Raw genomic sequence first — 144,179 nt, forward strand, 5'->3', positions numbered from 1 at the left:
AGCCACAGTGCCGAGCGGACTCAAAGACGGCTGCGGGGCGTCGGTAGAAGCGCTATTTAAGGTCCACTTGTAAATCGTTCAGCGATAACGGCTTGTTGCGAACTCGAAGCAAACGTGACAATTTTAAATGTGGTAACTTGTGAACGACTGCCCTCATTTTTATTTTGTTCTAAAGCATGCATTTTTGTCGAAACGAGCGGTAAAATGCAAAAATTGGTTTTGAGGAAAGGAAATGACGCAGTAACCGTCTCACATAGCTCGGTGGACTCCTGAACCGTGCCGTAAGGTAAGGGATACAGTGAAAGAAGAAATGAGGAAAGCGGTGCTGAGTGGAGGTCTCCGGAATAATTTAAACCACCTGGGGATCTTTAACGGGCACTCACATCGCACAGCACATGGGCTCCTTTTGCGTTTCGTCTCCATCGAAATGCTGCCGCCGCGGTTGGGTTCGATACCCCACTGATACCCCGTTTTGCACCTGGCAGTGAAGCAATGATGTTGACGCCGAAGACCCGGCATCGCCTCACTTTTATAACGCAGACACTAAAAATTCAGGGGCACTTTGACTGTCTAAAGTGTGTAGAGGCGAAAGCGCTTTCCACACCACTTTGACTACCTCTGTGGAACTGGCGACGTCACATATAATTAATGACAATTACTAAGCAATGACAAATTACTAATAAATGGCTAATTACTTATTCATGACTAAATACTAATTAACTGCTAATTTAATGACACTTAACCTTCGCCTATAGAACTGGGAAGCGGCAGCGTGTTCAAGTTGCACTGCCAGGGAGTCCACGGAACGTCACCACCCATTTGGCGCGATGCCTTGCCGGTTGGAAACACCTTTGAACGCAACGCTTTTTGAGGAAAGGAAATGGCGCAGTAATTCTCTGTCATCTCGGTGGACTCCCGGGCTGCACCGTACAGGAAGGGAGGAAGTGGTAGTGAAGGAAGAAAGAGAAAGGTCGTAATGAAGAAATAAAAATTGTATTTGAGGAAAGGAAATTACGCAGTAGCTGTCTCACATATCTCGGTGGACACCCGTCGTCCGTTTGTAGAGGAAGGGAGGAAGTGGGAGTGAAAGAAGAAAGAGGCATGCCAGCTGTGCACTGTGTAACGTCACCCACTCCTTGAGCATGCGCAGCTTGGCCTTTCCAGAGCTACGCGAAATGGCTCAGCGACTAGCCTAGTGTTGCTTTCGTAGCAAAAAAGATGTTTGGGTTTCTGCGGCAAACGAGGTCATCACAGCAAAGCACTGTGATGCAGCACAGAAAAGCTGCCGCCGGCCTGGCTGGATGAGGCGCACTTACAGCCTACGCTACAACAGCGCCGCCACATACATCCAGGACCTGTCGACATTCGCCGCCTAACAACATCGCATGCAGCACGCCGGTTCCTGAACCCACTACCCCATATTCTAGAACACTATATCCACCGTGCGGGTAGATGTTCTAGAGCACTATACTAGATGGTAAGCTGGTGCCACTGTCTGTGCGAGTTTCTTAAAGGGTACTTCATCCACCGTGGGAATGCCGGGAAGACAGCGTGGGCATAATTGGCTTGAGACTAAAACATAACTACGAATGCAGAAATACAAATTTTCGCAGAGCATACATTGCAAGGAAGTGTTGTTTTACAGCCCTGGAATAAAATATGCTTGCCGTATATTGCAAAGAATGAGCAGAAAAGTGTATGGGTGTAAACGATCACCGAATTCACTCATGGCTCATTTGTTCCTTATTTTGTTCTCTATTTTTTTTTTGTATACCATCACAAAAATTTTTAGTAACATTCTTTATAAAGCCTTCAGACAAAAGTTGATAGAACCTAGTAACACTGAATAGAAAGTCTTCGTAGTAACGGCCTATCAACCATCTTCCGACAATTGGCCACTGATATCCAAAAGACCCGAGTACGTAGAGTCTTTATACTTCCTATCCACTTATCAACAGTTTACATACCTTCTACTGACCATTTACCAGCACAGCCTATTGACAACCTATCAACGGTCTTCCGACAATTGGCCACCGATATTCAAAAGGCACTCAAGTACGTAAAAAGTCTTTACACCTCCTATCAACTTATCGACAGTTTCCACACTTCATATCGACCACTTACCAACAATGTCTATCAACAACCTATCAACTGTCTTCCGACAATTGGCCGATATTCAAGACTGAAGTACATGAAAAGTCTTATTACCTCCTATCATCCACTTAGCGACAGTTTACATACTTGATATCGACCACTTACCAGCAATGTCTCAACAACCTAGCAACGGTCTTTCGACAATTGACCACCGATATTCAAAAGACTCAAGTACATAAGAAGTCTTTATACCTCCTATATCATCTACTTATCAAGTTTCTAACACTTCCTACCAATGACTTAATGATGGTCCATCAACAATCTTCTGCAGACTACTGGCCACCAATACCCAAAGCACTGATTTTCATAGTGTTTTTAACTCCTACCATCAACTTATCACCACTGTATGATATATCTTTATCAACATTCTTCTAACACTTCAAAATCATTTTGTGGAAGTGTACTACAGAATAGTTTAAAAAATGATAGAAGCGAAATCTAAATGAGTGCATTCATTTATTGCACAAGCCATTGGTACCTCATTGTCCTTAAATTTTTCTAAAATGACTAGTTCTTGAAGACACTCGCATCAAAACTTGACGATGTGCATACTGTTACGGGACGGCGGGCCCGCGCAGAGAAAGGCACACAGGAACGCAGGAGACCCAGGCACAACCGGCTGCGGCGATTCTCTGGAGAACAAGGGGAAGATAGAACGCAGTTCCAACACCGCTGGTGTCCTCTAGCGCGTGCTTCGCTTTGCAGGCTGCCATCAGGTTGGCTAGGTGCTCCTTGAGTGTGGTCGTGTCCCCGGCGAAAGTGATGGGGATCACATCGCTCACGTATTGTCGAGCACATGCAGGTCCTGTGTCAAGGATGAGTGAGGTTCCGCAATGTCAGAAAAGGCTTCACCGCTGGATAGGGACGAGGAATCCTGCAACAGCACCCGAAAGGGAAGGGAACAGTGGCATTGTTACAAGAAACGCCCAGCATATCTTGCACAATTTGCGGCGCTTCCTTGATGGGAGTGCATTCCTTGAGAAAGGCATCGAATTCGTCCCGATGAGCCCGGGTTGAGGTTCTTCTCACCGGCACAGCTTGATTTGCAGGAGGCATCATCACGTTGTGATGATGCCTCTACCATGGTCGCCTTCCTCCGTTAAAGCAAGATTATCATACTGCACGATAATTTATATCCAAATATCATGAAGACCTCTGGAAACAAGCTTATGCTTGTTTCCAGCTTTAACTTGATTACATAGCAAGTTAAAGGAAGCAGTTAGATGAACAAAAGTCACAAGAGTACTGCTTTGGGCTAGTTGGTGGATATGACAAAAAGGGGAACAACGCAAACACAGGATGAGGTAGAGATGAACGACACAGGTGCTGTGCAGTCCAGTGACAGCACCTATCAACGGACATCACCCTCTCCCTGTGAAGAAAAATTATGAAAAAGCATCCATTAGTATGACCAGCATAGAAGGAAACCAAAAAATTTTACATAAACATAAACTCCAATGTAAATTGAAAAATCATACTGCACTCAAGGTGAGCAGTATAGACCGTTTACAGTGCGCAGTTCTTCCCTTTGAGACCAGATGGCGCCACAGGTGCACTAGGAACACGGCGTCATTACTTGCCTCGTAAGTCGCCGGCGTGTGTGCCTCGACGCAGCAGTGGAAATGTGGAAAGAGCAAATGCATGCTTTGTTGTGGATTGCAAGAATTGCGACAAACAGTTAATGGGGCGGGATGCGATCGTTTGCGAGCTTCACGGAACCGAATTGCACAAGGACGTACTGCCCCTAGCTGTTCGCGCCCGTTGGACATCCACCCTTTCCGAACGGGCGAACGCAACACACACGTTCGCCAGCGCTAGACAGCGAATATAGAAGGAAAGGTTTCAATCTTGGAAAATCTGCGAGGGTAAGTGCGCAACATAGCCGCATGAACAAGCTGTCCCGCCACCGAAACGTCACACACAAAAAAAAACTTGCGCTCCTATACCGCTAGTGCATATTCTGCAGTGCATAGCCGTGCGAGCGGACAACGCTTACCGTCAGTTCGTGTATTACACACCGTCTTGGTGCTACTGTTGAACTTCGCTCCAAGTAGCGCGGTTTTTGTGGACCACAATCGGAATAAAGCATTTGCGTTACGGCAGCTGGGCTCTGCGGTTGTCACTTCCTCGCGGTCCATGCGAGACAGTCACTAGAAGTGACTCCGGCTGATTACTTACAACCAGTGAGACCTCGAGCATTTTCATGTCCGCATATCGAGCATGGAGCGTACCACAATTTTATAATATGTGAGGCTGACATAACTGTGAACTTCTTGTAGTGAACGCTCTGCCATGCGTGCGTTATAACAATTATATCGCGGAATCCTTGTAAACGATTGCATGCAACTTGTGAAGGCTGCTTGATGCATGGTACTGCTTACATGATTGGGTAACATTTGTTTGTTTATTTATTTTTGTTGCCTTCCTTTGTTTAGCAAACCAACAGAAAATATTTTAGGCTTCCTAAGCACCTTTAACAAGTTGTAAACAAATGAGTACGATGTGCATGTGAGCGTTTTAGAGCAGTCTCCGCATGCATGTACACAATACGATAATGACCTGCGCAGCCGCAGGGTCATTAAACCGTGCTGTTTTAGATAATAACAATAAAAAATATTAAGCAAAGCCTTCAGCGGCATTCAGGCGATCCACCCCTTGCCTCGAACAGGCGGAGAGCTCAGCGGCTCTTCGCGACATGCAGCCCGATCACGTTTTCACGCCTAAAGTGATCAAATTAGGGTTTTCACATGTCCTTCGAAGCTTCGGACCAACCACAGTGTCGTCTTCCCACTCCTTTACAACCGTATCAGCCAAAACACTGCCTGTCGGAACCTAAACATCAGAGGCAGCAGCCGTCGCGACAATGCGCGCGCCGGGCGGTCAGGAGGCGAGTAATGGCGGCGTGATCACGTGATAAAAGATGGCAGCCCCCATGATACGTCGCTGTAAAGAGTCTATAGCAAGCACCCATGATAATCTTCAAATCGACAGTAATGTAACACCTCACCTATTTAATATAGCACTTGTTTCAGTCCCAAAAGGCACGAAAGCAATCAAAACATCCATTAACAGCTAACAAAACCTGACCGCTTGTTTTAGTGGTGGTGTTTCATTGTGTTAGTGACAAATGAAGCTATGTACCAAAAAAGTGGACAACATTCAGAGAGGTCGCAGCTCAACAGACACAGGCATATTTGGTGCACATGTGTTATATTAAATGCTTGTGCACCTTTTCTAACAGATACACGATTTTTTCATGCTTTCTTTACATGAAGGGAATAAGCCATTGTCCTACTTTCATTTTTGTTTTTTTTTCATTGCTGCACTATAAGACAGTGAAATTGAAGTTATAATTGCAAAATACGCCAAAAATCCTTATTTTTGTTGCTGTCACCACAGATGTATACTCTGGGCAGGCACTGCTCTCAAGCATCCGTTTCAGGCGTTTCACCATTTTCGCAGAATCTTAACAGAGGATATAAAAAGAAGACAGCAAAGCTCACCTCACAGTGAATATTCATGCACACACTAGCCCCAAAGGTATGTAATGATGGATCTACACCAGACCAACACAAACGACAGACCAGAAGAAGTACACACACAGAGTGCTGCCTAATGATTGTCAGTACAACAAATTCCATCCATTCAAAACAGCACAAATTAATTCAGAATATCAATCATTGTGCTCAGACTGTCACTGGTCCATTCAAAATTGCTGCAAAAGGAAACTGCGTTACTGTCCTCCCCAAATAACTCAACAAGGCTGTGTATTGTGCAAACTTGAAGTTCCCCTTGCAAATTTCAAATGGGTCAATGAACATTATAAAGTATGCGACTTGAAGATAGGCAGGCAGCACCCTTGTGCCTCTTTCATTGTGCGTGCAACAGAAAGGGAATTTGAGAAAAGGAAGCATCAAGTTGCTTCTCACAGCTGATGTAGATGTAGACAGTGTCACATGCCAAGGGAACTGAGTAAACAATGCCCTCTGTACATTCCATGAAGCGATCCTGATGGTTTACTGCACAGTCTTGGTTGGCACATCTCATCCCTAAGCTTTTCATGTGCCAAGAAAATAACATCTATGCCAGCTAAACTACCAATTTGCTCTAGCCGATGTTATAAATTGTTATGCATGCCGCCACGGTGGCTCAGTGGTTATGATGCTCGGCTGCTGACCCAAAAGACGCAGGTTCGATCCTAGCCGCGGCGGCTAGAATTTTTTTGGAGGAGAAATTCTAGAGGCCTGTGTACTGTGCGATGTCAGTGCACATTAAAGAACCCCAGGTGGTCGAAATTTCTGGAGCCCTTCACTACGGTGTCTCTCACAGCCTGAGTCGCTTTGGGACGTCAAACCCCATAAACCAACCAAATTGTTATGTATGAAACAGCAGCTGTCTTTCTTATGGAACTTGAAGTTTAAACACGGTGGTCACTAGCGGCAAGTTTATATTTTATCTTCTGTTCGAGGTGCTCACCAACTGAAACCAACCAAGGAATAGTATATCCCATGCTGTAAAAACGTCTTATTTACTAGGAAAAACTGGATGCCACGGCATGCAAGCATGATTTCCTCAGAGCAATAGTTATAAAAAGGTTAGCAGTAGCTTTCTTGAAAGCTTTCGTGCATAGATGGCAGCTATAAAACCTCCTTAATCACTCTTGACTCGTAAGCCCACCCCGTATGATCTCCCAAGAATGAAACCCTGAGTCCACTAAACGTTACGACACATTCTTGGAAACCTCAAGGTAGTCAAAAGCTGTTTAAGGTACTGGCTACACTGCTGAATAACTTTTACCAAAGCTAAATAAGGATCAGGGACCAGGCCATCACAGGGAACTAGATAATCGCCAATGAATTTAAATACCTTACGTACACAGGATTCCGCTAGTTCACTAGCTAAAATGCAATTTCTTAGAGACAAAAATAAGTCACTTCATACAGCCGCGAGACAAGACCCAATACAAATACAAGTTCTTTGCAGATATGTGACAAAATCCTACATAAATATTTTAGAGGCATTTTGGAAGGCCACAGCTCCATACAGGTCAGTAGATTCCTCGACACACGATATTAGTCCACCTTGAGGAATAGAGTCCACAGATCCTTGATATCAACAAAGCATGCTATAAAGCAAGTGCAAGAATAAACGTTCAAAAACCGTGTTCCCTATAATACTGGCAAGAAAGGGATCGTCACTATTTAGCATGTTTGGTTTCTGTTGCAGAAAGGGTGATGTTTCTGCCAAGTTTCTTTTTCTGAAATTATAACCCTCAAGGGGCAGTCATAAATATGAGTTTTAGCAGTAAAGAAAACATCAAAACAATCTTTCTTGCTTAAGTTGAGTGCTCGTGACACAGAGCACAACTTTAGATTATGACAAAATTTCTTGGTATCCGACCGTCCACCACACCACAAGAACCACCTGGTCATAACACTCAAAAACAGAATTCAGCACCTCTGAGGCGATAGATTTATGTGTTCCGTGGGAAAGATATTGCTTTCCCATGGCACAGAACAGTGTAATACCTAGTGATCATTTATAATGAAAGACTTAAATTTGGAAGCTCCAGCTCACTGGAAGGTTGCAAAGATCATCCCTATTCAGAAATCTGGCAACAAACTCTGTAGGCCACCACAAAGTTAACAAGAGAGGGGAAAGCCTCGGGCTGCTTGCTAGCATTTCGACAAAAGGACTTGTCTTTGTCTAGGCAACGCGTTCATCGTTACTGGGGTTTAATTAGGTTCTTCACTCTGAGGAGGAAGGCCCAGTGAGGGGGAGGAGGACGTGAAATGGGAATGATATTAGAATGGGGAGGGTGGATCTTTTCCAGGCATGGTGGCTGCTACAGAGGATTAACTGGTTGAAAATGGGGACTGCAAGACTGGGAGAAGAAACAGGGCAGCCCAGTAGAAATGAATGCGGGGGTGTGGAGCATGGAGATATAGTAAACTTGGGCTTGAAAGGCTGTGTGTGCAGCTGCTACAGGTGGTTTGGTATGACTGGCTGCCTTGGACTGAAAAACTCCGATAAAGAATTTAAGCAGCATGGCGAAACGAAATACCCGGGAGCAAAAAAAAACAAAATTGAAAGAAAAAGAGAAAATGGCCACGAGTTCTGAGAAAGCTACAAAGGAAGAGAGGGTGGGGGGGAGGAATGCGGAAGCCAAGGGTTCCTGAGAAATGATAGCAAGAGGTGCAGGGCATAAGGTAAAAGTAGAGGGATAAATTGAACAAAGAGAGAAGAAAAAAAAGAAGGGGAAAAGAAAAAGATATTGAGTGGGGAAAGGATGAGTCAGGGCAGAGGATAGGCTGAAAAAAAATGGTTAAGTGGCATTACGAAGGACTGGGAAACACTCTGACCATGTGCAAGTCCTTGCTAAAGAGCTTTGCCAGTGTGGGAATGTACCTGGGAGGTTCTAAGTTTCCTTTGGATATCTTGATACCTGCTGGCTGTAAGGTTTTAAATTTGTGGATTAGGAATGCCTCTCTGTATTTTCTGTCCCTTGCAGATTTGAAGCCTTACTGACGAATGAGCACTTAATTTCATCTTAGTTGTGACCACGTTCATTAAAATGTTTTGACGCTGCCTTCTGTGCATTCCTTGCTGTGTCATCTCGATGACCATTTAGTAGGGTGGTCATTGATTTCCCGGTTTCTCCTAAATATTGTTTCTTACAAGAGGAGCATTGAAGCATGTAGGTAACATTCAGTAACATTGTCTAATATTAAGCCATCTAATGCTATCTACATGCTTCAATGCTCTTCTCATCAGACACAATATAATGGAGAAACCAGGCAATCAGTGAGTGCCAGACTAAATGGTCATGGAGCTGACACAGCAAGGAACGTCGAGAATGCAGTGTCGGAACATTTTAATCAACGTGATCAGAGCTTCGATGAACTCAATCTGTTCATTTTCAGTCAGGCTTCAAATCTGCAAGGGACAGAAACAAACACAGAAAGGCATTCCTAATCCATAAATTTAAAACTGCACAACCAGCAATGATCAACACATACAGAGTAAACTTAGAATCTCTCAGGTACATTAAAGCACTGGCATAATTCTTTAGAAAGGTCTTGCACATGGTCAGAGCATTCCCCAGCAGTACTTAACACCGCTTTATCATTTCTTTCACCGTACCCCGCCGCCCAGACCCATCGTTTCCCCTTCATTCACCTTTTTCTTTTCCCTTAATTTTTTTTCTCTCTTTGTTCAATTTATCTTTCTACTTTTACCTTATACCCTGCACCTCTTGCTATCACTTCTCAGGAACTCGAGGCTTCCACATTCCCCCCCCCCCTTCTTTTCACACTTTCTCTGACCTCCCCCATTTTTCCCTTTTCCTTCAACATGTTTTTTTTTTGCTCCCCAGTATTTCATTCCGCCATGCTGCTTAAATCCTTTATCTGAATTTTTCCGGTCAATGCAGCGAGTCATACCAAGCCACCTGTAGCAGCTGGACCCACAGCCTTTCAAGCTCACATTCTCTACCTTTCCCTGCTCCATACCCCTGGATTTCTTCCTGTCGATCTGGCCTTTTTCTTTTCAGTTTTGCAGGTGAACTGGTTAATCCTCTTTAGCAGCCATCATTTCTGGACAAGATTCATTCATCCTCCCCATTCTACCACCATTCCCACTTCAAGCCCTCCTCCCCCCCACTGGGCCCTTCCTCCTAGGAGCGGAGACAGTATTTAAACCCCGCCAATGATGAACACTTTGCCCAGACGAAGACAAGTCCTATTGTCGAAATGCTGACAAGCACCTCAGGCTTTCCGCTCCCTTGTTCACTTCATGATTGTCATGACCCATCTGCCCACCCTTCTTTACTATAGGCCAGTCTCACTATTTACTTAGGGTAAGATCAAGAAGTATTCATTTTCAAGCACTTCAGCTCTTTTTCAGAAAGCTGCAACTTCGTTTCCAGCAGCCAATATTAGGTTTGGCATGGCCTCCGTAATGCAACTAATTCAGATGAACGAATTTTGGCACGTCTAGATAAGTGTATGCAAATAGATGCAATTTTTCTCAACATCATGGAAAGTTTTGATTACAATTTGTCCTGGAAGTGCACGGTAAAACTGAGACACATACTGCAGATCAGCATTTCGAGCAATGGTTTGATCTTATCTTTCTGAACGGCACAAGTAAGTCCAGATTTTTAGTTCCAATTCACCACCAGCTTGAGTTCTCCCAGGAATCACCCAGGGCTCTGTGCGTGGTCTGCTACCTGTTTCTTATGTATGCATATTTCTTGTCTTATGATCCTCAGAGCGTTACCGTTCTTTCACAGTTGACTGTACTGTATACCTAGATATTCAACAAGTGCAGGATCATTATATATTCACGAGTAAAGTGAACGAAAGGGGGCACTACGATGCCTGGTCACATTGGGCTACACGGCGAACACAGGAAGGTTTCCTTGCTGACTGATGCTGGGGAATTACTAGATTTCCTCTCGTGTGGAGTCAACTCCGATAACTTTATGGAAGAAGATCGCATAATTGAGGCCAAACACCTGATTTTGGTTGATACGAAAGGAAAGCAAGCCAATGAAACTGAGATTGCCGCGCATTAAGTCCACACGTCTAGTGTGACCGCAGCACTACATGGGATAATTATCAAACTCATTGACGTGTTTTACGAGCCAGCTGTGAAAGAAGCGAAGTGCTCGTGTACGACCGGCCTCTCTTAAAAGTGCGAACATATCTGTGCTGAACTTATACACTGCTAAAGCTAAGAACCACTGCGTTGTCATTGGTAGTATTATCTAGCAGGAAAATATAGGGCGGCCAAGGCATCTTTACACCGAATGCGCAGTTACGCGCAATTCGCCTTGACAAGGCTAATGTACACCGTATACATTACACTTAAGTACATGCTGCATATATCAACTCGCAACCATTGCTAGGTGCATTGCAGTGACGGGGTGGTGGCGATGGTTTATAGAATAAAATTTTACAAAATACGGAAAGAGAAAAGAGGCACTGGTCGTGACAGCTGCTCCTATCTCAAGCACCTGTGGTACACGGAAATAAGGGGGACAGGAAAGAAGATAGGCTAAACATAGACAGGAGTGATAGCGAGGAAAGATAGCGGGAGAGGCTTGACCATATTACATACAAGCAACACTTGCACAAAAGGAAAAGTCACTAACCTCACAGTGGATGTCAAAAGCATAATGTTAAAGGGACAAAATCTTACTGCTGTGCTGAAGAAAAGCAGTCAAACCTGCAAGAAAAGGATAAAACATTGTGGGAAAGTTATACTCTGCTGTACTGGTTTGGTTTACTGAGGTTTAACGCCCCAAAGCAACTAAGGCTATGAGAGACGCCGAAGTGGAGGGCTCCGGAAATTTCAACCACCTGGGGTTCTTTAACGTGCACTGACATCGCACAGCATACGGGCCTCTAGAATTTTGCCTTCATTGAAATTCGGCCGCTGCGGCTGGGATAGAACCTGCATCTTTTAGGTCAGCAGCCAAGCGCCTTAACCACTGAGCCACCGAGGGCGGGTACTCTGCTATACTGGTTGTGGTACAAATGTCCACTGATGTATCTGCTGCAGTTGCACAGTTGCTTTCGCGTTCGGCTTGCTGAATCACATATTGCCTCGGCGGTTCCATTCTGATGTAGGAAAATGCAAAAGGTGCCTGTGTGCTATGTGGTGTCAGTGCATGTTTAAAGAACCCCTTGTAGTTCAAATTAGACTGGTGCCCTATGTTACAGTGTCGCTCACAACCAAAGTGCAGCTTTGGGATATTAAACCTCACTTGCAGTCATGCCAAAGCACAGGCACGGCATAGTGGAGGACTCAGATTTAATTTTGAGCACCTGGGGATCCTTACAGCGAACCGCAGATATTTTGGTGCATGTACAGACATGTGAAAACTTGATTAGAATGCTTGCGATGTGCTGGGGAACAAATGAGTTAATCTTAACACAGTTGCTTTTCTACAGGCAAGGTGCTTGTGCCTGCACGGTTCGTATGTCTATCTAGCTACGCTCGAGTGCAAGTAATATCTGTGAAACTCATTTCCTGCTTTAAAATCTCGCTTCGTTCCTTCCACAAGGCACAGTTTGAGAGCTCTAGTAATGTGTTTCTCACCTCTGTACGTTTTTGCATTTTGCTTACATCTAAACATGGCCTAGAGCCGAGTGCCCCTACTGAGCCACCACGGTACATGCTTGAAGACCTAACTTCAAATCTCAAGCAATACAAACAGAGTATCACTGTCAGGGAGTTGAAATCACATGCATGGTGCACGAAAACTACCAACTTGACATGCGACCCAAGCAATGGCAAACTTAGGGCATCGGCTATTGCATAACTATGCAGTGTGGAGTGTTGCAGGCACTGAATGGAAGCATTTTTCAGGAACGAAAACAAGTCTGAATGCTGTTCACACCTTACATCAAATAGTGACTTATCCAGAAAGAAAAGATCATCACCAGCAAAATGGTTTACCACACAGCCATTGTCGGCGCAACTTCTTTGCCAATGCGGATGTTGGATGAGGCTCTGTGGAATAATTTTTATTGCCAGAGGAAAATTTACGAAAATTTATTTATCTTTCCATCTTGCTGAAACAGCAGAATTGCCTGGATTTCACACCTTCCTTGCAGGCGACTTTATCACACACCATAAGCAAAGGCACAAAGTACAGGGCAGCGTCTGCTATGCGGGTCGAACCTTCCTGGGCAGTTGCTAACTTTCACCACCAGATGCTGCACAAAATGCTGGAGTCGGAATACTGAGTGGCTACCTGTCAGAGGTTCCCAAATGCTGTCAGGCCTGGCAAATGTCCTTGGATTTTTTAAATGTCAAGAAATATGACAATAATATGCAAGAAGTGCTTTCTTAACCTACCAAAGGACACATCTCTTTTCAAATATAATATCAAAATTGTTACTTAGTACCCTTTTATTTGTATTATCATTTAAAACATTTAGTGTGCAATGCATTATCTCAGCAAACCAAAAAAATGCTTTAGACAAGCCCTATTTGCCTTAAACACAGGGTTCCAGAAAAACACACAACATGGTGGACTCGTCAGGAGCCAGAAATGACAATCTGCCTGTGACCAGCCTGGCTTGTCCAAGTCTGCTAGGGGGTTAATAACACATACAGAATTAATGGCATAACTATCAGCCCTGTAAGTAAGTATTAATACTTGGGGATTGTATTCAATGGTAACTTAAGTTACAGTTAAGCGCATCCAGAGTGGGACGCACGGTCCCAATTGCGTTGCTGTAGTTTGTGAGTGTGTGTTAACTGCGAAAGGAGTGTTAACGGATTCGTGGAATGCACATGGTATTGTCTTTTCTTGAAATTTAAACAATGCTACATATTTAGAGGAATACACAGAAAGACATAACAGGACAAGTGCCCGTTCTGTAATGTCTTTCTGTGTGTTTGTCTAAATATGTAGCGCTGTACAAATCTGAAGAAAAAAAAAATGCATCACCAACTAGCCCCGCAACGTGTTTTATTAAGTGAACATGGTATGGTGGTCGTGGGTTGAAGACAACTTCATTTCTTCCTGCCATTTTGCACGCTTTTCTTTTTCTGTTCCCTCCTTCACCAGTCTCTCTCAGCTAGCACTCACCAAAATCTATTACAACCACATGTAACAGCTTTTCCACAGTTCAGCCTCTCGTTACAGCACTCCACTCCACACAGAAGTTTCCCAGTTCCCTCCTTTCTGGGTCTTTCTCACTTAGCTATGGCTCCTAATATATGGCTACTAAGGTAAGATATGGCCACTAAGATATGGCTCCCTTAGTGGCCTGCTCAGAGCAATGTGAAGTGACTGATGGCCATGGAAACACTGAAGACTTTGTCTAGTCCTCATTACCCCTCCCCCATGGCCACGCGCCTCCCCTACCTAATAAGGGACTTTCTACTCAACTCTACAATGTGAATTGTCGGCAAGAAATTGTGTTTAACCCAATTTTTTAAGTCTGAGTAAATCAGCGTTTAATTCAAAAACAAAGGGTCCTCTAATGGCATGCTTTCCATAAGAGCATGTTGAAAGTCAGCAATTGTGTTGCCATGTTTTTTGTGTCCATGTGTTTTCCAGCTGGCTGTTTCATCCTGCAAATTTTTCATCAATCCAAGAGCGTAGTTTTAACTCGACAGCATTGAGGACCTCGTCTTGCAGAAAAGCCAGTGTCGGCGTTGTTAGCGTTGTAACATGATGACCTCCAAGTAAAAAAAAAATTGGGGGAAATACGAGGAATCCGACCCAGGTCTTTTCGATCCCGAGGCAAGCATGCGCAGGACATGCTACAAAGGCTCGTTGGTTCGAACTGAAAAGTGGACCTAGTGAATGCGTTGTGGTCTTTGACTTCTTCAAGTGTCTTTGTGCATTTGTGCGTACAAGAGTAATACCCTGGCAGCACTGCAAGACGCTGTCGCGTTCCACTCTTCGAGGCGAAGCTTAAGGGTCCACCAATTTTTTAGTTCGTAGGTTCTGTTCCCAGATCCTATTCTTGGTTCTTCTTTACATAGTTCACTGCTGCAACTTGTAAAAATCTAATTTTCATCCGGAGTAATAAGGAATGGTCCTGGCAAGCATACAGGTGACATTACCTGAAATAAGTATTCCCTTCATTTAAACATAACAGAGTAACGCAGACTACCCAAGTTGTGCTACCTAGTAACATCACTTAGAATGACATTCGAAAGAATTTCCCACCAAATGCAGACTTACCAAGAGAATCCCGAGCCTGCTGAAGTTCATGCGTCAGCTGCTGAACTTCTCCCTTTAGCTGCTGGTTTTCTTCAGTGAGCTTGTCTTGTGTCTTTTAAGCTCCTGTTCTCGACTTGAGTAACTACACATCACCTGCTGCAAAAATTGAGAACGACACAGTTATTGCTGAACATAGAAAATCAAAACCAAAAGCAGACTATGTTCTTTTACAAGCAACCTTGGGCAGCCACTGCAAACACTTTGTACTGACTAGTGCAACATCTGCTATGCCTTAATGCCCTGCTTCAGAGTCACTACATTATTTCTGCAGAGTATCTGTTCCAGAAAAATAATGCTGATGTGCACTTTAATTTAAAAGACCTTGCCTACATTTCAGACTCTGACCTTAACTTCTATAGCAGTTCAGTAGTGCATTGTTATACTATACGCCTTAGTGATAATACACCAGATGTTTCACAGAAGCTGGTCACTAATGTTTAAAAATAGGTTTTTTTCTGGGTAAACAGAAGCACTTTGCAGCGTAGTATTACCAGCATTGGTGGACGTCAAAAAGCAGGCAAACCATTTTAACTAGTAAAATGGTTAGTAAAATGATTATGCATTAATAATAGCCTTATCAGGTTTTACAATTTCAAAACTGTGATTACCCTCGGTACACGAGGCTCGACTGATTTGGGCCATTTTTCGCGCCATTCGAAAAGCACGTGCTTGCAGGAGGGCTCAAAGTGACGTCAATCAAATCCCGACACTCCTTAATGCACGTCCCACGCAAGAATCTCAGCCCTGCCCATGCTGCTATGCTCCCCGCTCCTAGCCACTTCACTGCTCCACAGTGGGTGGGGCAGAGAATGTCACATTGTAAATGCGTCGAGTGTCGTTATTTGATTAATACTGCTCTGTGCCCTCCTGCAAGCACGGGCTTTTCGAATGGTGTGAAAAATGGCCCAAATTAGTCGATCCGCAATGGCGAGAGTAATCACATTTTCAAATTTCTAAAAACTGACAGGGCTATTAGTAATGACCAGCTACTAATTTCTAATACCAAACAGGTACCTATCAGTAATAGTTAAGAAGTTAACATTAGAATTTAGTTCATCACATTACTAGTTAACATGATGTACACGCATATCGCCGCTTCTGTTCCGGTCGTGCCATCTCTCCACAGACTCCTCACAAAACAATGCCCTACCATTCACTCTCGCCCTACTTATGCTAGCCTTCCCAGTTATCTCAGTTGATAGAGCACCCCGGACCAGGACGAATTTTCCTTTAACTACAGAGTTTCTGAGAAAGCTGTATAGCTTTCCTTTGTAGCCGTATGGCTGCACTCGGGTGGAGGTCAATGAGTAATTACTCATTTATTACAAATCTACTCCACCTTGGGGGTTCCCCTAAACATTCGACCAATGCAGTTCCCACTTCAAAGTTATTGATCAATTCACTCTCGCCCAACCATAAACTTGCCGTCCCGGTTAGCTCAATTGGTAGAGCGACTGCTCTGGTGAAGCGGTAGTCGAGGGTTCGAACACTGGACCAGGATGTATTTTCCTTTAAATACGAAGTTTCTGAGGAAGTTGTATAGCTTCCCTTTGTAGCCAGATGGCTGTGCGTGGATGGATGGCAGTGAGTAGTTATTCCTTTATTACAAATCTACTCCACATTGGGGGATTCCCCGAAACATTCGGCCAACAAGGCCCCACAACTAGTGCCACCGAGACAAGAGCAACCAAACCCTAATTCTTTAGAAACATCAGCTCCTTTTCCATTCACAACTAGGCTGGTCCATGTCATCAGTGTCCCCCACAACAGACACATAAAATGTGGAATGTGTGAGAAAAAACAAGGTTCACGCTCATACAGGTATAGAATAACAATGAAGAATGAAGTGTGATATAATTGTGCAGAAACCTTTCTGAGGGAAGTTGAGATTTTAGAACACTGATGATGTTTTCTGGTTAAATATATGTAAACAAAGAAGTAAGTGAAAATTTAAAGGATAGTGAAGAAGACTCCACTAGCTATGATGACAGATTTATTTATTTCCTTCTGTGCCAAGCAGATCACTTTCACATGCTGGAGGATACATTAATAGCTATGTCAAAGTGAAAACAGTAACAAAATTAGAGGCATGAAAGCTGCACGTCCCAAGCAATATTTCAGCATTTCACAGCATGTGACATGAAAAAATAATCAGTTCAGTAGAGAATGTCAGTCTGTTGGAGGTGACATATGTACCATTTCTGTTGCCCTAGTTTAGTTTTTAAATGTCTGAAGTTCAAGTTTAGGTGCTCACCTCCGAAACAGAACTGAAAGCAGTGGTTACCTGTTGTTCACTGCTCACAGCTGAAGAATCTTCGCTTTCTTCAGCTTCATCTGCTAAGAGTGTTCGTTTCCTCTCCATTGAAAAACGGCTCCCTGGAATATGCCCAGCATGATGTCAGAGCCTAGGCTACAAATATTGTACTAACTCACATAAAACAGTGTGGACACGGGACATTGGAATGACAGGACCAGTAGCTGACGAGTAACTGTGTTTTATTTGCAGACATTGGACTTGCATTTTTGTATATTTTATATTTGAACATAATGCATTTTACCACCCTACGCCTATACTTCCTCCCTTTTGCTCTTTATTTCCCTCTCCTAGTCCTTTCTTCTCGCACAAGTAGCGCAGCTCATCAGGTGCTTCAGGTTTCGATAGTAGATGCCACAGCTAGCAACGTCTTCTGCTTCTAATGCTACTCTATTAATAAAGAGCCGGTACTAACACGTTACAGATCACTGTGGCACCTGCATTGGAGCAATGCACAAGCATCTCACACCAAGACGTCGAGTAACATTTCCACACTTTTCACGTCAACTGAGACTCGTGACCCGAAGTCGAGACCCTCAAACCGGAAGTCAATGACTTATTGATACCACAATTAATTGTATTACTTAATCAAGTTCCATCAATTGCCCATCTGAGTCTTCAGACTTCGCGCCACACTTCATTTTCAAATTTGGCGCCATGCGTGGGCTTCGCCCACACTTCCGTTCCAGTGGTGCCACACTTCCGGTGTTTTCAAATTTGGCGCCACTTTTTCTTCGGCCCCGGCCACTTTTTTTTTACATTTTTAGCTCTAATTAATTCATTCACCCACCTCAAACCCCCCCCGATTTTCCGCACGAGATTTTTTGGTGGTCTATCCGATGGTACCATTCGTTCGGACGTAATCGTAAGGACAAGCTCATTATGACACGAAACCACAAACATAACCGTACAATACTTAAGCATCAATTACGCATTAATAATAATAATAACCCAGCTGCGGTGGCCGTGTTTCAATGAAAGCAGAACGCAGAAAGTGCTACACAACGTACATTAAAGATTCCCAGGCGGTCGAAATCATTCCGGAGCCCTCCACTGCGGCACCTTTCTCTCTTTCCTTCATCCCCACCTTCCTCCCTTCCTGAGAAGTGAGACATTAATTTCGCCTTTCATTTCCTCAAAACAAATTTTCAAATTTTACCCCTCACCTGTTCACTTTTTGCAATTGGCTATACCCAGCAATTGCGGGGACCCGATGCCACTTTGCGACAATTATGATGGGCGGGAAACAAGGCTATTTCCTCATTCGTGTTGCATACCCCTCCTCGCAGCGCCACCCCTCCTCCTCCCCTCTAAGGGTATGTTCCTCGTATTTTCCCGTTTCCGTTTGTTTACTGAATGTTTCTATCACACTGATCTGTGCACCTTGTTTGAATTATTCGTAGCGGAGACTTGGGTTTTCTTATAATGTTTGCATTCCTTACTTTGCACCAGAGGAAAATAAATTTGTGTGCAGTTGACCTTCTGCTTGCCACTGTCCTAGAAGGAATGAATCCCGCTCTCAAAAAGTCTACAGAGAATACTGATGCTGCACTAGTTATAGCCCTGTCACACGGCCGACTCGGGACTCCCTTGAACTTCCTTGACCTAAAGGAGTGCGAGGGAGTTTCGCCTCGAAAGAGTTGTCTCCGTGTCACACGGCCTGTAACGAGCTCCTTAGACGGTCCGCCAGGGGCACTTGAGGCGCTATTTATTTAGTGCAAAACGCAGAAAAGAATAACGTTAAAAAGAACTGAAGTGTTATTAATCCTTCATTTTTCTTCCCAAAGTGCTGGAGAGGCAGCTGGCACTTAGCGGAGGCAACGTGGGTTGCGCGGATGCATCGTCCATCTTAGAGGTAGTACATGTGCGAGCATGTGCGTGACCACAGATTAAAACAAACAAATATAGCGCAGTCAAAGCAAGCTGTCAAGCAAGCGCCTAGCTTGAGAGTACAGTGCTGCTACTAAAATTAAACATAGCGAACCGAGCTGTAATGCTTGTTTTATGATATAATAACTAATATAGTCACTATTAAAAATATATTGATTGAAGGCAAAGGTTGTTTACTTACTCGGAAGTAAAGCACACTGGAAGCAAGAGTACTCCCTTCACCCTTCGAGGGAGATGACCGATCTCCTTTCGCAAGGAACTTCTTTAAACTTCCTTCCCTTAAGGACTGCTGTCTGACACGGCACGCATCTCCCTCGAGATAAAGACTACCTTGGCTGAAGGGAGCTGAAAGGAAAGGAGTTGAAAGGAAAGGAGTTAAAACGTGCCCGTGTGACAGGGGTATTAGTTTCATTCCCGCTGCATTTGCTCAAAACAAATTAATTTCTTGCCTTTTCCCTCGAATGCCAAATACAACACTTATCCGGCAGTTCCTGAACGTGGTAACGTTTTCGCGGTAGCAGTGTATGCTCAACGCGGGAAAACCCAAGTCGCCGCTACGAATAATTCAAACAAAGTGCACAGATAGAAACATCCGGTAAACAAACGAAAACGGGAAAATACGGCGGACACACTCTTAGAGTAGAGGAGGAAGGGCACCGCTGCGAGGAGGGTTATGCAACGCCACGAGGAAAGAGCCGTTTTCTTTAATCACCTGTCATTAAAACTGAATTATATATGCCACTGCTTCTCGAGGGAGCGCCCTAGGCAGCCGATAAGAAAACGCACAGCTCACCACCATGCATCATGCTATCTCCACAGACTCGTCGAAATGCAGGAGTGAATAAGCACTTTCCGTAAGTACTCAGGAAATCATGCGGGAAAGCAGCGCGGGAGCAGGTAGTTACCAGTATGTACGAAGCTTGAACCGAACCAGCGGTCGCCAGACCGGGAACTCGGGACCAAGAGCAACTGACCGCAAGCAGAAAAGCGCACTGCCATATTGGATTTTTGGATTGGCTTGTTTCATCTTGTCTCAGGCTGGCTTAGGAGTTTGAGCAAGCCAGAGCAAGCTGTGGTTTGCTGCCACTCCCGGGCACCGCCACTGTTTTTGCATCATTTAATTTTCTCAAAAACTACTACGAGAGTTCTAAAACTTGTGCAACAGCTTTAGCGGCAAAATATACCGTATTGTGCGTTTTTATCGTAAAGACGTTCAAAAATTTTCCCGCCTCAACCGCTCGATCCTTTGCGGTGTAACTGCACACAGAGCTTGCGCAATACGGTAACTTTTGTATCGTAGCAAGTTTTACAACGGTACTTACTTAGTTGAGCCGTGCATGATGTGAAATCGTACTTGTCTGCGTAGAGATCGTCGAACCAAAGCCATAGAGAAAGATATTGGTAAAGAGCGGACACTCGGCGAAATCTGGCCCCAGGAAATGACGCGCAATCCTCCTCCTCCACTAGATAATCTTCCAACTCCAGGATGGCGCCACCAGTCTCTAAACGCGCGCGCGCGGGCGGGTAGCCGGCGCGGCGGCTCAGACCCATCCGAGTGGCAGACAACGGAGCGTCGTGGGGGCTGTTTTGTGCGCGTGAAAGCGTGCGGCGTATTTGTTCGTGCGGGCAGACCGCAATTTTTTTCGTCTCTCTTGCCCTTCGACGCAGAACTCCTCCTGTTTATGACGGCGGCAAGGTGAGAAATGTTTATTTGTGGAAGTACGCTGTATTGCATGCAATTTAGGCGGCCGCGCCGGCCGCCGTTGCCTGTCTGCAGTTCGTGAAGCGGCGCGCTCGCTCTGTGGCCAGCCGGCTGTTGTTCACGGCATTCTTGCAGTTTGTGACAACGTCAAGGAAGGAATGTTTTGTTTTTGCAAAAGTACGCTACATTTCAAGCACTTTATGCAAAATTACGCTGCATTTCGAGCACTCTAGCTTAGTACGCCGGCGCAGTTGTGAAGGGCGCGCGCACGCTGTGTCATGCTGCGGCGTGGCGGGAGCGGCGGGAGGAATGATGCTGCATGATGCAGCCTCGCCGGTCGGTGCGTAGAAACAAAAAAAAAAAAAACCTGCCCACGGCCTGTGGCCCGACGCGCTGTGCCTAGCGGTTAGTTTTGCTTGGTTTCGCGCTTTCTCGGGACGTCACGTTTTTGTATGGCCCCCGACAATATGTAACTTCTTAAGGGTGACATTTGTCGGTGTAAGGTTAAAATGTACTTTTTTGAAAGTGGGCGAACGGTGAAGACGACCGTTCCCGCGCAGCAAGTACGGGACCGTAGTTTTCAAGACTGGTGGAAAAAAAAAAGATGACGCACGAAAAGCTCAAAAACCTTACTCTTGTAGTACGTGTGAAAGAGTCCGTTATCTACGCTCGTGGAAACGCACATTTCGCCCGTGCATTGACAACACAGAGATGCGCTTTTGAAAACCGGCAAAAAAAGGCAACGCGTCGGGCTTTCTAAACTCTAAAGAGCTTGAAAACCAAGAACTGTTGCGTCGATAGTTTAATTTTCTATGCTTCTTAAAACATACGTTGCACCCGTGTAGTTCTCAGTGCCCCTAACACATTGTGTACTTCTGGTTCGTAGTCCGTGTTGTGGCCGTCTTTGTACGAAATATTCTCGAACAAACCGCGTACTCTGCTGTCCACCTAGGTTTTAGAAGGTAGACAATAACGTCGGGGAATGTAGAAATGCTTGCAAAAAGCTGATTGGTATCTGCCGTGTAGTACGGTATGTGTATTGTACTTTGCGCAACGACGTTCAGCACGCGAGTTTCGCAAAAACATGTTTACTCCGCTCGTAATTTCGTTCCCTCGCCGCTTTCGCACCTTTTCACTGTTTACAGAGTTACAATATAAGGTGACTGAGAATGACCATACTTGCGAATTTTTCAGGTGATGCCACCCGTCGGCAACACCTGCTGTGTGCCGTGGTGCCGCAACAGGATCACCTTGAGCAGGAGGCCAGGAACCATCTTCCGCATCCCACGGCTTTGTTTATGTTGCACAAAATAAATGTTCTCATTTCACTCAAAACCTGGTGTCTTTTGTGGAGTGCTAATATTTGGCAAAGGCTGTGATGCAGCTGCGTTCATGGCTGGTCAAAAGCACTCGAAATCTATTTAATTATACGCTGCCAACGGCGCAGCGGGGCGCGGCGTATGCTAACATTAAACCGCGCGCCCCTGAAACCGGAAGTCGTCCCAGGCAGCGAGGCGCAGCGCATGCAGCCATTCAAACTGCGCGCGTTGAAACCGAAACCGGATGTTATGAGACTCCGCCCGCTTGGTGCGCTGCAGTCAAATGGGCCCTATGGGAGTGTCCGCTCTTTACCGATATCTTTCTTTCTTTTGGTGAATTCCAATGGCAGATCGGGATCAAGTTTTTCTGCTCGGTTTGGATCAGTCGTATTCCAATGGTAAAATGGGAGCGCGAGTTGTATGTTCCAATGGCAGATCGGGATCAGGCGTAAATCCCGGATCGCTCCGTGGAGCAGCGATTCTTGATCTGCCGAAATCGGCGGATTTGACCGGAACCTCGCGTGACGTTTTCTTTTCCGCCGCGTCTGCTTCCTGTCGCGACCGGCAGCAGCCGCTTCGTTCCTGTCGTCGGTACGTGGCGAGCCGGGACAGACGGGCACTTTCCAGTCAACAGTGGACGGCAATGACCTTGCTTCGAGCCGTGCGGCACTAATTTTGCTTCATGGAAGTGACAGTTCCGACTCGGGCACTGAAAGCTCAGAGCCCAGCAGTGAAGATTCGTCTGAAACGGACAGCGAGTGTGAAGCTGCCGGCCTGTATATGCCTGCCGCCGGCGTCAGAAAAATGCGCTAATATTCTTTGTTCGCGTTCATAACAAGCCCTGGAGTAGAGGAATGTAAAAAATGAATCATTTTTGAGGATCGTTGGCCAATACCGAGTTGCTGGTAGAAGTGATAACTGCGTTACAAGCAAATTTCTTCCTGATGCCCAGTGCGGCTGGCCTGCTGTCTGCTAGCTCCGCTGTTGGAGGCGTCGCAGAAATCGATCATGTCTTTATTTTATTATGAGACGAGGAACACAGTAAAACGGTGACGCGAGTAGCACCTTTACTACAGCGCTGGCCAATTCCGAAGCGCCCTCAGCTGCGGCATCGATGAAAAACAGTTAGGCTTAGCGACGACTACGGCAGCCAGGGAGAAACGTTGGCCGGGGGCCAGCGCAGTTCGTCGCTCGGCGTGTCCGCGGGCGGCGTCGTTGCCGAAAGCTCGATTGTCTCGCTGATTGGTTCAGCGGCTTGCGTCTCGCAGTCGCAAGGCTGGAAAATCGAGCAGCGAGCAACTTGCCTGCGCGTCTTCCGCCACTTCTTTCGTGAACGGTAGGGACAGGCTCACCGGCTCTCCGAAAACCGCGGCCGCATACTCGCGTGTTCACGGAGAGTGGACCATCCTGTACATACGCTTTGGTTTTGGTTTTACATTACGGCCTTCGTACTACTTCCTTTTTGTTTCGCCGAGACGGCGTCTGTCAACGCGGAGATCGCGCCTCGCGCAACTCCTGTCGCACTCGAACACGAAGCTAGCAGGGCGTACGCTCCGGCGGCGCGCCTAGTTTCCGCGGTCGCCGCTGCGGAGCTGGCGTCGCGCTCCCGAGGGATCACTGGCATTCCAATCGCAAACTGGGAGGTGGCAAACCTACGCGCTCCGACGCGCTCCGTACGCGATCCGACGGAGCGGTCTCGATCTGCCATTGGAATTCAGCATTTATTTCATTTTCTCACAACAGAGAAAAAAGGAGCAGGAGCTAAAGGCTCATAGCCTGACAGAGGCTCCTGCCCCAGGTAACACAATTCGGCATTTCAGTGCACAAAGAAAAGATAGACAGGGAAACAGTTCTCAATTACAAAAACACATTTGAACATATAAATATTTCAACATATAAGAGTGAACATATAAATACGGAATTAGACAACACTTAGTAGAATTTAAGGGAAAAAAGAAACGCTAGATGCACATCTCGGCACTCTGCAAAACTCATGTAATTGCAAACACACGCACACATAGATTACAGACACTTAGCACACCGTACTGTGATAATATATATACACCTTGATTACACCAAAAATTAATTAATACAAACAATGTCTTATTGAAGAAAAGAAATGGGTTTTTTAACAAATACGATTTGACATATTTCTTAAACTCCGGTTTTTGGAAATTAATTTCTTCTCCTATGAAATTTAGCAAATAAGGAACTTGGAAATGTAAGATCTGTCTGCCATAATTGGTCCTAGTGAGCGGTATTCTTCTTGTGTGTTTACGTAAGGTGTATTTTGATTCTTGGAAGTTTGCTTCAGCGAGGTACAATTTATTGTTTTTTATGTATTGTAATAACTTGAAATAATATATTTGCGCAGCTGGAAGCATTTCATGTTTAATAAATAGCTTGTCTGTTGGAAGATCAGATGGTTTTCCTTGATAAATTTCAAATATTCGCAACACCTTTTTTTGGAGGATCGTTAGTTTGTTATAGTTATGAGCTGTAGTAGTACCCCACACTAGACTACAGTATGATAACTTGGAGAGGAAAAGAGAGGAATACAATGTTTTCTTCAACCACAAAGGAATGAGCTTACCAATTTTATACATACAGCCCACGGTTTTTCCTAACTCTGCAGCTAATTTATTCACATGCGTATTCCAGGACATATCATTTTGAAACCATACGCCTAAGAACTTTTGAACTGTCACCTCATGCAGTCGTGTGTTGCGAAATAATATTACAATATTTGCAAAAGACTGTTTATTTATAGGTTTAAATATCACATATTTGGTTTTACTTACATTTAACTGTAACTTATTTGTGTCCAACCAGTAAGAGAGGTTGTCTAAGTAATCATTTACTGTTTTTTCTAAGTGAGGCAGTGACGCATTTGAAAAGAATAGGTTTGTGTCATCTGCATACATGACTATTCGAGGGGAAGAAGGTATTAATGGAAGATCATTTATGTACAGATTAAATAACAAAGGCCCCAGTATCGACCCTTGAGGAATACCATTTACAATTACTGATCGTGGCGAGGACAGTTTATTGAAAGACACATATTGATACCGTTTGGTCAAGTAGCTCTCTAAGAGTTTGTGCGCATTCCCCCGTATTCCATACCTCTGCAGTTTACATAAAAGAATGTCATGATTAACGGAGTCGAATGCTTTACGAAGATCTAGAAATAAGCCTATTGTGTATAAACGATTTTCGATGTTCTTTATTATTTCTTGCTTAACGTTGAGTAGTGCGAGTTCACATGATTTGTTCTTCTGGAAACCGTACTGAGCATCGCTCATTATACTGTATTTATCTATGAAGCTTATTAATCTTAAATTTATGATAGTTTCGAACACTTTTGAAAAAATTGGAAGGACAGATATGGGCCTGAAGTTATTTACTGAACTATCATTCCCACCTTTATGAATAGGACATACTCTAGCTATCTTAAGGCTTTCGGGAAATATTCCCGTCTCAAGCATACAATTGATAATGTGAGTTAAGACTGGTGAAATAATGTCGGATACATGTTTGATGGGGACAGCTTTGATATCATCAAAACCAGGGGCAGAATCATTCTTTAGTTTATCAATAATTTTGCTGACTTCATGAGGAGAGGTAGGGGACAATATAAGCGAGTTTACCACGCTTTCACTTGGCGGGACAGTAGAAAGAGTAGGCTGATGGAGACTGCAAACATAATTTCCACAACTGATAAAATGTTCATTCAGCGCTACCAATGAATCTTTGACATTCAGACTATGGTCATTTTGAGTAACACTCAACGTGTGTTCCTGCCCATTTTTACCAGTTAAGTTTCTCACTTCATGCCAAATTTTTCTGGGATCATTAAAAATACGCGTAAATAGTTCTTCATAGTATTTAAGTTTGGCCGTTTTTATTTCCTTATTAACCTTATTGCGAAATTTCTTGTACCGAACAAGTTCACTCGCATCGCGACTCTTTATAAATGAATGGAACATTTTATTCCTCTCTTGTATTTTCCTGTACAGTGTGACATTTATCCATGGTTTCCTTACTTTTTTATGCTGGCTAGCAGTTGTTTGCACAGGGAAAGCTCTTTCGTAGCACGTAATAAAATAACTAAAAAATTTATTGTAAGCATCATTTGGGTTTGACTCATTTATTACCGATACCCAATTGATATTTTCAATAAGGATGCGAAAATGTTCTAGTGAACTTGAATTTATGCGGCGGTAATAATAAACACTCCTTCTACTTATGCTATTATGGTGCGGTATGAAGAAAAAAATTGGTAAATGGTCACTAATGTCTACAGACATAACGCCGGCTGACGAGTTTGGGGGATGTACATTTGTGATACACAAGTCTATCAGAGTGGAACTATGCTGGGTGTTACGTGTGGGTATAGTGATAGCGTTTGAACATGCGTAAGAGTTTATTAAGAGGTTAAGCTGCCTTGAACACGTGTCGTCGATCAACATATCTATATTCATGTCACCTAGAATTGCAAACGCTTTGCCGGAGTTATTCAGATACGTCAACAGGTCCTCAAGAAAAGAAAAGAACTGGATTTTGCTCCCGCATGGCGGTCTGTACAGCACTGCGGCTAAGGCACCGTTTAAGCGAAGTAGGAGGCATTCTACATTCTGATTTATCAGGGAAAATTCAGGGATGACTTCGTGTTTTATAGTCTTTCTTACATATGCTGCCACGCCACCACCACGGTTGATGGCTCTGTTTCTTACGTGCAAGGGCGTCCGCAGAATTTTTTGCAGGGGGGGGCCCCGTTGGTGCCCCGGGGGGGGGGGTATGTTCGTAGCAAAAAGGCGCTATTTGCAGAGTAAATTTATTTATTTATACATAAATAAAAATTAAACAAAATGCACACATGAAAGAAAAATTACAAACAGCAAATTAAAGCGCGGCTAGGAGAGGTACATTGGAGTTTATCAACGAAGAAACAACTAAAATTAATAAAAAATGCAAAAAGATGCTATATCACTTCGTGGAGAAGAGTGCTCAGTCTTCCTGCATACGGGTTCTCGACTCACCCGGATTGATGACCAGCACACAGCACAATATGTTCGCAAACACGCAACTACAGTCACTCAGTCAGTCTTCCTTGAACAGCAACTGTAGGCGCCTCGGATTTTTCTGGGCGAATTGCATAATTACACGTGTGATAAATTCACTTCTGTGCTTCATTACACGCTCTCGGTGCACACTCATCATACACATTGATTGGAAAAACTGTTGAACGCGTACGTTGAAAACAAAAGATGACTATATATACAACGAAAACTTATTTACAAGATAAATGCACGCTCGCAGCTTCATACACCTCGCTCCATCTTGCTTGCGCATCCGCACAGTCGAGCAACCCCACACACACTGCTCGCCGCTCGTCGTTTTCTCGTCCGCTGTCTTGGTTGTTCTCAGCTTCGCTGACAACCGGCCACTAAAAACACCCAAGCACAAACACAGAGGCGCGCACACGTGCGAGGGCTTACTTGCCGCAGTATCCCCGAATGCGCACTTTGGGGGTGAAAGGAACGCCGCGCAACTTCCGAGGGGAAGGGACACTCGCCACTCCGGTCGGAAAATTTGTTTTTGTGTTTTTATGGGGTTCAGAGCCCCAAAACGACTCAGGCTATGAGGGATGGAGTATTACAGAGTTCCGGGTAATGTCGACCACCTGGGTCTCTTTACCATGCACTGACACGCACAGTACATGGGCGCTGTTGTGATTTGAGGCCCAGCCAGAGGTGACAGGCGAGCCAGGCAGGCGCCATCGGGCTGCGTTGACCAAAGGCGCTGGTTTTCACAGAAGACGCAAAGAACGCTGGTGTGGGGGCGCCTCGGGAGACTGCGTCGCCGTGAACAAAAGCAGCTAATCCCCTTTGCCGGAGATTCTGAAAGCGGCGCTTCTACCGAACTGCGCTACACGTGGATCGGAGGAGACAGCGAGCGGCGGCGGCGCCAACTCATCGCCCGCTTGCCCCTGAGCAGCCCGACAAAGCGGGGGTGGACACGGCTGATTTGTCCTTCCCTCCTTAAGAATTCATCGGTGACCGGCGTAACGACATAGGCGAAAACAAGATGCCCCGTGCACTGTCTGCCTCCGTGTCGCTATCTCTCTAGAGATCAAAGAAACAGACACCCATCTCAAGGCGGCTCGAAACACATGCTCGCCGGTGCCGCTGTATGTCTGGAACAGGTCGCCCTTCAGTAGAGCTAACGATGGCGTGGTTTGAAAACGGCGGAACGACGCACGCCCGGACGCGGCATTTCGCAGATGTGACCATGCGGGGCTGCTTTTACCCTTTTGACTGAGCGCACCACCGCCCCTGGTGTGCGGCCATCACTCACGGTTCGAGTGAGTGATTTTCCAGGGGGGTGCAACCGCCCCCCCTTGCCCCCCCCTCCGGACGCCCATGCTTACGACACATACATAATCTTTAACCTGCATGGGACTATCGCGTTCGGTTAGCCATGTCTCCGAGAAGAACAATATGTCAAAGCGAGATCTAGTGTGTACAATTAAATCATGTATGCAGTCTTGTTTGTTTCTCATACTACGAGCGTTTATGTGTATCATAGAAAGAGACCTATTAAAGTCTGAGTAAGTCTGATTAAATGTTCTGTAATCATAATAGCAACACTGAAAGTTGTTTACAGAGTCCATTTTCCTTAGTCATCCATGCCGCTCGTGTTCAAGTCATCTAACCTGTCATTTGATCTAGGTCTGCAGTACAGGCAATGTGGACAATAGTCGACATGTCATCTTGTCGAGCTAGCACTTTTCCTCCGGCTGTCCACACATACTTCCATCATATGTCCTTTTTCTTAGCAGCCCCTAACAGTTGTTTTGCCTTCCTTGTCAGATGTTCGTTGACATAGATATCTCCTGTTTCATCAAACCCAAGTGTTTTTGTGTCGATTTTTGTTTTCCGTGCTTTGGCGAGAAAGGCATTCCTCTTGGTGCGTTGCACAAAGCGGACAATGAGGTTTGTCTCGTTATGTCTAGAAGTAGGGACTTTGTGGCATACATCAATATCCTTTTCATCGATTTCTTCTTTCAGAAGTTCCCCAATTTTCTTTACTGTTTTCACTGGTTCCGCATCAAAAGGAATACCTTTGATTTCCAAATTATTGGACCACTGATAGCGCTCAAGTTCCTCAATTTTTTCTGTCAGTTGAGCATTTTCAGCTTTAAGAGCCCTGTTCTCTTTTAAGACTTGCTGGATTTCTTGTCTTAGGTTCTTAATGTCTGCAATGTCTTGTTTCAATGTCTTGATTTCATCCAATGCCTCTTTTATCTCTTCAAGCTCCTCAAACAGCTCAGTGCGAAGATCTTCAATAGCCTTTTTAGCCATGGCTAATACACTTCACGCGACATGCACAGCGTTTACAAGCATGAAATTTCACTTTCTTTCGGCAGCAGTGCACAAAGAGATAAACAGAAATACGATATTGATTTCCCTTACCTGCAAAAGCAGATTCGTTTAGTTGCGTTCTCGAGGTGCACTGCTGCCGAAATGCGGGTAGCGCTCGCCGTCCAGCCGTTTATGTAGCCCACAGAATCTCTGGAAACGCCCCCCACGTGGTCGCGTTGGTATCAGCTGTATCAGCAGGTCAACGAATTGCAGAAACCGAAATGACGACGTCGTCTTGCGGCCGCTGCCTCGCTCCTTTCCTTCAGCTGGTTTATATCGTCGCCGTGGCCTGGCCCAGGATTCTGGAGATGGCTGCAAAAGCAGATTCGTTTAGTTGCGTTCTCGAGGTGCACTGCTGCCGAAATGCGGGTAGCGCTCGCCGTCCAGCCGTTTATGTAGCCCACAGAATCTCTGGAAACGCCCCCCACGTGGTCGCGTTGGTATCAGCTGTATCAGCAGGTCAACGAATTGCAGAAACCGAAATGACGACGTCGTCTTGCGGCCGCTGCCTCGCTCCTTTCCTTCAGCTGGTTTATATCGTCGCCGTGGCCTGGCCCTCTATGCCAAAGCCCGCAGACGCCGTTCTTTCGCTGAAGGGCGGCAGTGGCGCCATCTGTTTTCAGCAGTGAAAAGCGTCACGACAAGGTGCCGCGGCGATTTTGCAAATAATATCACCTGAAAGGTAAAGCCTCGTTAAATCAGTTCTGATTTTTTTTCGCTCAGTTAGCCGAAAAAACGGCATATTCAAAGGGCACGCGTACAGTGTAGGCACGCGCTTCATGCAACGCTCACCTCGGCTACCTCGGCGCCTTTTCGTGACGCTTTTCACTGCTGAAAACAGATGGCGCCACTGCCGCCTTTCAGCGAAAAAACAGGTGCGGCGATTCTGCCTGTCAGTAAGTGGTAATAGCGTTCCATTAGCGTACCAACCTATTAGATCGTGTAATTGCACATTTTCTGGTATTTGTGCACCAGTACGTACTAGCGGGAGCGGAGAAGGCGAGAATGCGAATTGCTTTAAGTCAACTGGCTTGTATCGCTCGTAGTACGAACAGCCCTACGCAAGCGGCAGGAGAGGCCGAATTTCAATTTCATAGCGCGTATCTCCGCAAACAAACATTCTAATCATCAGAAGTGGATTCGTTTCGGTCATGTACTCGCTGTTTCCAAAATGTTCAGTTTGTAAACGGGGTACTCTGTAGCAAGCTCAGCATCTAAACTGTCACACTCGCCATGTCCAAGCAGGCAGCGAAAGCGTTCATGAAAAACTGCGCTCCACAAAAAACTAGATAATCATTGCTCTCCGCGATCTTGTGTTTCAACACATTTTGCTTTCGTTTTTCTAACATGCAACACCGTGCCGCATTTGCCCTACAGGCAACCGGCGACAAAAAAGCACGCGTGAACTGCGAGCATGGCACTCACCGATGCTGATCGTTCGCTGCGTCGAGGAATGGTCGCTTGCTCCCAGTTGGTTATTGCAAGAGCTAATGGCATAGCACACACGAGGATGGACACGAGGCGAACGCCCACCCAAAATTTCTAGGCTTGGCAGGAATAAAACGGGCGAATGACACTTTCAGAGATCGCACGCTGCTTGGGCTGCAGCCAAACATGGCGGCGCCCAGGTATCGAAACTAAAATCATGTACCTGAGAATACCAATCTCAATCGGGTCGGGGCACTGCTCAAGTCGCTGCGTTTGTTGTATCTCTGGCACGGTTATGCATAATGTGGATTTTTTTTGCAGTGCATTCGATGCGATTTCAGTCGAATAATTTATTACAATGCATGGCAGAGTTTACCGTCCTGTGCATGCCGTGTATTTTTTCACCTTACGTTGCCATGGCTGCATTTTTCCTCACTTTGCAGTTGGTTAAAAGTTCATGTCGCCGCTTCTATTCATGCCATGCTGTGCAAATTAAATTGGTATTTTTGCACTAACGACATGTTTATTTTTTTTCAGGTGGCGATCCCCACACCCTCCCGATAATGACGATCATGTGGGGCGGCGAAAAGAAGTTGTGGCCAAATTTGTGAAGTCCTCACATAGTGTACAGCTGAATTAAAAGAGCTCTGCCAAGGCCGTCCAAATACGATCAATTGATCTCTTAATTATGCACAGATTATAGTTTGCTAACCCAGGCGCTGCGCTTCATTCCACACCCGATATTAGGCACAGGCAGTGCATGGGTTTGTTTCTGTCTGCATTTCGTTCACAAAGTGCGCTAACGTTTAAGCTTTTTGTTGGCGCAAGTATTTTTTGTTCACCACCTACATCTACTGCCAACGCAACTTGGGACCGGCGGAAAAGCGGTGAAGAAATGGACACCGCAGACTTGCTGAGACCTTCGCATAACATGGTGCGCGTACATACTGGCGGCGTTTGTTTTTTTTTTCTACTTTCGCCGACTATTTCAGCAACCGACAATAAAACAATGATGTCTAGAAGACGTTGGTGTTCCGTACAACATTGCTGCTTTTGTTGTACAGACGCAAACACGCGCTTGACCGGTAGCTAAGCAGCCGCGGACGTTGCTCCGCGCGCCCGATTATCAGCCCAGGGGAGGACCGCAACAGTGGGGTGTCGCGCAGCGCACGTGTTTGAGAGTATTTGTTCCTCTCCTGCCCGCTCCTCGTAAAATGGTGTATAGAGTTTATGTTTTGGTGTTACTGAAAGGTCTGCACACACGCAGCCATTTAATATGTACTTTGCTTCCGCGTAATTCTTCTAGCGGAAGTAAATCGCAATCTTGCACAAATTATCAACTGTACCAAGAACGTGCCGTTTTGGCAGCTTCTGAGGTGGTGGTGAAAAACATTTATAGTGCAATAAATTTTTACAGAGAGGTGATTGGGGTAGGCCCTGTTGGCCCTTTCTCCTAACAATACTAGGTGGAGCCCCTATTCCGGGGCCCCATTGGCAAGCAACGCCGCCCGCGTCCGGTGAACCAAGGCCTTTTGGGTCTTTAGGTCCTGACAGCCGAGCAGGGCCGCCTCCCAGTCCTCTCTGGTGGGGTTGGGGTTGGGGGGGGATAGATGGGTTTGATTGACACGCCCAAACCATGTGGAAGGTGTCAGCCACCTCCCCACGCTCAGCCAGCAACTGCAGCCATTTGTGCCTACAGAAAATTGGCTCGCCTTGCTTGCTTACTGTTATATGTTCTTGTAAATGCCAATGTATCTGATAACCTTGGCATGTGTACATATGAAGATAAAATTATTTCCTAAACAGTTCACGCACAGCGGAGCGCGGTGGGAAACGAAATAAATACTGCGCTCTGCTATTCGGGTGGAGTACAGAAGATATGCCGACGATTACGTTACTTTCTAATGCAGATTTAGCTTTTCGATAGATACAGGCGAAGAATTTCTAGCGAGACACGTAAAATTACAAACAGCTTGTTGTTTTTCGCACACGTTCCTTCAAGAAAGACTCCCCTAGCAGTTCTTGATTATGACTGCCACGAAGGAAGAAATGGATGGATATATGGTCGACTTGCTGCACCAATGCCTGGTCTCAAAGACAAGGTGTATGCAAGTATTTCGCAAGGTTGTCACAGCCGTGGGAGGCGTTACGAGCGAGAGGAACGGGATGTCTAGAATAAATGGTAAGAAATTCTTGTTTGTCTTTATAGCTACATTAAAGGGGTGGAGATCCAAATTTTGAAGCTATAGATATAAAAAGCCTGCTATGAGATTCCTATGTATGCAAGGGCGATCACAGCCAGGTGTTGGACGCAACAAACGTTTAAAAAATATTTTAATTCGGTTCCAAAGATTACCTAAATGCTCACGATCTAGACCCATCGCTAGCGCCATCAACCATGACGTCAGAAGGGGAGTAGAAAAATTAAAGTTTTAGTGACGTCATACCAAAATACAGTGACGTACGATGAGCGGGGCACAGCCGCGTGAGCGCAGTCGACGCACCAGCGAGCCGCGTTTGCTGCTAACCGCCACTCGCTCGCTTTGCGGCGCGGCGTTGCGAACAGCGTCGCAACGTCCGATTAAAGCTCGTTGCCTGCGTCCGGCATGCTAAATGTCAACGGCGGGCCGCTCGCGGCAACAACAACGACGGGAAGCGGCAGCCAATGCGAGCGCGGAGAGCGGCAGCGTCATGATGACATAAGGCGCACTCCTTGGAGCCGGGCGGCCTGCGCCAGTCTTCGTGCCGAACGCCGGCATCGGAAGAACGCGATAGTATTGTTTGTTCACGTTCATAGCAAACCCTGGGATATATGAACATCAAAAATGCATCGTTTCTGACGATCGTTGGCAAATACCGAGTTCCTGGTAGTGATGACTGCGATGCAAGCAAATTTCATCCCATAGCCGGTTTTGTGCTGCTGCTACCTTGTGCGGTTCGCCTGCAGTCTGCTAGCTCTGTTGCTGAAGACGTCGTGGAAATCGAACATATCTTTTATTGTGGGACGAGTTCACAGTAAAGGGGTGCCGAGCTGAGCACGTTTCTGAGCGCTGGCCAGTAGCGAAGCGCCCTCAGCTGCGGAGTCGATGCGAAAGCAGCTAGGCCTAGCGACGACTAGGGCAGTCCGGACCAGCGCGCAGGTCGTCGGCCGACGTTGCCGCAGGCAGTGTCGTTGCCGAAGAATTTACTTTCAGCACAGTCATGCTGTCGTATCTCGAATCTAGAAAGCATCCTTTCTGGTAGCTTGGCTGTTTTGTATTTTCTTGTGCGGACGTGAAGTACGCCGAGTCTGCCGGCCGGTCGGTCAGCCTGGATACCGTCTACCGACGTCATAAAAGCGAGCTAAAGAGTGTTCTTGACGTAAATAATAAACCATATGGGACATGAAATGTGAAAAAAGTCATTTTTGAGGATCTCTGACCAATACTGAGAGGTAACAACTGGTAGAGGTAGAGGCTGGTAGAGGTAACAACTGTGATATGAGCAAATTTCTTGCCACAACCGCGCCTAGCAGCTGCCGCTGGCGTGACGTTGGGGTCCGGCTCGCCTGGCGCCCGCTAGCTCCGCTGCCGAAAGCGTCGAGGAGATTGACCATACTATTATTTTATTGTGTGATGATTCTGTTAACACTGCAGCTATTTGTGAAAAGTAGGCCTTTTATTATAGCGCAGGCGACTTCCGAAGCGCCGGCCGCTTGCTAAACAGGCTATAGGCCAAGCGACGACCACGGCAGCCATGCAGCAGCAGAGCTCGTCGCCAGGAGCGCCCGCGAGCGGTGCTGTTGCCGAAAGCTCCCAACATAAGCAGGCATGCTTTGTCGCTGCTCGAATATAGCTGGCAGTTCTGATAACAAGGCGATTGTCGTGTCCGGTCGCTGTGTTGAATGCAGCGAAAGACGCACACGGTACTTTTAGACTTCGTTTATTTAAGCCGATGAGGGTGCGACCAGCGTCGACCGAGGCAGGAGCCGAACTGGCCGCCCGAAGAAAGGAGGGAGCTGAGAAGCGTCCACGGGAGGGAGTGGCTTCCCAGAACAGGAGGAGGGTGCGGGGGCGCACCGTGGGGGGGCATCTGGTGACAGCGTGCGACGAGGGGCAAGTGTCGTTAGGAGGAGGATTGAGTGGTCGTTAGGAGGAGGATTGAGTGGTCGTTAGGAGGATGATGCGAGTGGTCGTTAGGGGCGCACACACACAAAAGCAATAAGGGGACACAACACTTCCTTCCCCCTTAGAAAGTTGCCTGGTATCGTGCAGGGGGTCGGCGCTCACGCGTGGAGGCGCGCTGGCTTTGTGCGCTCGGGGAAGAAACACTTGTAGGCTGGCTGTTGTTCGCTGTGTCTCCTGGGTCTGTCCTGGGCGAAGTCTCTTCTTCCGGGAAGAGGTGCCAGGCTATGTGGGAAAATGGTGCACGTGTTCTCTCCGCTGGCGGACAGCTCTCAGACGGCGTCGTAAATCTACGCAGCTGGTTGAGATATCGGCGTGCTACTGTGCCATGTATGTTGACGAGCCAAGAGCGCAGGCCTATGCGTCTGACAATTGTAGCTTCCTCCCAGCGTGGCTTTTTCAGAAACTGTCGGGCGAGGACGCGCTGCCCCTCATTAAGCGTGCCGCAGCGCGGAATTGCTTTTTCTTCCCGGAACGTCTCTGCCTTTGGCTCGGGGAGGATGGCTGTGAGCTGGGTTCGCATTTCACGCTCGAACATCATTTTCGAGGGGGTCTCGCCTGTTGTGCTCTGAACCGTCGTGTGCTGCTTGAAGAGAAAGCGCGCAAGGCGGCGCTGCAGCGAGCCTGTCTGATCTCTTTCAAGGGCGCGTTTTAGCTCGGCTACGTAGCGCTCGGCTTGTCCGTTTGTCGCTGGGTGGTAGGGGGCCGATGTAACTGAGGAGATCCCGTTGTCGCGATAAAACTTGAGAATCTTCGCAGACACAAACGGTGTTCCGTTGTCCGACACTACCTTGCGCGGCAGGCCGAACGTTGCAAATAGTGATCGGAGGTTGTCAATGACTGCTGCCGAAGTCGTCTGTCCCATTTGCCTTATCTCAAGCCACTTTGTGTAGGCATCTACGACCACAAGGAAAGTGCAGCCCTCAATTGGTCCTGCAAAATCAATGTTCAGTGTGTGCCATGGTGTGTCTGGCTTTTCCCATTCTGGGACAGGAGCTTTCGGCGGGGCGCTCCGGCTGCTCTGGCAAGGCTTGCATTCTCGCACCACTGTTTCGATGTCGTTGTCAATGCCAGGCCACCACATGTAGCTTCTGGCACACTTTTTCATTGCAACGATGCCCCGATGTCCGGCGTGGATGAGAGACATAGCTTGTGCGCGTAGTTCTCTCGGCATCACAACTCGGGACCCAAATATGATGCAGCCGCGATGGGTGCTCAACTCTGTAGCTCGCCTGCGGTAAGCGTCGAAGTTGTCCCCTTTGAGTTTATGCACGTTGCCTTGTTGAACAGCTGTGTAAACTAGCCGGAGAGCTGCGCACTTCTGCGTAGATGCTGCAACTGTGCCTGCTGTAAGCGGAGGTTCTGGCAGTGCTTCGAACATCAGAACGTCTCCTGGTGGAAATGGTTCGTCAACAGTTGCGTCTAGTGGCAGACGGCTTAGCGCATCGGCGTTTTGATGTTTACTGCATATCATCACGCCTAGTGGAGAAAACCAGTTTCTCCCTAGAAGGCTTGATCCTGTGCCCTTCACAACAAGCAGAGGTAGCGTATGGGTCTGGCCGTTGTAGTTAACCTGCACGTTGGCAGAGCCCAATAGTGGCAGATTCTGTCCTGACCACGTTCGCAGGTGCGTGTCGTCTTGTTGCAGGGCGGGTGCGTCAGATGGCCATGAAGTTCGGAACGTGTCCTCACTGATCAGAGTACAGGCTGCGCCGGAGTCCACCTCGAACTTAATCAGCTGGTGATGTACGCTTACTTCTGTAAAAATCTTCGGTCGCGTGCCGAGATTCATGGTGTTCAGGTCGTACAACACAGATGGTGTTGCTGATGTTGTTCCATGGAGATCAGATAGCGGCGTATTCTCTGAGGCGTTGACGCTGTGATTAGGCTGGGAAGGTGACTTTATCTTGGCAAGTCTCCGTTTCGTAATGCATGCTCTTTCGATATGCCCTCGCTTGTGGCAAAAATTACACGTGGCTGACTGGAATCGACATCCCTGGGGGTTGTGTTGGTCGTCACACCGCCAGCAGCGTTGTGCCTTTTTGACCGATTTTACAACAACAGAAGGCTTGCGCACCTGGTTGCTTGTCTGGTGTACCGGCTCGGTGTTCCGGCGAATCCCTCTCTGCTGGTGACCGGCGCTCTCCGCTCGAACGGCGATGTCGTAAGCTTTGCTGAATGTGAGGTCCTTCTCAGCGAACAGGCGCTGCTGCAGTGACTCGTCACTCAGTCCGCACACAAATCTGTCGCGTAACATCACGTCCAAGGGAAGCATGGTGGTGTTAGCAGAAGAAGCTGCGTCCATTTCCTGCCCGGTAGCTGTTGTCGACAGCGTTCCAAAATTGCAGTCGGCAGCGAGCTTCTTGAGCGCTGCTACGTAGGCGCTCACTGTTTCTCCTTCCAGTTGATCTCGTCGTTGGAAGCGAGCCCGGCTGTAGACCTCGGATGGCCTTGGGTCGTAGTGCTTTTGCAGCGCTTTTACGATGTCGTCGAAAGACACTGCCGCTGGTGTGCTTGGCTGAATAAGGGCGCAGACAGTATCGTAGGTCTGCTCCCCGCACAGCGTCAGCAGGTTGGCCCTCTTCAAGGCTGGGTCTGTGATGTTGTTAGCTTCAAAGTAGAACTGAAGGCGTCCAACCCACGATGACCACGATGAGCCGTTGAACTCTGGTATCTGATTGGGAAACCCTCGCGTAGCCATGGCTTGTCAATAGCGTTGCGTAGCGCGGGTCGAATCCACTTTCTCGTCGCCACTGTCGTGTCCGGTCGCTGTGTTGAATGCAGCGAAAGACGCACACGGTACTTTTAGACTTCGTTTATTTAAGCCGATGAGGGTGCGACCAGCGTCGACCGAGGCAGGAGCCGAACTGGCCGCCCGAAGAAAGGAGGGAGCTGAGAAGCGTCCACGGGAGGGAGTGGCTTCCCAGAACAGGAGGAGGGTGCGGGGGCGCACCGTGGGGGGGCATCTGGTGACAGCGTGCGACGAGGGGCAAGTGTCGTTAGGAGGAGGATTGAGTGGTCGTTAGGAGGAGGATTGAGTGGTCGTTAGGAGGATGATGCGAGTGGTCGTTAGGGGCGCACACACACAAAAGCAATAAGGGGACACAACACTTCCTTCCCCCTTAGAAAGTTGCCTGGTATCGTGCAGGGGGTCGGCGCTCACGCGTGGAGGCGCGCTGGCTTTGTGCGCTCGGGGAAGAAACACTTGTAGGCTGGCTGTTGTTCGCTGTGTCTCCTGGGTCTGTCCTGGGCGAAGTCTCTTCTTCCGGGAAGAGGTGCCAGGCTATGTGGGAAAATGGTGCACGTGTTCTCTCCGCTGGCGGACAGCTCTCAGACGGCGTCGTAAATCTACGCAGCTGGTTGAGATGTCGGCGTGCTACTGTGCCATGTATGTTGACGAGCCAAGAGCGCAGGCCTATGCGTCTGACAATTGTAGCTTCCTCCCAGCGTGGCTTTTTCAGAAACTGTCGGGCGAGGACGCGCTGCCCCTCATTAAGCGTGCCGCAGCGCGGAATTGCTTTTTCTTCCCGGAACGTCTCTGCCTTTGGCTCGGGGAGGATGGCTGTGAGCTGGGTTCGCATTTCACGCTCGAACATCATTTTCGAGGGGGTCTCGCCTGTTGTGCTCTGAACCGTCGTGTGCTGCTTGAAGAGAAAGCGCGCAAGGCGGCGCTGCAGCGAGCCTGTCTGATCTCTTTCAAGGGCGCGTTTTAGCTCGGCTACGTAGCGCTCGGCTTGTCCGTTTGTCGCTGGGTGGTAGGGGGCCGATGTAACTGAGGAGATCCCGTTGTCGCGATAAAACTTGAGAATCTTCGCAGACACAAACGGTGTTCCGTTGTCCGACACTACCTTGCGCGGCAGGCCGAACGTTGCAAATAGTGATCGGAGGTTGTCAATGACTGCTGCCGAAGTCGTCTGTCCCATTTGCCTTATCTCAAGCCACTTTGTGTAGGCATCTACGACCACAAGGAAAGTGCAGCCCTCAATTGGTCCTGCAAAATCAATGTTCAGTGTGTGCCATGGTGTGTCTGGCTTTTCCCATTCTGGGACAGGAGCTTTCGGCGGGGCGCTCCGGCTGCTCTGGCAAGGCTTGCATTCTCGCACCACTGTTTCGATGTCGTTGTCAATGCCAGGCCACCACATGTAGCTTCTGGCACACTTTTTCATTGCAACGATGCCCCGATGTCCGGCGTGGATGAGAGACATAGCTTGTGCGCGTAGTTCTCTCGGCATCACAACTCGGGACCCAAATATGATGCAGCCGCGATGGGTGCTCAACTCTGTAGCTCGCCTGCGGTAAGCGTCGAAGTTGTCCCCTTTGAGTTTATGCACGTTGCCTTGTTGAACAGCTGTGTAAACTAGCCGGAGAGCTGCGCACTTCTGCGTAGATGCTGCAACTGTGCCTGCTGTAAGCGGAGGTTCTGGCAGTGCTTCGAACATCAGAACGTCTCCTGGTGGAAATGGTTCGTCAACAGTTGCGTCTAGTGGCAGACGGCTTAGCGCATCGGCGTTTTGATGTTTACTGCATATCATCACGCCTAGTGGAGAAAACCAGTTTCTCCCTAGAAGGCTTGATCCTGTGCCCTTCACAACAAGCAGAGGTAGCGTATGGGTCTGGCCGTTGTAGTTAACCTGCACGTTGGCAGAGCCCAATAGTGGCAGATTCTGTCCTGACCACGTTCGCAGGTGCGTGTCGTCTTGTTGCAGGGCGGGTGCGTCAGATGGCCATGAAGTTCGGAACGTGTCCTCACTGATCAGAGTACAGGCTGCGCCGGAGTCCACCTCGAACTTAATCAGCTGGTGATGTACGCTTACTTCTGTAAAAATCTTCGGTCGCGTGCCGAGATTCATGGTGTTCAGGTCGTACAACACAGATGGTGTTGCTGATGTTGTTCCATGGAGATCAGATAGCGGCGTATTCTCTGAGGCGTTGACGCTGTGATTAGGCTGGGAAGGTGACTTTATCTTGGCAAGTCTCCGTTTCGTAATGCATGCTCTTTCGATATGCCCTCGCTTGTGGCAAAAATTACACGTGGCTGACTGGAATCGACATCCCTGGGGGTTGTGTTGGTCGTCACACCGCCAGCAGCGTTGTGCCTTTTTGACCGATTTTACAACAACAGAAGGCTTGCGCACCTGGTTGCTTGTCTGGTGTACCGGCTCGGTGTTCCGGCGAATCCCTCTCTGCTGGTGACCGGCGCTCTCCGCTCGAACGGCGATGTCGTAAGCTTTGCTGAATGTGAGGTCCTTCTCAGCGAACAGGCGCTGCTGCAGTGACTCGTCACTCAGTCCGCACACAAATCTGTCGCGTAACATCACGTCCAAGGGAAGCATGGTGGTGTTAGCAGAAGAAGCTGCGTCCATTTCCTGCCCGGTAGCTGTTGTCGACAGCGTTCCAAAATTGCAGTCGGCAGCGAGCTTCTTGAGCGCTGCTACGTAGGCGCTCACTGTTTCTCCTTCCAGTTGATCTCGTCGTTGGAAGCGAGCCCGGCTGTAGACCTCGGATGGCCTTGGGTCGTAGTGCTTTTGCAGCGCTTTTACGATGTCGTCGAAAGACACTGCCGCTGGTGTGCTTGGCTGAATAAGGGCGCAGACAGTATCGTAGGTCTGCTCCCCGCACAGCGTCAGCAGGTTGGCCCTCTTCAAGGCTGGGTCTGTGATGTTGTTAGCTTCAAAGTAGAACTGAAGGCGTCCAACCCACGATGACCACGATGAGCCGTTGAACTCTGGTATCTGATTGGGAAACCCTCGCGTAGCCATGGCTTGTCAATAGCGTTGCGTAGCGCGGGTCGAATCCACTTTCTCGTCGCCACTGTCGTGTCCGGTCGCTGTGTTGAATGCAGCGAAAGACGCACACGGTACTTTTAGACTTCGTTTATTTAAGCCGATGAGGGTGCGACCAGCGTCGACCGAGGCAGGAGCCGAACTGGCCGCCCGAAGAAAGGAGGGAGCTGAGAAGCGTCCACGGGAGGGAGTGGCTTCCCAGAACAGGAGGAGGGTGCGGGGGCGCACCGTGGGGGGGCATCTGGTGACAGCGTGCGACGAGGGGCAAGTGTCGTTAGGAGGAGGATTGAGTGGTCGTTAGGAGGAGGATTGAGTGGTCGTTAGGAGGATGATGCGAGTGGTCGTTAGGGGCGCACACACACAAAAGCAATAAGGGGACACAACAGCGATCTTGTCTTTTCTTGTGATATTTGTACACCATCCCAAGCAGCGCTCAGGTACTGCTGTACGGCAGCGAAGTGTGACACCGGTTGTGGGCGCAGCTTGGGTAGAGCGGCGCAGCGATGCTTACTGGCATTTTGCAAAGTGTTTCGCATCCTCACGCGAACCCGCGAAGGCGATATTAGCGTGCGAACAAAAAAAAGTCGATGTTTTCACTCATTGGAATCAGATCTGTCAGAATCCGAGCTGCTGGGACTCGACATGCAGTTTGTTTTCATGCGCTGGTCAGCACGTGTGTGAGAAAGCAGACGATGCAGCAGTAGGTGCTTCACAACTTTTGTGGGCCCACGTGACCAAGCGAAGCAGTTGATCTTCCCCCTCTGTGACGTCACTGTACAACTCGGCGTTATGAAACCGAAACCGAAAATCGTTCACCTAAAAATGCTATAATAAATTATTCACTGTGAATATATGAATCTTTGAGTGTGTATCATGCTTCCTGGAGCCATAAGAAACGTTTGAAACTGAGAACGCGCGAACCACAAATTTGGTGTCTCCACCCCTTTAAAGTCCCCACACACCCTGGCAGGTGGTGGTGGTGGAAAACATTTATGTACAGGTATACTACAGGAGGTTATGCATGAGCTGACCCAGAGGGGGCCAGCCCTTACAAATACTAGGTGGAGGTCCCTAGTTCGGAACCCCAGTGGCATCGGCCGCCGCCCAGGCTCGCGCGACCAAGGCCCGTTGGTCCTGCAGGTCAGAGCAGCCGAGCAGGGTCGCCTCCCAGTCCTCCCGGGTTGGGTTGAGGTGAGGGGGGATAGCAGGGTTGGAGGGGCAGGCCCACACCATGTGGTAGATGTCCGAAGACTTCTCCGCACAGTGCGGACAGCTGCCCGTGAAAGAAGGGTCGAAGTGTTTCAGAGCTGCCGGGCACAGCAAAGTATTAGTATACAGGCGGAGCAGAAGCCGCTCCTCCGCCTTTGAGAGACCTTTACACAGGCGGGGATAAAGACCATGGACAGATTGATAGAGTAAAACGATGTCTTTGAAGGTTTAAGCTGAAATAAATTCGAGTTCCTGATCGTCAGGGTCGGAGGGGAATGTCCGGTGAGAGAGCGCGCGGGCGGCGGCGTCAGCTGCCTCATTTCCCTCAAGGCCCATGTGAGCGGGAGCCCAAACGATACGCCGGTGCGCGGGGTCACCGGTGTAGACACTGTTTTGGAGAATGCGGTAGGCTAGATACGATACCCAGCCCTGCTCGACGTTCCGACATGCCCCTCGCGAGTCGGAAATAATTGTTTTTGAATTGGAATCAGATGCAGCCAACGCAATGGCGACCTCCTCCGCGTGTGTTATGTCACGGGCTCGGAAAGTAAGGCCATTCACTGTTTTGGATTGGTGGACGACTGCGGCCGTGTACCATCCCCCATGGTGGGGGCCGGAGGCATCCACGTAGAATACGCCGGGTTTCGATCCATAGTGGCGGGCCAGGGCTTCCGCCCGCGCCAGGCACCGGCCATTATGGTCTTCACGGTTCATGTTCGCGGGAAGAGGGCGCATCTGCACTGGGATGGAATACGTACGCGCTCTTCCATAAGAGTGGTGACTTGGATGTGCAGTCGGGCAAGCAGGCGGCGACCCGACGATGTCTTTGAGGGACGTGTGTATTGGTTGGTCAAGTGGGCTTCCCGGAGCTCCCGAAATGTGTTCACCATGCCCAGCCCCAGGAGGCGCTTGTTGGAGGTGTTCACGGGGAGGCCCAGAGCCCGCTTAATAATTCTGCGGAGGATGACTTCGAGTGAGTCCTCGTCTTGCTTCCGCAGGTGGAGTTATGGAGTCGAATATAGAATTCGACTGGTTACAAATGCATGCGCCAGCCGCAAGGCGTTCTTACATCGTAACCCCCCACGCTTGTTAGAAACCCGGCGGACCAAGCGGCCTACCTGGTCCCCCACCTGACGGAGTTTGGCCAATGTTGTTTCTGGCCGTCTGTTTTGATGTATGAAGAGCCCCAGTACCCGGACTTCGATATTTTCAGGAATTGGACCTGTCTCAAGAGACAATGAAATTTTGGCTGTGCACTTTGGTGAGGGGCGTATGTGCACAAATTCAGACTTTTGGGTGGAGCATTGGTGGCCGCAGCGGCGAGCATAACGGTCCACTATGGTCGCCGCCTCCTGCAGGTTGGTCTCAATGTCTCCAAGGGAACCCTGTGCGGCCCACAGGGTGATGTCATCGGCGTACAGCGCATGCTGCACACCGGCGACAGCGCCCAGCTGGGTCGGTAGGCGCATCATAGCCAAATTGAACAAAAGGGGAGACAGCACCGCGCCCTGGGGTGTACCCCTGGTTCCTAAATAAAAAGGGCCATGTTCTTTATCCTGGATTCGAATGTAAGATTGTCTGTCGGTTAAAAATTGCCGAATGTATTGAAAGGCGTTTTTGCCGCAGTTGGTTTGAGAGAGGTGGGGGAGAATGATCTCGTGGGTAACGTTGTCGAATGCACCCTTCAAATCCAAGGCGAGTACGACCTTGTCATTGTGAGGGCATTCGACGGGGTCGAGGACATCCCGATTTAGTTGTAGCAGGACATCCTGTGCAGATCTTTGTGGGCGAAACCCGAACATGGTGTCTGCGAAAAGGTGTTTAGATTCCATGAACTCGGACAACCTGTCACGTACCATCGTCTCCATGAGTTTGCCTCACAGGAAGTCAGAGAGATGGGGCGGAGGTTGTCCGTGCTGATGGCCTTGCCAGCTTTAGGAATGAAGGTGACCAGGGCGGTCTTCCAGTCGATGGGGAGTGGCACTTTCCAAAGCCATATTGAGTTAATGTAATGCAATAAAGACAGGTATGCCAGGTCGGGGAGGTTGGCTAACAATTTGACTGTAATTTTGTCCCGACCCGGAGCGGTGCCGCGTTTCATTTTTGCCAGGGCCACCCTCAGGTCGTGGAGCTGGAACGGTTGACCCAGCTCAACGTTCTCAGAACCTGCATAACAGTACGCCGGCCCGCGGGGGTCCTGGGTGGTGCACAAGTACTGGTTCCGGAGCTTGGGCGCCAATTGAGTTGTGTTGCCCTGAAAACTGTGTATTGCTCTTTGGAGGTGTTTTTGAGTTTCCGTGCGTGTTTGCGTTGAGTCAATTAGGGCGCGAAAGAGCCGCCACGTGTTCCGGCTTGACATTTGCCGCGCGGCCGTATTGCATCGGGCCACCCAGTTGGAGTCGGCGAGTTGGGCTGCATACTCAGCCGCTCATTGAGTGAGCTCGGCGATGCGAGCTTTAAGTTTTCGGTTGTGCTTTTGCCGGCGCCACCGACGGACGAGGCAATGCCGGGCCTCCCAGAGGTGGAGCAGGTGGTTGTCCACATCCGAGCCCGCCTCTGAGAGTTGAATTTGAGTTTCGGAGGAGCGAAGGCCAGAGACCAAATGTTGTGACCAAGACTAGTAGCCTTGCTCATGTATGGGTGTGGTAGTGTTATAATTTTGCCTGAACTTCGTCCAATCTAGGAGTCGGGCTTGCGTTGTTGGTCGTGAGAAAGGATGGGTCCTAATCATTGTGTTCAGGAGGAAGTGGTCGCTGCCGAGGGTTTCCTCGGTGTTGACCCAGTCTGCATACTGAATGTTGCGGGTGAAGGTCAAGTCCGGACAGGTATCCCTATCACGGAGTTGCCGATACGAGTTGGGTGGGCTGGGTCAGTGTGAAGAGTGAGGCCCAGCGTTGACGCAAGCTCCGCCAACTTGCGTCCCCGCTTCTCTTCACGACAGTAACCCCACATCCGAGCGGGAGCGTTGAAATCGCCCACAATCAGGAGGGGGTCCCGACCCGCAACTCTCAGCGCGCGGCTAAAGAGGTCCGCGAATGATGCATTCGGCAATTTCGGATTGCAGTATACATTGAGTATGTGTAGCGGTGGATCCTGCTTGCGGAGTGGGAGGAGGGTCACCATTACATCGGAGTATTCAAGTTGTATGTCTAAGTCGACCTGGTTGGCTGTATAATTTCTATGGACTAACAGACAAGACGAGGGGTCTTGCTGGAACCTCGTATAATTTGTTAGTGCGGCGCCTTTCCCTGGCTCTTGGAGGGCAACCACGGCTGGCAAATGCTCAAAGGTTGAAAGGAAAAGTCGGAGGTCGGCCCGCTTGGAACGGGACCGGAGCCCCCGACAGTTCCATTGAGTAATCGTAATGGGGGAAGCCGATTTGGAAAGGGGGGAGCGCCTACACCGGGGTGTCCCGCCATGCTCAGATTTAGAGGTAAGAGGTGGAAGTGAGGCGGCCCCCGAGCCAGATACCAGGGGCTGAGGCTCAGCACCTAGAGGGGGGCAGCTGTCTTCGTCATCGTCAAGGTCATTTACTCGGCGGGACAATCTGGAGGGCCGACCAGATACGTCCTTAAGAGGACCGGCTCTGCGAGAAAGGCGGGTGTTAGTCGCGACGTGTTGAGCGATCATAGAGGGGATAGCCTCCATGACTCTAGCGATGAGGCGTTCCATCGCTGTCTCCAACAGGGTAAATTTGGCATTAAGACGGGCTTCGAGTTCGGCAAGGGAAGGTTCCAGAGCCGGCGTCGCCGCCGTCTCGCTCTCCATAGCGTCCGTGTTGGAGTTACTAGAGGGAGGGGGAGTTGTTTTAGCCTCTAAGGCTTCAATTTTGGCAAGTAGCATCTCGTTTTGTGCCCGGAGAGAAGCTACAATGTTGTGGAGCTCAGCGTCAGCCGCCGAGCGAGGGGGAGGGGAGAGGAGGTGGGAGGAGGAGGCAACCCTGCCTGAACTACAGTGCTCTGAATATTGGGAGCACTGTACCTGAACCGGTCACCTGTTTGCCATTTTTGACGGCGTTGGCCCAGGAGCAGGTCGCGCCATTGTTGTCTTGGGAGCGGGCTTGCTTCTCCTGGCCGCCGTGTGGGGGCGGTGGTTGCACTGGACAGCTTTTGACGTCCTTCCCGCTAGTAGGCGCCTGTCGTTTTGAAGCATCGCTGCCGAAGCTGCGTGGGTGACGTGGCTGCCTGCCCGTCCCGCTGGATTTCCCGCCGTTAGGGGCGGCTGGCTTGGTATGCCGATATTTAGCACTGCAGTCCCGCGAGTTCGTGGCATGGCCACCACCACAAACCGCACATTTTGGCATACACTGGTGAGGGGCCCGCACCCCCTCTTGTATGGGTGCCTGCTGTCCACACAGGCCACACTTGTCTTGTGTTGGGTTGGGACAAGAGTCCGCCCGATGGCCGACAGTTTCACACAAACTACAGGCCGGAATAGTGCGCAAATATTGGTGCACTGTGAAAATCTCAGAGTTGTAGTGTACGTATCGAGGCCTCAGGCGCAGGTGGCTGTTAATGACTGATCGCGAGAGTTCGGTCCCCATTGTCAGCGCTAACTCATGTAGCCCACATCTATAGTGAAGTAGAGTACACTATACCCACATCTATCTCTCATCCCCCCTCGCGTGATGCGGAAATAAACGCGCCCCGTAAAATGCTTCTTTCAGCTAAACGGGCTCATTGTTCGAGCTCAAATTTCGCATAGCATGAGCATGGTGGCAAATGCCACCATGCTCAGCTTTTCTTTCTTTATTATTTTTTTGTTTACTGTGTTGGCCATTCTCATTAAGATTCGCTATCATCTTTACCTACGGTTTCCTACAATTCTAACCTTATGTCACATCTCTGATTTTAAGCCACCAATCCTCCAATCGCTTTTTGCTAACTTCCACTGCAGATTTATTTGCATGACCATTGTTATCTTCAAACCCTAGGGCCTCAGGAAGAGTGACTGTGCCTGCATCGGCATCCGGATGGATACCATCGCATTTGATGATGAGGTGTTCAATTGTTTCCACAGATCTACCACACACTGCACATGTGTTATCTTCTTCGTTAAATTTCTTTTTGTAGCTTCGCGTTCTAAGACACCCTGACCTAGCTTCAAAAAGTAGGGCACTGCCTCTTGAGTTATCATAGAAAAATTCTTTCCTGATCTGCCTTTTCCAGTATCGATATAGTTCTACACTATGTTTCTTTTCCATTGAATTCATCCAATTCTTAACTTCCGCGTTTTTAACCTGTCGTTTAATGCTCTTTCCGTCCTCATGACCGGCATACTTACTGGTTAGTTTTCTAGTTCTTTTCCGCCACTGTGAGTCAATGCTCTTTCTGTATAAATATTTAAATACCTTAGCTGGCCACCTGTTATCGTCCAATTGCCTCAGGCGTTCTTCATATAGTATTTTACCCTTAGCTTCCCGTGCTTCGAACGATGCCCAGCCCATATCCCTTTGTACTGCCTCGTTTGTGGTTTTGCCGTGGGCACCTAGTGCTAATCTTCCAACAGCTCTCTGATTTAAGTCTAATCTCGACTGAACTTCTGCCCTTAAGCACAGAACCGCATTGCCGAAAGTAAGTCCCGGCACCATTATTCCTTTCCAAATACCCCTTAGTACTTCATATTTGTTGTACCCCCATAATGCCCTATGTTTCATTATCCCGGCGTCTCTTCGTCCTTTTGCCCTAAGAGCCGGTTCATGCTTTTCCGTGTATATCTGCCCTTCGTTTAGCCATATCCCGAGGTATTTGTATTCGGCCACTTTGGGTATTTCGTGGCCTTGTATTGTAAGCACCTGATCAGTTGTACCGTTAAAAATCATCACACCTGATTTAGTTGCGCTAAAACTGAATCCTAGAGCGTCTCCTTCGTCTACACAGCAATTAACCAAAGTTTGTAAATCTTCCTGGCTATCTGCTAACAGTACAATATCGTCCGCATACATTAAACCCGGGAGTCGCTGCTCAACTACATTTCCGCTTAATCTGCACGACAGATTATAACCTAGATTACTTTTTTCTAGCCTTCTTTCCATATTTATCACGTAAAGCATGAACAGCAGCGGTGATAGAGGACAACCTTGCCTTAATCCTTTGTGCACCCCCCAGTTGTAGTACTTTTTTTCCCTTCCCATGTAATTTAAACTTCATGATCTCGGTAGATTTCCTGTAGAAAATCAATTACCTCATGACCGATACCTAAATTTTTCAATACGCTCCACAGGAGCTCCCTGTTTACGTTATCGTATGCACCAGTTATGTCCAGAAAGGCTAAAAACAGAGGTCTGTTTTCCACCTTAGCTATTTCTATGCATTGGGTAAGCACGAACAGGCTATCATCTAAGCGCCTACCCCTTCTGAACCCATTCTGAAGTTCTCCGAGTATTCGATTACCTTCTATCCATGACTGCATTTTTAATTTCACCGCCTGCATTGCCAGCCTGTACATAAGAGACGTTATCGCAATCGGACGGAAGGATTTTATGTTCATCTTATCTCCTTTCCCTTTATAAATCAAATTCATTTTACTCTGTCTCCAGCTGTGCGGAATTTGCTGATTCGTTATGACTGTCTCCAATTCTTTTATCAGCGCTTCCTTACTTCTTGGTCCAAGTTCATTAATCAGCTTCTACTTAGAGTTATTGTATATGCTACCAACTTCTACTCTCCCGCCAGTGCCTCGAGCGGGTGGTCAGACCGCTGATTTCGTCCTCCGAGATTTTAGGCTTTCTGCCGCGGCTCGGGTTCAGTTTAGGTTTCGTCGGGGTGTCAGATCACTAATTTCGTCCTCCGAGATGTTAAGCCTGCGGGTCAACTTTGTTTCGGTTTCGGTTTCGATAGCAATGCTTTCGTTTCTGATTTACGTTTGGCTATTGAAATATTCAACTACATCGTCTAGGTGGAGCACCAGGGATTTAATATTTCATTTCTAACCATGCCATACATATAAACATGATAAACACTCGTATCGCAGACTTTCACTTGAAATACACCAAGCTTCTCGACGAACCTACGCAAGCTAAATTAGTTTACGCTGGTTGGAATAATGCAATCAGAGCTATTCTTAATTTTGTACCGTCATTGAGTCGCCTCTTTCAGTTGCTGGGGTTTCCCTCAGAGGCCGCCGCAGTTGCTCAGTGGTAATGGCGCTCAGCTGCTGACCCGAAGCACGGCGCGTTCGATCTCAGCCACGGCGTCTGAATTTCGGTGGAGGCAAAATTCTAGAGACTCGGGTATTGTGCGTTGTCAGTGCATGTAAAGGATTCCCAGGTGATTGAAATTTCCGGAGCCCATCACTACGGCGTCCCCATAGCCTGAGTCGCTTTGTGACAGGAAATCCCAGCGATCCGTAAATATTTCCTCGATAGGTGCATATACCAGTTTTCAGCGCACACCACCACAGGTGATCATCCGGTTTAGATCGTGCGTAATCCTTTTTGCGTGATGTGTTTTTTTAATCTAGTACATCTTACCATAGTTAACCACTTGTTCATCCACACACAGCGCTTCGTGAATGTCATCATTCTGTCTCTCAGAAAGGTGCTTGACTGACTCTGACATGTGCCCAAAGACTCGGTAACTTTGCGCAACAAATGGGTGCCCCCTGAAGCTGCTGGGCAAACAACAGAATATCATCGGTAAGCTTTGAAAAGCTTTTAACATTTGACACTGTTAATGCGACAGCATATAGATTTTCATCTTGCAAAGAAGTTCTGGCTTCTCTGTCGCGAAATTCTGTGATTGTGGGGTGAGTGTACATGCTGCAATTTTTCCGTTTAGCAAAGGTGACTGCTGGTTACTTCTATTTGTAAACTCGGCAAAACTAATGTGCATGTCGCCACTGTCAAACGTTTATGAAAGGCGGGTCTGTCCCAAAAAAAAATTCTTATCTTTGTACATGAGACATAATCGTCAATATGTAATGTTGCACGAGGTAATGATTCACAGTTAGGCTGCATAATGAATTCTAGGATGCATGAAGGACAGTGATGAAAATAAATTGTTTTGCCAATGCTGGCTTCCACATACTTTTCGCTGTGCGTGCATAAGACACCTCACTCCTTTTAGACAATGTGCAACGCCTAAGAGGCATAGCAACTTAACTCGCTCCCCATAAATGTAGAGGGACACTTAAGCTCAGCATTCATGGGTATGACGCGACAGTGTTTACGGCTCCCTGCAGCATGTTCTCTTCACACACACAGTCGCTGTTCTTCATTCATGTTCACACATTTACCACAATTATCTCAACACAGGTTCCACATTCTTGTTTTTGAACTCTTACACACAGGAGTTCACCTTCATAATGTTACTGTAATTAGTTTCTCACTAATTGGCGCATCTCTAGTTCCCTGCAGTAATTACATTACTAAGCTTCAAATTAAGCCAGCAGCACCCACACATCACTCGCCGCCCCACATTATACTTAAGAAAAACCAGCCAAAAAGACAGGGACAAAGGAGAGACGAGGCACACACAACGACTGGACTATCAACTGTGCTTTATTGAAAAAACAGCCAGTCTCCAAGAAAACCCAACAGAGCATGCGCAACTCAACGGCACCGCAAAACCAGCCCAAAAAATCAAGAAACGCGATCTCCTAAGATAGTCAAACTGCGGTGTCAACGGGACAAGTAACCTAATTCTTTCTGCATCAACGTGATAGAAGCCGTGCTAACACAGTTATCTCCATGATTGCTAATGTGAAATGCTTCGAGGATTTCCCGCTCAACCTTATCCTTGCCTCTACCGAGAAAGGTAACATTGGAAAACAACGGGTAGCACCCGCAATCGCGGCAATGGCGAGGCAAGTTTGCTCCGTCAGCCGGAGTCAGAGAGTTATGGTGCTCTCGTAGCCTTTCATTTATACACCGGCCAGTTTGACCGATGTAAACTTTTTCGCATGTCAGCGGTATCTTATAAACCACCCGTGTCGCACAAGGAACATAGCAGTTTTGATGCCGCGTCGAACAAACAGGTGGTCTAGTTCTGCCACGCGCGACACGTGAACAAAGGCTTGAAAGTTTGCAAGGAGCAGAAAAGACAACATTGACACCTTGTCTTGCAGCAACTTTTTTGATATTGTGGGAAGCCCCATGCACATAAGGCATCACCTCAAATTTTCTTCTTTCAGCCCTAGTAGGGTCAGCCACCTTTTCGTCACGGCTCTTAATTCTTTGCAGCAACGACTCTGCCACAGCATTCAAAAGCGGTTTTGGGAAACCGGCCTCTTGCAAACGCTTAACCTGGTTGTCGAAACTTGACTTCATGCTATGGTGGCAACTCTTCTGCAGAGCATTGCGAAAACAGCTCATGGCAATCCCTCTCTTGACGACTTTTGAGTGTGCAGACGAGTACGGTAATAAAGCCTTCTTACTCCTAGGTAAAAAACACCAGCATACATGGCCATCGTCACGAAAAGTTAGTTGAAGTTCTAAAAAACGAATCGACTGGTTAGCGGGTAGTTCAAAGGTAAAAGAAAGGGAGCTTGAGCAAGCTTTAAAATCTTCTAAGACATTTTCTACAACCTCATGCAAGGAGTCAGTCGGTGAAAGATTTAACATTATCAAGAAATCGTCAACATATCTAAAAACTTTGCACACTCGTTTGTCAAGAAAAGAGCCTAAAAGTGTGTTGTCAAACTTTGCTAAAAAATTTGGCACAAGATAGGAGCTACGCTAGCACCAATACAGATTCCTTTTTTCTGTATGAACAGACCGCCCTTAAAATCTACAAGGGTAGATGAAAGATAAGTAGTTAACAGTTCTAAGAACGCATCGACGGAGATGCCACAAGCATTTTGGAAGGCAACTAGGCCGTTCTGTTCAATCACTTCACGCACTGCAACAAAAAGTTCGTCATGAGGGATGCTGTAAAACAAGTCTTCGATGTCAATAGAAAACCCAGCGTTGGCTCCGGGAATGCCGTCGCTGAGAACTTCAACCACAGCAGCTGCGCTTGCAACGTAGCAGGGGTCCTGCACATCAAGGGACTGCAGGTGTCGCTGCAAATACTGGCCCACTAACTTTTGCCAGGTGTCAGCCTCGGTCACAATGGCCCTCAAAGGGCAGTCCGTCTTGTGCGTTTTTGCGGAGAAAAAGATTTGGAGGCGATTACCTTTGCAATTCTTCACCTTCTGAGCCAGATTATCCAAGTTGTTGGCTTCTAGGAGTCTCACGGCTGTGGTCTTCAGTTTTGAAGGCTTGCGTTTCGTAGGAAGGAAATTCTTGTGTACGGCTGCCAAAGCCTTATCACCAAACGTGCTCGTAGGAAGAACCACAAACCCTCCTTCCTTGTCCGCTTGAAGAAGTGTCAATTTGTTTTCGATGAAGTGGTCCACCACTTGGTGAAGAGCAGGGTCCATGTGCCTTTGTTGTTTACTGTCTATCTTGCTTAAGACGTCGATGCCTTCAGACAAACACCTCTGCTTCTCGTCTATCTCGGCTTTCTCTGCCACACGATGTACAGTAGCAAGGAGCTCATGTCTGCTGACACGAGGCTCCATACTGTACTTGGGCCCATTCTGTAGTAGGTCATCAATTGCCTTAGGTACTGACGTTCCTTCCAGATAGGTAACAGAGCCTCTGTGCACTTTTGATTCCTCTACGCGGGGACGTACAGGCAGTGACTCGAGGCAGGTCTTCGTAACAAAAGGTTTATTCTTACATACTGCTGCGGCAGGGGGTCGGGCTTCGTTGGGGCAGCGGAGGTCAGGTGGTCCTCGGGCAGGGCAGGTGTCGGGAGAGCCGGTGTCCAAAAAGAGGGCGCCTTGGTGGTTGCGCCTTCCTTAAGAAGGCTCGCTCGCGTAGCCTGGTTCCCCCCCGCTCCACCACTCGGGAGGAAGGGCTCGAGGCTACCCGCGGTGAGCGGCGCGGGATTTGAGTTGGCCCGCGAGCGGACCCTACAATACCTCAGCAAAGTCAATGTGCCTACACGGCCTAGTTGGTAGCGTGCCTGGCTGGCGACCCAGGGGTCATGGGTTTCAAGGCAGACAGAAATTTATTAAATTTTTTTGTACGTAAAAACTATTACTTTATAAAGTGAAGTAGTTTCAGACATGTGCTGACATTTGATTCAAATTACAAATCCTCGTTTCAATGACTTTCACTGCAGACACACATGTGTGAAGCGGGTTTTTTGACACAATGCCGGCTGGGTAACACTGGGTTTTCTGCTGAATGGCAGCCTTAATGCTCTCGTGTTAGAAACCTCTCTCCTTGACAGTGGTGTGTGCAGGCTTTCCATACCTTTTTTCTGGTTGCACATGTCACCCAATAACTTCTTAGCACTAATTACGATGCTGCCACATATCATACAGCACTAATGATATTACTTGGTAGTAATCAGAAAAAAAATTATTCTTATAGTGTGAAGAAAAATAACAGCCCATTTCCATCTGCCTTGGTTTGGTTTTAAACTTCTGCTTCAGCTTGAAGAGGTAATAGCCAGCAAAGTTGTACAAGGCTAATTTTTCAGGGGGCCTAAATTTGTGTGGTTGTGCGGTATCTTTTTCTCGTGCTTTTTCTTGTGTTTTTACTCGTGCCATTTCATTTATATGCTGCCTCACCTGTCGCAATAAACCATTTGGTTGTTAGTCAGCGCTGGTGTTTGGTCAAATGTTTAGGGGAATCCCCCAAGGTGGAGTAGCTTTGTTATAAGGGAGTAATTACTCATTGGCATCCACCCGAGCGCAGCCATACGGCTACAAAGGAAAGCTATACAGCTTTGTCAGAAACTTCGTAGTTAAAGAAAAATTCGTCCTGGTCTTTTTCTGGTCTTTTCTTTAAAGGGTCCCTGAAAGGGGTGTCTGAGGTTGGCAAACAAATACTTGCATTATGTAGAGCGTAGGCTACTGAACGTTCATGCCACGTACAACACATCAAAAGCGAGTAGATAATTTATAATACATTTTCAAAAACTGCTGCTCTCGAGCCTTGCGGCGACCAGCGGCGGTGAACTTCCGCCCGAATCTGTACTCATTACGTCATTTTAGTACTCTTTACGTCACCAGCGCAGGGCTATCATTGGTTCGCGGTGACAACGTGAAATCGCATTATTTAACAAACTAAAAGCTCTAGATACTTCACATTCTTACTCTTCACGGAACCATTTCGCATTTCAGCAAGGAGAGTTGTCGTTTATATGCATGTTTACGCGGTTATTGTGTGTTGGGTGTCAGAAATTAGTACTGCACTTCCGGTTTACAATATTTTCGTCTGCTCGTGCTGCTTGTGTCACTCCGCCGGGGCCGCCGTCGAACCGAGAATCGAGGTGCGATTTGGAGTTACCGCACTACTGATTTCTGTCGCGACCTCCGTCGCATGCGCAATCAAAATGGACCGGCCGTGCTGTGTCGTTGGTTGCAAAGCCAGGGTTCGGCAAGATGTTGCCCTTCGGCACTGTCTGCCGAAAGATGGAAGTGAGCGAGCTGTCGTCGTCGTCAGGATTCAGCGCCCGATTTCTGAACGGCGTGTCCTTAAAACCTTGGCCGACGCGCCGCACCGATCGTCGCTTGCGAACTGCCGCCCCACTAGAAGCAGGGACACACGGAGCGGTGAGCATCGCGGCGCCGCTCTACCCAAGCTCCGCTCACAACCGGTGTCGCACTTCGCCGCCGTGCAGCAATGCCTGAGCGCTGCTTGGGATGGTCTACAAATATCACAAGGCAAGATCGCCTTGTTATCAGAAATACTTCTCGAGCAGCGACAAAGCATGCCTGCTTATGTTGCGAGCTTTCGGCAACGGCACCGCTCGCGGGCGCTCCGGGCGACGAGCTCTGCCGCTGCCTGGCTGCCGTGGTCGTCGCTAGGCCTATTGCCGCTTTGGCATCGAAGCTGCAGCGGCCGGCGCTTCGGAAGTCGCCTGAGCTATAATAAAAGGCTTACTCTACACATCGCTTTGCAGTCAACAGCATCATCTCACAATAAAATAATAGTATGGTCACTTTCCGCGACTCCTTCAGCAGCGAAGCGAGCGGGCGCCAGGCGAACCGGACCCCACGTCGGGCCCGCGGCAGCTGCGAGACGGTTGTGGCAAGAAATTTGCTCTTATCACAGTCGTTACCTTTACCAGCAGCTCAGTATTGGTCAGCGATCCTCAAAAATGACACATTTTTCACATTTCTTATCCCAGGGTTTATCATTTACGTCAAGAACACATTTTAGCTCGTTTTTATGACGCCGGCAGACGGGATCCAGGCTGGCCGGCCGGCATGCTCGGCGTACGTCACGTTCGCACAAGAAAATGCAAAACAGCTATGATACCAGAGAGGATGATTCCTAGATTCGAGCAACGAAAATATGTCTGTGCAAAAGTGGATCTTTCGGCAACGATACCGCCTGCGGCAACGCCGCGCGACGAACTGCGCGCTGGTCCCAGGCTGCCCTAGTCGTCGCTAGGCCTATCTGGTTTCGCATTGAAACCGCAGCTGACGGCGCTTCGGAAGTCGCCTGCGCTATAATAAAAGGCCTACTATTCACATCGCTTTACTGCGAACTCGTCCCATAATAAAAGATATGTTCGATTTCCACGATGCCTTCAGCAACGGAGCTAGCAGACGGTAGGCGAGCCGCACCAAGTAGCAGCAGCACCAAAGCGGCTGTGGGATGAAATTTGCTTGTATCGCAGTCATCACTTTTACCAGAAACTCGGTATTGGCCAACGATCGTCAGAAATTATGCATTTTTGACATGCATCTATCCAAGGGCTTGCTATGGACGAGAACAAACAATACTAGCGCGTTTTTCAGTCGCCGGCGGCCGGCATCAAGGCTGGCAGGCCGGTCCGGCGTGGCTCGGCCCCGAGCGCCCTGAGCAGCGCGCTGTACGGCACCATGACGCTGCCGCTCTCCGCGCCCGCTTCCCGTCGTTGCGTTTTCTGCGCGCGGCTCGTCGTTGACATCCAGCAGGTTGGACGCAGGCGACGAGCTGCGATCGGTTGTTACGACGTCGTTCACAACGGCGCGCCGCAGCGAATCGCACACACTTTTCGCACATATGTACCCGCCTTAAGGCTGAAATCCCATTTCGGCACTCATCCGCAAAAGTCGTTCCTTCAGCTCGGGGTCCATAGTGCGAGAGAAGCCGCAGCGACGGTTTCGAGACACAGGTGAACACAGCAGACAGCGGGAAAGCGAGCGAGCGAAAGAGCGCGTCAACCGGAAGTAAACAAACCGATCTCGTCGATGACGTATTTGTGGGCGGAGCATGGTCCCGGCCTGTAATCTTTATTTTTTTATGGTTCGCTCCGGTGTACGAGTTGAGAGGGAAAAGGCTGGTGGTCATTTTTAATAGCCATTATCTCTGGTTCCACACAAGGTAGATCAAAAATTTTTGCGGTAGGATGATGGATCGTTCAATGTCTATCAATACTTCGACTTCTCTTTGCCTACATGGACACCGTTTCAGGGACCCTTTAACTACGAAGTTTCTGAGAAAGCTGTATAGCTTTCCTTTGTAGCCGTATGGCTGCGCTCGGGTGGATGCCAATGAGTAATTACTCCCTTGTTACAAATCTACTCCACCTTGGGGAATTCCCCTAAACATTTGACCAAAACAGTTCCCACTTCGAGTTATTGATCAATGGCGGCGGTCTCGGTGAGCACGCCACACACATTAGCTGTGATGGTGCTGAATGCGACACGAAAGACCCTGTGAGCCTGTCATATACCCCATTACCACGCTCTGAGGACATCTTTTAAGGCGAAAACCTTTAATACCTCACCGTTGTCGAAAGAAGGTTGTCAGCAGAAGCTTGTCAGCAGAGGTGTCACACTTTTAATTTTCTTCATTACGGCCCCTCTTTCATCTTTCACTCCCTCTTCCTCCCTTCCTGTACAACCGGATGACGGGTGTCCACTGAGATATGTGAGACAGCTACTGCGTAATTTTCTTTCCTCAAATACCATTTGCATTTTCTTCATTACGGTCCCTCTTTTTCGTCCCCTGTGGTGCGCTTGCCCGCAATGCACTCCCAACTGTAGTTAGCTCCCCCGAAACGCACTCTTCTCAGTTTGGTTACTTTAACTAACAGGGGAGGGCGCTCGCGTCGCAGCGACACCAGCGCCACGGATGGCGTTTTGCTGCGCGCTCGCGGGGAGCGACGGGCTCTCTTCTCCTTGGGACCGGGAAGCACGCGGACGTTTCCGCGCGCCACTCCGCTCTTCGCCGCGGGCGTTTCGTGGTTGGAACTTGCTCCCGCCACCCCGTTCCGTCGGGCCTCGGAGCTTCCCTTTGCCCTACCGTGGGCGAACGTTCGCTCGTAACCGTGCTGGTGAGTCGGACATCTTCGATTCCTCAGTGTATTTTGTTGCTAGCTGGCGTTATTGTTGTTATAGCAATAAATGCCTTCTTTGTGTCAGCCAGTGTGTCGTTCCTTTGTTCCCGCAAGGCCCGCCGTGGTCGGCGAGCGCTCGGTAGCGTACGCGACCACGGGGTGGGGGCCACGCGGTTTTGAACTGGGTCAGCTGCGGATAAACGGGGGAGAACGGATTTATCTCCCCCATTTCAACCCCACAATACATAACACCTAAACGCGAATGTGTGTAAATGCGTCCCTACTCTCCTATGGGGGGATTGTACTTTAACTTTATCAGATACAAGACTAACTTGAGTTCCCTAGAAATTGGAAAAACAATTGTATTGTAAACAATGTGACTTAACATCCCTCAGCGACACATTAGCTATTAGGAACACCATAACGGGGGACATTAGATTAATTTTGACCAGCTGGGGTTCTTTAGGGTGCACGTGCAATGCACAGCAATTGAGGATTTCTGAATTTCTCCTTGACTCAAGTCCTACCGACCTAGCAAGCTGCCGCGTTAAGGCCACTGACCCAGTGGTTCAAATTGGAGGAGTAGATAGAACAGCAGCAGGAAAAACAATTTTGCGAAAGGACTCGAGAAAGAAAAAAAACTTGCAAAGACAAAGCTAGGAAAATGTGGTACATAGCTTTTGCTTGTTAATATCCTAGAAGAATCAGCTCGAGCATTTCGAAAAACAGAACCCAAAGCTATCTGCACCCAGTTTACACATTTTACATCAGTGCACATATCCTCATACGTGCAACCAAGATATGCAATGCACCATTTCCAACTGCAGTTCTCACTCTGTCAGACAAGAAATAATGAGCTAATTCTAGACAAAGAAGAAAAGGGTTTTAGGAATAGGAAAAAGCGTGTGTTTAGCCTGATTGGCTCATGGTTTTGTTCTGCTGGGTCGTCGGCAAGTCTGGCAAGGATATTAGACTAGGTTAAGCTGTGATCGAGGCTAAGGTGATCCGATCTATTCGTGCCTGGAAGCTGATGAACATGACAATATGCAATGCAGAGTGCAAGAGTGTGTTGCAGTTTAACACGAGGCGTGATCGGCTGTGGCGATAGCATAGTACTCTAGAGCACTGGCCAGCGAAGCTGACCTGTTCGCGCCGCTGCAGGTTCGAATTCCAGTCGCAGCAGTATTTATTTTATTATTTATTTCACACACAACAAACTTAATGTGGTGTAACTGTTGCTAGGCAACAGCTCAAGACCGAAAGATCGGTTGACAAGATTCATGGTCGGGGTTGGTGAGCGCGTGAGGATGCGCAAAGGATCAGTCAGAGGCTGCCTTCATTTGAATAACAAAAATTGGATAGAGAGGCTTTTATTCCAGGACGCACTGCTGGAGAGCTTATTTACAAAAACATGCGCAGATATGCACTTCCCTTCATGTGACAGTAACCAAAGAAAGCCAGAGAAATGGTCTGTCTCCAGAGCACTTCAGATCTTTCGTATTTGAAGGCGTCACGCAATCTTCATAACCACCCCCCCCCAAAAAAAAGAAAAAACAATTTTGAGGGACGGGCACAGGGAGCTTTCTTTACTTTCAATAGCTCGAAGCATCACACTGGCATCGAGCGCAGTGCGCCATCGAAGCCCCGTATATAGTTAAAAATTTCACTCCATGAAATTGCTATGCACGCCAAATCTGAGATCCTGCATGATAATTCTTTCACCTCTGTGGAACAGTGGAGAGCTGAGTTAGTCGAGACAGCCTGATGATGACTGTGGCCTTGTCCTTTGAATCAGACGGGCACAGCTGGTGTGGTGTCCAGCCAGAGTACACAAACACATGCACACAGTACACATAACTAGTCACTCCCTACACAGAATGCATGCACACGCATGAACATATACACACAACTGGAACAGCAATGACAGCAGCACATCGTAAGCTTGCTGGCCATTTCAGTGACTGCTCCCTCATGACACCCTCAACCAGTATTTTTAGAGGAGCTCCTAGTCGTCTGTACACAGCACCCACCACCAAGCAATTAAGGTGCTTCTCGATGGTCTCCACTGGGGCTCGGATATTACGTTTGCTGCTGTGATCGCGATCCAGTACCTCTAGCTGGGCGGGAAATGGAGACCCAAATGCCTATAGAATTTGTCAGCCGTGGTGGACTAGAAAGGCCTTGGCAGCAGAGAGCCAAGTGTTCCGCAGTTTTGTCTGCTTGCCCACACATACAGCATAGGCCCCCTGCAATAGCCAGGCGGCGCCGCTGTCGCGCTGCTTACAGCGCCGCCACCATATGTTTTTTTTGACACTGGGTAGGCGGACGCTCTTTGCGGCGTGCGCGCCCAGTACGAATTTGAAGATGTCTGTGGTTTTATATTGCGGATTCAAGCCTATTGATGCCATCGATGTGCATTTTCGGCGACCGGAGCTCGAAAAAGGACGTCGCCTTTACGAGAGCAATCATGTGCACTCAGTAAAGGAAACGGACGGCTCTGAAATTTCGGCGAAGTGTCAGTCTCAGCAGGGCAAACACGTGTACGACGTTCAACTTGAGGTGAGTTAAACGTGGACTTACTTGCACCCTCATGCATGCTTACTCTCAGCGGGGTTTCTTTAAGAAACACTTGTTGCTATTGCTCGGAAACGAACCTTATATTGTAAGAGGCTGCGGCATCCGAGAAAAGTTGCGGCGGCGGTTCGTTTGCATAGTTGCAGTGGCGGTTGGCTTGCGATCTTCGAGATTGAGTCATCATTGCGGCTAAACTCGCAATTTTCATTCGCAGCTCGTGCCAGGCGGACGAAGAATTCTGCAAGGGAAGTGCAGCTGCCGCTACGGCATCCTAGGCGATTGTAAGCACTGCGCGGCTGTCGCTTTGTTTATAAACCTCCACGAAGACGCCTCTTGTACAAGTGGCCCGCAGGCTTGGGGAAAGCCATCAAAGCCTGCTACTAACGATAAAGCGTCGATCGGAGAACTCTTCGGAGGTATGGTATCACTGGGGCGCTGTTTCGTCGTTATCGCGCTGCGGTTTTTCTATTTCCTGTAGTGCATGTGTAAGCAACAGGGACAAAGTTTAGATGCACGGGACCCGCGAATATGTGAATTTTTCCCGTAGCGTGTAACTGAAAGCACAGTAAATAGTGGTGGGTGTACTGAAAGAATTGCATCTGTTGAGCCCAGACTGAACGTCCAAGCAACGACACAGTGAGCCTCTTAATGACTCCCACGGTATCCAGATGTTTCCAGCTGAATTCAGGTTGTTAATAATGATAGGGCAGTTTCGTGCATGACCTTGCTTTTTCTGCACTACTTTGTTTTTGGCTGTTTTTTTTCCTGCCGGTACAGTAGCACAATCACTAAACTAATTGCCCACACCCACCTTTCTGTTCATTTCTTGCAAAGTACCTTGACGCAGGGCACTGCGTGTAACTGACTCAGCATTGCAAGTGCCCATTTTTAATGCGCCGCTGTTGTTCTCGTTTCCCTATTTCCAGACAATACTAGCCCTTTTGTTGGAAAAAGGCCACCTACAGAGTTCCCACCTTTTCACATACTTGAATATTTCAGTGGAATTGATTCGCCCTTCACTGAGATGTTGCAACAAATGCAAAAGAGCGAGGCTGAAATCATTTGTTCCGAGATTGTTGATGATGCCCTGCAAGCAGCAGTCACAATTTCACAGCGGAAGCGTATTGATGCATTAATTCAGCCGTCATGCAAACCGCTGCATATGCTGGAAGTGTCGGGCATCTTTCCGACATTACACATAGCCCCAAAAAACCACTTGCAACAGCTGACAGCCGAAGAAAGGGATTTTTACAGAGACCGCGTTGTATGCCAGTCAGTGCGTGAACTCTGTGTGCAAACCATTGATCAGTCAAGTTGCCCAAGGTAACATAACACCACTGCATTGTGTCGAACATGCTGCATGACCTTGTACAGTGCACTCTCTACTTGTTTGGTTTTGTACCTGCTTCCAGGTGGCACGAAGAAAGAAAAGTGCGCATCAGCAGTACAACTGCACACTCCATTCTTCGTACCCGACGTGGCCCGGAACAGGTCCTTGCTAGCATACTGCAAAAGAGGCATTTTTCTTCAGAAGCTACATCATATGGTACGTAAAACACATTACTGCTCTGGTTTCGAGTGTTGCTTCGTTTTGCTGTGAAAGCAACACTACTGGAGCCCAGCTCTGCTCGTCGCATAGGCTCGTGGCGGTGTGGCCACCAAACGTTCTTGTGCCGTTGCCTAGCAAACCGAGTAAGTTCAGAGAGCACCGCGCCATCTGCGCGAGAGGCTTCTCGGGAAGAGGAACATGGGTCGCATGAAGCCTACGGGTGGCTGTGGTAGAAACAGCCACCTGCCAGTGCAGTGATAAATCTCCTAACCGCTGCGCCACTGCACTGTTAGTGGTACGAGGACTCAATGCCATCTATGAATGTTAAGCAGAGAATGAAAAATTCTGCATACATGTGCATTCACCCTCTACTGGTGTCGCGTCGTGCTCTTGAGGAGCTTAAGTGTCCTCTCCAACTGAAGAATGAACACCTGCTTTCACATCTGTTCTCGGTTTAACTACATTATACCCCCACCAATTTTTTAGGGCTGCGGATGGAGCCAGAAGCAAGGAGAGACTTCGAGCAACATCATGGTGTTGAAGTCACTGAGGTGAGCAGTTTATCCTTACTTAGATATTGTGTAATTTCAGTCATAATCAAATAAAGGGCACCTTTTTGACAAAGTGGTCAAGTATTGTTCAGAGGCCTTCATAAAGTAAGCATGATACAATGCTATGAATTCAAGCAGTTGTTGAGCAGCTGCATTCTCTTTTCAGGTGGGCCTCCTCCTCCATCCCGAGCAACCATGGCTTTGTGGAAGTCCTGATGGTATATTTTTAACATCCAAGGAGACATGCTTGCTGGAGATTAAATGCCCGCATAAGTGCAAAGATAAGGACATTCTAGATACGTCGGGAAACAGTGCTGTTGAGTATTTACAGTGCACTGGCGGCCAGCTGATGCTCAAGAAGTCGCACAGATACTACACACAAGTACAAATCCTCCTGTATCTACTTAATGCTAAGGAGCGTTTTTTCTTTGTTTATTCTAAGAAACAAAGTGTGACTGTTCTTGTTAGCACAGATGACACTTTTCTCCAGCAGGCTATCCCAGTCCTGGAAGATTTTTACTTTAAGTGGCTTTTGCCTGCCCTTGTGAAACAGCAAAATGCATGAATTTTTGTTGTCAGCACGAAAACCTTTTTGTATTTATTCAGCACGTGGCATTGAGAATTCTAAAGATTGTAAAGTGCGAGCTAAAAACCGCAAAGGACCACCTATGTTTTGTACAAAAGCTACAGAAAACAATAAATGATCATTTCTTTTAGTGTATGAACACCTTGTAAAAATTTTGTAAATAAAAATTTTATTGAAGTACACATTTCACTGAACTTGCGTTCTTGGCAAAGTGCAGAGAAACAAAACCATATATATACAGTAGGTTGCTGGAAACATACAATGCTGTCTTGAAACCTTGGCTGTTACACCATAACATAACCTTGATTTATTTATTTATTGAAAGTACCTACAGTGCCCATGAGACATTATTGTAGGGGGGTTATCACTATATACAATAACACATGCAAAGAAGATATTGGAAAACATGTCAGCAAGGATAACACAACATATTAAAAGAAGTCTAAATGAGTTTACAACTAATATGAGTGATGGCACAGTGCTGGTAAACACACGAGACCTGGAAAAAAAAATACATCACACTATCGCTTCAACAGCACTTTCGAAATCAGGTGCACAAACCACATCATTCGGAAGCTTATTCCAGCCCAGGATTGTGTTAGGGAAAAACGAATACTTAAATACATTAATGCGGCATTGATAACTATTAATCTTTTTCGTGTTATCGAGTCTCTCCGAAATGTAATATGGCTGCTTTAGATAAGTGTTTTTATTAATACCGGTACAACCATTGTAAATACTGTGCAAGAACTTCAGCCTGAAGATTTTTCTTCGGGTTGCTAAAGTCTTCCAACCAATACTGTCGCGAAGTTCGGAGCTCTTTATATGAAAATTAAAATTTCCAGTCACAAACCTTGCAGCGCGTTTCTGTACCCTTTCTAACTTGTCAATGAGTGTGCCCGTGAAAGGGTCCCATGCTACACATGCATATTCTAATACTGGCCTGACATTTGTTAAATATAATGTTTCTTTTAGTACCTGGGGAGAGCTTTTGAAATTTCGTTGGAAAAAATACAAAAGACGAGAAGCTTTGGCAGTGATCATGTCAACATGGGATGTCCAGTCGAGGGATGCTGTGAGTATAACACCAAGATATTTAACCTTATCAGTAGTTTGGATAGTGTCATGGTTTAAAAGGTACGATCCAATAATTTTCTTTTTTTTGTTTGTAAATTGCCCATGGAAACACTTAGATACATTCAATTCCATGCCCCACTTCAAGCACCACTCGCAAATTCTGTCAAGGTCAGCCTGTAATGCACAAAGATCATCAAGGCACGTGACAGGGGAATACAAAACGCAATCGTCAGCATACAGTCTGACAGTGGATCTGAGGCCGACAGGTATGTCATTGATGAATATGAGGAACAGTAATGGTCCGAGCACCGAACCTTGTGGCACTCCAGATAAAACATCGACAGGCGAGGATGATGCACCATTGATTACCACCTGCTGCTGGCGTGCCCTTAAATAATCTTGTAGCCAACCGAACAGACAGTCAGGGAGACCAAGGCATGACATTTTTTTTAAAAGAAGGTGGTGCGGTACAACGTCAAAGGCCTTCTTAAAGTCTAGAAAAATATCATCTATCTGAAAACAGTCGTTCATCCCGGATGCAATGTCATGAATGAACTCAAGTTAGCTGCGTTGCACATGACAGCCGTGATCGAAAGCGATGCTGCGCTGATGTGAAAAAACTGTTGTCTTGAAGGTATTTTACAAGTCCAGAATAGATTATGTGCTCCAGGATTTTGCAACAAACAGATGCCAAAGATATGGGGCGGTAATTGGAAACCTGGCTGCGATCACCCTTTCTGTGAACTGGTGTAACATTGGCTATTTTCCAGTCTGTAGGTAGTTTCGCGGCCTGTAGTGACTTGTTGAATAAAGTAACCAAAAAGGGACTGATATGTTCTGCACAGTGTTTTAGAATATAGTTAGGAATGCCGTCAGGACCTGGTGCGGAATGCGCATTTAGGTTTTGTAGCAATGATTTGACACCTTGATCGGTTACAACCATATCTGTCATTGCATTAAGCTGTTCCTGCTGTTCCGTAATTGCGTCTGAGCACCAAGCTGAGAAGACGGAGTGAAAATATGCATTGAAACACTCTGCTCGGGCTATGTCGTCTTTCAACAGATTGTCGCCATCCCTGATGGCCGGAATACCAACAACATCCTTTTTGTTGCATTTGATAAAGCGCCACACTTCTTTTGGATTCGTTTTTAGTTTGTCTGCCAATGAGGATAGGTACAAGCTCTTTGCTGCCTTTAATTCGCTCTTAAGGTTTGCAGTCAGGATTCTGAGTCGCGCGTACACAGATGGGATTTTTGTTTTACAATGATTAAACCTATGGGAAAAGAAGTTTGGACAAGCATAACCTCGCAGTCAACACATCATCAGACTAACTACATCCACTACAAAAAACAAATACAAAAACACAAATAACCCCGTGCTGTGCAGTGTCAGCATACTGAACACCAGGTGGTCTAATTAATTTGCAACCCTCCACTACAGCAATACCTTGTTTGTTGGGTTGGAGTGTTAAACCCTACAATTTACAATTTTTATGAATGACAAAAAAAGTCGCTCAACGTGGCTTGTAAAAATGTGACCAACAAAACCAGTGTGTGTCTCTCGTAGCCTGAGTAGTTTTGGGACGTTAAACCCCACAAAGTCAATCAAAGCAGGACGTCATTAAACAGAAAAAAAATCAATGGAAGGGAAAAAAAGATAAAACACTATTTACATTTAATAAGTGGAGGCTGCAGATTTGCTAGTACACAGCACATGTGAAACACATCAGTCATTAGTGGTATTAGCTCAGCTGGCACCCTGTTGTTTAAAATGTTGTGTATTTTAATCCTTTGGATCATTCGCTCGACATGAATCCTTACTAGTGCCACATTGTACGTGTCCCTGACCTCTTGTGCAGTGAACTGAGGGCCTTGTAAAAATGGAGGCATCACAAGCACAGCGTTCCGTGTCCCCAAAACTGTGCGGATTCCAGGGAACCCTTTGTCTGCGAGAATTAAGTCGCCTGCCTCAACCATGTCAAGAAAGCCGGAATCAACAGTGATGTGGGTGTCGGACATCCTGCCCCCATAAGCATTTGAATGGAAACAAATTGCTCCAGATGGCAATATGCCAACCAGAAATTTCAGAGTATATCCACCTTTGTACATGGAATACAGAGTTCTCTGCTGCTGAATTGTTGGTGGCTGCTCAGTGCGGACTTCTGTGCAGTCTATAATCATAGTGCAGCCAGGATAGTGTGCTTTGAAGCAAGTTGGCATTGTAGCTTGAATAACTCTAGTTGGTGGACGGAAAAACCATTGTTTAGTAGCAAATGCAAGGGTTTTTAAAACGCTTTTGAAGTGCCGTGATGCTGAGGTTTCATTTATGTTAAATAGGCAGGCCAAGGACGAATAGCTAATACCAAGCTTGAGCTTCATTAAGAAAATGAGGAGCTTATTTTCTTTTGAAACATCACACTTCCGCTCACGAGATATGGGAAGCATGCTTAGCAATAGAGCAAAAACTACACAGTTGATACTGCACAAATCTTCAAGAGCACCTGAAGACTTCTCAATGCTGTCATAACCAGCAAAGCAGCTTGTCCGGTGGTCTGGTCCGCTGAAGGTGCTGGTAACAGCTGGCTTATGCTGCACCTCACAGTCACGGGTCTCATGATGCGTGATCTGGGTCGACACGTCACACCCTTGGGCACAGCAAATATACACAGAAAAGCTGCCACTGCCAGCACTTTCGTGGTCTGTTTGAGTTTCCTGGAACAAATTTCAAAGTGATTAAGAGTTTACAATGCCATTACAATGGCCACATTAAAAAGCAATTGTAACAAATGTATGTTGTAACAAATGATTATGTTGTATATGTCCTTGCTGGCCCACAAAGAAAAAAACTGCCTGTTGCATGCTGCGTCACATTGCGTGGAGGAAGACGATATGTCGCAGTTGGCATAACTCTAGGCCATTACTTTGGAAAAAGCACCTTTCCTGGCCCGTCATGCACACAGATAGAAAGCATGATGCAGAATATTAAAGCACAACTGATTCAAGGGAAGCTACATATGACTAAGTTTCATAATTCAGAAATATTGTTTTACTTCACCACTGCAACTTTACAGCCCTAATGCATGTGTTCTTAATTTCCCAGAAAATTACTGATTTTCACCTCCTTCAGTTAGCTCATATTTCAAAATATTTGGTCATATAGTGTACTGCTCCTGACCTGGTAATAAACAAAACCAGAAACATGTGGCCCTCAACAGCTAAAAAAAAATTGCATAGTGGCATCACATTTCTCAGCCCTAGCATAAAGTATAGCAAGAGAAAGAGGCAGTTGCACTTAATGCGATGCTGGAAATGTTCTCTTGGTGCTTAGAGCATATATATTGCTGCAAACATAGCGCTTGTGCTGCCAGACTGTAGTGAAACGTTCCTGACAGGACATCGAAGCTCACCACAGAAGCAACTCCCGAATGGGTTTCAGCTGCAGCACACAGGAAGTCGAGGCCATTCAAAGGTTCTCCACCGGATGTGTCCAGCTCAGCTGGGCCACATGTAGGGGAATGGCCATCGTCAGTGGCACATGCTGCGGCTTCTTGGTCTTGTGGACCTGCAGTAGCAGGCACTGCAGATCTCTGCATCCACCTGCAAAACCATTCAAAATCCATAAATGAGGAGCCCTTTATATTCAGCATGCATGCATATGTTTAGCTCTAATGCAAAGAAAAACATGAGTCAGACTTGTAAGAAGTAAATAAATATAAACAAGCTACCTGTTAAATCTTGACAATTGGCCAGCAGAATCCCCCGACCGTTTCCTGTACACAGGTGGGAAGATTGTCGGGAGATAACCGGGATGCGTTTCAATGGTGCTCTTTTCGCCATTGACAAAGTGCTTTGAGCATATTCTTGTGTTGTCATTTGGGCTCCAGTTGGAGAAGTCTTCACCACTGAAATATAATGCAACCAAATTTGAATGACACACAACACTGCAAAATCAATTCACCCCTTAGAAAAAGCATGCAAATCTGCGCGAGACGCGCAACACACATAAGGGAACGACAAACGGGAGTGGGACCTGAATTAATCACCTGAGATTCGCCCCGCGAGGCGTGCTGCGTAATTTGAATGACACATAACACTGCAAAATCAATTCATCCATTTAGAAAAAAGCATGCAAATCTGTGCGAGACGCGCAACACACATAAGGGAACGACAAACGGGAGTGGGACCTGAATTAATCACCTGAGATTCACCCCGCGAGGCGTGCTGCGTAATTTGAATGACACATAACACTGCAAAATCAATTCATCCATTTAGAAAAAGCATGCAAATCTGCGCGAGACGCGCAACACACATAAGGGAACGACAAACAGGAGTGGGACCTGAACTAATCATCTGCGATTCGCCCCGCGAGGTGTGCTGCGTTAATTCAAGGCACCTCGACACGCACGCGCTAACGTTGTGCGTACGTGCTTGAGTACCAGCATAGGACAAAACCCCGACCAAGAGCCCCGCTTTCGAACGCGACGAATCTCGATTTGAAGAGCGTTGTTCTGACAGAACCAGAAAAACGGCTTCTTAAAACGTGGGAGCGCGACCGAAAATCGACGATACCAAGCAAGAAAACTACAAGCGACGAATTTAATGAATGCTCAACATTATAGCTTCATTCAGCCGCTTGGCATTTATACTTTTTTTCCCTTAGCTTCACGCGAATTATAACACCAGCGCACTTACTTGACACGACGCACTGCGACGATCCACTTCAGTCGCCGGGTTGACTCGTACGGCCTTGCAGGAAAACGAAATAGCTTCACGTCTCCGTTCCCTTCTCGGCTATGACAGTCCTTCACGCAACAGTATCGCCGGTTAGTTTTTCTCCGAGTGCGACCGACATCCATGGTGTAGGACGGCCGAGGCAAAGCTTCCAGAAAATACACAACGCTGCACAATCTAGCTATTTGCGCCTTTCTCGGGAAGCGGAGCCTGTCTGGGCGCGCCGAGCTGCCTACTCAGTGCTTGTCTCTTCGGCCGCGAGACGGCGCCACATGTACCGGCAAACTACACTGCAGGTTGCCTATAGCGTGCTCTCCACTGTCTGATGAAATCGGCTCCATGGAAGGTAAGGGCAGCCTGTCGGTAGCCTTGTGAAGGCCGTAGCGGATTTTAGCGAACATCTCCACTCCGAGACACCGGAACTATAAACTCTGGGTGAAGGTCTAATTTTCCAAGGTTAATTCTTTATTCATCGTGTTGGTTCCAGTCAGACAACCACAGTCTTCTTGGAACTGAGCCGTGGGTTCACACGAGTAACCATATTCTGGCAGTTGTTTAGCAGAAATTGCAAATCCCTGGGGGGTATTCCACAGGCAGTACTAGATCGTCCGCGAAGGCTTTACCCAGCAGTCAGTGGTCGTTATTCATGCCAGCTGAGGCGGAAACCATCTGCGACCTAGCAGCTCTCGCTCGATGCTCGCCATATAGAATATACAAGTGGCTACAACAGACACCCTTAGTGCCGACCTTTCTTCACGGCGATGGGGCCGATGGAGGACCCGAAGTGCGCGACGACCGTATTTTCCTTACAGAGACGCAGAATGTCGGCCAGCAGAAGCTCCAGAGGCCCCAGGTCCGAGTCCAACAGGGAGGTAAAAACATGGGTAAAAGCACGGCATGGGGTATGCTGTCGTGTACGCTTGCTCGACATCGAGTATCTCCACATGGGTGTACTAAATGCCTTCGAGCCGACGGTCTGGACGAAATTCGTTCATGTGTGTGGACTCTGCCTCAAGCCATGGACGCCGCCTTGCCTGAACTCATTCGTTTTAAACACATTTCAGCTAAACATAAGAACAAAACCTAAGAGTTGTATTATTATAGGTGAGTATTTAAAATGTAACTGAATATTCTAAAAGTTTATGTCGATTGTATGCGCCTTTTTGTTTAAATATGTTGTCACGTGGTTATGACGTACTTCCGTGCGTTTCAACAGAGAACTAGCCCTCCTACCTTGCTGTTGCAACGCGTGTGTCACCAGGTGCGGCATTTTCACAAATGCTTCGTAATATGAAGTGTAAGGGGTAGAGATATCAAATTTTTGGGTTGTCCTTCTTTGCCCTGATCGTGATGCTGTAAGCAAGGTACACGGTAGAAGAAGCCCGAACACGCATTACGTAGTTTTTAATTTACGAACATGCTAGTTGCAGCAAGCCGTTTCTGTTTCGATTCATTGTTGTCAGGTTTTTTGCATGACGTCATATGCTGGCAGTTGCAAGTGACCTGTTGACGTAGGTGCACACTATTGTAACCTCAACGGGTAGGCGCGTCGTCTGCTTTTCCTGAAAGCCATGTGCTACTCGTAAACAAGGACAGACAGACAACACGCAAGCAACATGACACGATGTCGCCGAGGGCGTGGGACTCGGAATTCCAAGAAAGATTGTAATTTTATGTTTGGCCCAAAGCAGATTATGAGAACGATGCGGAAGATGCCACAGTTCGAAACACAGGCAATTTGCTTTTCGACGCGCTGGCCAACGATTCCGAAGAAGGAGGCATACAAAGCCTGAGGCAGTTCTGAATGAGCCAGCAGGTGCAGAGCGCCGAGGCCCTAACTAGAGAGAGAGAGAGCCCTAACAGGTAGGTTGTGTGGTTAAGGTAAACTTCGCTACTGCTCTTAGAGAATTACTTTCATTGTTCGCAACATTAGGGTGTCCCAGCAATCATGTCAGATCTTTTTTTTTCCGCTATATGTCAACTACCGCCAATGCAACATCATGACATACGGCTACTGACATACGGTAACATCATGACATCAACACTATTGACCCGTATATACTCGCATAGGTGCGATCTAAGCATTTTGTGCATGTGAGTTGTGTACTTTTATAGTACACTACAGCACACACCATGCCGTTATTTGCAAACACCATGTTGCCTCTCCCTAAATCATCTGTACATTTTCGCGCATGTAGTGCCGCGGCCATTTGCTGTTCGCTTAGTTGTAGTGGCATAATTTTGCCACTATAGCACACATCACGTCACACACACACTTCTTGGCTCTTCGACCGTATCCTTTCTTTCCACTGTTCTCGCGCTTATCGCCACATGTTATCTTACACACAAATATGCGTTCAGTGCCTATGTACAAAAAGCGGTTTGATTAAATCATCTTCGGCTGTGGGTGCAAAAGAGGATTTGAGTAGCAGTTTTGCGAGACACGATGGGAAGAATACGAAACCGTGCATACGATCGTAGGTGTTGGGCCACTGCTAGGCCATTCGCACCGAGCTGGCGTAATACTCCGAAGAAATCTCGTAAGTGCATACCCACAGGCAAGGAAACACGGAATGCATTACAGGCAATCCAATCTTTGTAATTTGGTGTCTGAATTAACATACATGGACTAAAATGTGTACTACTTTGCGCTGTTGAAGGACAGACCAGCCCTTGTCGACGCACTGGAAATCCACTGGATACTGCTTGACACTATGCATGGACGCTGGGCTGTGCCATGCATCCGAGCACCCTAGGTGCAGTGCAATATTAAGGCGAAAGCCTTTCATGCCTCATACTGTCGTTAGCAGCGGTGTCTGCAGATCTGTCGGCGTTTCAGCGTCAATACTTAAAAAAACTGCGTCGAGGCTGGGAATCTAACCAGGGCCTTTAGCAGTTGAAGCGGAGACGCTACCACTTCGCCACGAAGGCTCAAGGTTTGAGCTTGAATAAATGCGCATCTAGTGAATGCTTAGGTTTCATAAATAAAATAAAAGGAATAAAAATAAAGAAAAAAAAAACAAAAATAAGAAAAGAAACAAAAATAAAAAAATTAATATTAAAATAAAATATGAAAAATAAAATAAAAAAGACAATAAGAATAAGGAAAGAAACAAAAATGAAAAATAAATAAATAAACAAAAACTTCGTCAGGAAACGCTTTCGCCCTGCAGCACTTTTGAGAGCCAAAGTTCCCTCTGAATTTTTTGGTCTCTTTGGTTTGTGGGTGCTTGACGTCCCAAAGCGGCTCAGGCTATGAGGGACGCCATAGTAAAGGGCCTGGAAATTTCGACCACCTGGTGTTCTTTAACAAGCACTGACATATCACATAGTACACGGGCAAAGTGTCATGCTTGCATTTATATATCCTACATTTAACCCAATGGTTCCCACTTACACTTTAAAGCTGTAGGCTGGTTGCTGTTTTGCTGGGAAAAAATACTACAGTTCGAATGAACGCTGCATCATTTCAAATGAGTTTTCAAATTTTAGCCAGGTTGCTACAATCGTGGCACTCCTGCCAGCAAAGCTAAAAGTATTGATAATGTAGCGTCTAACACAACTTCGCCACACACTCTCTTCCTCTGTTCATATGGTTATAGTATTGCTTACGCCAAATCTGCCACCTCAGTAGCTGGCACCTACCAATAATTTTGAAAAACTGATGTTAGAGTAGATTCACTGTTGTGTCAAACTAGCAAGGTTCTTCTGAGTTCTACCCATCAGTGCCACACCATAGCCCAGACCATAGGTTTCTTTTGCGGTCATCAAAGGTACACTGCATACCACAATTTGCCCGTCAGATTTGGCGTTGCCTCGGCTAGAGAAACCGTAAGGTTCTGCCGAGCTGTGTGGTGGGTGAAATCGGTAACACATTGTCTGCGCAACAACACTGCGTCTTCCACTAAGCAGAGAAGTACCCATGTCTGTCATAAACAGATCTGTGGCATAGAAACGTAATTGACTATACAATGATTTATTTCACATCAAAATGCAGAGCAGCCAAAAGAACTGCAGCTCAGTATAAAAAAAAAGTTTGACACATTTGCAATATCACATGTTCAGGCACCACACAGGACTAGTCTTACGTTTATCGTACAGTCCAGTCTTGAACAAAAGTATACGGCCCCCACATTGTAGTTAAGCCGTATGGTGGAGCATTCCAAGCACCACTGAACACCAAAGGCCCTTGACACGTAAGCACAAAGGTTCTTCTCGCCTCACAAAAATTTAGATTAATGGCCGCCTGAATCATCCACTACCGGGCTAAAAGCAAACCCTGTAGCGTGGAGACATTTCATGGGGGTGTACATGCGGAATGCTGCTTTAAATAATACGGCTGCCTGAATTTCATGCTGCAGAACAGGTTGTGTATGTTTCTTAAAATACAAGACCATTCTGTAACGACCATATATGAGAACATGCATTTGAACATGCAACAGTGCAAAAGGCAAACCAGATATTTTTACAATAAGCACCTTGCTTGAAGACAGTGACCTTGTGCCAAGCCAATTTGCCTGGTGCACACCATGCTGGCACAAAATGGGCAATGCAGGGTAAGCAGATGGGGCTCATACACGTGAGCCACTGTACTACTGTCTGATACAACTCAAAGACAAAGCGGCTTTTCCCCGTCAAAGGACTGACTTCCATCCAATGGTGGCCAATTCTCATGACCTTGCAGCGTGACAATGCAGAGAGAGGAAGGGGATAGTCCCTTCCCTGCACTGTCACGCTAGCACAGTCTTAAGAACCGATCGACGCCATTGGCTGGAAAGGGGTCCTTTGATGGGGAAAAGCTGCTTCCTTGAGTTGTATACTACAGCAGCACAACACACACTTTTACCTAATATGCACAGATCTGGCAAGTTTGGGCATATTGTAAGCAGGTGTGGGAATGGTCGTTGAAGCATCAGCTGCTCGACACTGATGGCCTCCTCAGGGATTCTCAGCAGCAGTATTAGCAATGATTCTTTCTGGAGAGTCTCCACTACGTAAATGGACAGCTCAAAATGAATGAGTCATAACATGAACTTCAAGCTCAGTAGCAACTTACTAAAATATTTACATGCATAAACTTGGCAACTGGCAAAAGCAGCCTGAAATTAAACAAACACATTCACAATTAACGACATAAAATGTATTCTCCTTTTCGGAAAATGCAGTTTTACTCTGCATTCTGTTTCCTTGTATGTGTCTCATGTTAGCAATCTAAATATTAATCTAAACGTCAATCAGTGCATTGTAGCAACTATAGTGCTCATGTGACGGTTATCACACCTCGGCTGCTGACCCGAAAGACGCGGGTTCGATCCCGGCCGCGGCGGCTAGAATTTCTTTGGAGGAGAAATTCTAGAGGCCCGTGTACTGTGCGATGTCAGTGCACGTTAAAGATCCCCAGGTGGTCGAAATTTCCGATGCCCTCCTCTACGGTGTCTCTCATAGCCTGAGTCGCTTTGGGACGTTAAACCCCATAAACCAAACCAAACGATTATCACGTAACTGGAGTCTTGAATTCTTTCTTGCCGTTGAAGCCAGTATTTATGACATATGCAAATAATTCAACACAGTAAAAGGCTACAGCAAATGACTGTAGTTGCATTCACCACAATAGAGGTAAGCTCATACAAAAAGTCTTCGACAACTTTTCTGATATATGGCAGAATGCATTTGAAAATTACCTGGGAAAACTGTTCTGTACAAGTGAAGGAACAGCTCTTGGGGTGCCAGCTCCACATGAAGTACCCAGCGGAATAAACAAGATCAAGGTAAAACTACAATGCATGCAACAAAATGGCACTCAGCTCCTAAAGGGTCGAAAGCATCCCACATTGCTGCCAGCTCCACAAGTTCCTTGAAAGCAAGCTTCTGAGTTTACAAGCCCGTCGGTGGAACAATTTATGACCAGCCTCTGAATTCATAAAAAAATACATCTGACAATGGCTTCTACTACAGCCAACTAGGAACATGATTCCCAATCCTACACTTCCTTAGGCATGCCCTGCATTGCTGCCATGCCGAGTACAAAAGTCCACTTGTGTAGAGAGTAACCAAATTACATACAATACCTAACTTGCAATAGTGATTCAGCACCTGAAAGAAGATGAAACCTCAGTGAGTGCAGGTGAAGGTTTCTGGAAATAGCCTTTCTGGGAGAGATTACAGACAACACAACCACTGAGGAAACAGCACTAGAAGAAACATAAGCAAAGTAATGCATGCTAGTCCTGAAGCAAATTTAAGATCAGGGTTCTTGGCTACCTAGACACATACGGTAAATTACTCTAAAAGCAGGCAAGTGAAACAAAACTGCCAAGTTGAACTCAGTAGACAAAGCTGGTTTGACAACAACCAGCACACATATTTCTCGTCTAAAGGAGAATTCTACAGGCAGGTGAAAGAAACACCAAGGGGAGCCTCCAACTCTGTTGCTATGGCAAATCTAGCTATGGAACACACCGAGGAACAAGTTCTCAACTCACTTCAGCCACAGCCAAAGGCTTTCCTCAGGCATGTCGATGACAGTTTCTCAATCATCAAGAGATTCGAAATTCAACACTTCCTCTCATTTAAATTCCTAAGCAGCGGGTATTCAGTTCACACTAGAAGTGGGAAAAGGAAACTTCGTTTCGTTTTTGGATGCCCTCGTAACCCGAAAACACAGCTCCCTTTAGTTTTCCGTCCACTGCAAACCAACCCATTCAGGCCTATATCTGCACTTCACTTCAAACCATCAGAAAATACATAAGACATCATTTGGGAACACATGATTACGAAGAGTTGAAACAAACTGCAGTATAGAACCCAACAAAACAAAACATGACAGTCAAGGACCTCCGCATAAACGGGTACCCAAGAAATTTTATTCAGAGAACCATTCGCCTCCAAAAACCCAACATGTGCCAAGAAATCAACCAATACCAATTATCCCCACCACAAAATACGTCACTTTTCCTTATGTCTGAATGTGCCAGCGAAACTATCACCTGTATTTTGAAAAAGGTGGGCACCGAGTAGCGCACATGCCTACGAACACGGTGGCGCTTTCCCCACCTGCTCCCACAGACTGGCCATGGAAAGAGCTCGAGCACTGCTTACAAGATTCTTTGCGCCGACTGCGACGCAAGTTATGTAGACAAAAAAAAAAACCCTAAATAAAGAATTCGACAACACAAAAACGAAGTATGCAACTTCGCAAGAGAATGCAGCCCAGTAGCCGGACATTCCGAATATGCCGACCCTAGAATAAGGTTTCAAGAAACCATCGCAGTTGAAGCCAAAAAAGAAATGAACGAAAAAAGGCTCTTATTCGAACTTACGCATATTCAAACTACCCAAAACAATATCAACGGCACAAAGGGCAACCTATCCTCCTGTGAAAGCGCTGACTTTGCTCTGCAGCTCACAGAAAAAGAAAATATGCTGGCAGCTATCCCCACACTGATTGGCACTTTTACAGCCGTAGACCGTAGCAGAGCCTGTGTCAAAACATCCTCGCCCCCTCCCACACCCGTCACAACGCCGCAGTACTTATTTTCTGCCCGCCATGTACTTAATGACACAAGCCCAAAGCCCCTCCGGCACATCCTAGCCAGAAGAAGGAGCCGAGCTGGCGCCAAAACGTCGGCATTTTGAAATAAAAAAGTTTCGGTTGGCGATGTGTCACAGTTTACCACAAGTTATCAAGCCCAACCAGACAGGCAACTCTATCAAAACATTTAGTTTTACGATGTTGAACAACAATGAATTCACAGCAGTCAACAACCGATGTACTATGCGCACCGGAATACTTTAATGCTCAACCATCCCCTCAGTGCCGAAAAAGCAGCACTTCCTTAGGCAGCTGACAAGGAGAAATCCTAACCAGTGTCAATGCCTTGCCTGTAGTGCATGTTACCAAGCGAACACAGATGTCTTCTGAAAAACGGCACTCGCACAATGAGAGCATGCATACATAATGAGTTGTAGATCATCAGGCTCGATCACACACCGATTACCCACAGGCCACCAGCATCGTTCCTCCCTATAAAGCACGCCAATGCTATCAATCTACACTTCAGCCAATAGGCGAATGCCACCATACGATTTCACCGTTGGGCCCACATAAACAACACAGACATAGTGTCAGAGAGGACACTGCACTGCTTGGTGAAAAGCCTGCGAAAATCATTACACAGTGTGCACCTTCGATGGTTGAATCTAATATAAGCAAGCCGTGCTGCAGACTAAATCGGCTGCACTCATCATGTGCTGCTATGTGATGACATTGCCCAACACGCAGAAACCCAACGCAGTAGTCCAGCTGGTCAAGGTACTGTCCCTGTGATCTGTGCAGTTGCTTTGATCCCTGGTTGTGGTGGCCACAATGCAATGGAGGCCAAATGAATTCATTGCCCATGTGCTGCGCACTGACAGTGCATGTTTAAGAGCCCCAAACAATTGCAATCATTCTACAGCCCTCTAGTGCGGCGTCTTTGATAGCCCACCTACAGCTGTGGGAAGTTAAGCACCACTTACCATGTCATACATTTGCATCGTATAATGTCAACCCATGTTAAAGAAGCCCAAGTAATGAAAATTATTCCAGCTTTCTCCACTACAGCGCACCACAGAGCTAACATGCACTTCAGTACATCCGAGCAACAACACACAGGAACTAGCACCGAAAGCCGTCAAATATGCACAGACACCAAGACAATTGTGCAGGGACTCTTGCTCACACAATCCAGATCTTCAGTTTGCTCCACCACACAGAAGCACACCATTGCTGCTGACTGCGATGAATTGTGCTGACCAGGAGACTAGAGCCATCTTCATGTGGGCTTGCACAGGTTGTCCCTTGCTGACTGGCTCAAAGCGGCTTGACAGGGATGGTGTAGCTGATGGCAGCGTACTCGCCTGGCACTGCCACAGCTGCCACTCTCCACGAGCTCGTCAACGATGCTGGGGAGCTGGCTGACGTAGCCTGCATTCCATAGAAGCAAACAGAAAAGAACCCATGAAAAAATATAATCATAAGAAACACTGCAAATAACTGGCAATTGAGGATCTCTATACCCCCCCCCCCCCAAAAAAAAAAAAAAATCAGGGCTTGGAGCCCTGAACTTGACCACTGCAGGTGCCACATTCTTTCGGGTAACCTCCGCTAATTTAAGGCGGCGGTACCACGCTAGCGGCGGTCAGCAGCCGTTTTTTATCATGTTTCTGTGAGTGGTGTGGCTCATCCGTTTGTGCTAGAAAAATTATATTGAGCGCATTGTAAAGATAATCGTATCTTCCTTGCGGTGGTATGTGTCGCTAAAAGCTATTCACGTTAGTCTGATAGCAGTCAGCAAAAGAGCGAGGGGCATAAAACAATATCTTGCTCGACTTGCCTGCGTTTGACCGGATTTTTACGAAAACTGCTGCTCCGAAAAGAAAACTGCTTCTGCAGCTTTTAGATGAAGTGTGACTCGAGACCTTTACAAGCGAGTTATTGAGCTATATTGGGCATTTATTTAGAACTGGTGCTATAAATAAGTGTGAAGTTTAAACAAATGGCACATTAATAACTCCTAGTCCAATTCATAAATCACAAACATATTTAGCAGGGTTGTAGATAGTACCCATTTTGTTAATTCTTGAAAATTTCATTGAGCTACATGTCAATTTTTTAGTTTTCATTGTTCCAATTTGGTCATAACCCAGAAACTGCGCTTGTTTCAAGCGAATTTTAGAAGCAAGTATATGTAGTATAGGGAACAAATTCGGCACACGAAATATTTAGGAAATATTCCAGACCCTCTCAACGCGGAATTTCGCTATGACAAACAGAACGGTAGTACTGCGTCATTAAATTGCGCCATTTTTTGTGTGCCGTAACCTCCGCAAAATACATCCAGCGCGAAAGATCACTGTTCCAGGCTTTTTTCACAGGAACTGCAGTCGCTGGTCTTAATACTACCAGTGATGTAAATTTGGGTATGATAAACGACTCACGTTAGCTCGCGCTCGCCCCTTTGTTGGTCGACTGGGCTGCTGCATTTGAATCTCACGAGCGTTTTGACTCAACAATGGAGTTCCGCCGGTCAACCACAGTGGCGCTGTCAAACATTTTGAAGCAAGTGAGAGGGGGAGCTTGCGGAGCGGGAGAGCGTAGTGTGTGTGTGTGTGTGAGAGAGAGAGAGAGCGCTCGCCCTCTACCGAAGTGCGCGCCTCACGTGTCAGGTCGCCGGCAACGCGAGGCTGCTGGAACTTTTCGCGGTCCTCCGCACTGGCTATATCGCCTCGCGTAATGGAAATACAAGCAGGTGGGAAGGTATTCCCTCCTCTTCCCCTCTATCTCTAGCCTTTGTTTTCCCCCTCACTGTCATCTCGCTTTCCATTTCCTTCCCCCAGCCCCAGCTCAGGTGCTTCTAAACATGATAGCAATTGCCGGGGCTGGCAAGAATCCTTTTACCTTCCTTTTCATTTTCAATAAAAGCCACTTACTACTACTACTCAGGACAGTTCCGTGAACACGAGGGGCTGAGAGCTTCCGGTGAAATTTCTTGGAAACCTGTGTGAAGTCCTTTGGCTGCGTGGTCTGTAGATGACACTGATGAAAATATTTCGTCTAATAGCTATTTTTCAGCCGGTTTCGAAGCCCTCTCACCAACGCCATCAAGGACTTCAGGATAACCCAGCAAGGTTATGTGGGAAGCAGGTTTTACATGGCAAATTGTTTTTTACTTGGTTTACAAAGCGGGGAACATAAAATGACGTTAGTGTCGATCCGTATTCACAAATTAGAAGAAAGACTATAAATATTTTCAAAATGGTGCTTGTCTACCTGATAAACATTTACGGCCAGATTTTCATTAGCGTGGTTATGAAAAAAACCTAATTGGAAGGGGCCGGAACTCTACATTTCACCAGATCTGACGAACGCTTCAGCCTCTTGCTCAGGACGGTTCCTCATGCTTGTTTATAAAAAAGCATACAGCAGCAGCATGCTTGCATTGTCTTCGCATTCCGGCCTTGAAATAGCATTTGCCACAGCGGTTGCTTTTGTTTGCATGATCATGAAACGTGAAAAAAATTTGCCATCATTTACACAGACATCTATTTTCCTCAATATTTCATAAAATTCTAAGATATTACGGGACTAGGCATTGCTCTGGCTGAATGTAACTTCTAACTCAAAATATTTGCTTGCACATGAATGGCTCTGCAAATAGTGTTCTCGCATGCGCGGCAATCTCTTCAGCTTCACATATCTGTTTAGAAGCACTTTATTTTATGCTCACATCAAGATTGTGTTTATTATTAGCACAAAACTTAACAGAACCCCATTGTATTGGCCTCGAATTTCAAGTTGATTCACTTAGGACACACACTTCCCCATTGAGGTAACACCGTTTTCATTGTCAATCTGCTCCACTGAGTGCACGTGATCAATTAGCAATTGTCGCTCCTTCAAGTTGGCCGAAAAAAAAATGTTTTCACTATTTTCTGAGCTAGACATCTTAGGCTCTACATTTTTCTCACCTGAAAAAGGAAAAAAAACGCGACTGCGCATACAGATTTGCAGGCAGGCCAACAAGTGCAAAGAAAACTGGCTTCCTTCAAGACAGGACGAAGCGCCATCCTGTCTTGTTACCTTCGCTTCGTCCTGTTACCTTCCTATGCGTCTCGTCTGTTTTTTGCGCCTAAAATTCCTTCAAGACCTAGCCCACAACCCTAGCAGCTACTCAGTAGACCTACCAGGACAATTATTAGGCACCGGCCGGAAAGGCGCTTTTCACTGGCGCCTGGAGCGCGCTCCTGCCATGCTGCAGCCTTTACCCCGGCCTAAGTCATTCAGCGCAAGCGTTTCCCTTCTTCTTTCCTGTGAGGGCCGGCGAGGCGTCTCGAATCGAGGTAGAAAGGCGGGGAAGGAGCCCTCGGGGCCAACAACACCGGCTCAGAACCAAAAGTTGTCAATTTTGCCCACCGGGTCACAACTTTTGGACGTCACGCTGCTTACAATAGGGAGGGGTTTCACAGTTCTGCGAAGCTGATGTTTTGCGAAGGCGATTGAAATGCGGCCGTCCGAATCCAAGCTTCTACTGCAGCCAAGGCCAGGCTAGAAAAAGGAGACAGTCCTGTGTGCCTCTGCTGCGGGAAGTGGGTAGAAGTTGTCAGGGCGCACCCACCATGGGTGCGCGGGTTTGTTATAAAAATCTTTAGCGCGGCACCCAAACCTTGCTCTCACCGTCGTGGTGAAGCGGTGCGTTGCGCGTTTCTTTCCCGGAACGACGCTTGTTCGGTCAACAACTGCGGGGGGGGGGGGGGGGGGGGGGGAATGTGCACTGCCAGTAGCCTTTAGGCGCTCGCAGTTACATGCGTGGTCCTGACAGTCCCCAGACTCAAGCGACAAGACGCGGTCAGGTTCGCCAGCATAGCCTTGTAAGTGCAGCGGGGAAGGCGTGTCCACAGATGACTCACCCCTTTCATTTCTGGCTATTGAAGCCAGCACTGCCCGTTACTGCTCTGGAGACCACCTGCACCCACAATTACAAATGCATTTTCGCAGAAAATATTCAAGGGCGTTCAGGCAACCCTGCAAACGCGTTTCTGAAGAGCGGCAAATTGGGCTACTTGGAGTTGATACATAGGGGTTGAGTGGACTTGATCTATAGTGGTTCAACAGCACTGCCAGACACTGACAGGGAAAAAGATGAGACACACAGAAGGAGCCTCCTTGTACGTCGTCTTTTTCTCTGTGAGTGTACGGTATCGCTGTTGAACCACTAACATAAAACGTGCTCCGCCTGGCGGCCGCTAGGAGGGTAGGCTAATGGAAAACTTGGCATAATGCAGTACAGTAAGCCGTTAGTACAGGCTCGAGTATCCGAACTGCTGGCATGATAGTACCAACACAGCAGCTTTTTCTTTTTTTTCTCTGCGCTGTTAGCCTCCCCGGTATGCCTGCTCATGGATGCAGCTGCGGACTTATACAAAAGACGAAAATAGCTGCACACACACAAATACGCGAGGCCTTGCGAGCCTTGCGCGAGTGCGTTTGTTGAGTCAATGTTGAGAAAGAAAACAAAGCAGTGTGCAGGTGCGTTATTGTTCATTTCCCCTATCCCCCTAGCTGACAGGGTCCCATTATCTAAAAGCGACCGTCCACCCGGAAAGACGTTTAGTCCATTTTTTTTTCTACAGCAGTGAAGAGAAATGAGGGCTGAGAGCCTACCTGTTGCGCCGCCGGGGGGGGGGGGGGGGGGTCTGTGTGCGCTCAGGAAATCCAGAAATCTGAGTTTACCGTAGGAACTTCTTCCAGCATACTTGTATATACGTGACGATAAAAAGTAATTTAACAACAGTTTTAAACCCTAATTTCTGAAAATGAAGTGGCATCATGTTTGAGTACTAATTGCTAAATTTTGATAGTTTTAAAATGCAATTTAGTAACTTTTCAAAAATGGTTCACCGTGTATGATCATACACGGCAAAGCTATTTTTGAAACCGTACCATTTTCCGTGTTTGAACGTGTTTGTGCGCGTGCGTGGGCGGATTTATACCCCTGTCACACGGGCAACTTTAGTGATACTTTCACGAAGTGCACTCCCCATTAACGAATGGCACTTTCATTGCGCTGTCACATGGCAAAAAGAGGTGCTATTTGGAAATCATGATAGTGACGATGGGTGTTGCAGGTAGTGACGATCGGTGCTGCAGCACATTGTGAAAATTAGTTTGTTTTCGCAAATACTTAGAGAATATTTCATAGCAGATGTAACTGCTTTCGCGTCTGATCGCATGCTGTTATCTAAGAAAGCATCACGAGCTGAGATTAGCAATATCTCTGCTACACGGGCGTTTCGAATACCGTCCAACCGAGTGTCATTCGAGTCGAATGTCGCCTTGTGCAGCTGCACGAACTATTCAACGAGATTCGGCTGACATACATTCAAGTCAACGGAGCTCCGCGAAGGCAGAGATTTTGGAATGCCTTCGAATCACGAACACGGCCCGCACTGACGTCGCCATCCGTTCGCCCCCTAATAACACAGGGCGACTGCACACAAGTACTCCTGTTTACAGCGCTGTATACAAACAGCTATGTTTGTTCGCGTGAGGTAAAACGAGAGCTACGCTTTTGTTTTATTAATCCTATTTGTGTACCGGTTGTTCCTTTGCTTGTTTATGCAGCGCGACAACTTTGTAGAAACCGCCGATGTGCTCGCGCGCCTCGGAAACATTCGGTAGCCGGATTGCTGACATCGCGTAGGACCGACGCTTCTAATTCTCCCTGCTTTCTCCGATGTGATATTCAAATTTGAATCGCTTTATCCTGAAGTACGTTCGATGGTTAAATAAAACGTCCTTATTCCTAATCCACAAGCGACGCCGGTGACTGCTGCTGGCTGCCCAAGAGCGCGGCAGTTTGGGTCCGACCAGAGCTTTCCTTTCATTGTATATGCATCTGCCAGTCTTGGCTTTGGAGGAAAGCTATACAAATGGATTGCGCATTATTTGAAAGAACGGCAAATTTTTATGACCACTCCAAACGGTCCAATACGCTTTCACGCAGTAGAGAGGGGCGTACCACAGGGAGCGGTGCTCAGTTCAATATTGCCCTTATACACATAAGAATAAACCTTCCGCGAGGGGTCCGTATAACAATTTATGCTGATGATATCTGCATCTGGACCGCATCACGCTCGCGCTATATCACACAGCAACGTCTACAGAGAGCGCTATTGCACATTTCGATGTACCTGGCTTCCAGAGGTCTTCGTCTCTCGCCAGAAAAGAGTGTTGCAATGGCGTTTACAAGAAAAACGATGACCCGATATCCGCTGCTCCTAGGCGGACGATCGCTACCATATGTACGATCTCAGCGATTCCTGGGTGTTGTAATCGACTATAATCTGTCATGGACACCTCGGATAAAAAAATTCCGCGAGAGGATCACTGCAGCATCGCAAGTGTTTAGGTTCATGGCGGGAACAAGGTGGGGTAGCAACTGCCGATCAATGCTTCTGCTTGAAAAAGCCTATGTTGAAGGAACCTTGCGCTACTGTCTACCAGTGTTTCAAAGATTATCTCCATCAAGCAATAAGTCTCTCGTTGCCGCAAGGAACAACTGCCTGCGAATATGCCTTGGCCTCCCAAAGGGTTCCTCTGCATCAGGAACAGTAGCGGAGGCAGGATGTCTCCCACTAGAGGTGATTGCCGCCCAGGAAACTATGCGTACCCATCTCCGTCATGTTCTTCAAGGGAAGAAGCACTTCCTGCACCGTGTCCACCTAACTCACAGCAACCCTAGCTTTGGCCAGGCAGTGCAGCTCCTGCCCATCCCTACTATTAATCAGCCACAGAAACTACTACCTCTGGCCTTTCCTCCATGGACACTCTCTCCTCTAAAGGTGAAGAAGTTTGTTCCAGGTGTGAATGCAAAGAGCCGCATGCCACAGGCAGCGCTTCTGCAAACTACTCTCGCCTACTTATCGGAGGAATATAGGCAGCACACCCATATCTTCACCGATGGTTCAACTACTAGAGAAACCTCTTCATGTGGCCTTTATGTGCCCTCAACAGGCCATGCCCTTTCTTACCGGCTGCAGCGGAGGACATCCTCTACGACAGCTGAGCTTCACGGCATTAAGGAAGCTGTTTCTTACATCCTGCGCCGAACCGCCGGCCGTTGGGTTATCTTCACCGATTCGAAAGCATCTCTCCAGATCCTGGCCAACCTGCTGAAGAAAACGAATCACCAGCCAGTTTCCCTGGACATCGGATATCTACATCATTTAGCTATTGCCGGAGGCCACTGCATAACATTTCAGTGGGTACCTGCTCACTGTGGCATTCAGGCTAATGAAAAAGCAGATGAAGCGGCCCGTAAGGGCCATCAACATCGGAGATACATTAGAACTTTTTTTACGAAATCTGATGCGTCCCAGGTGGCCAAAAGTTTTGCTTCCGAAGAAATGTATCGGCTTTGGAGTTTGCCGACATATCAGTACCAATTTCTTCACTCAATCGACCCACATCTTAGATCAAGACTCTCACCCAGAATTCCTCGACATCTGGAAGCACTTTATCATCGACTTCGTCTTAATGCAGCATATACAAACGGCTTACGATACCGTTTTAGACAAATGGACAGTCCGCACTGTGACAACTGTGCCGCGATAGAAACCGTGGAGCATATCTTGCTTGAGTGCCCTGCATATGCTAACGAGCGTGCGTACTATGAACATTGCATGCAGAAGCTCTGCTCAGTGCCCCTTACAATGGACACAGTTTTAGGTCCCTTAGCCTGCCTTAGGCAACAGAGACTTGCAATGACTTTTCTATTCACATATTTAAAAGACATTGGACATCTCGATAAGCTTTAAATTCACTTGCACGTCACCTTCATGCATTCTTCATGCAGTGAACTTCGTCAACCCATTTGACGGACTATGCACTCCATCACTCCATAGGTTACATCAATACTCGCCATTGCATCCTTAGTACCCATTTCATGGCCGCATTTTATCTTCGTTTTTTTTTTTACCTCTTCCACTCTGCTCTCCTTCTGTCTTTATCTCCCAAATTCCCCTCCCTACAAAGAGTAGCATGCCAGCGATTTTTAAACGCCGGCTAAATTCTCTGCTCTTCATTAAAGAGTCTCTCTCTCTCTCTCTGCACTGTGAAAATAGTCGATATTAGGTCACCGTTGTGAAAACTACATTTGTTGGCCATTTGCATTCCCCAAAGCTCGTGAATTCGCGTTCGACGGTTGCGGAAATTGCACACACGAAACCTGCGGAATCGTTAGGCCTATCGCGGAAAGGAGTCGTCGGCACTGGAAGAGCGAGAGTAGCTCTATTCAGGTATGTACATTACATTTTGTTGCTCATGACCAAAAAAAAGTTCGCACTAAGAGCCAGAATAAAAAATAAAACTTTATTTACAGCGGAGCATGGCTGCTGAGACTACACACTCGCCTTGCCGGACCAAGTGTAGTGTGTTTTCCAAACTCACTGCTGGGAAAGTGCGTTTTGGTACGAAGCTTTCTGGCACGGGGTTTTTGTCACACGAGGTTTATGTAGCACGGGACATACACTGCAAGGGTGTTTGTCACGCAGGGCTAACAAGGCAGAGCTTTGGAAACGGGTGTTCTGCACTCGAATCAATCATGCTACATCAGCAAGAGGTATGCTGCAATTTACAATTAGCGGCTTGGAAGACGTACTTCTAGTACGAGTGCAAAGCGTGTCATAAGCATGATGGAGATGCGCGATTGTTGTCAGTGCACCACCTCGTACCTGCCCCCAGAATAGGCCACGCCACCTCAGTGAAGGCGCTTTAGCTCTGCAGGGTACGTAACCGGCTTTTGGATTCTTGCAGATTCACTAAGAAGGTTTTTGTCTGATGTTTTATCATCCTCCTTTATAAAAAACGCAGCCAGCCCTGCCTGAAAGAGGAAAGCAGAAGTACAGTTGTGATTAGAATTACATTAGCACCAGTGACGTTTTTCTCTCGCAACGACAAAAGCAGCGCACGAGTTCACACAATCGTAACAGGATGGAGAGAACCGCGTAGGACATTTCGAAAAACCTGACATTTATTCTTTATCGTAAGCGTCGCTCACAACGTTTCCCGAACGGAATGTACAAGCTGGGCAGCGCTCGCGTCATGTGCGGCGAGGTAGCTTAGTTTGCGGCTTTTCCTCTACTACAGTTGTGGAATTGCATGAAAATTGGTTACTGTTCCTAAAAACGCTTCCGGCAACCTTCGCAGCTGCAGGACAACCAGCTCTGTCAAAGCGCGCTGCATGCCCATGCACAGTGCGTGGACATCCAGCCTCCGGCATAATCGTCAGATATTCCGGGAGGCGAGGACCCGGTGCAGCTGTGCTGGCCAGCTGAGTCGGACAGCTAACGAATACTTGGGAACAAAGATGGTTAACATGTTGAGTCGAGGAAGCGATACCCAGCAAACGTGTGAGGTCATAAAAATGCTACGCGTTCACATAACGAATAGTATGGCAGAATGGACCATTGTACGGAAAAAGAAAATGAACTGAAAAGGACAGGGGACGCTGGTAGAATGAACAGCAAGGAGTAGGCGGTGTTATGCCCTGCCTGATGCGTGGTATACTGAAACCTCCAAGTAAGGCAGCGAAGCACCCATGTACGTTTTTCTTTTTTGCGGTGCGTGGCTAGATGGGCTCAGCATGGTTGCAAATTTTTGTAAGCCTGCAGACCCAGTTATCAGTGCAGCGATTCGTTATGATTGTACAATACCCAACATGATAAGTATGAGCCAATGAAGTCAATGAAGTTAGCTTTTATACCCGGCGTCAAACGTTTTGTGAAGCCTATAGTTAACCGGTTCCGATGCGCTTGAGTTGCGCAGTTTCCATAGCTGTTCTAAAAGATGTTTTTTTTCTTTTCAGCGAGAGAGCTACCGGGCGCTCCATATTAGAAGGAGCACATGGAACGCTGTGAGTAGCGAGAGAGGAGGCGGCCAGAGATGATTATCCTAGGGCGAAGACACGTTATTGCACCCCTGCCTCGCTCTATGGCTTATCGGTTGAGAAGCGCTGTCCTGAAAAGTCGCCAAATATTTGAATCGGCTCCTGCACAATGCAGACCACTGGGAGGCCAGATCTGCGAATTTCCGCTACCTATCGCCGAAATTCATTGTGCATTGTGCAAGGATCGATTCGCCCCAGACCTCAGCGTGAGCACAAAATGTTTTCTTATGCTAGAGCAAACATAACGAAACAGAGCAGCAGAAGCGATTTCAGTTGAAAAGTGACGTGAAAGCAAAAGTCCACTGATTTTGCGGACATCAGCTAGAGGACTACCACGGTGCGTATAGCTCTGACTTCCCGCATTCCCCGGAATGGAGAAAAAATGAGCCTTTTACTATACAAATTTACTGCACAAACAGTGTCAGTACAAAAAAGATGTGGGGGGGGGGGGTAGTGCAATATCCACATTCGATCGCTTATTTTCTAGACAGATGCTGCCGCACGCTTACATCCGTGTTCACAAGACAGCAGGGAATCAGAACTGTTGGAATTATGACAATTTCGTGCTGATCACTAACAATACCAGAAAAGCAGGAACGTTGCCTCGTGTGGCAACAAAATGCAGTTCCAATGAATGGATGGAAATGCTATGCTAAGGCCACAGTAGGGAGAAACTCGACGCGATTGTAATGAGTACTTATAGCTCTTGCCAGCTATGTCCCGCAGTCTCCAGTCGAAGTTTCGCAGCCAGTGTTTCCTTTTCGTTTTTCGAACCTTGGTGGTGGTAGTGGTTTATCTGACAATAAAAAGTGAACGAAAAGAATGTTGCCGGCTGCGGCCGGAAGCGCTTTCGGGATCTTTGTTATCATGCATGGATACGCGGGCGGCAAAAAAAAATTCAGCATTACTTGGAACGCATCTCTACATCACAGACTGAAGCACAAAAGAGTTTACCTCTCCCAGGCTATTATCGGGAACGGGTGGGAGATGAAGGGGGCTAATACATTGTGATATTGCTTTCTTTTCCTCTCCGCAGCTACTGACCCAACAACATTAGTACTTGAACGCAATATGTTTGTACCATTCTGATAGGCCTTATTCTGCCCATTTTCTCTTATTTAGTGTTACCATATCAGCTTTCTCTTAGAATTCTACATAGCACTGGCAGTGTGTGAGTAAACAATAAAAACACTCGCCATGCTTTGAAATCTCGGGTTGATGTTTCACTGCAGGTATTTTTCCTAGAATTGCGAAATAAACGTTTGAATGGCGAACGAGAATCAATAGCACACAAGTCTTACGCGACACCCGCAGCTGCGTAGCGTCACGCGCCTTTGACGGCAGAAAAGGCTGTGACAACACACATGGCAACCGCCCTTTGAAACCAAGAGGTCATCTACTATTCCGCTGCATACATATCGACATCATCCATATTGTTTTACGAAGGCCATAGATCATAGATGTCTTGTGGCGCTTTGTTATAGATGCCAGTGGAACCTACGAAGCTTTATTTTGTAATATTGCCTGTTGTGGCTGCCGCTGATCAAAATATTGTTCAGGGTCGTGAGAAAAGAATAACTATAAACAACGTGTACAACTCTGAAAAAAAATGGAAACAAAATATGATTTCTGTAAATGTCAAAGATATAGAGACTTTCCACATTCGAAATAGTACCTCCTAAAAAAGAATCGCCAGGCACCATGGCAGGGCCGCAAAGGGGTGCGTAGGGGCGAAAGAAGCAGTACGAGTGTGCCAAACACGTTCGAGCGCGGTCGTCATTGTCGGGGCGTTTATCCCCCCTCCGTGATTAACCGCCTCCTTCTGCCACAATGCGAGGGAGAGGAGGTCAAGGTAACGCAGAGAGGAGGACCAGACCGTCTCGGAGGAGCGCTTTTTCGCTTGGAGCCGCCCTGGTGGTTGAACTAACGTCTTGTCCAATCCTTTTCATCGCGCTTTAACCTGAGTGGTAATGAAAAGTCTATACTCCGTTTCATACATCATGTGCAACGCTGTGAAGGCTACGGAAGTAGTTCGCAGAAAAAAATAAAGAGAAATGTATCACTCCGCGCTGTTTTGTGGCCGTGCGGTCTAACGCGTCGCTCCGGGGAGTCGACAGGCAGTGGGGGTGCGTGGGTTCAAATCCCGGGTGGTAGACCTTTGTTTTTTCGCGCATTTTTTTTTCATCGCAAGTTGAATTTCGCGTAACTTGAATGAGAAAACTCGTTTTGTTCAGAATCGCTTGAATATTATGGCGTGTTCTGAAATGAATTGCATGCATCTGTTCATTTGATGCATACCGAGTTAATGTGAGCTGTCCGAAATTCGTTGTCAGTGAGCTCGCACCGGCTTTTGGTCACTAGTAGCGGTTTTCTTCCCGATTCTGCAGCATTGCGACTACACTTTTTAGATGCAAGCTAGAGGTTTGTGCGAAAGATGACGTTCATTCGTCGGGTTTAATTAATTAGCACAGTGCTGAGTGCTCCGCCGTGGCCCGATTAACAAGTGGCCGTCAGTAACTTTCAGGTAAAATTATTTTTACACACACCACCTCGATATGGCCCGTTTTCCCGTGCAGTCAGGTAAAAAGAGTTCCAAGCTGTGGGAGCGTCAAGTAAGAATGCTGAAAAAGTTGTACAACGCGTTTGCGAGAAATGGTTTATTCTTGAAACAGCCAGTGGTGCTTTTTCAAGAGCCACGCTATGATATGGAGCATTGCCCATGACGACAATGCTATTGGCCGGAATGTTTGGCAAAAACTTGTCGGTGAACCACTTCTCAAAGTAGTTGCCATCCATCTCAGAGTGGTAGTCAGCGTGGTTTCCCTTTTTTGCTCTGAAGAAGTCAGCAGTGTCTTCCACGAATCTTGTTGCACTGCTCCCACTATGTACAAGAATCAAACAGGCCCATTTTCCCGAAGGCGCAGACAATCCTGTTGCTAAACCTTTCAGGAAGGCATCCTGAGATGACTTTACAGTCTGGTCCTGCCAGACGTATTCTTTTGTGTGCCCTGCGTTGACCCAGGTTTCATCTAGGTAGACGATGCACCTGTAAATGCAAAACAACCGAGTACATGAGTCAATGCTTGTAAGTAAACAAACACGCTGCAGCATGTAAGTAGGCAATGCACTGCAACAAACGCACTGCTGACCCCTGTCTCACAAACAGCCGCTCAAAGACTCTCGAGAAAAATAATTATCTCAGCTTAATTGCTCCCTTGTTCGGGCTTATATTTCACGCCCAGGCGGCATTTGGTAGCTTGCTTATATTCACTGTATGTTTGCATGGGGTACTTGACTAATTCGGCAACGTTTGAAATCTCTTCACTCGCGGCGACTGCGAACAAAAATTGCCAACGTACGCAGCAGTAGCGCCAGTAACTCGCACCACCGGAGCAACTGGCAGTGCACAGTGGGTGTCCATTCGTTCCTACTGCGACGACGAGATGGCACTACCCATTGCAGTGCTACATTTTTGGCAGTTTTGCTGTTTTGGCTTGCCGCACCAATTGGGATTTAGCGATTTAATCTGACCCATGCAGACACGTGCCCCACCGAAACGTAGTGCAAAACTGGTAGTGAAACATCACCACTACGCAAAAGGTCGGCAACAGCAACGTGGTTAAGACAATTTCTTCTAAACGTGTTATCCTGAAGCAACACTCACTGTTCCGACTACGACGTTGCAAAGCTAACATCAAGCTCTATGTGAAGCCAATCTAAACGTGCTCCGTAAGAAAATAAGCAAGGAACGACCCGTACCTGCCCTGTCCTCGGAATTCCTTGATCGCCCGCAGGTATCTGCGACGCCAGGCAATGATGTCACTTCGCTCGGTCAGTGCAAGATTCCGTTTCCTTTGATGAAATGTGAATCCGATGTCCTTCATCAACCTCCACAATGTGGTTTTCTTGAAGTTCGGCAGGTCGTCGTCCTCATTCCCACCCTTTAGCACACTGCCCAGTGTTGGGACTTCCCTCTTCGCGTACATACTGTGCAGTTTCAGACGGATGGCATGGACTGTGAAGCTGTCATTCTTGACTATTCGCGAGCTTGAAATCTTCACGTCGCGAGGTCTTTTCTTCGGAGACGTCACAGACCCGCACAGACGCTCCGCCTTGATTTTGGCAACGCTACGGGGAGATACTTCGGTGTCCTCGCTCACAGCACTCAGTACTTCCCGAACAGACTTCTCCGGAAAACGGATCCTGGTGCGGCCGAACACATTCGCAATTACTAGCTTGGCGTGCAAGAACCTTCGGGAAAATGCGTACAAGAGAGCTGGCCGCGGCCGCTCAGCTGGACGCCATTTTCTAAAAAGTGAAAGGGAGGCGGACGGAAAGAGTAAACACGGCGGCCAGCGGGGACAGCGAAAACGTGAAATGGAAAAAGACGACAAACGCAAAATACTAAATCACAGATCTCGACCGATTCGCTCGCAATAACATCGTTTTTTGTCACGCTGATGACAAATGTATTATCTACGAAGCCTATCGGCAATGCATTTCTTAATTTTCGCTCACCACAAGCAACGCACTATTTTCTGTCACGGATGCAGGCTGCGCAAAAAAGAGCGCTAGCTTTGACAGCGCTGCACCTGATGTATGAAACGGAGTGTAGTGTCGCCCTATAATGTTTCACGAATGACTCTTGCGTCTTTTTGCTTCGACCGAGGTAAAAGCCTGACGAAAAGAAATGCGAACAGTGGAGCGCCGAGGCTTCGTTCTGTTCACGTTTCTTTCCATCGGCCCTGTACGTGAGAGTCGGATTTTTGCGTTGCGGTCTTTGCTTTGCTTGCGTACGTAGCGCTGACAACATGGCGTTGCCCTGCCCGCTCTCTTTACAGTGATAACAGCTTCGTCGCTTATCCCTCGATGCGATATCCCCATTTAAAATGTTGTATTCGCCTTCATTTTTCCCATTCTTGCTCTCGCATAAAGTTTCAAGTGATAAATATATTTTGTTTTTCAGATAGAACGGCTATTTCCCAGCTGTTAAGCCTTGACGAAAACGCGTTTGTCCTCGTCTTGGCAAGGCTATACTGCCTAACAATGCAACGACGCAGCTGGACTGGCTTGGTTTTGACTCGTCTTGTATAAGAGTGGCTACAGCAGCGTCTGTATCTGTTTGTAGGCGGCGCTAGGGAACAACGCGCGGCATGCGTCGCGTACGTGTAACTATAAGGGTTACAAAGGAGATGCGCTTTGACTACGTAGAGTTCTCACGTTTGCGCACATGAAGTCTGTATGTACGTGAAACTAAAACTGCCTAATATCGTGCGCGCATCTGCGTACGGGTACTTGGTTTGGTTTATGGTTAATGGGGTTCAACGTCCAGAAGCGACTCAGGCTATGAGGGACGCCGTAGTTAAGGGCTCCGGAAATTTCGACCACCTGGGATTCTTCAAGTTGCCCTGGCATTGCACAGTACACAAGCCTCTAGTTTTTCGCCTCCATCGTAATTCGACCGCCGCGGCCGGGATCGAACCCGTGTCTTTCGGGTCAGCAGCCGAACGCCATAATCACCGCGGCGTCTTCCTGTGTGTGTGTGCGGGGAACCAAAAAAAGAGTTTGCTTTATGCATCTTCCCGAACGTCCGTTTTCGGGCTCTCATAGGGCGAGATGTGATTTCTGACGTAGAACTAGAAAGTTTTTCCGTGTGAGATGCGTCAAGTCGTCCCCTACTTTGTACGCTCACCGTGTTAGCGGCTGACTTATTTCACCCAATTCTTGTACAATTCTACGTTCTACAGGTTGGTATTGTCGAGGTATCGAGGTCCTTCCGTGCCCCCACCGTTGTCTCCCATTGGCGCCGGCGCGGCAGCGACGGCAGTGCCATTCACCTCCGGTTGCGGTGGCCAGCAACCTCGTCAAGGCGGCAAGGAGCCACCCACTCAGTCTTTATCCCACCTTGGAACACAGCTGTACCGGCGAGGGGATCGGCCCCAGTGGCTCAGTGGTTATGGTACTTGGCTACTAACCCGAATGACGCGGGCGCGATCCCGGCCTCGTCGTTCGAATTTCGATGGCGGGGAAATTCTATAGCGGCGGCAGGCGCTAGCAGTGAGACCGGTAAAGAAGACTTTCTGCGCTGCTATTAGCTCTCGTCAGTTGCTCTTCCGGTCTCACCGGGTGCCACAAGAAAATATCTGGTGGGCCCCGTTCAGCGGCATGCGAGCGTATATTTTCGGCGCCATGCATCGAGTGCGAACGTAGGGCTATAATTGCTGGCCTGTAGTCATTGTTTTGATGGCATAATCTGGGATTCTGATTCCCTGCAGTATCTTGGGGTTACCTTTATGAGGTCTGGATTAATGGGTCTTACTGGGAGTCACAAACTTTCTCCGTGAGCCGCCAAACGCAGGCATGAATGGCTCGGGAGATCTTGAGTTTTGTTCGGGCACAAGTTTGCAACATATTGGTTGCAAAGCTTGTCTATGCGTTGCAAGAGATGCACTCTGCAAGGAAGAAGCTACAAGCACTGCACAGACTTTTCGAGACCTTTATTGTATAGCGCTCTCCGTGGGAGCCGATGCGTGGAGGCAATTCGTGTCTTTCTCTCGGGTCTGGAGGTGTTGGCCTTGTTCACTTGTTTGTGCAGGAGCTCGTTTCACAGTTTTTCTTCTTCAAAGCTGCAAGCCAACTCTTCCTGCTAGCGATGCTCAGAAGGCGACTGAGTTTTCGTCAACCTTATCTGTTTGCTTCGACTGGTCATGGCCGTGAGGCAGCTTTGTGGGGCATCCTGCGGGCGGTTGCTGATACCTTTGATTTCCTGAGTGTTCGCTACCCGTTGCAATATTTATTTCACCAGTCAAGAAGGCGGATGACAAAAGTACTAACTGAATCTCTGTTCTATGTGCTCGTGTATTTGAAGCCTACCTTGGCTTTATGGATTCCTTTGCATTGAAGCAAGTTCAGCGAATGCATATTCAATCAGTTGCAAAAGCCTTTTTTTTCTTAAACGCCATACTTCGACTCTATCCGTCAAGCCCTCGCTTCGCCCCAAGGCAACGTTTGTGCCGTGGTCGAGGAAATGCCGCCTCTGCAGTCAACAAGAGACGAACGATCGTTGCTTTGCGTGGTGGTGTTATGGATTGTTATTCCGGGACAAACTTCAGGGGACAATCTAGAGGGAGATTGAGATATCCCCTTACACTATAAGGTTCTTGGCTGTCCTGAGAGACTCCAGAATTAAGTGTGATCTGTTAATGCTGATTAGACTTAAGAACCGTCTCGTTCATCTACGTCTTTGTTCGTTGAACAATGCGCCCTGGTGCGGGGAGTTTATGCGGCGCAGGACCGGCCGCCTGAATGGTTGGTGGTTCTTGACACAAGTGTATGTCTCCCACAGTTATGATGTGCAGATGGAGTGCAGTGTACGAAGACATGTGAATGTGCGTCTGCATTTCGGAATAGTATGTGCGTTCTTAAAGCATTTGCTAGCTCGGCGGGAATGGTTTCTGTTGCAATAAAAAAAAAAAGCAATGGTTTCCGTGGCACTAACGAAAGAAAAGTGTCAGCGTTGTGTAATGGTTGGCGCGGTGAGATGGGGAGTTGAAGGTGAGCGGGTCGAATCGTCTGGCGTCTTGGAAATTATGTTTTTTCTTTTTTGCTTTTGCTTTACTTTATTTATTTGGGCTCTTACTAGGCACTACTGATCCCAATATTTGCGTTGGTTTTTGCAACGGGCAGTGCCACATCACAGAGTCAAGAACAGTCGTCAAAAAAAAGAGACATTCACACAATGACACAGAAAACACACAAGAACCACGGTGGCAAATTTGTTTCAGAAAGCCACTCGGAATGCATCAGGGAAATCTACCAGAAAGTCATGAGAAAGGCATATGAGCCTAATATAGAAAGTCATTTGAGTTTCTAAAAACAGCCATTAGATGTCTTGTTAAGGGTGTGCCTCCACAGCCGCTGAAAAAAGTGACCAACACAGTGCTGGTCGAGTTCAACGACCGACGTCACGCTCGAATCGCAAATGTGGCAGACAAATGCATCGCAAGAGCTAGAATGTTTCGTCCGCATGTGGGACGCCATACTGAAAACCGTGTCGGCCGGCCAAAAATCGCGGCAGCGAGAAAAAATTTTTTAACCGAAATAAAATATTCGTAATAAACTATTGACGATCACATGAAGTAGAACCGCGAAAATTCAACCCTCGGGCTCAAGGGAGCTCAAGCCTTGCAGGGGGCAAGCCTGCTACCCAGAAACCCGGTGCCGCAGTTTTGGGAAGTTGCCAGGACTAACCAGCGAACTGTAGATGAGCAGGGTCCTACCTTATCAATGTGAGTGCTATGGACGTAGGAAAAAATTACCGACGATTACGTTACTTCCTAATGCGAAATTTGAGCGCAGCAAATAAGCTGTTTCACCTTTTCGATAGATTGAGGCAAAGAAATCGAGCAACACATGTATGCGCTATCACAGAATTTTTTTTTTATTTTTCACACGTATTCGCAATTTCGGCTCGGGCGGTGCACATATACAGATCCGCCGCCACCGATCTGGCTCTCTGATTGCCACCGCACAGGGGTTGCATTGGAGGAGGAGCGAAGAAAGGAATTAAGTTCAAGCCGGCGCTTTGACAACCGGAGACTAGCAGGAACAGGGGGGAGGGGGGCGGCGTGTACACCCAGCGGCAAACGATGGGGGCAGAAGCGCGCGCAGCAAGCGGACAACACGATAAAGGGAGGAGGGAAGAGATAGCAGCGACTGACTGATGCCGCTGACGCCGATAGCGCTGGGGGGATGAAAGGGGGGCGGAGCTGGTTACGAGGCCGACGCCGACGACGACGCGAAACCCAGGAACGGAAGCCAAAGAGCTGCGCTCTAAAAGCAAGTATCGGAGGTTGTGTACTCAGCCGGCGGACACCTGCCCCTATACCTCAGGGCCCATACGACCCGTAGTGTTAATGGGGCGAGTGTGGGCTAGTCCTAAACTAGCTTTTCTTTTTCAAGCCCATTTACAGTGACAGCAGTCTGCGCCCTTCCGATCACAACATTGATTTCAACAATGTTTTGAAGCATCGAAGACAGCGTGTCTACTATGTGTATCGAAATCACTTCCAGAATTGTGTTTTGCATCGAAATGTGTCTTGCGAATGTGTCTTGCATTTTCAGGCTATTGGGTGTCGGTATTGAACGTACTTTTTTTGAAGTACCGTGTCCATCCTTGGTCAATGTGGACTTCAATGTCGAATGACGCGGCGCTCTGGTTGCTTATCCAACTCGCGCGTCTGTGGCTGTTTTTTGAGCGCACGCTCCCGCCGTCTCGTCGTTCGTTGCTTCGTTTCGCTTCGTAACATGGCGTGGTCGCTGTATATTGAGATAAATATATTGAGATAAAAGACGATATGAGATAAATAAAGAGGCGCACTTACAGCTGTGCTTGTTGCCACGTGTCATCAAAAATGTGTGTTTTGTTTTGTGTAGTAAAATACTTAAGCAGGCGGGAAATCCAACGCGCCCTGATTTTTATTTCTCGCTCCGGGCATCCACGAAAATAGTAGTCCGAGATTCTGGCATTCTACTCTAAACAGAAGACGTCCTCCTATGTGAGCTCGAAAGCGCCATGAAGTTATACATTCGGGATGCATGCCAACGTCTTCAGGCAGCCATTCATGCCCCCGCCGCTCTTATCAGTGGTCGCAGTGTGTCGGGAACAGCAGGACGCGACACGTGATCGCTGGCATGGAATGCATTCGCTCGTCTAACAATCGTAGCCACGGGAACCACGCGCTTGACTTCACTCGCATCGCACTCTAGGCGGCGCTGTTTGTAGGGCGACTCAGGTTCCTGTGTCCACAGTCGTGTCTTATGACTGCGCTATCTAATGATAGTGACCGGCGAGAAACGCAATGCTGCTGCTTTCAATGCAACATTGGCTAAATAACACCATTTTACGTCAAACATCAATAGGCCTGATGCCCTTTGAGCTGTAAATCCATTTTTATTGGTGAGTGGTGAATGCATGAACTTGACTTTTTGATTTGGTTATTGGCTGCAGGCTAATTTCACGGGAAGAGCTAATAAGTAACTGTTTGTCCAATGCTTATCTTAAATATCATGACTACACTTGATGATGCTCCAATTTTTGCTGCACCTGTGTTGATGTATCGCAAGAAGGCTGGAATTGTGATATTGTGTGCTTGTTACAACCAGAACACCACAATTACCCAGGAAATCTAACGATGCAATATTAATTTATTTGTTATGTGCATTGCAAGAAAGGAGGGTACTTATGCATCATGAAGTCCACACATGAGAAGTAAAGTTACCAGCGATTTAATTTTAATAGGTAAGAAATCAGGCTGATTGTGTTTCGATGTATTTGATCTGCCCACCCACTCAACGCCACCCTCGAACCACATTCCTACCCCTTCTGCACCCTCCAAAAGCTCCACTCACCACTCATATAACCACCTCCGCCCATTTTCACTCTGCAGAAGGATTCTCTCGTGTGTGTGAAGCCTCGGCTTAGAGTAAGCATTGATAAGAGCAAAAGCATCAAAGTAACCATGGAGGGAAAATCCAACAGCTTTCTAATTGTCGCATCACATGTCGGGTCATGCCACATTTTTTTATCCTTTTTTTCTCGTGTTGGCCACAGTGACAAAAGATGTCTGCAAACATTTACATAATTTTACAGAAAGTACAAGTAAATACAACCACAAGCTGCCGGTGGCTTCCAAACCCAAGGCCTCCGTAAGTCCCGTACACACTAATCGCAACCACCAGTAATACACTAAAAGGAAAAAGCACGTTCCCCTATGGTTTCCTTAGTTTGTATGACTTTTGGCTTCCATATCTGCGATATGACGAGCCCCTTGTTCCCCTAAGCATTTCTGCTCACTGGCACTTTTAGGCTCTCGATTCTGATAGTATTGGTGCCTGTCTTCACAGGTGTAGCATGAGAGGGCCCTCACGCAGGTGCCCCCTAGTGATGGTTCATTCGTTGTATATTCTCACTTTTTCAAGGTGATTTGCAGTGCAAATGTGTGCCTAAAGGGAAACGGCCCAAACGAAATAGCAGTTCATGGTAATCATTGCTGTGCTTGTTCCATTTCCTTCCCTTCTGAAGTGAATTATGAGTAAATAAAGCCTGTACTTGACTTTAAACAACTTCTTTAAACAGGTAACCTTAGGAGCCGATGGCGGCAACAGCAAAAGATGTCTTTATTGGTGAAACCGTTTGATTTATTAAGAAACAACATTTTTTTGGGCCCCTAGATAAAACACGTGATGTAAAAAGAAAACTCTGTGATCGCAGTTTCCAAGCCTACGGAGAGTATGCGCGAGCCTCAGAAGTCAGCATTTAATTTTTTTTTCTATAATCGCCATTTGTTTCTGAGAAGGGCCGCTGACGACGATACCAGTAGTAAACGTACAGTAAGGTACCTTAATTTCAGGACTACAGTCCGCGGACTATACATGTTTAAAAGGTTAAATTTTGCGTCACCGGTGCGGACTATGGTCTGGAAATTACGGTACTTTGTGCTCGCCCACCGAGCTCAATTAGAGAAGCTTCTTTATTTCCTTTTTAGTCCATTATACGAGGGGGTACCCAAAAGAAACCGGACTAAATTTTTTGGTTGGCAAGGCTTCTGTGGAACCGCGTTTTGCCACTAGGAGCGCATAGAACGAACATTCCAGAGTCAGTAAGCCTAGTGCCGTCGTCGAAGGAGGTCAGACTAGTTTAGGCAGAGTTTTAGAGTGACGACTGTTTTGTGTGAATGTCGTTTTTGCAATGACTGATTTTCGTGAACAGCGTGCGCCGGTGAAATTCTGATTTTTGCTCGGAAAAAGTTGAATTGGAAACTCTTGAAATATTAAGAAAGACGTACAAGGGCGATGCTATGGGGACAACTCAAGAGTTCTTGAATCGAATCCTGAATCAAAGCAAAAACAATCATGCCAATGTAAAACTTCAAATTCACCTCGCCTCAAGAAAGCTCGTCATGTGAAACCAAACTTCAAAACAATGCTGATTTGTTTTTCGACGTAAGAGGAGAATTTGTTCCGCAGGGTCAGACAGTTAGCCAGGCTTTCTACTTGGATGTTTTGAAAAGATTGGGCAACAGTGTGCGGTGGAAGCGGCCAGATTTGTGGCGGTCGGGTGTCTGGTTTTTCCATCATGGCAATGCCCCTGCTCACACAGCCCTGTCTCTGCGACAGTTCTGGGCCAAAAATGGCATGACCCCTATTACTCAACCCTCATACTCTCTCGACCTTGCCCCGTGCTACTTTCTTAGTTTCCTAGAATTAAAAAATAGGTGAATGGAAAGCGTTTCGCCGATGTTGCTGAGGTGAAGAAAAAAAACGACGAAGGCACTGTCAAGCATCACAAAAGATGAATTTAAACAATGTTTTGAAAAATGGAATGAAAGATTCGACAAGCGTATCATTGCAAGTGGGGAATACTTTGAAGGAGTTTGAAGGTCTGTGCTTAAAATGTGAACAAATAAGTTCAAACAAAAATAAGCACGGTTTCTTTTGGGTACGTCCTCGTATCCTCTTCTTGGATAAAATCTCCGCTATTAAATAACCTTCGCAAACAACGTTCGCCAATCGGGTCCATGGTTCACTCCACGGGATGATACTGACCCCCCTCCGTCAATATTGCTCCTTGATCTAGGCGTTGACCAGAAATATCGTAGCCAGACGCATTTTGTCACTGTCACATCTAACGCGACTCCTTTGAAGTGAGCCAAGCGTTCTCCAGCAAGCGCTACAGTTTAAACGGAATTCGTCAAAAGTTTCCCCTTATCTTGCGCGACCACTTATGGTTCCTGTACGACCGCTAAGTGCGAGCTGAAGAAACAAATGGTCGACGGTTGAGTCCGCCGCTTGGTTCTTGATCTATATCCGACTATACTTTAAGATCATCCAGGTCTGCAGCCGATGTTTCAATTCTCTTGTTCACGTTTCATTCATCGGTGATAGGACGTTACAGAACCCCAAGTAGCCGAAATATATCTTTAACCCTGCACTTCGAAGCGTTTCTCTCTTCTTTCATTCTCTCCTTGATTGCAGCCCTCACATAGCGGTTGAGGTGGCCACCGAACGCTTTGTGCTTAGTCCCAGCTTCTAAGCTGGGAAAGGAAAGACGCACAACTGCCTCAGGTTGTAGGTGGACGGCACTGCCTACTCGCAGGGTAATTCTGGTGTCCACTGATTGGATTGGATTGGAGGAACTTTATTTATCTCAAAGATCAATGGGGTGGGATTAATGGCCCCCTAACGGAGGGCGACATTTCTCACCCAGTCGGCAAGTTTGGCTTGCGGGTTCCTGTCACGCTCCCTCAAGAGCCTAAGCCAGGCATCCCGGGAGGGAGCCGGCAGAAGGTCTTTTGGAGGTGGATTTTCCTTACAGTGACATAGGATGCATTCGTCTGTTGCTATGTTGCCGCAATGCAAGCAGTTTGGATCGATGGGTTGTGTGGTAATTTTGGACAGAAGATGGGAGTCGTGACTGTCCTAGCTTGAGCTCTGCGTAAGTTTTTGGCCAGTTGTCTGGTAAGGCCCAGGTGAGGTGCAGGGTAAAGTTTCCGCGCCTCACGAAACTGATTGGTGATTTCGGGGTAAGTGAAAGATTGGTTGATGTGGGACTCCGAGACACTCCCCGATCCCTCCTGGTTTGCTAGAGTTCGGGCATATCGGTTCTTTTCCCCGTTTCCCGCATTTCCCTCGTGAGCAGGGACCCAAATATTTTCTACAAGGCTTATCCTTTGGCTGTATTTGATCAGTCCGTCGGCTGCAGAGCAAATCAGGCCTTTGTTATAATTTTTGATCGCAATCCTAGAGTCGCTAATTATTGTGCCTGCACTGTCGTCCCTGAGAGCTAATGCAATGGCTATCTTTTTGGCCTCTGTTGCTGAAGTTACTACTGATCCACTCATCCAGTTACGCTCCCTAATCAGACGCTTCGCACAGACGGACACCGCTGAAAACCGAGGAGTGTGGCTAGATGTCCTATCGCACTAAAAGTTTAGCGCCTGGAGGGGAAAAAGAGGCGTCGGTTATTAACACTTGCAAAAGCGCTCTTCACTCCTTGGATACGAAAATGGACCGGTCTAGAATTTTTCCTGCCTAGTGCAGCTTTCCAGTTTGTTTCGGTTGTCTTGACCGTGCTTGACGCTGACAGTGCGTTAAAGCGCCCTTGGTAATCGGAATTGATCCTGAGCTCTGCACTACGGCGCGCTTATCTCTTCGCTCATTCCTTCCTTCACTGCGGTTGAGGTGTCCACCGAACGCTTTGTGCTGAGCCCTGACCACTGCTCATACGCCGTGGATCTTCGCGACAAGATCAAGGGATCAAAAGTCAAATATTTTGTACTTCGAAACGCTTTGTACGGTCTGCACTCAAGATATCTTTTTGTTGATAACTGCTGAATAATCTACTTTCATACGACGTTGTAAACCATACTAGTAAAATTAGCGGATGAGTTTTTGGGCACTTAATAAACTAATTAATGAGGAGCACTGAAAGCACGTAAACAAAAATTGTTTGCGCTTCCCTGCTTGACGATTCACTTCTAGGTTCCATCAAACTGTTGAATTATTACATTCTTATGTCTAGAATTACAGCACAAGAACGACCTTTTTTGTTCAACAATGACTGACCACACTCAACAAGGGGCACTCTTTTCAAAACCGACTATGAATCTCCTATGACCGGCTACAAATGCAAACTTAGAGCCCTCCACCCCATTGGAACAGAAGCGCTGAATTTCTCGAATAAATGTAACCCATTCAACACGCGGAAATTTATTCTTTGTTCTTCCTACATTGCTCCAGCGCTGCGATTAGCAATGTTGAGCACTGAACAGACAAATGCTATCATGCCGCAGCACCGGAGACGTGTTTACGTGCACAAAAACAACTGCACTTTATAATAGGCGCCTTCACGGCCTTAAAGGTTCTAATGGGAATGAAGGCATGCTGAAAGCACTAGCGGGGAGTTCGACCTCTGTGTCGAAGTTAGGAGAGTCGTAAGTTTGATTCTGCGTTCTTTCGCAGATGTCTACTCTATTCGCAGGAGATAAGCTTTCCGATTGCCCGTGGCTCCCATAGCACCCGCAGCCACGGAAATCACATTCTAAATAAGAAAAAAAAATAGTTATCATGGTCCCTCTGTTTTAGAGGTGAGCTGCTAATTAGAGTATTGAACAACATGATACAACTTCGGAGTGCCAGTGGTGAAGGCGCGAGTGGGGTGTTTTGAACTCTCCTAAACAGGCACTTTAGATATGCGGCTGTCTTTTAATTATTAATTTATTTTCAGTACCTCAGATGGCCCCGTGCCGGGGTTTTACATGAAGGGTGGGCATTGACGACGAGAGATTAGTTTTCAATGAAACGTTTGAAGCGTAGCTTGGTAGCTTAGTAGATGTGTGAATTGCCTGTGATGGAATTAAGGTTCCCTACTTGTGCTCTATGCATAAAGTGTCTAACGTTCTTGCGATTTTTCCTCCGAAACTCCAAACTTATATGGCATGCACGAGTAATCGTCTAGAATGTTTGTGTACTTCGCATCGATTAACACATGGTACTGTACTACTACATGCCCCTGATCCACCTTAATCCCCTACTATACCAATTTAAAGGGCAACAGCAGCGTTTTTTCTACCTCCTCTGATCTTACTGAAACTTTTTCAGTCCGTTGTACGCAGTTTTCTGGTAATTTGTGCCGAATTTCGCGGCGGGGAGAAAAAATTTCCAAGTTTCTTGCTTCGTGGCCTCAATCGTGGAGATTTGCGGGCAATCTTGTGTGTGACATCCCTGGATGCATATGCTGGACAGAATTTCATGCTGGTTTTTAGTCATTTCAGTCAACTAGTGATCCATGCTGTCACCTAGATTCGCCAGTTTGGCCAATCAACGCGAATACGACAGGGTCAGTGGCAGTATCCGTGACGTTCATTGGTGGTTAGTCGTGACACAATCGTTTGGTGGAAACCAAGTTTCGGTTTCGGATTCCTGGTGTTTCTTGGATTCCTGGTGTTCCTGGTTAACACTCCTACCTGGCAGTTTGAGAAACGATTTTCTCCACCGGAATGAGGGCACTATATGGAATGGGCTGTGATTATCAACTCAAATTATTAAAAAAAATGGAGTTGACTTTTAATCTATTTTGTAGGGTTAGCCGACTTGAATGGAATTTACAAGTTCGGCTGTGCCCTGTGATTATTATTGTATCTGTTAATGATGTCACGACCCTCGATTGCAATCATGAAACGCAGGGAGTCCTCATACCACTGCTTGCGCGGTGGTGCAGCGGTTAAGCGATGCGCCAGTGCCCGGCAGGCGGGTGCTTCAAACAGAGCTGCAGGCGGAGCTGGAGAGACTCAGGTTTCTCTTCCCAGGCTCCCGCACGGCTCATGCACAGGCCACATGAGCATTAGCCAATTGCATCGAATTTATTTCAATTTACTTCACAGCCACGTACCACGGGTGGCAGGCAACTGACAAACCAGTAGGTAGTGCCCGTGGCATAGTGGCCAGGTGTGGATTACGTCACAAGGTCACGTGACCTCTCACGACGAGCCAGAGAATATCGAGACAGAGAAGCCGTAACTTCTTTGCGAGATGAGAACGTAAATCCAGTTGCATTAAGAGTGCCGAATGTTAAAAGATTTTTAGACCTTACCCGTCGTATTCTGTTGTTTGCCCAGCAGCTTCAGTGCGCACATGTCACAGTCAGTCAACCACCTTTCTTAGAGACCGAATGATGACATCAATGAAGCGCTGTGTGTGGATGGACAAGTGGTTAACGATGATAAGATGCACTAAATGAAAATAAAATACATCACGTAAAACGGATTACACACGGTCTGAAGCGAATGATCACCTGCACAAGCGTGCGCTCAAAAGTGGCATTGCACCCATCGGGGAAATGTCTATGGATTGCATGGCCTTAGCTTCCCAAATGGAGTCGGGCTGTGTGGACGCTGTAGTGAAGAGCTCCGGAAATTGCTATCACCGTAACATGCACTGACATCGCACAATACACGGGTCTCTGGAATATCGCCTCCACCGAAATTCAAACACCGCGCCTGGGATCGAACCTGCGTGTTTCGGGCACACAGCTGAGCGCCATATCCACTTCGCAACTGCGGCGGCCTCAACTGGAAACCCCCGCGGCTAAGGCAATCGGCCAAATATTGGAGATATATTGGCAAAGACCGGTCCCGGATAGGACTCGAGTGACAACATCAATTTTCAATAGCGGCCCGATTACGTTGCATCTGGGAATGTACTTTTCACTTGGGAATGCACTTGGGAAGAATGTAACGTCGTATAGTACAGGGAACGTCAGAAGGGCGTGTAGGACCCGAAAGGGAAGGTCCGCAACCTGCGGTTCTAGCACAAGTAAAAGGAGGTTGATGTGCGTCCAATACGCACGGCCTATTCTCGGTCTTCAGAGCTTCTTGCCCGTTCCGAGTCAGGCTAACAGGGATTGCACTTGCGCATGTGCATCCAGAGTTTCCTGTATCTGTCAGTTGGGGTTCTGAAATGAAAGATGTTCAATATCTACCGTTTCTGAAGGAGCAGCTGATGCTGCATGGCGAAGAGCGTTGCCGTCGCCTACTATGTTGCGATGACGAGAAGCCCAGAAGAGTGTTATTCAGTCTCTTCCAATAGGTACAGCCAATTCAGTTGACTTAATTTGATTACATAAGCCGAGGCAACGCTGGAAGGCATGAAAAAAGCACTTCGCGTTTCGTTTATTTCCTTGCATTGTGTCTGAATATCCTTTAGTTTTCATGTGTATTTGAGTGTTGAAACTTGGTGCGGTACGCGGTGGTGCGCAGGCGAGTCGTGCCGAGAAGGGCAAGGATCTCAGCAAAGGCAGATGACTTGAACTGCATGTCGAGGTCCCTGATGATTGTGGATAGACATTCAATAAGGGCCACCCAGGTAGAAAGGAAAAGCAGATGCGACGGTGGAGGCAGCAATACCGTGGAGTGGTGTAGCTTCTGGCCTGCGGATGTACCTACGCAGGCAAGTAACAGTGTCCTTGCAGGGCGCAAGTGGTCCGAGTAGATAGATGTGCACCATATCAAGGCGTGCGCCGAGTGTAAGAAAAGTTGTTTTTTTATTCTGATCTCGAAGCTACCTTTTCGCTGTATTTTTCACTCAAATTTATTTAGTTATGCTTAATTTTAAAATATTTTATTTTACCCTCACCTTTCTCTTTACTCAATTTTCATTCCAATCCCCCCAAAATTCTTCCATTTTTATTTATGAGGCGCTTGAGACAAACCTGGATAAATTTTTATCCTGTTTGGATCTGCATTCAACCCCGGCCAACACTCCACCATGGGTATACGCCATGGCTGCAAATGCAACATGAACAACAACCCGAAGCCCCAGCCTTGCTTCCACGCACCTCGTGACGCTTCCTCTTCATCGCGCGCTCCCATCGTCCAAAGGTGGCGCTGCTACAGAAAATTCTGGGCCGCTGCTTGGCTGCTGTGGTCAGGACGAGGAGACGACCGGAGAGCGCATCCTGACTCACCTCGAGGAGCTGCGCATCTTGCACCGGCTGCTGGCGGAAGCCCGGGGCATGCAAATGCCCATCTCACGGCTTGGGGCAGTGTGGCACGACGCGGCGGGCCTCGTGTTCGGCCACCTGTCGGTGCTGCTCTCTCTGCTGCAGTCCGTGGAGCTCCCAGACCACCGGGTGAGCGACGGCTGCCTGGCCTACCCGTACACCGCCCTCCACAACTTCGAGTTTGGGAGACCCTTAGACAAAGGAAAGTTCGGAAACGTATACCTGGCGCGAGAGAAGAAAAGTAAATACGTCATGGCATTGAAGATTACGTACAAGTTCCACTTGAAGAGCAAGAATGGCGAGCACCAGCTTCGAAGAGAGATCAAAATTCGGTCACACATCAGTCATCCTCAAATCCTGAGGCTGTATGGTTACTTCCACGATGAGACTTGGGTTTATCTTATTTTAGATTGCGCACCCAAAAGAGACCTATGCAAGGAGCTCACCAAAGCAAGGATGTTTCACAGCAAAAAATTCGCGACTTACATCCACCAAGTTTGCAAGGCACTCCAGTACTGCCACTGCAAGAAAGTCATAGACGGTGACATAAAACCAGAGAATATCCTGATAGCTTACAACGGTGTGCTCAAGATAGCAGACTATGGCTGGTCCGTCCATGCTCCGTCCTCATGGCGTGAAACCTTCTGCGGTACAAAGTATTACTTGCCACCCGAAATGGTTGAAGACGGCGTCTACGATGAGAAAGTTGATCTCTGGCCTCTAGGTGTTCTAATGCATGAATTCCTTGTCGGAAAGCCTCCTTTTGAGTCGAGCTCCGCAGAAACTACCTATGACAGGATTCGATGTGTGGACCTGCAGTTCCCTGCTCATGTCTTGGATGATCCCAAGGATCTCATTTTTAGGCGTCTACGGAAGGAACCGAAAGAAAGGGTCAGCCTTGAGGAAGTGATGTCACACCCAAGGATCACAAAGAATGTAGAGTGTTGTGCCTCACAGATGAATCTTTCTAGTGGACTTGTACATGAGTGCTTGCCTACGAGACTCCTCCAAGGTGTATCCATCTGGGAAGTAGGCATGTGGCGATGAGGAGGCAAGGCATTTGAAAGGAACATTCTAAGACAAAAAGAAGGATACTGTGAAGACGAATCTGTATGAGACAAAGTGACTTCTGGCTTCGTTCCAATTGTGGACACTCGTCGATGATAAATATCGAAAGTAATATGTTTGTATTATAGGTTTGTAATTGATACGTTTGTAATTTTAAACATAATCTGTATTCAATTGTTCACTAAACTTTCAGCACGATTTTGCAACTATGCTTCGGGAGCGTGCACTGGAATATACTTCGATATTTAAAATGACCCCAAAGGTCAAAACACTTGGAGACCTTCTTTACCCCATTCTTAATGAACAAAGTGTGGTAGCATATAGACTGCCTGTCATGCTCTATACACGAAGTGTGCAATGTTATTGCATTTTTCCAGCGAAAACTACAAACATATCGCTTGCATGAGTGCGTTGCATTGGATTATCATATTGGATTATACTAAGCCAGCCACACAAATCCAGCTTAATTCACTTACTAAACAGATTTAAACAGCAAGTACGGAGTTCTAACCCCTATGAATTTTTTAAAACTTTTATGGTACTTTCTCCGCACTGTTTGGTCCTTTGTGCCGAATTTATTTCTAAATACAACTTGTAAGCACTACATTACTCCTGATCAGAAAACAAACTTGAGCAATTGATGCACTGTGTTTGTGAGGGAACTGCATGCGTCAGATTGTAGCTTCGGCAAGTGTGCCTCGCTGAAATGTGCAGGCTCAGTGACAGCAGTGTTTGGCCGTTTTAGACATGGGCTTCAGGACTACAGTGGTGCCGAACATAGCGGTAGTGCGGAAAACGTTCTTTCAGCTGCACCCCAATTTCCACGGCTGGTGAGTGAGCTGTGGAGAATTCGTCCTCGGACGGGAAGTAGGCTGCCTGAGGCGTACATTTGGGGGGAGTAATTTCTGAGGGCGTGGCACTGACTGTCCTCGCAGGTTGTGCCAAAGAAGATATGCTCAGGGTTAGCAATCTGGGACCGTCCTTCATTTCTTTTAAGGGAAAAGCAGCGCTACAAACGAGGATAGGTGCTTGTCGTGTCGTCGGTAACACTGCTCTTGTTCGTTGCGCCGCTTTTCCTTACGAAGTTGTTTGCTTCTGTGTGCCACTAATGTCTGCCTGCTGTACATGCGATAAGTGGTTGCGCCAGAATTGTAATCTTACATTATTTTATTATCAGTTCTTGTCGCACCACAGCAGCATTTTGTGACGCTTTTTGAGTCCCATCGGACCGTGATGAGAGCCCTCAGTGTTGATGTTTTCGTGAACGTACAGGCTTGTTGCAGTGATCGCACTAGACACAAATACATTTTAAAAGAGGGGTACGGTGTGGTTGATGCTGATCTTAGTAGAGGCAGGGACATGGCATTGTTTTATTAGTGGCGATGTTTTTCGTTCTACTTTAAATGTCGCATTCATTGTTTGACTGTTTCTATGAAAATGCTTCTACGAGTAAAAAAACACCTGGAAGATCTGGTGAAAAAGCTGTTCTCCAAATTGTGCATGAAATTAGACATAGTTTGATGCACATATGTAATAAACTTTGTGGCATGCGATCTAACGTAATTTTGTTGAATGCTTCATGAGAACGACAATAAAACACCCTGCTGTGGTCTGCGGTAGGCAACAACAACAATTCGCGAGCAATGACACCCCATGTACCCAGATGTACACCTTCTCTGGTGATCCGAGGAGCATCGACTAATTGCACTGGGGATATTGTGGGCACTTTGCGAGCAAGACCGGGGACATCGAGTGTGCAGTCCTAGTTTTAAATTCCCTGCACATTTCTTCCGGCACCTTGTTCAACTTCATTGTCGTCGAAAGGAGCTCGCAGCACTGACTACTGTTCGCAACTGCGGATGAAGCTTTGGGAAGGCTCCACATCTGGCCTTGACGACAACCTGGCAATGGCTCTTTGGAAGGAATTATTTCATGCGCGATAAAAGAGAGACCTTCCACCGTAGATTACGGTCATACGAACAGCTAACACGAACACGACGTTGCCACGCTTCAAAAATAGCTGAGGTCTTCGAATTTCTGTGAAGTTATAACCTGACAGATATTGCAAGGCTCCAGCCACTGGAGGGCTTCAGTTGACATCTCAGTTCGACGAGCAAGCCAAGAAAGGCTACATTAGCCTAGTCAATAGAGGTCACTTTGGAACGACGCCACGAAAAACTATTAAAATCACATCCGAACCACGTTGAAAGTGCGAACCCGTGCTGGCGCTGCCTCCTTGCTGGTCAGTAGACTTAAGCTTGCACGCGAGAGGTGCTGGGTTCGATCCCGAGTGCCGCCGGGTACTCACCGGTGTTCAAATGGATCCAAGATTTCCCCCCTGTCGCTTGCTCGGCTTTCCTGGAGAGATGTGGTTGGGAACAGCGTCCTGGACCAGACCGCTGCGTAGACAGCTCAGTGACTCGGTTCGCCGTCAAACAACTTAAATGCGCCATGTGCGGTCCAGCTCACTTCTGGCCCTTCTTATTGTGAGAGCAATACTCCGCTCATGAACGGCCTTTCGCGTAGCAGCGGCGAGTAGTCACGTTTGACCTTTAGAATGACCTCTGACGTCATACCAGGGTGAGAGAGGGGCTACCAAGTCGAGTCGCCGCGCTGCGGCGGCCGGTAGCCACGCATGGCATTTAAAATGACCTATGACGTCATGGCATGCGTAGTGGCATAATAGTGTGACGTCATATAAGGTTGAGAGAGGCTCCAAGTCGAGTCTTCGCGCAGCGGCAGCCGGTAGCCACGCGTGACATTTAGAATGACCTCTGACGTCATGCCATGACTAGTGACGTCATAGCGTGACGTCATAGCAGGGTGAAAGATTGGCTACCAAGTCGAGTCGTTGCACAGGGGCGGCCGGTAGCCACGCGTGCCCTGTAGACGCGGAGCACTGCGTTCCTTCCTTAGACGCGCCGCTCCGCGTTCCTTCCGTTAGAGGCGCTGCGCTCGCTTTAGCAACCTACCAGGCTTCACCAAAGCTAAGCCCCCACGAATTTTTTTGTTAGCCTTAAAGGGAGACTGAAGCACTTTTTGTGAAAATCGGGCTGGCAGCGGCGTCCTATAGTTTTTCATGCTGTATACTGGAATATCGTACACAAATAGGGCAAAAACAAGTGCGAATTGCCTTTTTTAGCAGAAATATGCGGCCTGTGCCGCGGGGCACGCCCTGCGGCGCGCCGCCGCCCATGATTGGTCAAGAGATGTCGTGACGACACTTTGAGGTCTGGAGACGTTGCCGATGCGGATCCGGCGCTGCGTTGACTGCAGATCGCAGCTTTCCGGGTTGTAAAAGGAATACAGCGACTATTTTTTACTGAGCTCCAAAGAAAAGGATACTACAGTTTGTTCATTCCACGTATCACCTGAAAGCAAAAAAGACACAAGCAAAAAATTCTACGCCTAGCACAAGCATACGCCGGCGTGAAAGACACGTATGCAGACCATGCATAAAAAGGTGCAGCACAACCTCGGCTCGTAATCTCGGAAAGGAGGGGGTGCGAACAATACTCAAGTCAATTACCACCACCTGACGCCTCCTGGCTCGCCCGAAAGAGCGTCATCCTAAAGAAAAGGCCCACAGCGCTCTGTACAAAAAATCCTGTTCTCAGTACCCGGCATTGTAGCTGGGGCAAGAAAGTATTTCTAGGAAACCATGAAGCAGCACAAAGTTGATGTCAAAATTAGCGAAGCGCAGTGGCCGAGCACTGCGAGGCATGTGACCACAAAGTAGTGAGGCAATAATTATGCGCTGGAAACCAAGCCAAATACGCGCACAAGGCTGCTGCTTCACTCGTGGCGCGTTCAGCAGATGCCAGAAAATATTAATCGCTGCCTCGAAAACGTTGGCCCTTCTTAGATTTGTAGTTTAGGTTCAGTGAAGTAGTGGCCAACTATATGTGTGTTTAAAAGCCAAGCTAGCTGCAACTCGCCCGCTGCCACAACTTGATGAAGAAACCGAGTTAAGGTTGCGAAACATGGTGTCTTTTTTTTTTGCAAAAACTTGGTTGGCATTCATTTCTCTCTTAAATTTGCATCCGAAATCAGAACGTCGAACGCTGTCGAACGCTTTCATTTGAATGCCTTGGCTACGATTAAACGAGATGCCGCATATGAAGAGCTTCGATGCTTGCTTGCTTTGCTTTATTGTGATATGCTTTGCTTGTTTGCTTGCTAGGACACGTCGAACCGAGAATAAAATCACTAACCGAGCCTTGCTGAGCATGCCTCAGGTGGTCTGGCCGCGCCTAAGCTGAGGAGAGCGACACATGCTTGAGCATCTATTAGGTTTCTGCAGGGGCTAAGTGAGCATGTTTCTACATTTAGAAGAGGCGCTTCTTCGGAATGGTGACACGCCTCTCATGCGCGAGAAAATCGAAGGAACTGTGTCATGGTTCAGCCGTGCCTTTTCGACAGAAATCTCCAGAGATCACATTAGGGACAAGCTCTGCATGTAGCCGCTCTTACGAAAGTGCTTCGAGCAGAGTACGCTTGCTTTGGTCGGCTTGAATTCTTCGTCACAGCAGCGAGCGCTTGCGTTGCGAGCTTATGATCTTGTGGAAAACAGTGGAAGACGACACAATCGCGGGCGTAGTTTTTCGTGGACACGAACGCAGAGTAGTACCTCGTGTTGAATCTGATTCTCAAGGTCGGCTGACACGCTTTGTACGTGACAACGCACGCAGTACGAGGAACCACGCATGCAGCACGAGAAACAACGCGCTGAAAGCTCGCTCGGGTGCGCCGAAATATCCCCGGCTCCTCAACGTGACGTCACGTTGGCCGACATGGATGAGGTTTCCCTATCCGCGGTTCTCCTCTCCGGCGCTCGCGCGCGGCGCGTGAGATTTAAACATCGCGCTTTTAATTGGTGATTGCGCCATTGTGTTAGCCAAAATCGAAAAAATAATTTCACAGACGTGATCATCAATGACACTACTTCAAAACCCTAAAAAATTAGCTGATTCGAAAACCGCCTCAGTATCCGTTTAATTGCTTATGAGCCAATGAAGTGTGCGTTTGTGTTTGTGCGTCTCTGTTCGAGAGGGCGTGTATATGTGCGTGTGTGTATGTGCGTGTGCGCGACGACTTGTGTGTGCGCGTATGTGTGTGTGTGTGCGGGCGTGCCTGTGTGTTTGTGTGGGTGTGCGCGCGTGTGTGTGTTCGTGCGCGTGCCTGAGTGGGTGTGCGCGGGAAGCCGTGTATGTATGTGTGTGCGCGCGTGCTTGTGTGTTTTTATGTGTGTGCCCGTGAGTGTGTGTGAATGCGTGTGACTGTGTGCGTGCGTGCGCATGCCAAAGTGTGTGTGTGCGCACGTGTGTGAATGTCCCTGGGTGTGCGCGCATGCCTGAGTGTGCGTGTGTGTGTGGGCGCATGCGTGCGTGCATGACTGCCTTTTTGTGTGTACCGTCGCACACCTGAGTGTGTGTGTGGTGCGTGCGTGTGTATGTGAATGTGTGCGTATGCGCGTGCCTCTGTGTGATCATGCGTGTGCGCGTGCCTCACAACTTGCATGTGTGTGCGCGTTTGTGCGCGTGCATGCGCGTACTGTGTGCGTTTTTGTGTGTGTGCGTGCGCGTACCTGCATGCGTTTCTCTGTGTGTGCGTCTGTGCCTGCGTGAGCGCACTTATGTGTTTTCTGTGTGTGTGCGTGCGGCCTTGCATGGGTGTTTGTGAGTGTGTATATGCGTGTCTGTGCGTGCACATGTGTGAATGTTTTTCTGAGATTGTGTGTACGTGTGATTGCCTGAGTGTGTGTGTGTATGTGCGCTCGTGCATGTGAATGTCTGAGTCAATGTGTATGTGTGCGTGCCTGTGTGAGCTCGTGCGTTTCTGTGTAAATGTGTGTGCGTGCGCGGGCCTGAGTGTTTGTGTGTATGAATGTATGTGTTTGTGTGTGTGTGCGCATATTGATGTGTGTATACGCACGCGTGCCTGTGTGTGTGTGCGTATTTCCATGGGTGCTTGAGTGCGCGTGCGTGTGTGTGTGCGCGTGTCTGTGTGTGCTTGTGCCTGTGTCTCTGTGTGCGCGCCCATGCGTGCGTGTCTGTGTGAATGTGCGTGTATGTACAAGCGCGCGTGTGTGTGCGTGGGCGTGCCAGTGTGCTTTTGTGTGTGTGCGCGCGCCCGTTCGTGAGTGCGTGCGTGTGTGTACGCGCGCGTGCCTGTGTGCGTCTGTGGATGTATGTTTGTGTGCGCGTACCTGTGTGTGTCTCGCTACCTGAGGGCGCTTCTTCTGTGTGCATGGGCTTGCCTGTGCGCGTTTGTGTGTGCTTCTATGTGTGTGTGTGTGCTCGTGCGCCCGTGCGTGTGTTCGTTCGTGTGCATGCCTGTGTGCGTCTGTGTGTGTGTATGTGTGCAGGTACCTGTGTGTGTCTGTATCTGGGTGCGCGCGCGTGTGTGCACGTGGGCATGCCTGTGTGCGTGTATGTGTGCGTGCCCATGCGTTTCTGCCTGTCTCCACGCCCGTGCGTACGTCTGTGTGCGCATGCCCATACGTGCCTATGTGTTTGAGTGTGTGCGTGCGTGTGCGTGCCCCGTGTGTGTTCCTGTGTGTATGCGCGACCGTGCGGTCGTGCGCGTACCTATCTGTTTTTCTGTGTGCGCGCGCGCCCGTCCGTGAGGGCGTGCTTGCGCGCGTGTGTGTGTGTTGGTGTGCGGGGGGTGGGCAAGCGGTATCAAGAAAGGCTTAAGGGTGAGTGACTGGGTAGATGGGTGCGTACGCTCGCGTCTGCGAGACAAGGAGTTGAAATATGCTGGCCTTCAACCTTTTGGCGCCCTTTTCTTCGCGCCTCGGGACGAGTGACCTTGGCGAGTGAAGCCGCGCAGGCCATTTGCAGCGTCTATCAAGCGAAAGGAGAGAACTACGTTCGACAGCTTAAAAGTCGGTGCTTATTGGGCGGGTGCATGCGCCGATATGGTGGCTCGCTGAAGCTTCCGTTCTTATTGGCTGGGCATGCTTCATATGTCAACAAGTTTACGCGTGCGCTTTGCACCTTACAGCAGCGCATATCCACTTGCTCCTGCCGGTGTAATTCTCTTTTATTGGGATCTTCCTTTTTCTTATTCGCCCCTGCGGGACAACACATCGCAGGTTAAGCCAACAAGGGAAGGAACGCTTTTTGGTGACGTAACGGGCAATTACTGCGGAGGCGAATAGCGGCTGCGTCATGTTTTAGATTGCCAAGTATTCCTCTCTACTCAGCTTTTTTTTTCTGTTTTTGCTTATGTGATGCACGCAGCCATTGTGGAATATGGCCTTCCTACCTAAATGTCGATCAGCGACATTGATCTTTCAGGAGGAGAGATAAGGAACTACACGAAAACTTATCTGGTCTCCATCCATGTTACTTATTGCAAAGGTCACGCGTCCTGTCACGGCGTGATGGCGGCGTCCACATGTCGAGATTGAGAAACGGCTGGCATCTCCATCTCTCATGTCGCAAACAATGCGCCGGGATATCTCGAGACCACCTACCACTGATCTAGGCCATCGTGTAGTATGACATCAGCGCCTGCTCATCCGCGACCGCGCTGTTAAATGCACGACCACGGGATACTGGAGGAAACATTGCATATCGCCGCGCCACTTCGCCCGTGGTCGACGGTAGTGTTTATACCGAATGCCTGACGCGGGCGTTTTGGCGGCAGTCAGTCTTCCTTTCCATCGGACTCAGATAGGCTTCCTCATAGGAGTCGTGCCGTTACAGCAGTTGTTTTTAATTTGAGTTGCGTGTTATCGCGTAAGTGTACCGTTAGTTATACGAGGCTTAACTGTGGTAGGGACCTGTGAAGGATCCGCTGTCCAGCCCATTGTGGAGCATACCAGGCGCAGGCATTCAGTACCACAGCGCACGCGCAGAGAACTCGTAGGCTCCTGCGCGCAGTGCGGTGGGATGCTCTGTTTCGCTGTCGGTTAGTCGGCTTGCGGCAAACCTGTAGCGCCGCCAACGGTTGTCCGAGTGCACAAAAGGTGCTACAGTGTCGTACTGAGTTTCATGGGGGACATGGAGCACAATGACACGAGGTTTTCATTCTGTATACGGTGCACTAGGAGGTCCTTTTGTGACTCCGTCGACTTTTCTTCGGCGGCGGAAGACACTTTCATTCCTGGAAGACTCGGACCTAACGTTTCCTTTCGCCAGTGCCACGGTTCAAACTCACAATAGTGGTGAAGACATCGAACCAGCATGGGGCATTGTTTCTCTTATTGTTGCACTTTTGGCTCTTGTTCTTGCTTTCCTTGTGCGATAAGAGTACACCCGCATTTCTAGTACAAAATCTACATGTGAATTAGTGCGTAACCTCTAATTTTCTGTTCTATTCAATGAAAGAAAAAAGAACCCGTATGAGATTTACAGCGCAAGGAGGATTTCGATGCCTGGCGGATAGATTTTCCATCGAGGGAGGGTGACGTCACCAGATGTCCTTTTCCAAGCATTACACCTCAGAAGAGCCGAGCACCAGGCAGGGGGAAATGTTGTATCCATTGGAGAAACCGGTGAAACTGTGCAGTTTTCAGCAGTCTGCGAACGGAAGTGGACTTTACAATTGGTAGAGAGGTGCTGGAAGTGGTAAAGATGCGCATCACAGGAAAGAAATAACTAAAGTAATAAGAATGGGGTGGAGAGCATTCGGCAGGTTCTCTCAGAACATGAATGGAAGTTTGCCAATATCTCTCAAGAGAAAAATATATAACAGCTGTGTCTTACCGGTACTCACCGACGGTGGAGAAACGTGGAGAATTACGAAAAGCATTAAGTTCAATTAAGGACTACGCAGCGTGTTGGCAACCTTAAGAGACAGGAAGGGGGCAGAGTGCGACAAGGAACGAACGCTGGACGAAACCGTCTTGCCAAAGACATGCAATCGAAAGGCAAGAAAAACAGTATTCAGGCGTCCGTGGACAGGTCTGCGCTTGCGTCATGGTGATGCTGTGAAAATGTCGCCCGCAAAGGCTGTAAACGCCTTCGTGAGACCAAAAAGAGCAAGAAGTTTTACAGATAAACCCTTTCGCTTGTTTGCTGCAGAAAAAAGGAACGCCTTACAACAGTGTCTCGCGCTTCCTTCTGTGCCTACTTAAAAGGTGTGCAATATAAAAAAAAACTGTGATTGCTGTCTGCCCAGTGTTTCGATAACAGCAGTGAAGTTCGTTTACCGCTTTCGCAGGCACCAAGCAGAACCGGACTTTGGTGACCGGTGGTCGTCACGGCGTCTGGCTGTTTCAGTACGGAAGCCTGCGTCACCAGTCGTGTATTAGCGAGTGAGTGTACGCCAAATTATCCTCTCGGGTTCTTTTTCTCATCGAGCTGAATGTAAAACGCCGTGCTGGGCCAATAATCTGGCTGGCTGTTGTTTGCCATCACCGGTGGCTGCAGCGGCACCCATTTGCCACTGTTATGGGGTGATGAGTTGCGTAAGTTACATTTCAGTACATGTCCCCTCAAATATAAAGGTGCAAAAGGAGTACTGGAAGTATTTTTGTATTTATTTAAGAGGACTTCGTCACTGGAGCTTAGTTACGTGACCACTTTACTGTGGCGTCTGATGCGCATGTTGGCTGTTTTTTTTTCTTGTTCTGTTTCTCGGCAAAGGGCAAAAGCGTTGCCAATCCTTTCGCAGCTGCCGGCAGCGCATCTTGCAACGCCCTCACTTCTGCTGCCGCCCACTGTGGCAACCTAACTGAGTACCGCATCTGGCGTTCCGGCCAATCAGGTGCCGTCGAAAGGGACGTTTTTTACAGTAACTGAAATTTGGGAAACGTGCGCAGGTGGCCAGACCAGATTAAGAATTTTCTAGGAATAGGGTGCATAACGTTAACTGAGGGATATGGGAGAGTTGTCTGTGCTGCAGTGGATGTACTTGGGTTGAAAATGACGACGTATCCACTCAATGTATGGGGCGAAGTCGGAGGCTGCAAAATTGCTGTCATCCTGACACCTCCTATGCCTCTGCAGAATGACAACGCAAAACGATTCCTGCGATGAAATTAGGGAACAAATTTCAGGGTGTTCGACCTGCCTAATTGTTGCGAATGGCAGGCGGGATTAAAATGTGTTGTTATCGCGCACTTCACGCTGTTGTTCTATGTAGCAAACCTCAATGTATAAGATACCACTAGATGACCGCTGCTAATGATAAAATATTTTCGTTTATTGTGCTCTCAGTATTTGTAAGCTCCAAACCGCGTCTACTAACTTCCTTAATAGTCATCACCTGAAGGGTTTGAACTTGTATAATGAGCCGTCGAAAAGATTTCGCCCTGGCAGTATTATCTCGCGTACTGGGCGTTTGTTTTTGAAAACAAAACATTATATATGATGACCTGGAAACAATGACCTGGAAACATAGCTTGAAAGCTAGGCCACCTTGATTATGCAGCGTATAGCGATGAACCCGGGGCTTAAACTCTGGCTCCATGAAGGGGTTCTGTAATAAGATATGTTGTCAGGTTAGTTGGTTCTGTGTTTTTGAAAAAGACACGGCGCTAAAAGTGCAGGCACAAAAAGACAGAGGCCAAGGACAGCCGCCCGTCCTTCGTCTCCTCGTCTTTTTGTGCCTGTCCTTTTAGCGCCGTGTCTTTTTCAAACACGAAGAAGAAGACGCACATCATGGCAAAGACGAAGATGACCCTGCGCTTCAGCCGTATTGCTATCGCCACGTATGTCTGTGGTCGCCCTTCCTGACCTCGTACTGTTTTGGCCGCTCCTTCCGTCTTCCCAGCTCCTTTCACTAAACCCCCGTCTTACACAAAGGGTTCTCGAGTGATTGGAGCAAAGTGGGCGATGAAATAAATAGGGAGAGAGAGAAAGCGGCTCACGGATTCCTTTACACATTGCTTTATACGAAAGGGAAAAATAATTTCTAAGGTGGATGTTTGCTGTCACAGACCTGATGTCAAAGACCTGAAACAAACGATACCTAGGCTCTGTCAGTGTGTTTGTTGTTGTTGTGTAGCCATGGAGCTGAGTGGCCAGCTCCGGACTACGTAGCGGAGAAAAAAAAACCCTGCAGAGACACTTACGATTGCTGACGTGTGAGGAGATGTAAGCGCTATCGTACAATTAGTCATGTGAGGTTTCCAAGGTCAGCTGAACTTTCGGCAAGATTTATGCAACCATGTTTTCGGAGTCTGGAATGCTATGTATTTTGAAAATTCAAGTGGCCAAACTGCCAAAAAACTTTCAGTCGTTATAACTGCGGTCTTCAAGAAGAAAATACGATAGTATTTCGGAAGCCAGTTGTGGTTTATACAATAAGGGGCTAATGTTCTTGTATTTTACTCGTCAGAACAACAAATTTATAAGGAATGCACGAGTAATCACCTTCTAGATTGATCGGATACCTTTCACTGGATAATCATATTTGCTTACACTGATCCAGCCCAATCTCCGCCGCGGTGGCTCAGTGGCTATGGTGCTCGGCTGCTGACCCAAAAGACGCGGGTTCGATCCCGGCCGCGGCGGCTGGAATTTCTTTGGAGGAGAAATTCTAGAGGCCCGTGTATTGTGCGATGTCAGTGCACGTTAAAGAACCCCAGGTGGTCGAAATTTCCGGAGCCCTCCACTACGGCGTCTCTCATGGCCTTAGTCGCTTTGGGACGTTAAACCCCATAAACCAACCATAAACCAACTGATCCAGCCCACTAATTCATATTGATCCACCCTATACGAGGGGGTACCCAAAAGAAACCGGACTTATTTTTGTTTGAACTTATTTGTTCACATTTTAGGCACAGACCTTCAATCTCCTTCAAAGTATTCCCCGCTTGCAATGATACGCTTGTCGAATCTTTCATTCCATTTTTCAAAACATTGTTTAAATTCATCTTTTCTGATGCTTGACAGCGCCTCCGTGGTTTTTTTCTTCACCTCAGCAACATCAGCGAAACGCTTTCCCTTCACCTATTTTTTCATTCTAGGAAACAAAGACAGTAGCACGGGGCAAGGTCGGAAGAGTATGAGGGTTGAGGAATACGGGTCATGCCATTTTTGGTCCAAAATTGTCGTACAGACAGGGCTGTGTGAGCAGGGGCATTGCCATGATGGAAAAGCCAGTCACCCGACCGCCACAAATCTGGCCGCTTCCACCGCACACTGTTGCCCAATCTTTTCAAAACATCCAAGTAGAAAGCCTGGCTAACTGTCTGACCCTGCGGAACAAATTCTCAATGGCCGACTCCTCTCACGTCGAAAAAACAAAACAGCATTGTTTTGAGGTTTGGTTTCACCTGACGAGCTTTCTTGAGGCGAGGTGAACGTGAAGTTTTCCATTGGCATGATTGTTGCTTTGATTCAGGATTCGATTCAGGAACACTTGAGTTGTCCCCATAGCAACGTCCTTGTACGTCTTTCTTAATATTTCAAGGGTTTCCATTCAACTTTTTCCGAGCAAAAATCAGAATTTCACCAGCGCACGCTGTTCACGAAAATCAGCCTTTGCAAAAACGACATTCACACAAAACAGTCGTCACTCTAAAACTCTGCCTAAACTAGTCTGACCTCCTTCAACGACGGCACTCGGCTTACTGACTCTGGAATGTTCGTTCTATGCGCTCCTAGTGGCAAAACGCGGTACCAAAGAAGCTTTGCCTACCAAAAAATTTAGTCCGGTTTCTTTTGGGTACCCCCTCGTAAATGGCCTTCCTGAGCAACTGGGGCGTTTTTCTCCCTCCTTTCCATTTGCAGAAACTTTCACGGTACGTTCTCCGAGTTTTCTGCCCCTTTGAGACAAATTTCTCAACGGGGCGGTTATTTGTTCCTGCACCAGCTAATTTAAAACTCCCTTTTCGTGGCCTCAAACGGGCAGGTTCTTACTGCCAACACTGCGTGTGTGACGTCTGTGGTAGAACGGCCGTCGATATTCGCTGAGCACAGGGGCTGAATTTCGAACTGGCTTCTAGTTTTTTCGCACAAACAGTGACCAAAGCTCTCACGTACAGTCGCCAGTTTGGGCAAGCAACGCACACATAATAGGTTTTGCGACAGTATCCGTGACATCCTGGGCGGTCTGTCGTGACGTCATTCAGAAGTGCAAGATGCCGGGCTAGTTGGTAATTCATGATAAAAAACAGCGCAAGGAAAGGGACGAAAACACGAAGGAAGAAGACACAGACACGGGCGCTGACTAACAACTGAAATTTTATTTCGATGCAGGACACATATATAAAGTACAAAGAGGGGGGTGTGTCCAAGGCGATCCTGCACAATCACCGAAACAGTGTAGTCACGTCCAAGGGTAAAAACAATAAAAAGGTGAAAAGGCCGAAAGAAAGACAAAAAGCGATAAAACCACGGTGTAAGAGGCCGGGACGGAAAGTGAAAGCGATGAAAACGATGAAAACAGATATGCACATAGCCAAAGGGCAAAAAAACAGCGTTAAACTAACGGTGAAAAACGGGACTAAAATCGCGGCACAAGGTGATTAACAAAAATGACAGAGAGGGGCATTTAAGAACAGGATTAAAGATTTACCCTGCCTCTAAGAAAATCCAATTCTTTTTGCGACAAGCACAGGGAGGGTGTACTCACGCATTGTTTCTTTCCGTTGTGGATTTCGAATGCTTCTACGATTTCCCTGGATATCCTATCCCGTCCTCTAAGAAGAATTGTGCAGCGATTGAAATCTGGGTAACAGGCTTCGTCCGGATCATCATCCTTACGTTTGCACTTTTTGCAGTGCTTGGCAAGGTGCCCAGAAATTGCAATACTGTCTACATTGTTCCTGTGCTCTTGAAGCCTAATGTTGAGGCACCTGCCTGTTTGGCCAATGTATCTCTTCCAACAATATACGGGCAGAGAGTAGACAACGCCGGTTTTGCAGTGGACGAGTTGTTCCGAATGAGTCTGCCCACACCCACGGGCGATCAGAGGTTTGTTCACCTTCGGGCATAGAGCGGAAAGCTTGTTTGGCGCTGAAAAGACGACGTCAACCCCTGAACGTTTCGCGACCTTTTTGAGGCGGTGGCTGACCTCATGAATGTAGGGCATTACGACCACTCTTCTGTTTTCCCTGTTGGACGCCTCCTGCGCGTCATGTCGTCCTTGTTTCTAGGCGACGGACCCGGCCACGGACACCAGAACTTTCAGGGGATATCCGGCGGTTGACAGGCGCTCGACCTGGTTGCTAAAACTATCCTGGAAATGATGTTCACAGGACTTCTGAAGCGCATTTTGAAAGCAAAGTCTTACTATCCCTCTCTTAACGAGTTTTGTATGGGGCAGACATAAAAGGCAGAAGAGGTTTTTTACCCCTGGGCTGATAGGACCAGCAGGTATGCTGGTTAGAGAAATGCAGTCGCAAGTCCAGAAATCTGATTGAGCATTCATGCGGTGTTTCATGCGTCAAAGCCAGAGGAATACATTGGCCAAACATCGAAAGAATTTCGGATACCATAGGGTTAAATGCTTCGTGGCTGCAATTCAAAAGGACGAGATAGTCATCCACGTAACGAAAAATTTTTACTACGCACGTATCAGCGATCCTGTCGTTCAACATCCTATCGTATCTAGCAAGGAAGAGTTCGCTTAGGATAGGTGCTACGGAAGAGCCTATGCAGACACCTTGTTTTTGTATATATGCATGTTCACCTGACGTAACATAGGAAGAATTCAGATAAAATTTCACAAGTCGTAGAAAATCGCCGATGGAAAGGCCTACTTCGTTCTGAAAATTCACGGCTCCGAAGGTGTCGATAGCTTCTTCAATGGAAGACAGCAGTTCTCTGTGCGGTAAAGAATAATATAAATCTTTGATGTCGACCGAGAAGGCGTTTAGGTTGCGGTGATGTTTAATACTTTAAAAATCTATAACCTTTTTTGAGCCATCGATCACAAATGGGTCATCAACGGTTAGCAATTTTAACTTGCCTCTAAGAAGAGTCGCGAGAAATTTCTGCCATGACTCTTTTTCAGATGCGATTACACGGAAAGGCATTCCAGGCTTGTGGGTTTTAGCGGAAAAAAACACAGATCCACTGAGACGACTCGCGGTATTAAGTTTACAAGCCAAATTGTCCAGTTTTAGGGACTTACATAAAGCCACGGCTTGCTTTTTCACCTTGGATAGATTGGCGTGGTTCCTATTGAATGCAGTCTCGAGGGCGCTGGTGGCTCTTGATCTAAATTCACCTGCGGATAGTACAGTAAAGCCACCTTCTTTGTCAGAAGGGACCAGAAGTAGTTCATTGTTTCGGAGATAGTTGATGGTCTGACGCACTGGAAACTTTTTGGAGAATGGCTGGTACTTGCGGAGTACATCGACGCCTTCCGAGATGCATCTGGTCTTGTCACTATTGTTGTGACTGTACTTCGGACCACGTGGGCCCGATCAGGCATCTACCGTGAACATTCATCGAGGCCGACAACCCCGCGACGGCGGTGGGAAGTGGGATGCTTGGAATGCCCCTCCGAGCCTCAGCGGATTAGTGTAGCAGGAATTTCAAGGGCCATTGTCAGCAGTAACCCCAGCGAAATTCCTTGAGCGGATTAGTGTAGCAGGAATGCCGGAGGTATTGTCCGAGCGACCACAGCGGAGATGACCACTATAGCGGCGAAAGCCGGGGACGCGCCGGAGGTATTGTCCGAGCGACCACAGAGGAGGCGACGTGCCGGCGCCGGTCACGCTGGCGGATAATTGAAGAATTCTGTGTCCCCGACTCGCGTTCTGGGCAATCGGCGGGGAAGCAAGTTCATTCACCTGCTGGAAGACTTCGGGAGATTCCTTTCCCGCAGGGCTGGATGAGTCAGCATCTTCCCCTCTCATCGACCCAGCTGCGAGAGAGTGGAAAAACCCGCACCTGCCCAGCCGTGGGTGGTAACAAGAACGTCCCCTTCGGTCCATCCAATTGGACAGTGCTCGTCGACCATTATTCCCCAGCCAGGGATCTGGGGAAACCGAACAAAATTTAACTCGGCCGTGAGTGTGGCCGAGAGAAGCCTGCTAGCTCCAGTCGACTACGGTTGACGAAGACGTTCCCCTTCCACTGAGAGCCATTCTCAGTCCCGCTCTATGTAAATAATGTAAATACAGTTTTTCCTTCACTTCCCCTACTCCCCGTCTCCGGCCCACGTTCCTTCCTCCTTCGGCACTGCGGCGGTGATCCTGGACACGATGCCTGGTGGGACATGCTACTAGCCCGGCAAAATATATCAATTGGTTGGCAGCGGCGGGATCTTCCACGCTTGGTCCTGGCTTCAGCAGTGATGAGCGCTTGACTTCCTTTAAGAATCTGCCAGGCTTGATAACTCTGGAAATTTATCACTACCTGTAGATTGTTTTTCTGCACGTGCTCGCTTAAGCATTTCACGTAGCAGCTTATGTTATGAAAGTCCTCGTTCGGAAGTTACCATGGATTTGAGCAAGCTAAAGAAGCCAGAGTTGATGTTGCTGTGTGAAAGGCTGGGTATTGAGGCCAGGAAAAGTCACAGAAAGCCGCAGCTGATTGAGGCTATTAAGGAATGTGGTGCTAAGGAGGAGGGTGACAAAATTTGGGAGACCTGGGAAGTCATTCAGGAGGGAATCAGGAACGCTAAGGAGGAGGCCGACAGAGTTGAAAGGGAACGCAAGGAGAAGGCCGTTAGGGTTGAAAAAGAACGCCTTTACCCCAAGGAAGCCGCTAAGGAGGAGGCCGACAGGGTTGAAAAGGAACGCAAGGAGAAGGCCGTCAGGGTTGAAAAAGAACGCCTTTACCGCAAGGAAGCCGCTAAGGAGGAGGCTGACAGGATAGAAGAAGAACGCCTTTACCGCAAGGAAGCCGCTAAGGAGGATGCTGACAGGATAGAAAAAGAACGCCTTTACCGCAAGGAAGCCGCTAAGGAGGAGGCTGACAGGATAGAAAAAGAACGCCTTCGTCTCAAGGAAGCCGATGAAAGGCAACTTGCTTTAATGCGTTTGGAGTTGCAACAAATTTTAGAGGCGAAGCGCGCCGGCAGGAATTCGACAATAAATCAGGAGGTTTCGGCGCGAAAAGAAATTAAAGTCGGCAATGAAAACTGCGTGTCTTTGCCCATTTCCCGCGTCGCGATTGAGAGCCCGCTCGAGGTGCGTCTGACCGAGGCAGCCATCTCCCAAAACCTGCCTAAGCAGCATCCCTCGATTTGCTCAAATCGCTTGGATGTGCTGCCCAAAGAAAAAGGCCTTTGTTTTGGAGATAACGCTGCACAGGTCCTTACCATTTCGAAGGCTCGTGAATTCGCAGCGCCAGCAGAGCACGTAGTTGAAGAGGGCAAACCTGACAACGAATGTGGAGCTCCAAACCAGAGCGCGGCGTTAGCTGAAAAGCGCGATGCCGCGCAGATTGCCCTTGCAATCCAGAAAGGCGTAGGCGCAGAGCAAAAATGTAGTCCTCCAGAAAGCAGTCGTGCGCTGAAAGCGGCAACTGCAAGTTCTATTGTAAGCGAGGAATGCGCCTCAGCGCTGCCTCGAAACAAAGATCAGTTCAGCGATAAGGGAACGACAGCCGCTCGCGACCGAACACCCGAAAACGAGTTATGCGTCAATGAAAACTGCGTGTCTTTGCCAATTGCCTGCTTCGCGATCGAGAGCCCGCTCGAGGTGCGTCTGACCGAGGCAGCCGTCTCCCAAAACCTGCCTAAGCAGCATCCCTCGATTTTCTCAAATCGCTTGGATATGCTGCCCAAAGAAAGAGGCCTTTGTTTTGGAGATAACGCTGCGCAGGTCCTTACCATTTCGAAGGCTCGTGAGGTCGCAGCGCCAGCAGAGCACGTGGTTGAAGAGGGCAAACCTGAACCTGTAAGCCTGATAAATTCTCACGGTGATGAGCTAGAGCAGGCTTTATTGCAAACAGACGATGAAACGAACGCCGGCGACTTAAGCCGTGACGGCTCCGCGCTACCTAATGACGAGCCAGCCCAGGACTTACTCACTTCTAGCACAGGGATAAAGAGCACCGATAGTAGTGCAAGCTATAGTGAGTCTTCCGAAGCAGGCGCAAGTGATGAGCTGGGGCTAGGTGAGGAATTGAATGCCAATCTTGTGTTACCCCACTCGGATGGCTTTCTCGAACTCCTTCGTGTTGACCGAGAAACGTTCACCGCTGAGCAAGAGAAAGACCAGACTCTACGAAACTTGAGTCACCAAAGTCACATAGGTGTGTCACGGAAGAACATACCTTTCCAGCTCCGTTCTGGCCTGCTGTACCGCCAGTATAAGGATAGGAAAGGTATCCAACACGACCAACTTACTGCCCGTGTTGCGATCGAGAGCCCGCTCGGGCTACGTCTGACCAAGGCAGCGGTCTCCCAAAACCTGCCTATGCAGTATCCCTCGATTTTAGCAAATCGCTTGGATATGCTGCCCAAAGAAAAGGGCCTTAGTTTTGGAGATAACGCTGCGCAGGTCCTCACCAGTTCGAAGGCTCCAGAATTCGCAGCGCCAGCAGAGCACGCGGGTGAAGAGGGCAAACGTGGCCCTGTAAGCCTTATAAACTCTCACGGTAGTGAGCCAGAGCAGGCTGGATCACAAATTGGAAATGAGGCGAACGCCAGCGACTTTACCTGCAATGGTTCAGCGATTGCTAGTGACGCGCCACGCAAATCACCTGCGAAGGTTTCCACGGAGCGGCAGCGCACAGAGGTGGCCAAACGGGAAGAGTTAATTAAGGGGAAAGTGCGGCTCTTGTTGACTGCTCGACTGAAATCCGAACCGCGTGGCCGCCCCAATTTGGCACCTCGGTGCTCAAGAGTTCGCACCCGCCCCGTGGGAACACAAGCCATGAGAACGCAACGCGCGAACCCAATCCGAGAGAGACGGATACGCTGGCACGGCATTCGCACTCGTTCGTTCCCTTCTCGCATTCTGCTTTCTGAGCGTCAGCCAAACTTCAGAACAGCGAGACTTGGACGAGGAACAGTTAAGGGTCCCAAGCTGAAATTCCTAGCCTTGTGTCCTGTTGCACCTGCTAGAGCAGCTATCAGACCGCGGCCGCGCAGGGGGCGGCTGAAGAATAGGAAGCAGTAAATTCATCTGATCGCAACGCCGGTTGCAGACGGATTCGAGGAATAATCCCGTCTTGAGTTGAATGCTTGTTTCCTTTGTTCATTTAACTCTCCTGTACAGAAATGCAAGCTGAAATTCCTAGCATTATGTAATGTCTCATCTGCTAAAGCAGCTGTCGGACCACGGCCGCGCAAGGGGCGGATATGACGCATAATCTCATATTGAGTTTAATGCTTGTTTTTTGTCTTTTGTTCATTACACTCTCCTATGCGAAATGAGAGCGAAATTTTGGAGATTGGCATTGCCGGACTCAGTTTACATGCGTTGCAGTAAAGTGCGAGGTAATGGAAACGCTGATGGCCTCTGCCGAAGCTTTCCCGTGTAATGCCCTTTCCTGACTCCCCGGACGTTAATCCGCTATGCAAATTTGTATTTTGTTTTTTTTGCTTTAGCGGGAATCATTTTTTTTCTCTGTTTTGTATGTGTTCAGCAGCTCCACCTTCCTTTTGTGCTCTCACGGGAGGTGGCTTTCTGTGACAAAAACCGTGCTACGGCACCCCCCAAAATTCTAGGAAATTTTTCCCTTTTGGCTAAACAAGCTCTCTGTATTCTGGTTTGGTCAAACTTGGAAACTTTCGGAGGAGGACGTAAATTTCACGCGACAGCTCATTTTCTCTAAACAGACTTTGTCGACCGAAAACAGCTTGGCAGTTCTTAAAGTCGGTTTGGCGCTTTCTGCTTGTTGGGCTGTGTACCTTGCTGGTTGAGACCGTTACAGTTGTCAACGAAGCAAGAACCTTTGGGCCCAGCTGTGACCAAAAGCCGAACGGACACAACTCCAGGTGTCTGCGCGCAGCAGCGTTGGCTGCAACCACTACGAGACCTCTTCGGGCGGCGGACGTGCTGTTGTGACTGTACTTCGGACCACGTGGGCCCGATCAGGCATCTACCGTGAACATTCATCGAGGCCGACAACCCCGCGACGGCGGTGGGAAGTGGGATGCTTGGAATGCCCCTCCGAGCCTCAGCGGATTAGTGTAGCAGGAATTTCAAGGGCCATTGTCAGCAGTAACCCCAGCGAAATTCCTTGAGCGGATTAGTGTAGCAGGAATGCCGGAGGTATTGTCCGAGCGACCACAGCGGAGATGACCACTATAGCGGCGAAAGCCGGGGACGCGCCGGAGGTATTGTCCGAGCGACCACAGAGGAGGCGACGTGCCGGCGCCGGTCACGCTGGCGGATAATTGAAGAATTCTGTGTCCCCGACTCGCGTTCTGGGCAATCGGCGGGGAAGCAAGTTCATTCACCTGCTGGAAGACTTCGGGAGATTCCTTTCCCGCAGGGCTGGATGAGTCAGCATCTTCCCCTCTCATCGACCCAGCTGCGAGAGAGTGGAAAAACCCGCACCTGCCCAGCCGTGGGTGGTAACAAGAACGTCCCCTTCGGTCCATCCGATTGGACAGTGCTCGTGGACCATTATTCCCCAGCCAGGGATCTGGGGAAACCGAACGATATTTAACTCGGCCGTGAGTGTGGCCGAGAGAAGCCTGCTAGCTCCAGTCGACTACGGTTGACGAAGACGTTCCCCTTCCACTGAGAGCCATTCTCAGTCCCGTTCTATGTAAATAATGTAAATACAGTTTTTCCTTCACTTCCCCTACTCCCCGTCTCCGGCCCACGTTCCTTCCTCCTTCGGCACTGCGGCGGTGATCCTGGACACGATGCCTGGTGGGACACGCTACTAGCACGGCAAAATATATCACTATCGGGTGCTTTCTGTCCAACCATCCGCACGAGCCCGAGAAGTTCTGCGGCGGACTTTTTTGGTTCTATGGCAAATTTTGGGCCTAGGCTGAGGAGGCTTCTCACGGAGTTCGGTAAGTGAACGTCACCCACCGTGTCCACAGGATTGCGAGGCCTTGATGTCTTCTTTGATAGCCACGTCCGTAGCGTGAGCAAGAATCGCTGCCAGATGAACTGAGCAGTGCTATGAAGAATGCGGAGACATTCTTTCCACTTGATGATTTGGAGGCGCTCAATCGTAGGAATAAGGCGTCCTTGTAGAGGCGGCCTTGTCGTTGCCACTCTAACCTCAGGAGCTTCAACACTCGAATGCCCTGGCCGGTCGAAGGTGCGAAACCACCAAACAACGCAAGGACTTCAGATGGCAGTATTATGTGGCGGATACAAAAGGAAAAGGTCCGGGACTGGCAGATCGCGTTGGCGATGAGGGAGAGGAGAAAGTTTGGTTCACAGGTGAAACAATTAACAGAGCCTGAAGAACAAGAGATGAAGTTCAGAAGTGCAAGATGCCGGGCTAGTTGGTAATCCATGATAAAAAACAGCGCAAGGAACGGGACGAAAACACGAAGGAAGAAGACACAGACACGGGCGCTGACTAACAACGGAAATTTTATTTCGATGCAGGACACATATATAAAGTACAAAGAGGGGGGTGTGTCCAATGCGATCCGGCACAATCACCGAAACAGTGTAGTCACGTCCAAGGGTAAAAACGATAAAAACGTGAAAAGGCCGAAAGAAAGACAAAAAGCGATAAAACCACGGTGTAAGAGGCCGGGACAGAAAGTGAAAGCGATGAAAACGATGAAAACAGATATGCACATTTTGGCACAGATATGGCACATTTTGACAATTTGGCTTGTAAGCTTAAAACCGCGAGTCGTCTCCGTGGATCTGTGTTTCTTTTCGCTAAAACCCACAAGCCTGGAATACCTTTCCGTGTAATCGCATCTGAAAAAGAGTCATGGCAGAAATTTCTCGCGACTTTTCTTAGAGACAAGTTAAAATTGCTAACCGTTGATGACCCATTTGTGATCGATGGCTCAAAAAAGGTTATAGATTTTTTAAGTATTAAACATGACCGCAACCTAAATGCCTTCTCGTTCGACATCAAAGATTTATATTGCCGCCGCGGTGGCTCAGCGGTTATGGTGCTCGGCTGCTGACCCGAAAGACGCGGGTTCGATCCCGGCCGCGGCGGCTAGAATTTCTTTGGAGGAGAAATTCTAGAGGAGTACTGTGCGATGTCAGTGCACGTTAAAGAACCCCAGGTGGTCGAAATTTCCGGAGCCCTTCAATACGGCGTCTCTCATAGCCTTTGTCGCTTGGCGACGTTAAACCCCATAAACCAAACTAAAGACTTATATTATTCTTTACCGCACAGAGAACTGCTGTGTTGCATTGAAGAAGCTATCGACACCTTCGGAGCCGTGAATTTTGAGAACGAAGTAGGCCTTTCCATTGGTGATTTTCTACGACTTGTGAAATTTTATCTGAATTCTTCCTATGTTACGTCAGGTGAACATGCATATATACAAAAACAAGGTGTCTGCATAGGCTCTTGCGTAGCACCTATCCTAAGCGAACACTTCCTTGCTAGATACGATAGGATATTGAATGACAGGATCGCTGATACGTGCGTAGTAAAAATTTTTCGTTACGTGGATGACTATCTCGTCCTTTTGAATTGCAGCCACGAAGCATTTAACCCTATGGTATCCGAAATTCTTTCGATGTTTGGCCAATGTATTCCTCTGGCTTTGACGCATGAAACACCGCATGAATGCTCAATCAGATTTCTGGACTTGCGACTGCATTTCTCTAACCAGCATACCTGCTGGTCCTATCAGCCCAGGGGTAAAAAACCTCTTCTGCCTTTTATGTCTGCAGCCCATACAAAACTCGTTAAGAGAGGGATAGTAAGACTTTCCTTATAAAATGCGCTTCAGAAGTCCTGTGAACATCAGTTCCAGGATAGTTTCAGCAACCAGGTCGAGCGCCTGTCAACCGCCGGATATCCTTTGAACGTTCTGGTGTCCGTGGCCGGGTCCGTCGCCAAGAAACAAGGACGACATGACGCGCAGGAGGCGTCCAACAGGGAGAACAGAAGAGTGGTCGTAATGCCCTACATTCATGAGGTCAGCCACCGCCTCAAAAAGGTCGCGAAACGTTCAGGGGTTGACGTCGTCTTTTCAGCGCCAAACAAGCTTTCGGCCCTATGCCCGAAGGTGAACAAACCTCTGATCGCCCGTGGGTGTGGGCAGACTCATTCGGAACAACTCGTCCCCTGCAAAACCGGCGTCGTCTACTCTCTGCCCGTATCCTGTGGGAAGAGATATATTGGCCAAACAGGCAGGTGCCTCAACATTAGGCTTCAAGAGCACAGGAACAATGTAGACAGTATTGCAATTTCTGGGCACCTTGCCAAGCACTGGAAAAAGTGCAAACGTAAGGATGATGATCCGGACGAAACCTGTTACCCAGATTTCAATCGCTGCACAATTCTTGCTAGAGGACGGGATAGGATATCCAGGGAAATCGTAGAAGCATTGGAAATCCACAACGCAAAGGAACAATGTGTGAGTACACCCTCCCTGTGCTTGTCGCAAAAAGAATTGGATTTTCTTAGAGGCAGGGTAAATCTTTAATCCTGTTCTTAAATGCCCCTCTCTGTCATTTTTGTTAATCACCTTGTGCCGCGATTTTAGTCCCGTTTTTCACCGTTAGTTTAACGCTGTTTTTTTGCCTTTTGGCTATGTGCCTATCTGTTTTCATCGTTTTCATCGCTTTCACTTTCCGTCCCGGCCTCTTACACCGTGGTTTTATCGCTTTTTGTCTTTCTTTCGGCCTTTTCACCTTTTTATCGTTTTTACCCTTGGACGTGACTACACTGTTTCGGTGATTGTGCAGGATCGCCTTGGACACACCCCCCTCTTTGTACTTTATATATGTGTCCTGCATCGAAATAAAATTTCAGTTGTTAGTCAGCGCCCGTGTCTCTGTCTTCTTCCTTCGTGTTTTCGTCCCGTTCCTTGCGCTGTTTTTTATCATCGTGACGTCATTGTTTGCTCATAACCCAGTTTCGGTATCGGCTTCTTGGTTTTAACTTTTTGAAAGACTTCTACTTGGTATTCTGAAAAACTTTTTTGCACTGAAGGAAGGCGTGTCTATGGAATGTGATGTGATTGTGAAACCAAAATGTTAAAAAAGCTACGGAGTATACCTTTAATCCATTTTCTCAGGCGGGACTACTTCCAAACTTGGGACTCCTCAGATTTTCAAACTTCGCGGTGCCCTATGATTGGTCCACTGTTCTGATGACATCACGACCCTCTCAGTTGCGTTTCTAAATCTCCGGAAATCCTCATGCCACTACTAACGCAGTGGTGCAGTGGTTAAGCGTGGCTGCACAGCCATCGGTGCGTCTTGAATGACCCAGGTCGCTCTTCCCGGGCTCTCGTGGGGTCATGCACAGCGCCACAGTGGACTGGTGGCAACTGATCTGAATTTATTTAAATGACTATCCACTTACCACGAGCACGGGGGGGGGGGGGGGGGGGGGGAAGGTAGCGCACAACACGATAGGCAGGTTGCCAGGTGCTATGGGGGCTAGGTGGTCATGACGTCACAAAGTAACGTAACCTCTCTCGACCAATCAGATAATTTTGTGTCAGACAAGCCGGTACTTTTTGTGAGGCCACAGCCTAAATGCTATCGTAACAGGAGTGTCTAACGTTGAATGATGTTTCAAGCTTATCGATGGTATGTGGTTGCTTGCCCATAGCAGCTTCACTCGACACGTCTTTGTTGCGCAAAGTCACAGAGGCTCTTGACATGTCCGAGTGAGTCGTGCGCTTTTATGCGGGAAACACTGATGGCACGCTGCGGCTGGATGGAGAAGTAGTTAGCGATGGTAAGGTATACAAAATAAAAAGGAATTAGATCACATAAAAGGCATAACGCTCAATCAAAACCGGATGATCATGTGTGGTGGTGTGCGCTGAAATCTGGTATGAGTACCTCCCAGGAAAATGTAGTTTTCTAGTGTTTTATAGTGCTGGGCACTTCAGAAGGCCGTGCAGCACGCAAAATGCAAGCTCCATACTTTGAAACCTGCGGTTCTGCCATGCCTAGAAGGAGGTGCATGGCATGTTCTCAGCCGGTTCTCAGTCTTCAAAAAATCACTTGCTTGATGTCAGCATTTCCTTGCAATTATTTGTCCGCGTATGAGCTCTTCCCGTTGTGCCCTTGCCTCCCGAGTTGTCTGTATCTGTGCTTTCAAGGTTCTCAAATGAAACATGTTCAGTACCTGCCGTGTCGCAAAGAGCAGCTGATGCTGCTTTGAGAACATGTATCTCGTCACCAACTAAGTAACGATGACGAGAAATCCAACAGAGTGTTATTCAGTCCTCGTGCATACGCATAGGGAATGCGTTTCATTTAATTCGATTACGTCAACAACGGCAATGGAGGAAGCCATGATACAACCACTTCGCTTTTCGTCAGTTTTCTTGTTTTGTATTAAGGTGATTGTGCGGCATAGATGGAGTTCTGTGACGAACTGAAGCGCAAGGGAGCAAAAAACGAGGACAGAGACAAGTAGGCACACAAGCGCTGACTTCCAATTGAGTTTTATTAGGTGAGAGAACTGCTTATATGCTGCTTTTCAACAAAAAAAATCAGTCAGTAAAGGCCGTTCCACGGCCTATCACATCGTCAAGAAATGCAACTCTGCATTTCTCAGGGTGACGGAAGGCGCACTAATACAATTATCATGCAGCCTAGATAACTCGGGAGCCTCCACAATTTCCCGCACTACCTGGTCCGAGTGTCTGCTGACCACGGAACAGCCGGCAAGAGCCGGCTCTCCCTTTATTTCGATACCGGAATCAGTCTTCATGTTTACAACCGCGACGATGCAGCGCCAGAATCCCTGTGCCTGTCTTGTGGGTTCTGAAGTCGTGTTCCTTCAGGCACTCATTCGGGCACCTTGCCGTTTGGCCGACGCAAACCTTGCCTGAAGAAAGACGAATGGAGCACACCACACCCCCTACACACTCAACGAAGGGGTTCTGATGCGCCGTGTTACACTGCCGGCGCCCATCATCCCCCTCTGTACGCGCGCGCACAGCGTACGTAGGTTCATAGGGGCCAAGAACACGATGTTCACTTTGCTACGGCGTTCAATTTTCTTAAAGGCCTATTTGACAGAAATTTTACAAGCCGTAAAAAGGTTGTTTTTTCAGAGTACACCCCCGTGGTATGCTACCCACAGTTCAGACAGGTTCGGAGCGTCAGCTCGTGGCGGCTCGTGCAAAGCGCTGGTACCCGTAGCGCGTGCAGCACTTAGTACAATAAATACTGGTTATATATGAAAACCACACATCTCAAAATGGATGAAATGCCCTAGAAAAAGTTTAAACACGTTTTATTTGGTTTAGTAGACTAGAAAACTCCTCGCTCAACCTCAGAGAAGATGATCGCGCGGCAATGCTAGTGAGCGTTGTTTGCCTGGCAGTATTCGAATATAGTTTGTGCAAAACTCGGACATCTCGAAGGACGGAGGTATATTCAAATGGAGGCCAAGTAGAAAAAGTTCTTGTAATATCAATTCGGCCTTTTTGAGCGGGCACGCGCGTGCCAACAGCAGATGCGCGCGCTGCTGTCCGTGCAATATGGTGGTTATCTTGATAAAAAATGACCGGCCTTCTACTTTTCCTTGTCATTTTTCTCCCCCGCCGGAAGGTATTCCTGCCTGTGCAGGAGCTGTGAGCGCGAGGTAAATCAATAAAAACAACTTGGTGTCTAAAAAGGGAGCTCTAGAGAATTAAGCGCTGTGTTAAGCGAAAGAATATGCCAGAAGCACAATTTTTGTTGCAAAATAAATATCTATTTTTCTCTTCGAGGACAGTGGCATCAATGCGGTGCCGATGGTGGGGTGGTTTATCTCTGCGCGCCTCGGTCAAGCAAGCAACTGTGCGCAAAATACATGCCGGTTCAAGTGAACAAAGACTTATGCGCTGCGTTCATTACTCTATATACCTAGAATCACTTAAAGCCCGTGTACTGCATGGACGGCAAAGTTTTTCAAATCTTTTCAAACCACACAGCTGGGCAGAACGGCGTGGTTGCCGGACCTCAGTCGACCGTATACGCCTACCACGCCGATTGCCGGTCGGCAGCGTATCTGCATCGATTGAGTAATAATGCAGAAAATATTGTCAAAATTACATGCTGTCTTCCTTTGAAAATATTATCATTCAAATAACTTACGTTCAGTTCTCTGAGACCTTGGAGACACACCTCGGATTATAATGCTGAAGCTTCCTGTAATCGGCCTCAAGTATGAACGGCGTGACGCAGTAAGAAATTCGACGTTTTCAGTAACACTCGTGTGGCCCTCCAGGATTCTCAGCCCGGGCCGCGAACTTTCGGGGCAGCAGATACACTCGATGCACGACGGCATTTCTGCACTTGGGGCAGAGCTGTACCTGCAATAAACGCGCGCATGTTGATTCCTTTTCAGACGACGCAGACTTCTCCTTAGACTTCTGCCCATTGTAAACAACGTGACATAAAAAGGGCGTTGCTCGAGGGGCAAAGCAGTCCACTTTAGCTTCTGAGCCAGCTAAGCTAGCTTGTGACGGGCGGTCCTCCGTCCTCTTTATTCTCCCGATTAGAGACGCCTCGAAGCCATTCTTTTTCCAATTATAGCCCTCTCGGTTCGTGACATGATTTGCCGATCGGGCCAGAAAAACGTACGTGCTCTGATGCATGATGTAGACCGGGGAGGTCTATGGAGGAAGCCCAACCCACAAAAGGGGTTAGCGCAAGGCACGAGCGCCAGTCACCCACCATTCTCTTTTTTGAAGAGAGGATAGTTCACGTTAAAACCTGAGCTCCAAAGAGTTGACACCAGCTTTCGAGATGGGTGTGAAGGGCAGTGGCCGAGAGGTATGCATGGTGCTTTCCGCATTCCTCGTATTCCTTTCCGCGGCCACGCACCGCGTCGACATGATGCCAGTAGTTAATTTTCCTCGGAGACCATCGGGCTTTGCGATGAAAACAGCCAGAAACACGCCAGAAAAAGGGCTTACAAGGGGCGCTCAGTCACTTCAAAACGCCTGAAACTGGCGAGCCGGTGTCTCAATGGTGCGTCATTTCCGGTCAGGCTTGTTAGTTATCCAGCACACCGCTAGGGGACTGCGTCGTTTGCTAAAGTGGTTTTTGAACGCTTCTAAATAAAATACAAGACACCTCACAGCCCTAATATTAAATATAACTGTAGTTCATAACATGCACACTATATTGAGCGCAAAATTAACCGAAGTAAACTTTAGGTCAAGTAGGCCTTTAAGTCGGTGTGACACGTTTTGTATGCAGCGACCACTCTCCCTCTCTCACGAGGCTGCATTACGTCGTCTCTGCTGATAGGATTCGCCTCTTGGTTTTCCTCCTTCAAAAGGCGTTCAATAACAGACGCAAATAATGCCGGAGGGTAATATGCATGTGAAGACGAGCCACCTGGTCTAGTATACTTACTTGCATGGAATGAGCGCAAGATTTCTAGATGACTTTCCCCACGAACAGGCTGGCAATCGCTCTCTTAGTCAACTTGGAAAGGACCGAATGAAATGGCAGCAGCTGCTTGCAGGTATTTTCAGCCAGTTCGGCTTTCGGAGAACATAATCCGTATGACAAAAAGCCAAAAGAATCCTTCTAAGGGGACCTCAATTGACACTTGCAATGGCACCAGGCATTACTTGAAGGTCTCAACGTCACTCATGCCCAAGGTCTCTGCTTCTGTTCCCGTCCTGTGCTCGAAAAGAACTGGGTAATCATACATAAAATGAAACACTTTGACAACAAGGGAACCTGACAGAACAGATAGCAAGCTTCTGTCCTTCCGGGTTAGAAACAGGCGGCTGAAGACCAGGGCGATGCAGGAACCAATGTACTTGCCGCTCTTCTGTGTTGTGTGCCTTAAAATTCTTTCGTTTGCGTGTTTACTTATGTTTCGAACTTTTTTCGTCCGAGCATTCTCGCTAAGGGCTACTATTATAACCCATCGGAAATTTCCGTCAATATTGCTTTAGCAGAGTTTGGTGCGCCATTGTGGCCCTTCGTGTCCAGGCGGCACGCGCCGGCGTACACCTGCGGCTCAGATAGGCTGCAAGACGCGGACTCCTGATGTTCCTCATGTGCTGATTGCGCTGAACTCATTCCACTGGTGTAGCGAGGGTGGTGAGTGCAGTCAAGGGGTGGCGGTGGAAGCGTTCCACTCGGCTATTCGTCTCGGGGTGGTACGCGGTGGTGCGCAGGCGAGTCGCGTCGAGGAGGTGAAGGAGCTCAGCAAAGAGAGACGACTCGGACTGTCCGCCGAGGCCCAGGATGATTGTAGAATGACATCCAATAAATGGTGATGGTGGTTTTCACCACCATCACCCATCGAAAATGGGCCACCAAGGTAGAAATGAAAGCAGACACGACAGCAGAGGCAGCAGTACCGGGGACAGGGATTGCTTCTGGCCAACGGGTGTGCAAGGTGAAGCAAGGTGAAAGTGTTTCGCCTAGTTCGATGTTGACCGTGTCACAGCGGACATCTGGTGTAAACAAAGAAATAGTTTTTTTATTCGGTTCTCGAGCCGATCCGGATCCCGAGCCTTTCTGTCACGGAGCTCGTGTCGCTTCGACTTCCTCGCGCGCTCCGAACATCAAGAGATGTTGCTGCTACTGGACTTTACGGGCCGCTTCCTGATTGCTCATCTCACGACGGGGTGATGACCGGTCAGCGCATCCTGACTCACTTCGAGGATCAACGCCTCTGGCACCGGCTGGTGGGGGAAGCTCGAGCCATGCAGATGACCAAGCCAGGCCTGCTGGCAGTGTGACACGATGTAGCGGGTCTGCTGCTCGGCGACGCCTCGGTGCTCCTCTCTCTGGTGCCGTACGCGGTGCTGCCCGACCAACTGAGCATGTGCTCCCTGGCCCACCCGTACACCACCCTCGAGACCTGGTGACAGCACGTCAGGAATGACCGAGGCAGGAGACTGCTGGAGCACATCGTGCTGGTAGAGGCGGGCCTGGGAGATGCGGCCAGCTACGGCAGTCGCATGCGAGGGAGCTACGTGCCACCAAGCATTCGCAGGGCCACCGATATCCGTCTTATACGTGGTGTCGATGCTTGGCCGCCGCACGTCGTCACCTACTACCTCCTACTGCCCATCTCAGTCTTCGCCATCCACGACTATCCACCGGTAAAGGAAAAGCTGAAGCGCTTCCCGTCTACATTTTTCCTGAGCACTGACGTACACAGTCTTGTCCAGAATATCTGGCACCTCGTCCATGGCAACCATGAGCAAGGGATGGAGATCCTGCTGCAGGGGTAACAACAGGTCAATGCTGAACTGCGGCCGCTTCTGGGCGCCCTCTGGGGCCCAGCCGAGCGCCTAATGATTCAGTGCTAGCACCGGCTGGCCCTGCGCTGCCTCGGCCACATGCAGTGACCTTCATGCCTAAGAAGATAGTCCTGCAGCTGGACGTGCTGCTGGCGAACTCTCCAATCATCGACGCCCTTGAGCTGACCAGCGGGCACGGTCACCCTTCCAGCCTGGTGCCGCTACTGGGTAGCATTATGGCAATCGCCAGAATATCGAATATGCGCGAAACCTGTGAACAGCTGGAGCCACTTCTGCAAGTGCCGCCGTTTTCCACGGAGGAGGAGCAGTTTGTCAACTTGTGCGATCTGGCCGAGCCGACCCGGATTTGCTACGTGGTGCTGGACTTCCTGCAGGGCGTACGACCCCATGCCGTCCTGCCGCTGACCGGCTTCCTTCAGGAGCTGTTTCGGGAGGGTAGGATGCAGCACTTATGCCTTCGCGAGATGCGCGAGAATTTTTCCACCACGCAGGAACTCATGCAGAGCTTCGTGCGATCGATGCCCCTGCCAGCAGCGCTGCTCAATCCAGCAGCAAGCAGGCGAAAGCAGCCTGCCACACCAGATCACTACCCGGGGTTCGTGCCAACTCGTGTGCCGCACAAGGGCATCACGCCTCGCCTGGCAACGCAGGTGGCTGCAGTGAGGGCCACTGTGGATGCTGCAGACGCCTCAAAGCCACCCGGTATGCCTTTTGCTCCCGAAAAGACGGCTGAGAGTGAATCGTGTGCGTTAATGTCTACTCCGGTTGCGCGCTACTATACCCCGCAAAGCCGGCCGGAGGAGGATGCAGTATCGATCTTGTGGACGCTTTCCGTCACACTGTGGGAGGGCCATCCTCAACGGACAACCTCCGCGGCAGACCGATCTACAAGCGCACCTGCCTCCCTCCTGAAAAGGCGACTCGTGTACCTGCCACTTTTTACTGCCACGCTCGTTGTTCTTCAAAGGGGCTCCGAAAAAGAGCATGTTGGTACTTGTCCGACGCCCATAGATCTCGACGAGGAGGTGCAGCGAATATCTGCAGATCCATCAGGGCGGAGGCTCAGATTTTCCACATCAGATTCGAACAGTTCGGAAGCTAGCTCTGACCTCGGCATCACTGGTCAGATGCTAGGAGGCACCTCCATGCAGTCTCATCCTGAGGAGCAGGCAAATGGCGAAGTGGAGGCATCTCATTCAGAAGAGACAGAAATGTCCAGTGGCCGATCCAGACAGTTCACGACTTCCACGGACACTGACAGCGACCACTCTGGCGGTGATCTGTAAGACAGCACTACAACTCCGGTTCGTTCTCCACAGCCGACGCCACAGCAGCCTTATCCCAGTTTGCAGCTCAGAAGTGACGACCGTGATATAGATGGAAACAAGGTACCGGTACCGTTAGCTGGCAGACATCTTCCCCCATGCGCAATCCGCTGCTGCTGCCAGAGTTCCTGGTTCAAGAGGCTGTCAGGTGCCTGCACTCGCCCACTGCAGCCGATTCATCTGTTCCCGGGCTCTCTCAGCGAGGTCCCAAGGAGTCACTATCTCAGCCAGCACCTCCAGCTGCAGCGTCAAGCACCGCAGACACTGGTGACTTCGGATGAAGAGGACCTGGATGGAACTCCACTTATGGACAGCTATGAGGACATAATTCCTGAAAGCAAGCGTCGCCATATTTCCCGCCACATGGAGCCTTATTTGAGCAGAGGCCGTGTGGTTACGGCACCTGAGCAAGAAAAGACAGTACACAGGTCGGCTGCTGCTGCAGTCGTCGCGATTTGCACTTCGGCACGGCACCAGTCGACGCTGCCCAGATTGGCATTGCACAGTTCGGCATTCGACATGTAGACACTCCAAGCATTGCTACTTCACACGTCGGTCCTGCACATGTCGGCACTACTGAATTAAGGACGCCTGCTGAAGAAGAACCAACTTCTCTCGGCGGCAACGACGGCACTGAGCTAGTAGAAGACCCACCAAGCAGAACCTGTTCTCATGCGTCAGCAGTGTGCCTCTGTGTGTCAGCATTCGTAGTCAGTGGGGTACAATAGAAGGAAATAAACCTGCGCTCTGCTGTGTGGAAGAGGGAGACCTGTCCTCTAAATATGACGCTCTCCATTCAGAAGGTGCGGTGACGACACCAGCAGAAGAAACACACTTTGAAAAATCTGAAGCAATCAACGTGTCTTTCGGGTTTGTTCCAAATTTAGAGTAATCTTGTTGAAGGTTGAGGAGGTCCTTTAACGACAATTGATGCGCTTGTAATATACGACGGGTTATCTTTAATGTATTTTAAATTCTATTCATAAATTTGGTATCATATTTGCTAGCGCTTAGTGAACACACGGGACAAGAGCCCAAAAACACAGGACAGACGCTCTTGTCCCGTGTGTTCACTAAGCGCTAGCAAACATGATTCCAAACGCTTTCCAACTAGCCCAAGTTTCCGCCTTAATAAGTATTCATGATTGCTCTAAAAATACATACGAAATAGGTTCTGGAAATTTCGCGCTCGGTGTTCGAAATTTATTCGTAGAATTTGTCTAAGACATTTCACCTACACCATGCTTCCCACACTTTTCAAATGCGTGAAAAAAGTTATGTTTGGTTTTGGTATGTTGGCAGCACAATAAAAGTGTACTTTTGTAAATATGAAATTAATTCGTCGAGATTATTTTTCAGTACTAACAAATAAGTAGTCCTCATAAAAATTGTAGCAGGAATCTTCATGCTGCCGTGGAACAATCTAGAGCTCGAAATAGGTTTTCGGGGAAGAGTCAAAACACTTCATTTTCTCCCGACTCTTCGGGTTTATGATACTGGCCGGGAGATAAGCACCACTTATTCGATTACGGGTGGAGAATGTGACAGCATTAGATCGGGAAGCATGGGTTGGGAATCTCCGGACCGGGCAATGCAGCGTAAAGGACTCCGACTCGCAGGACCGTCTGGCTTCAATAGACGCATAAGTAAATTTCGGTTGACAGTTCGACTCCTGACGGACGCCTGATGCAAGTTCCGCTAAGAAGTTCGGTTCTAGACCACTCGCAGTTTCGAACGCGACCAGTTCCGCACTAGAGGAGCAATTTGGAGGTCCACAGTCCTTGCGCCTGGAACGCCTCAGCGGGCAAGATTATGTGGCGGCTCTAGGAAGTTAGTTATATGGCAAGCCAGCTACTACACGTTTCGAAATACTTCCAGTTTACTGACATAACTTTCAGTCGCCACTCGTGGTGTGGCAACATCTCTCCCGGCTAAGTGACGTCTCGTGACCTGTCTACCTCATCGATCTCTTGGTTTATTACAATGCCTCATTTTATTTTGAATGTGACTCCTAACCGTTATCACAATAATGAGTCATGACTACACTGTTGCGTCGGCCAGTCAGTGATATTTTTTGTCGTTGGACAACTGAAATAATTCTAATGCAGTAAAGCCAATTTGCGGCCTGTCATAAGCCGTATATAATACTGTAAATTTGCAATATGTCAGGATATACTAAGCGGGCAAAAGCTGCACTTCTGCCGTCTTATGCGAAGTTGATGTTTTATTCAATGCAGAAAAAGCATTCATTTTGGTTTCACCTATAGGGACAAAATCACACAAAATCAATATGTAATAAATGCAATATGTTCCAAGTGCATTTTTAACACACACTTTATTCCTTAGAGTCCTCGTCGCCGCAGAGGAGGTACCACCTGGTGCTGCCGGTGTTTCTCTTCCTGTGGCTCCGATCACCCCTTTGGATCCCTCCCCATCGCCGGCTGATGCCAGAAGGATGCAGGAGGTGCCTGCGAAGCCACCTCCGACAGCTACAAACTCGGACGACTCAACTCCAAAACGCACAGAACCTGAACCCGAAGTGAGGAGAAATTGAAATTGGCCTGTATCGATAGAAGAGCAGCTTGTCATCACAAAAACACCAACCTTATTGAAAACAAAGCTCTTGTAAGGTAGAAAAGCACGAATTAATATCGCCGGAACAGGCCAATCTCGCAAGAATACGTATGAGAATGATATAGGAGAAAAGATTCCACGAATCTCTGAGGCTGAGAAAACAAGCAGAGGCATTGCAAAACCGCTTCGGAGGCCAGGCAGCCTATAATTCGAAGTATAAAAAAACTCATCACCGCCAAACACTCTCAAAAACGACAGCAGAGTTACGCGGTTCCGCGGTTCAATATCAAAGTAAGTTTTATTTTGAAACCGCTAGTGCGCTTTTATCACACAAGGGAGGGAGAAAAAAAAAGACAACCTTATTGTTAGAAGCCAAAGAAGACTGGTACGTAGGGGGGAATAGCCTGACGGGTCAGTGTAGGCACGCTTTGGCGCTTTGCGGCTATGAGCTTTGAGTGCCCGCGTGGTTTCGTTTTTGACGCGCTTAGATTTACAAGCGAGGAACCGCAGAGGAACTCCAAATACCGCTGTAAGTGCTCGTTAACTTTCGAAGGATCCTGCTAAGGTTAGTCAGATGATCTCCGCGATCGATGATGAACGATTGTGGCACGATGGTCAGTGGTCGTATAAGGCAGTCCAGTATAAAGAACACCTTGAGTCTACGTGCGCTCGCCCGGCAAAACGTTGCGGGTTGGGGCAGTCAACCTTGAACTTCTTAACAAAAATGGTCTATTAGAGACGGAAGACAGCATACAAGCCAGTTAAGAAAAGGCGATTTGAAAGCTCCTTGCACTTGTTTCTTTGCCCAATCATTTAGCAGCTTCTGTATAGCTGCGCGGAGCTGCACATACTATTCGTCCTCTCATCCAATTAAATCCATTCGTAGTGCACATTGGAAGCTATATGCAAGTTCGAGGGGCGAAAAGCTCGCCAGAGCCAGGCTTAAATGAACTCATATCTCTGGGAACGCGTAGGACGCGTGGTTTCGTGGAGCGTCGGTATTGCTTTCATGCCACTAACTTTAATTGCGAGCGCCCATGACCATTCGTTCGTTTTTTGCGGCAAAAACGGCCTTAGCCCTTTGCGACCATGGGCAACCTCCTCGACGCCGCCTGCTGTATCGTGCGACGGCGCCGTTCAAGTAATCACAATCCATTTGGCTCCAATGCCTCGAACAGCCTCGTTCGCGACTCCCCTCGCTGCGGTTACAATATTTATTTTGAAACGGTGGCCTACGGCGGAAGGGGAAACGACCCGCCGGTGCCTAACCTAACTAAGCGCCTCGGACGAACCTGGTGCGGAGAAAACAATTTGTTCGCTTGTCGCGCAGTTTACCCTGCGCGAGAGCAGTGCTCGCTACTTCGTGCCTCCCTGTGCGCCGCGCTCACAGCCAGAGTACGCGAACGTACTGCGTCGTCGGTCTTTTTTTGATCGACAGCTGAACACCGTACTATAACAGCGCAGACGGAGGCTGCTGCGATTATGAACTACTTGTGCTGCTGTGCTTGCGCTCGTGTTGGGTATGGCGAGCTGCTTCAGGCAGCATGGCAGTCTAGTAAACCGCGTCAGCAACATTCACGAAGGGACAACCAACCCTATCCAAGCTTTCTACATGGGCCTTGGCCTTTCAGCAGCTCTCCATGGCACAGTGCTGGTAAGCAAAGTACACTCCTCTACTCAGATTTCTCAGGACTTCATTGGGCTCTTAGAAGATAACTGGTCTCCCAATAACGATCTTGTGTGCTTAACCGAAAGCGGTCGAAGAAAATAAATTCACCACTATCCCATACAATTTCATTAGAGTTAGCGGTACGTGACACAGAATTTGATTTTGTTAAGTTGCCTAACAGAGCAAAAAGGTTTGTGTGCTTTTACCCAGGTTCTCTGTCACAGAAATAAGTGGAGGCTATTGTAACAGCACCAGTTCTTCTAAAAGACATTGAGCGGCTGTCACCATGAGTAAAGGCATACGGTCTGAAGTGGTTTCACAGCGTGTTCAATGGGTTCGACGTCAAATCAACCGCATTCACATACAAAGGCATAAGGGCTCTGTGAATCTGCATAAGGACAGACGCAGAATATTATCTGTCGTGTCTCAGTAGTGCAACACATAAAGCATAAATAAAATTTTTTGCAGCGTGGTGCAACATTCAACTTGCTTTCAGCAACTATCTTTTTGGCGGATGAACTGCTACACATTTTGAAAATTTAAATGGTTCAAACAGCCAAAAACCTTGTGGACCTTATTAACCACGTTATTAAAGAAAAGTATTTAAGTTCCCTACTATTCTCTGTAATATAAGTCTCTAGTGTTCTTGCGACTTTTCCGCCAAAACTCCAAACTTATATGGTAGGCATGAGTCAACACCTAGAATGCTCGAGTATTTTGCTCAGGATTTTCATATCGGATTAACAACGCCGAGCCCTTAATCCACCTTAATTTCCTACTAAAGAGATTGAAAGGGCAACGGAAGCGTTTTTTTTCTACCTCCTTGGATTTTACTGAAACTTTAATGGTCCGTTCTACTCACTTTTCTGGTCCTTTGTGCCGAGTACCGAGGCGGGGAGAACAAAATTCCAAATTTCCTGCTTCGTGGCCTCAATAGGAGAGATTTTGCGGGAAAGCTTGCGTACGTTACGTTACTGCATGCATCGTCGTCGGCATTCGCTCTGCGTTTGCTAGATAGAATTTCGAGCTTCTCTTTCGTCATTTCAGTCAGCTAGTGACCCAAGCTCTCATCTAGAGTCGCCAGTTTGGACAATCAACGCGGACACGATAGGTTGTGTGACGGTATGCCTGACGTCCATAGGACAATCAGTCGTGACGTCATCGTTTGGAGGAAACCCAGTTTCGGTTTCGATTTCCGGATTTCTCTTCTTTTTAATTACTTATACTTGGTAGTTTGAAAAACGGTTTTCTTCAGCGGAGAGAGGCTTTTATTGACGGAATGGGCTTAGATTGTCAACTCAAACTATTAAAAAGAACGTAGTTGGCATAAAATCTATTTTCTTGGGTTGGCCGACTTACAAAATTTTGGCTGTCCAGGGATTTTCAAGTTTGGCTGTGCCCTATGCTCAGTCTATGGTGTTAATTACGCCACAACCCTCTCGATCGCATTCATACAACGCAGGGAGTCCTCATACCACTGCTTGCCCGGTGGTGCAGCGGTTAAGCGATGCGCCACTGCCCGGCAGGCGGGTGCTTCAAGCACAGCCACCGGTGGGGCTTGAGAGACGCAGGCTTCTCTTCCCGAGCTCCCGCACGGCTCATGCACAGGCCACATGAGCATTAGCCAATTGCATCGAATTTGTTTCAATTTACATCACAGCCACGTACCACGGGCGGCAGGTAACTCACAACCCAGTAGGTAAGGTGCTACGTGCCATGGCGGCAAGGTTTTGATGACGTCACAAGGTCACGTGACCTCTCTCGACCAATCAGAGAATTTCGTGACAGAGAAGCCGCAACTTATTTGCGAGATGAGAACGTAAATGCTGTCGC

At 47.8% G+C, this 144,179-nt stretch overlaps 2 protein-coding genes, 2 long non-coding RNA genes and 2 pseudogenes across 8 annotated transcripts; 4 read left to right on the top strand and 2 right to left on the bottom strand.

The window, feature by feature from the left end:
* Window positions 1–2,593: 2,593 nt before the first annotated feature.
* Window positions 2,594–20,116, bottom strand: LOC149355681 (uncharacterized). Of its 5 annotated transcripts, none has more exons than XR_016291558.1 (6): window positions 20,018–20,111; window positions 19,294–19,457; window positions 17,193–17,284; window positions 14,870–15,004; window positions 11,312–11,385; window positions 2,594–3,028 (listed from the first exon to the last, which is right to left on the bottom strand). It is a non-coding gene; the product is annotated as an uncharacterized LOC149355681 (long non-coding RNA). The 5 variants fall into 5 exon arrangements; XR_016291559.1 differs by having other exon boundaries at window positions 17,163–17,284; XR_016291561.1 differs by having other exon boundaries at window positions 19,906–20,027.
* Window positions 20,117–59,776: 39,660 nt separating this feature from the next.
* On the top strand, window positions 59,777–61,540 carry LOC149355682 (uncharacterized). The gene is made up of 4 exons (XM_089577674.1): window positions 59,777–59,971; window positions 60,201–60,267; window positions 60,913–61,309; window positions 61,399–61,540. Exons 1-4 carry the CDS (start codon window positions 59,777–59,779, stop codon window positions 61,538–61,540), a joined length of 801 nt encoding a protein of 266 aa, XP_089433800.1.
* On the top strand, window positions 61,413–62,651 carry LOC149355683 (uncharacterized). Its single transcript, XR_016289354.1, has 4 exons — window positions 61,413–61,532; window positions 62,022–62,086; window positions 62,253–62,468; window positions 62,640–62,651. It is a non-coding gene; the product is annotated as an uncharacterized LOC149355683 (long non-coding RNA).
* Window positions 62,652–65,414: 2,763 nt separating this feature from the next.
* On the bottom strand, window positions 65,415–68,613 carry LOC149355684 (uncharacterized). Its single transcript, XM_089576161.1, has 4 exons — window positions 68,442–68,613; window positions 67,475–67,651; window positions 67,157–67,346; window positions 65,415–66,461 (listed from the first exon to the last, which is right to left on the bottom strand). The coding sequence occupies exons 1-4, from the start codon at window positions 68,603–68,605 to the stop codon at window positions 65,415–65,417; spliced, it is 1,578 nt and encodes a 525-aa protein (XP_089432287.1). The 5' UTR covers window positions 68,606–68,613.
* A 513-nt stretch (window positions 68,614–69,126) lies between these two features.
* LOC149355685 (aurora kinase C pseudogene) lies at window positions 69,127–106,571 on the top strand (annotated as a pseudogene).
* A 25,331-nt stretch (window positions 106,572–131,902) lies between these two features.
* Window positions 131,903–138,628, top strand: LOC149355686 (uncharacterized; annotated as a pseudogene).
* The last annotated feature ends 5,551 nt before the right edge of the window (window positions 138,629–144,179 follow it).

The sequence above is a fragment of the Amblyomma mixtum genome, chromosome 3 (genome assembly GCF_055824585.1).
Source record: "Amblyomma mixtum isolate Tamu chromosome 3, ASM5582458v1, whole genome shotgun sequence".
NCBI lineage: Eukaryota > Metazoa > Arthropoda > Arachnida > Ixodida > Ixodidae > Amblyomma > Amblyomma mixtum.

What these genes read in the sequence shown, in the direction of transcription:
- LOC149355684 (XM_089576161.1), bottom strand. Translation starts at nt 68,605, where the DNA reads ATGGATGTCGGTCGCACTCGGAGAAAAACTAACCGGCGATACTGTTGC. An exon ending in GTCGCAGTGCGTCGTGTCAA is followed by an intron (nt 67,652 to 68,441) that starts GTAAGTGCGCTG and finishes ATTATATTTCAG; the next exon opens with TGGTGAAGACTTCTCCAACT. An exon ending in CAATTGTCAAGATTTAACAG is followed by an intron (nt 67,347 to 67,474) that starts GTAGCTTGTTTA and finishes ATGGTTTTGCAG; the next exon opens with GTGGATGCAGAGATCTGCAG.
- LOC149355682 (XM_089577674.1), top strand. Translation starts at nt 59,777, where the DNA reads ATGTCTGTGGTTTTATATTGCGGATTCAAGCCTATTGATGCCATCGAT. An exon ending in CTACGGCATCCTAGGCGATT is followed by an intron (nt 60,268 to 60,912) that starts GTAAGCACTGCG and finishes CCCTATTTCCAG; the next exon opens with ACAATACTAGCCCTTTTGTT. An exon ending in GATCAGTCAAGTTGCCCAAG is followed by an intron (nt 61,310 to 61,398) that starts GTAACATAACAC and finishes ACCTGCTTCCAG; the next exon opens with GTGGCACGAAGAAAGAAAAG.